General features: G+C 42.1%; 6 protein-coding genes and 1 long non-coding RNA gene across 10 annotated transcripts in view; 4 read left to right on the plus strand and 3 right to left on the minus strand.

The window, feature by feature from the left end:
* Positions 1–21,750, plus strand: part of map4k1 (mitogen-activated protein kinase kinase kinase kinase 1) — a 27,162-nt gene extending 5,412 nt beyond the window's left edge. The window contains exons 2-32 of the mRNA XM_084351994.1: positions 8,077–8,134; positions 9,211–9,301; positions 9,390–9,454; positions 10,131–10,186; positions 10,415–10,462; positions 10,662–10,704; positions 11,257–11,329; positions 11,769–11,900; positions 12,349–12,411; positions 12,586–12,667; positions 13,082–13,198; positions 13,344–13,425; positions 14,003–14,055; positions 14,921–14,967; positions 15,062–15,106; positions 15,348–15,371; positions 15,463–15,508; positions 15,946–16,108; positions 16,494–16,594; positions 16,855–16,896; positions 17,847–17,925; positions 18,018–18,094; positions 18,360–18,420; positions 18,653–18,755; positions 18,852–18,910; positions 19,161–19,264; positions 20,005–20,182; positions 20,330–20,398; positions 20,591–20,677; positions 20,774–20,900; positions 21,130–21,750. Coding sequence (XP_084208120.1) covers positions 8,077–8,134; positions 9,211–9,301; positions 9,390–9,454; positions 10,131–10,186; positions 10,415–10,462; positions 10,662–10,704; positions 11,257–11,329; positions 11,769–11,900; positions 12,349–12,411; positions 12,586–12,667; positions 13,082–13,198; positions 13,344–13,425; positions 14,003–14,055; positions 14,921–14,967; positions 15,062–15,106; positions 15,348–15,371; positions 15,463–15,508; positions 15,946–16,108; positions 16,494–16,594; positions 16,855–16,896; positions 17,847–17,925; positions 18,018–18,094; positions 18,360–18,420; positions 18,653–18,755; positions 18,852–18,910; positions 19,161–19,264; positions 20,005–20,182; positions 20,330–20,398; positions 20,591–20,677; positions 20,774–20,900; positions 21,130–21,226 — 2,472 coding nt within the window. The 3' untranslated portion in view covers positions 21,227–21,750. The remainder of the gene's footprint in view (positions 1–8,076; positions 8,135–9,210; positions 9,302–9,389; positions 9,455–10,130; positions 10,187–10,414; positions 10,463–10,661; positions 10,705–11,256; positions 11,330–11,768; positions 11,901–12,348; positions 12,412–12,585; positions 12,668–13,081; positions 13,199–13,343; positions 13,426–14,002; positions 14,056–14,920; positions 14,968–15,061; positions 15,107–15,347; positions 15,372–15,462; positions 15,509–15,945; positions 16,109–16,493; positions 16,595–16,854; positions 16,897–17,846; positions 17,926–18,017; positions 18,095–18,359; positions 18,421–18,652; positions 18,756–18,851; positions 18,911–19,160; positions 19,265–20,004; positions 20,183–20,329; positions 20,399–20,590; positions 20,678–20,773; positions 20,901–21,129) is intronic.
* A 1,605-nt stretch (positions 21,751–23,355) lies between these two features.
* Positions 23,356–37,806, plus strand: LOC311256701 (WD repeat-containing protein 20). The gene is made up of 5 exons (XM_084351970.1): positions 23,356–23,496; positions 23,648–24,093; positions 28,641–28,823; positions 29,606–31,015; positions 31,516–37,806. Exons 1-5 carry the CDS (start codon positions 23,418–23,420, stop codon positions 31,561–31,563), a joined length of 2,166 nt encoding a protein of 721 aa, XP_084208096.1. The 5' UTR covers positions 23,356–23,417; the 3' UTR covers positions 31,564–37,806.
* Positions 37,807–38,658: 852 nt separating this feature from the next.
* LOC311255906 lies at positions 38,659–40,462 on the minus strand. The gene is made up of 2 exons (XR_014622411.1): positions 39,993–40,462; positions 38,659–38,953 (listed from the first exon to the last, which is right to left on the minus strand). It is a non-coding gene; the product is annotated as an uncharacterized lncRNA (long non-coding RNA).
* hif1al (hypoxia inducible factor 1 subunit alpha, like) lies at positions 39,743–54,975 on the plus strand. Of its 2 annotated transcripts, none has more exons than XM_084350584.1 (15): positions 39,743–39,867; positions 45,170–45,354; positions 46,043–46,200; positions 46,845–46,929; positions 47,503–47,618; positions 48,854–49,038; positions 49,226–49,332; positions 49,609–49,756; positions 49,852–50,081; positions 50,189–50,358; positions 50,473–50,565; positions 50,747–50,907; positions 52,960–53,071; positions 53,320–53,443; positions 53,646–54,975. In XM_084350584.1, exons 1-15 carry the CDS (start codon positions 39,836–39,838, stop codon positions 53,711–53,713), a joined length of 1,974 nt encoding a protein of 657 aa, XP_084206710.1. In that variant the 5' UTR covers positions 39,743–39,835; the 3' UTR covers positions 53,714–54,975. The 2 variants fall into 2 exon arrangements, with proteins under 2 accessions (XP_084206710.1, XP_084206709.1); XM_084350583.1 differs by lacking the exon at positions 39,743–39,867 and adding an exon at positions 44,903–45,003.
* Positions 54,976–58,221: 3,246 nt separating this feature from the next.
* On the minus strand, positions 58,222–73,193 carry LOC311255558 (sushi domain-containing protein 6). Of its 2 annotated transcripts, none has more exons than XM_084350133.1 (5): positions 73,028–73,193; positions 65,714–65,820; positions 63,594–63,797; positions 60,664–60,808; positions 58,222–60,475 (listed from the first exon to the last, which is right to left on the minus strand). In XM_084350133.1, exons 2-5 carry the CDS (start codon positions 65,805–65,807, stop codon positions 60,145–60,147), a joined length of 774 nt encoding a protein of 257 aa, XP_084206259.1. In that variant the 5' UTR covers positions 65,808–65,820; positions 73,028–73,193; the 3' UTR covers positions 58,222–60,144. The 2 variants fall into 2 exon arrangements, with proteins under 2 accessions (XP_084206259.1, XP_084206258.1); XM_084350132.1 differs by having other exon boundaries at positions 58,222–60,478.
* Positions 73,194–76,422: 3,229 nt separating this feature from the next.
* pak4 (p21 protein (Cdc42/Rac)-activated kinase 4) lies at positions 76,423–111,205 on the minus strand. 2 transcript variants are annotated; one of them, XM_084352025.1, is made up of 11 exons: positions 111,063–111,205; positions 92,514–92,750; positions 91,778–91,980; positions 91,485–91,689; positions 90,989–91,222; positions 89,910–90,368; positions 89,397–89,530; positions 88,844–88,970; positions 84,652–84,777; positions 84,411–84,545; positions 76,423–82,737 (listed from the first exon to the last, which is right to left on the minus strand). In XM_084352025.1, the coding sequence occupies exons 2-11, from the start codon at positions 92,712–92,714 to the stop codon at positions 82,582–82,584; spliced, it is 1,980 nt and encodes a 659-aa protein (XP_084208151.1). In that variant the 5' UTR covers positions 92,715–92,750; positions 111,063–111,205; the 3' UTR covers positions 76,423–82,581. The 2 variants fall into 2 exon arrangements, with proteins under 2 accessions (XP_084208151.1, XP_084208152.1); XM_084352026.1 differs by lacking the exon at positions 111,063–111,205 and adding an exon at positions 102,718–102,995.
* Positions 111,206–115,944: 4,739 nt separating this feature from the next.
* On the plus strand, positions 115,945–118,027 carry LOC311255723 (kelch-like protein 10; the record flags this gene model as incomplete). The annotated part of the gene is made up of 4 exons (XM_084350372.1): positions 115,945–116,313; positions 116,594–117,178; positions 117,486–117,635; positions 117,707–118,027. 4 exons carry the CDS (start codon positions 115,945–115,947, stop codon positions 118,025–118,027), a joined length of 1,425 nt encoding a protein of 474 aa, XP_084206498.1.
* Between the last annotated feature and the right edge of the window lie 6,282 nt (positions 118,028–124,309).

The raw sequence follows: 124,309 nt of genomic DNA on the forward strand, positions 1-124,309 counted from the left end.
CTGCCTTCTGAGTCATAAAACTTCCTTTCTCTAACCGTCCACCATTGTGCTGAAAATAGCAGCTGGTTTAACCTGTTGACAACAACACACAGCCACGAGGAGATGAGTAGTAACCAGCGGCTGCACATCAAAGTGTTGTTCTGTGTATCAAGTGAAGGTTGTTATCAGAACAGGTTCATCACGTCCAGGCAAGAGATTAATAACATGAATACATTTACAAAGAGAAATACTTCCTTGAGTCTTGACACGAGGAAGGTGTATTTATTTATGTATTTATTTATGTTAAATAATAATATGTGATGAAATCATCAAGAACACAAATGAAGACTGTGCAACTTATGAATGGGCAGAATGCAGAAAAAACAACTCTGTCATCGTTTATGTACGTAGTGGTTTGGAGATTACATCAAGTCAAGTGTCGACACATCATTGATAACATGTAGCATAGCTTTGTTTTCTGCTGACTGCTGCTGGGAGACACAGCTGGGCCTGTTCCTGAGGGAGACGTTACCATGTTCCCACAGTCCTATGTTCCCACAGTCCTATGTTCCCAAAATCCTGTGTTCCCCCAATCCTATTTTTTTTCCAAAGCTCCTCTGTTCCTTAGTTTTATAGTACATTACCTAGATCCTACGTTCCCAAAATCATATGTTCCTAAGGTCCTATGTTCCCAATGTTCCCTACAGCCATGCTACTACCTCTGTATGTCTGTAATTGGGCACAGCGATGCTTTGACCTAATGCTAACATTAGCATAGCAACATGCTCAGATGACAATGCCAACATGCTAATGTTTAGTGGGTGTGTTACCATGAACACCTTCTTCATTTCCTGTGTTAGTACGTTAATGTGTCAGTCTGTCAGTAAACACAAAGTCCAGCTGAGGCTGATGAGAATGAATGATTAGTTTTGCAGGTATTTCATCATAAATCAAAATATTGGACAAATCTTCTGGTCTTCTCTAAAGAGACACACAGAGTTTCTCAGAGTTTCTCACCAGAAGCTGTTTGTGTTTCTCTGAAAGCTTCATAAAAAGTTGAAATGTGTCCGCTGATACAGACGCTGCCTTTTCTTTTAGGGAACTACTTTGACCCCAAACGACCTCTTACCTGTTCTTCATTCAACACCACTGGTGTAGTTTCAGAAACACACAGCAGTAACAAAGGACACAAAAGGCTTCTTTGTCTTTTAAAAAACTGACATCTGAGAACTTTCTGGGTGTGCCAACTTTTATATTACACATTCATGATTTTCATTATTGTCACATGCATCTTATAACGCCATTTTCCACCATTTGCTTTATGTTACGTTTGGACAGAAATGAACCATCTCAGAGTCATTAGAGGGATTTTCTTGTTGTTTGTTTTATTTCCTCACCTTTTCTTTCATACCCTTCATATGAATCAGGGAGTGCAGAAGTTCATGACCTACATAAGTCACTATTTGTGCTCTTGAAGATTTACCCACCGGAACATTTTTTAAGATAAAAACATCGACTAAATGTCAAATGTGTGAAGCAGAACATGAGTCTGACGTGTGCTGATGAACCACACCCGAATGTGGCTGCTCCTCTACGTCAGTTGTTAAAGGCACAAACCTTCAGCTCGGTGTGTGCAGACACATGAGGAGCTGCGCTGGTTTTCATATGAAAAGGTCACTTCCTCTGTGTTCAGTCAGACTCGATCACGGTCAGAGGGCCCGACTGTGACTCCTCAGTCACCTTTCTTCATGTTTAACAAAATCTTGTGTCTATTTCGAATCGGACATTTTTCTTTTCATGTAAACATTTTAAATATAAATGTCTGTTTCTGTTAATTTCTGATACCTGATGTCTCCTTCGCAGCCGTACACACAGTTGAAGAGACTTCACCTGTATGAACACGTGTAACATCAGGGCCTGATTTACTCTGGATTGAGAACCGACTCAAACGTAGATAAGCTGACTGCAGCTTTGCATCTAGACATGTCAGGATCTCCCTTCTTTTACAGTCAAAGCTCCACTCTCCTTATCAGATGTGGCTTGTGCTACTGAAGTGCAGTTAGGGGTTGCTGTTCGATATGGTGCAGCTCTAGTTTCAGACCTGTAGCCTCACAGAAGCTGCGGGCTGCACCTGGTGCGTGTGCAACCTCAGACGCAAAATGAAGAAGTGAGCAGCGGACTGCACACAGGAGCTGCCTGCAGTCGACTTAACTGTGTCAAGTTTCTGCTGAAATGGTGTGGTTTTGTGTGTGCGTGTGTGTGTGTGTGTGTGTGTGTGTGTGTGTGTATGTAAGCACACTTGTGTTTAACGATGAAATGTGCTTGAATTTTTGGTCCTTGATTTATTATTAACTCGAAAAAAGAGGAAGATCATTTATGATGCCGCGAACATCAAGCAAATTACAGTCAACAGCCCATAACTAGTGTGTGTGTGTGTGTGTGTGTGTGTGTGTGTGTGTGTGTGTGTGTGTGTGTGCTTAATACTTTATGAGATCAGACGTCTTAAAGCAATAATCTAATGTTTGGGAAATTGTGCTTCTTTGCTAAATGACTCTCAGTCAGATTCATCAGTTTAATGTGTGTCAGTTGCTTCAAAGGTCCCTGGTGTCGATAGCTCAGATATAATCTATGAATGCATCAATAACTAGATGCTCCTGGACGTTCTTTAGCTAAATACAGAAAGAAAGAGACTCAATGCTGATCTGACTGAAAACCAAGTCAGGAATCTGAGAGCTAAAACCTTAAATGTCCACATAAAATCGATTGCAAAGTCCACCTGGTGGTACGGAGAAGTCTCTCCTCACCTGCAGGCGCAGAACATACGAGCTAGTTAGCTGTCGGCTGTCGTAGCGGCGTGTTGTAGTGCGGCTTTCTGCCCAAGACACAGCAACACTGCAGTCGGCCTTTGTCGCTGCTCTTCTTCCATGTCAGAGTACTAATACTCATAAAGTACTGCTGCCTTTCTGTAAATCTCTCTTTCCTTCACAAGTCATATTATTCTGTGACCTAATCAATCACCAGAATAAATGTTGGCAGTGTTTATTCCTGGAAACCATCGATATTTCTTTAGGTCCAATAATCAGCTTTATGTTGTGACAATGCTGTGCTCGCAGTACAGTTAGGGTTAAAGATAAAAATCATGTTTTGGCTTAAAATACCTGTTCTGGTCACCATTAACACGTCCTGCTGAAAATATCCAGCGGTTTCACACCTAGAAATGTGCAGCAGCTGTCTTGAGCAGTGGTCTCTGTGTTGGCCATCATCCCCTTCACCTCCTGACATGAACACCAGCACGTATGTGAACTTGATATGAACTATCATAGAAAATGTTGATGATACATATGACTTTAGCTGTGGTTTGCATGACCGCACATGAACACAGAGGAGCAGCAGTTAGTCACCATGTCTCACAGAGCTGGAAGCAACCTCCAGAAGATTTATGGCTTTCTCCGACTTCGAGTGCCTTTAAATCCATTTTCAAAACAATAATGTTCACTTCAGCTTTTAATTGAACCTTCAGCACTTATCATTATCATCCTCGTACTTACATCTTTGCCTGTAACCTTTCTTTGCTCTTATCTCTTTTCTTTTAAACGATTTCTGTCCTTCCTGTTTCAGTGTTTCGTATTATATTTCCTATTTGTTGCTTTATGTGACAAAAAAATTGAACTGCCTTCGTCCTTCGTGTGTGAAACGTGTTACACTGTGCAGAATAACTTGTCCTGCCTATCTTAGCACACAGACTGTAAACAGGATGAAACTTTCTCTGCTTTATCTTGTAAGATAGCAAAAAAAGGCTGGTCAGCACTTCACCCAAGAGTCAGCTGTGCTCTGTTTCGCAGGACGAAGTGTGCAAAGATCGGCAACATCACGACTTTGACATTTGATTAGATAACTTTCCAGAGAGCTCCATCCTTCAAGCTTTCGACAGAGTAGTAGTAGTTATAGTACATAAGAATAGAAAATGGGTATTTGAGAAACATAAAAAAGAGAAAAGCAAACAAGCAAAAAGAAAAACAATGAAACAAATTTAACACATTTTCAGGATATCTACATTTTCCACGAAGTTCGTCCCAATTGAAAGTCATTTTTCCCTGAACAGAGTCAATTATTTAAACACTTACGTCGGGGATTTCATCTCTCTCACTAAAGAGTCTTGCTCATCATCACATTTTATTATAACACTAAAGTTTTCTGTCCCTCTGGACCTCCGTTAAGAGAGTTTTACACTCTGATCTTGAATAGCTAACACTTCACCCAGTCTTCGTGCACAGGTGTGAGTCAGCTGCCTTCCTGTCGGAGCGTCTCTGATCTATCTGATGAATAATTGACACATATTTGTGTTTAATGTGTCACAAATCCACATAAAAGAAAAGAGCAAATAAACAGATGATGAAAACAGGAACAAGTGAGACACCCTGACACATTATAACGTCTATTCACGAGAATATATACAGAAATGTAATATTTAATGGATGAAAACATCGACCGAGCAGCTTTCATTCAAATCTGAGTAATCATAGCTACTCGATTCTTACTATTAACAGGTCTTTACAATCCTTAAAAAACTCTTTAAAGCCAAACATGTCATTGAATCCTATCATTTACTCCTTGAGGGATAAAGTTTGCACATTAAACATCCAGTGTACTTCTCTTCTTCGTGTCTATGGACAACAATAAGGACTTTTGTCAGATGTGTTCATAACAACGTGAGTAAGAAAACAGTGAGTATGTCTTTGTTTATTTCTGTGCAGGTGATCAGGAGAAGCCTTGGTTAAGGTTTGATTAGGGTGATGTTTGCAGATTATAGATAGAAGTTTCTGTTCATAGAGTTTCCTGTGTGTGATATCATCTGATATTTGTCGTCAGTCAACCTTTAACTACTTTCTCCCTCTGACCTTAAATATCAGCAGGTCAAATCTCAGTCATTTATTGTGAAAGGAAGTAAGTAGGCTTCAATTTTTCATTTCCCTTACTTGCTCCTTCCTGTTGGGGTGAATCAAACCTGCTGGATTCATCCACTGTAGCAACAAATCTGACTATAAATCTAAAACTGATGTCGTTCATTATTTTTCGTGTGCTTTGTGAGTGTGAGTGATCACAGAGGTCAGTGAGAGGAAAGACCCTACCCCTCCTCGCTGGTGATCACAACGCACACTTAAAGATGGAAACGTTGTTGTTGAAGGTCTGCGGCTTTCGCTGTGACGTCCAACTCTTCTGAGTCTGTTTCTGTGAGTCTGTGTGTGTGCTTGGTTGTTTACTGATCACTTCTCAGGTGTGTTTCCTCTCAGTGACCTCTCTGATGTCACACACACACACACACAGAGTCTTTACATTGAGTGGAGTTTTCCACTGTCATTGTTGCTTTCATTATTCTGCTTTCAGCCACTAAAGGCTTCAGTTTGTCACTGCTGTACTTCACATGTGAGTACACAGAGAGTATGACTGCACCGGTTACCAGAAGACATGTTCAGGCTATCTCAGAGTCCTTTATGCCTCAGTTTTAATGAGAAATGTTGCGTAATAAAACCCGAGCTGTACTGTACAGGTACATGTGATCAGCTCTCTAATGATAAACATGACTAAACTTTTCGCAGAAACACATTTTACAGATGACGTCAGACAGAAAACCTTTTCGGTGGGCACCAAGGGATATTTTTGAGTTCATTTCTCGTTGTTAGGGGTATTTTTAGTCTTCAGTGAGATGCAGTGAATCGATTATCACAGAATCACTCTATCGTGATACTGTTGTGCCTGCCAACCCTCCAGATTTTCCCAGACACTCCTGTTTTTACTGTTGCGCCTCGTCCTCCTCAGTGATCGAGAGACGGCCCGAGAAATGGAAAGGAGAAAGACATTTAGACATTTGTCTAAGCTGTGAGCAGGACAAACTCATTTTTATTCACCTCCATTGTATTTGGGCAGCTGATGAAATCTCAGAGGTGGATGTCTGAGAGCCTCAGCACATAAAACGTGATGCCACCAGGGGAAAGTGAGAGGTGTATTTGTGATGAAAATAACTTTAAGATCAGGTAGTTGGTAGGTGGTCATGGCTGAATAAAGAAAGCTGCTGCTGAAAATAAAAATGTCACCCATAAATAAACATGTAAGCCAGTTGTTTATGACCATCCTCCTCTGTGCCCACCTCGACTTTCCACTGTGCCATTTCAACGTCAAACTCAAAGGCAGACTTTCAGAAGAACACAGCGGCTAACATTAATCTCCAAAGTGTCAGCCTTCATTACGGTGTATCATTTGTTGGTGGGTTTAATTTTCCAACTAAAGGAAAGTGGTGCTTTGACAGCGGAGGTGGCCGCCGTCTGCCTTCTCGTTGTGTCTCTGAAAAGTTGTTTGTCATCTAATCACAGTTGCATCTTGATAAACCCCATTCTTCAAATGCTAATGATGCTCTGCTCATTTCATGAGACATGTGATGACGAACTTGTTTTGTTATAACGGCTCCTTGACGTCAGGGAGCGACGGGTGGAACAGACACGCGTTAATGTCAATACAATATACTTCAATTAGCAGTAGCTGTCTGTTGATCCTAGTCCTGACCCTGTCCTGCCGGGTCGTCAGTGCTGGCTCAACTCCACATGAAAGTATTCGTTAGTGCTGTGGACAAAACCATCCATCTGATATAGTCGTGTCATGTGTGTTTTTAAAAATCCCTCTCTGAGAGGGTGCCGTTTCCGTTGTAACTGTACTACCTGTTCTCACTGACCGAGTTCACTTATGACTGCGATCTATTTCAGGAGCGACAGAATGTGAATGGGTATTTCCTCTCAAGTGTAGTGTGTGGACTGGCAGTTGGGTCATGTCTGAAATACAGTCTGAGATGTGTGAAGTCATTGTCTCCCCTCACTGTTGAGCCTTTGTGCCTAATGTAAAGAGTTTATTCTTAATCTATCTACCTGGTCAACATTGTTATTTTACTGGATTCATTTTTCATTTTGTCTCTTTGTTGAGCCATAATGCCTCTCACTGCTCATCACTACCAGATAATGTATCATTTAGCTAAGATGTTTGGATTAATCAGTATTACAGAAGATTATCTCTTTGTCTGGTTGAGAGTCAAAAGATTCTCATATCAAAACGGTTTTATAGGTTAACTGGTGATGACTCCCAGAATGACATATTTCGGTGTTTCCAAAACAACATGTCGTCATCGTCAGCGTAAAAGCGACTCCTTTGCTGCTGTAATCACTAAATCTTAATAAGTTGCTCTCACTGTCCATTTATATAGTCGTTTTTTTGCTGAACATTTTGTGACACGAATAAATAAATTAAACTCAAGTTAAAAAGGAAAAAAATAACGTGTTACCAAGGTAATGGACAACAAAGCACGCAGCACTCACAGGCCGCCGGTGTAACTGTAGCTGTTTCTAACTGAGCTTCAAACTCTCTCAAGACAACACTATTGTCTGAAACTTTAAAGCTGCTGTAAGAATTGTTGTCGCTTTTCTGAAGGGACAAACAGGACCGCCTCTTTATGTGGGATAAAGTGAGCAGGGATACCAGAAAATGTATTTCGTCTGCAGCTTTTATGTTTAAGTGTCCGTCTCTCAGCTCTACATGGTATCATCTTTGTAAAAGACACTTTAAACCACAGCATCTGGGTAAAAGAGTAGACTTATACAAAACAGTGTGTCAAAGTCGTCACGGACTGGATGAACTTTGTGTTTGCTTCTCTTTGTATTATTTAATTGCTTGCAGGACAGTTTGGGTGCAAGCCGGTTTCCTGTCAGTATCTTCAAAATGCTTTAACAGAAAATTAACCTGCACCAGTTTAGTTAATATTCATGTCTGAAGGAAGTTCTGGTTTCTGTTTATAAATTGTGTGAACAAGCAAAGAGAAGTGACACTTTCCTCTGGTGTCACACTTGTAAAGGTCACTGTGTGCGTGAATGTATTTCTGGGTCTTTAATGCCACAGAGTGAGCTGTTTTTTACACTCCACTGATCTGGACAGCACGCATGCAAATGAGGCTCTGCTGGCACACAAGAAGACACAACTTAAACACACCACATTTACAATGTAATGCGACGGTCACACGGTCAAAATAACGAACCTGTGTGTGTGTTCTTGTGTTTTCAGGCACGTAACAAGCAGAATGGAGAGCTGGCAGCCATCAAGGTCATCAAGATGGAACCAGGTGGGAGTTGTAATGTTTATTCTGTCATTTGATATAATCAGGAAATAATCCAACTCCAAAAGCATTAAAACCATCAGTGTACTGTTTTTTCATGAACATTTCTGCAATGTAAGATACTAAAATGTGCTATTGCATGTGTGGCCTCTGACTAGAGACGGCCTGTGTCGATGTAGATTTACCTAAACCTCTCTCTACCCCGAGACAAAGGTAATAAACATTACTGCGCGGTCTCAGCTTCCCCAAATGTGTTTTAATGCAACACAATTACTAGCTCCCAAAACTCATTATGACTCCATTATGGGAGCTTTTAACAAAACATCACACTGCATTCAGTGCTTAAAGGCAGAGCTAGGTGCATGCATACTGAGAAGAGAGAGACTCATTACTTCCCCCAGAAGCATAAATCATACAAATCAGAGCTATAAACCATCAGACTCCACCAATAACCAAAGAAAAGAGGCTGCAACTGCATTCAATTATCCCTCCAACGCTTTGATTACACTGATCGTGTTTGTGTAACCAGCCACTGTAATTAGTAAGAGACCCCACTGACTCATTCAGTGTTTCAGCTTATTATTAAATCTGCACTGAATGGAAGTAAAATGATGCTGTTGTTTCAGCTTAAAAAACAAAGCAGGCTGATTCAGTTCATCTGCTTTAAACTGAGTGTCCGCGATGGTGTCAAGCAACAAATGGAAACTTCACTCAACCCTTTATTTAACTCTTCAAACCACACTGACCTCTCTGTGCACGCATCAGTATCAAACTGTGGAGACAAACAACACATCACAAAGAGGTCTCAAAGATTTCCGATAACATGAGATAAAAGTCGGCTCACTCAACATGTCCTCAGTTTGGAGATATTTTATTCTTGAGTCACAGAGAAGTAAGACAGCGACTTGTAATGTTTGCAAAGCCAAAAGTCCAAGCTAGAAGTTTTACTGGTATCTAAATTCAAGAACTGGATTCTGATCTGAACCAATAAAGTGGATCTGTGCATCTTAAATATCTAATAACTACATCTAATGTGATATTAATAACACATACGTGTTGTGTCTCTTTGTCTGGCTCCACAGAGGATGATTTTTCTATCATCCAGCAGGAAATCGTCATAGTGAAGAGCTGCAAACATCCCAACATCGTGGCATATTATGGCAGCTACATACGGTGAGATGTCTGCTTCTGTCTTTCCTCTCTCTCTGTTATTAATCGTAGACTCGGTCGTTAACTCAGAGATTTCCTCCTCCATCTGCAGAGCTAATAAGCTGTGGATCTGTATGGAGTTCTGTGGAGGAGGTTCACTCCAGGATATCTACCACGGTGAGTCAGCGCTCGTATGGCTAATGTTTGATGAACCTACCGTGAGGAAACTTATATGCATTTATCTAAGCACTCGATAAAGGATTAAAGTGGCGTTGCATATTATATTTATGACCTGACTGACCCTCTAAAATTGACCATAATGTATCTACAGGGAGTTTTAATCACTTTGATCAAAACCAGTGAGCCAGTATTTATTTTGCCAAGCTGAGATTTGGTGCTTTTACAAATCAAGACCAAAAAGTTGACCACAATTTTGAGGTACTTGTACTTTACTTGAGTATTTCCATGTTCTGCTACTTTATACTTCCACCCCACTACACATTTGATAACTATAGTAACTAGTTACTTTGCAGATTGCAGATAACATGCTGCATCAGAGCCAAACATTTTTAAATTAATCTGTTTTATCAGCAACCAGATAAAACAATCACTTCTGATGATCAGAAAATAGTATACAGTATACTTAGACTGAGGTTGTAAAACCCTGCAATCATCCTATAAACCTCCTTTGTGCAAGCAAGACTGGAGTCAGCACCAGTTATAAAAATGTCCTCAATTGAAATGGCAAGAAACACGTTACTGTTGTTCTCTTTATTTGCCTCTTTCCGGTCATGTTAATCTGTAAATGCTGCTTCTCCATTAAAGTATTATAACACTGAGTTGTGCTCCACAGTGACCGGACCTCTGTCTGAGCCACAGATCGCCTACATCTGCAGGGAGATGCTTCAGGTACAATCACACTGATTACTGACACATTTTTTAACTGCGGTTTCACTATTTATCATCTGAAACACGCTGCTGCTGACGTGATCATGTTCAGAGGACAAAAACCCACTTTTGTTCCCTGTGTCGTTTGTTTTTCTTGATGGCTGAAGTGGGTTTAATCAGTGTAAATGTAAAACCCAGCTGTCAGTTTTATAATATTCACTGTGTGTGTGTGTGTGTGTGTGTGAACAGGGTCTGGACTACCTGCATGCACAGAAGAAAATCCATAGAGATATAAAGGTGAGCATGAGCAGACACTGAGTGCACTACAGCAGTTTATAATGAGCTTCAAATGAGACTTTTAGAGTGAATGTTTGATTTCCATCCTGTGTGGGTTCAGTTAAATATCACTGAGTGGGTAAAAGAGCATCTTTGTATCGTAAGATGTTTCTGTGGTCATGTCTGTGTTGATGTTTGTTTCGGCCTCTTCTGCCTCCAGGGTGCCAACATCCTCCTCAACGACCAGGGCGAGGTCAAGCTGGGTAGGTGGATGTTTGCTCTGCGCTGCACTGTGTGTTTGAAATGAGTCACTCGCTGCAAGAGTGACGACTCAATTAACACGTCTCTGATGTCTCGTTTTTAAACGTTGTTTTGTTCGTTTACTGAATGTGTCACTTCTGATGGTCTGAATCCAGTTCTTACTAATCAGCTGCAAAACATTCTGTCATTCACAAGCAAAAGTCTGATAAGAGGAATAGTAATTTTCCTTTTGATGAGTTTGTTTCACATGAATACACACATACTGTACAAGAAAGAAAACTACTGAAGGGATACTATTATATATTTATACACAGCCGTTTAAAAAACATCTGAAACAAAAAGTGGGTTTCTGCTCTGGAGACGTGTCTTAGTTTTGTCGCAGGCAGCAGGAGCTCTGAAAGCAACTGTAGAAAATACTATTTTAACTTAAAATTAAAATTGTGCCACTCAAGTCAACGTGCACAGCAACATCAGCGACATAAGAAAGTTCAGAGCTGTTTTTAGATTAAAATTGAATGACATCATTTATATTTTCTGTCTCCTCTGTCGTGCAGCTGACTTCGGGATCTCAGCTCAGATCACAGCCACGCTGGCCCGGCGGATGTCCTTCATCGGGACGCCATATTGGTGAGGTCAAAACCCAGACGTTTATGTTTATTGTATACTTTGTCACTTGACTTTTTTATTGTAAACCTGAGAGGGAGCCTGAGAACAAGAATGTCATTGCCAACGACTTGTCCATTGTAATTGCTCTGTATATGACAAGTAAAGATGTTTACTGTAGTTACATATGAGCAGCATTTAGGAGGTATTTGGTTTGAAAGTAACCCGAATTATTCAGATTGTTTTTGTGCTTCACCTCATAATAAGATTCCTTTTCTTTATGTTTCTGTTTTTATCTGACGAGACTCAGCCAGAGAAACTCTGAAGTTTTATGTTTTAACTCATCTGATGAGAGGATTTCTCTTTAGAGCAGCTCTGACAAAACGCCTGAGTGATCTGCTGGTTATACATGCTGCAGTATGTGTGACATTAACATCACGTGTTGTTCCCCTCCTGTCCTCAGGATGGCACCAGAGGTGGCAGCAGTGGAGATTAAAGGCGGCTACAATGAACTTTGTGACATCTGGTCTGTGGGCATCACGGCCATAGAGCTGGCAGAGCTGCAGCCGCCGCTGTTCGATGTCCACCCGCTGCGGTAAACACACAGTGAAACACACAGCGGCACATATCTGAGCGTGAACACCTCTGCACACACACACAGACAAATATATGAGTGCACATGTATTTATGGAGTGGAGCAGAAACAATGTGAAGTCATCTGATTTCTTGACACACATACTCCCACCCTACAACGACAGGTCTTGTTTCCACCGCCCACATCTCCAGCAAACTGTCTGTATGTTCATGCATGTAATTACTGGTTTCCTACATGCACACACACACACACACACACACACACACACACACACACACACGCACGCACACACACACTCACCCTGATTCTGCTGAACATAGCACAACAAACACTGCGGTTATAGTTCAGCCTATAAACTGAATCTGATACAACAGATTGGACCCTGTGTATGTTTGTGACAATCACACACAGACTCACTGACTCTGATCTACTGTGTTGTTTCCTGTAGGGTTTTGTTTCTCATGTCCAAGAGCGGCTACCAGCCTCCTAAACTGAAGGACAAGTCTAAATGGTGAATAACAACCTCATTACAACACTGTTATACATTATACACATTTGTTTTCTTTGTGTATGTTTACATTTATCAATTATTCATATGTGGAAAAGAGAGAAGAAAGATTCCCACTGGTGTGTTGCTGTTGTTTTCTTAGGTTCTGTGTTTTAATATGCTACTTCCTGTCTGCAGGTCCTCCATGTTTTATAACTTTGTAAAGGCCATGTTGGTGAGGAACCCAAAGAAGAGACCCAGCGCCTCCAAGATGCTCTCAGTCAGTACTGCTCACATATATGCTCCAGTTCAAGTGTTTATAGTGTCAGTTCTGCATCAAGCTGAGCAATCAGCTGAGTCTGAAATGACTTAATGATTATAAATGTATCAGAGCAGACAAGCTGTCAGTTGAAGGGGGTTAATATTATGGCTGATACTGCATGTTTCCGCAGCAACAACTTGTTTTTGTTGCCCCCAAGTGGCCAAAAAATCAGTTATTGCAGGTTTAAAACAACATTTGACCACAGCTCAGTCTTCTAGTATTAAAAACCTCAGACCGACCGTCATCACGACTCAGTCTGGTTTGTGTCAGGCCTCCTTTAAGCTCTGTCTTTATTTTGGACCGGACTAATCTGTACCGATTGTCTCTCTCTCCATTCTTTGCTTCCTGTGTCTCCTCTCTTCCTCTCTGCAGCACATGTTTTTGACCCAGCAGTGCCTGAACCAGGAGCTGACCCTGGACCTGCTGGAAAAGTTTCGAAACCCTGAGAAACTGAAGAGCTGCCTGATGACGGAGGACGAAGAGATGGAGGTCAGTCATGATTCAGCCATGTAGCATGAAACTTTGCATGTTATCTCTCTCATCATGTCAGGTTTAATTCACTCAGCCCTCTGTCCCCTCCATCTTCCTCCTGGGATCATAGACTGAATTAATCCTGTTGTCTTGATGGTTTAAGGTGGCTCTGCCGGGATCTTTGAAGAGGATCCAGTCTGTCAACAAACACAACCGGGCAGAGAGGACGAGCTCTGACATAAGCTGTAAGAAAACAAACACTCTTACACTTCGACTTTTGTGATCAAGTCAACAGTTTAGTGATTCCTGACAACAAAAGAGGAAATCTGACTCTTTATCTGCTGGAGATAAGGTGCTTTAATTCAGAAAAACTCGACTGTGTAGACGATACGGTCCGTGTGTACAGCATTTACAGTAAATCTGTTTATAGCTGCACAATCTCCTGATGCTTAAAGTGTTTGTATTTAAATGCATTTGCAGACGGAGACAGATAGTCCTGTTCACCTGAGCTCTCTCAACTTAACAAATCATTTTCTTGTCCATTACTTTTGTTCTCAGCGCTTCGTCTTTATTTAAGCTGTCAGTATAATTGAAGATGTTTGAATATTCCAGTGATCGCATCATTTCACTCATCCTGACGTCTTGGCACATTTGTTTCACCCCCGTTCGCTCCGTGTTTATTGGATGGTAATTACGCTGGTGAAATAATAGAAGTTTATTCTGCCAGCGCTCGTAATGAAGCGTCTCTGGAGAAGACATTTTGGAGAATGACTCAGACGTTAATGTGAAAAGTGTTAAATGTTTTCACTTGTGTTTGCTCAGTGGAACAGATCTACACTCGGAGGCCCATGAACACAGACTCACCGAACACAACGGTGAGCTCAGGACACATTCAGTGTGACTACAGCACAAACACACACACACTGACTGATGCCACAGAGTGTGTTGTAGTATTTGTTGTTTGATGTCTTCTGTCTGCTTGTATGTAGAGGATAAGGTACCTAACAGCCCACCTACCTGGGACCTCTTGGACCTACACGCATGCATACAAACATGTACGATACATACATAAAAACATGCACTATACTGTAAATATTTGCATGTACACATATATTTGTACTTTTGTTCAGAATGCATGCATAAATTAATACTATACTTACGTTGTACAATGTATCTAATGCATTATAAACAAACTTTTAATGTTTGTATGTAAGCTATTATAGTTAATCACAATTCTCTATAACAGAAATCATTACTAGGGTGGGAAATTAACTTTTTGAAATGCATAAATACACACAACTGCAGAGCACATCCACAGAGTACACAGAGTACACTGTACATCAGTACTCAGAGGACACAGCTGGTGAAGCGTGCAGCCTGCCTCCATCTCTGTCAGTACTGCAAAGTCAATATTTCTAGATTTTCACATCACAATCTGTGAAAAGTCAACATAACTGATTTTGGGACAGACACACAAAAATAAACAGAGTGTGTTGTGTCCTGTAACAGTCAACAAGAGCTACAGGACTCATGAGAGGCGAACTCTGTGTTCAGGACGTCTCTGTTGTCTTTCCAGCATCATTTTGAGCACACAGTTTATAATTATCAGGAGCGAACAAAAACAGTCATTTAACACAACAAACACTGTAGGAGAGCGTGGGTGGTAATGGTCCTCTGTTGTACATATATTAGTTTAAACATGTTGACTGTTACCTTACAAATATTGCCCTTGTTTTACAGTTAAGGCCTTCACCGGGGTCAACTGGCAGTAGCAAGAGTCCAATGAGGTAACCGGGTCACAAAGCATCATCACAGATATGGAGTCACATTAAACATCCTAATAAAGTATCTTACCTGTCGTTTCTCTTTTCTCTCTCACAGAGATCAGGACACGGACTCAGACGACGACTATGATGATGTGGATATGTAAGAAAACCTCACACAACACATATAAACAGCATATGAATGATTCAGTCCAGCCTAAAAGTGCTGTGTGATGTTCAGAGTGAGTTCAGAGCAGTGAAAACTGATTGTTAAGGCTCAGGATCAGCCTCAGGATTATTTAACAGCATGTTTGACTTCATTTCCAGCAGTCGTTTCCTCATGTTTTGTCACTTTTGTAGTTTGCACTGACACTTTCTCTCTCTCGCCTTTTTGTCCGCCGCAGCCCTACGATGCAACAAGCCACCAGGTGAGCTGAATGACCACAAACTCACATCTGCATTAATGTGTATTTGCATCATTAACACACACCAGACTGACCCAACACTCTCTGCCAACAGTCTCATCCTGCCAGCTGATGAAACTCCACCTCCTCTTCCTCCGAAGGTGATTATTGACTGGACAAGAGACAAAAAACTCAGTCTATACATGATACAAGGTTTTATATGTGTGTTTATTACAGTGACAGTGTATTTTGCACAAAGGCTCTTGAAATAACTTGTTGAGTTGTGGTTAAAACAGTTATTACCTGTTAATTTAAGAAACCAGAAAATATTCACATTTAAGAAGCTGGAATCAGAGAATTTTGACTTTTCTGATTAATTGCCTGCAGCTTTAGTTAGCAGCGTTATTGACTATTATAATTAGCAGTTTATCATGTAAACTCCAAAATCATTTTCACATTAAAAGTTCAGGATACAGACGACATCAGGATAAATGAAACTTGTGCACAACTGATTAACAAACGACTCCTCTGCCGTTTTAAAGAGCATCAGCAGGCAGTTCAGACACTCACCATGTCTCTACGTTTTTTGTGTGTGCAGCCCAAAGCGCGGACCAGCTCGGAGGAAAGCATGGCCGGGGAGGACGATCGGGCGAGGAAACCCTACACTCTGTATGCCCCCACGCCTCTCATCAGGACCTCCAGTGGGACGCACGTCAGGCCGACGCCAACGCCACGAACCTCACGACACTCACGACACTCAGGTGAGACAGTCGTGGTCATAGCATGACATCACAGCAGAAGGAGCAAAATGCCAATATTAGCAGTAAACCTGAGTATGTTTTTGCTTACGTTTATCCTCCACCAGCACTGGAAATGTCTTTTGTAAATCTGTTAATGTAAACACTGCAGTTATAATGCTTTAGTCTAATACACTTTTTGAAGCCAAGGTTGTGTAATGTACTGAAGTGGCTCAACAGGAAACATTTCAGGTGTTAGTCTGTCAAATTTCATCCTCAAAGACTCATTATCAGTCCAGAGAAATGTCTTTTAGCTTTTATGGGAGATTTTTAAACTCAACATCAACAAGAAGAAAAAATGTGTCTTTTTCTATGAATAAATGTTTCTTATTGGGTGTTTGTGAACCAGATCCTGCGTCGTTCCCTGTCCAGTTCAACGAGAACCCAGCAGACCTCCTTCCTCCTGAGCTCCCCCCTAAAGGCATACGCAGACGGCAACCCGCCTTAAAGGTACTGAAGACAAGAAAGCGCCTGAACACAACCTGCTAAGTGTCATGTGGAAGAAATATCCCAGAAGACAGAGAAGTGTTGTTACAATAAGAGTGAGCAGACTAATGAAGAGATGACAGTCAGTGCAGGTGTAGCAGGATTAGATGGTCATGGTTTACAGAAACTGATATTAAGCTGTAGATAGTCTTTCCATGTCCTCTTCAACTATCCACATCCTCTCTTCTTCACAATGATCATGAGGTTTTTTGTTTTGTTCTCAGGACCCTGCAGAGTGTGTGAGCTCCCTCATGAAGAAACCTCCTGTGAGTTTCTCTTACTTCCCCCAAAACTTTTCCTGCCTTCATGTCAGCGCTCCTCTGCTGAGTGTCTGAGATGTTGGGTTGTGTTTGATGCTTCATGTGTGTACAGAGTTACCAAAGGGAAACTATCAACGAGTTTAATTCAGCAGGATCCGTATTTATTAAGATATCTGGAGTTTAAAATAATGATGCTGGATGAGATCAGCATCAAAGATTCAAGGAGCCCCAGCAGACGAGACTGTTGTGTAACTCAAACTTTTAAAATATTAACAGCAAAATGTTTCTTTTTATGAAACTTTCTAAAAGATGTTTATTTTGAATTGATGCTTTCACACTTTTTTTAAAACCATATTGATAAATAATGTATGAGATGAGGAAAAGAAGAAGTTCAGACAAACATAACAAAATAAAAAGTAAGATTGAAGTACACTTGCCTATAAAAACATTCACATGCACATGCAGTCTAATATTTATGCATGTTAACACACAAATGATCAATACACACATATTGTTATATTGAAATATATCTTCCCTGATTTCCCAGGTGTTCTGTCATCATTTATGTTGGTTAAACATTGTTATGACAATATTTTCACTTTGTAATTACACATTTATGAAGAGTTGACACAAGCTTATGTTTGAAATGATCCTCATATTAACAATGTCGCTGCAATGTGTCATTAAATGTGTCATATTCATATATCACCAAATATCTTCCAAAAACATTTTGATAGATTTTTAAATACATGTCAGTTTATATCAGCAACGTGTTGTTTGTCAGATCAGACCTCTAAATGTCACTCCTGTGGATTTATAACCACAGTTTTATTGTGTTGTTTCACTGACCTTTATCATTGAAGCTGTAGGAGTGCTGGAGGTGTTTATCTGTAGATTAAGCAGATAAATGCTGTCAGAAGTATCACCACTGATATAAACTACTTCTGTCTCTCCAGGTCTACTTTAAAAAGATCTTCCACGGCTGTCCTCTTAAAGTAAACTCCGCCACATCCTGGGAAAACCCAGCGACCAAAGGTTGTATCACTGAATAAAGCTCACAGTAAATCCATCTCATCAAACCTGTGTTTCATCTGTCTGACCAGCTCGTGTGTCCTCTCGCTCCTCAGACCAGCATCTGATCCTGGCGGCCGAGGAGGGGATCTACACCCTGAACCTGAACGGCTCCGAGGCCACGATGGAGCTGGTATGACCTCTGATTAACACAGAGCTGCTGCAGTGTTTGAGAACCATAGGTTGGAAACAGCAGGTCTGGTTTAGTTTTTGTTCCTGTGTCGGTGGAAAATCCCAGAGCAAAATATGAAAGCTGTTTTAGAGTCATACCTGGATGTGAGGCTCAGTCTCAGAGCTCTGTTGCTACAGAAAGCTTGAATAGAAGAAAAGCTTTTGAAAGAGACGCTGGAGCAGCAAACAAGCAGTTAATGAATGGATTTCTTCTCTTTCTCTTTCAGTTGTATCCTGGGAAGTGTACCTGGGTCTACACCATTAATAACGTCCTCATGTCTGTATCAGGTAAATTGAAAGAAGATGCTCATTAAGCTGAGAGCCATCTGAAAAACAACAAGACACTCAGAAGTCTCTGTAGTTTTTAGTTTAAAAGGCACATTGAGGAGATGCAAACAAAGTAGCGAACATGTTTTAAGAACATTTATGAATGTGAGTGTTTGTTCACCCTGCGCTGGCTGCAGGACGAACCAGCTGACAAAACATGTAACTGTCAAACTGTGTCTGATCCTGTTCACAGGTAAATCATCGCAGCTTCACTCCCATTCGCTGAAGGAGTTGTACGAACAGGCTCGGAAAGACCAGAGGATGGTTTCCTTGCCGACTCACAGACTGTTACCAAGGTAACACTGGACTCTCCTCCTGGTTTGGTTTGATCATTTTGTCTCAGAACACCATTTGTGCTCATTAAAAACTTGTATTATTCATTTTGTCTTCAGGAAATGTGCAGTGACGTGTAAAATACCTGATACCAAAGGCTGCAAGACCTGCTCAGTTGGTGAGACGAAACGCAAAAAAAGCAATCAATAAATTACATTTAAGTATTTATTATACATATAGTTGTGTATTGTGTATTGTGCATTCATTTCCTACACTGCAGTGGTGTTTGTTAGCTGCAGTTCACCTCTCTGCTCTCTGTCTGAAACCAAATTAACTGCAGGCTACATTTAGGATTTAAAAGGCAGATTTCAGATTTGTCAGTGTTGACTAGGTCGACTAAATCTTGTCTGCTGTGTCTTTTCCTGTAGCAGGTAACCAACATCGAGGCTGCGTGTTCCTGTGCTGTGGTCTGGAGGCCAGTGTCGTGCTGCTGCAGTGGTACGAGCCCATGCACAAGTTCATGCTCATTAAGGTGAGTGTGTGAAGCCTTTAAAATGTTCTGTACTGTTTCAGTCCTCAGGGGGGAATCCCAGCCTTTTTCCAGTTCTTATGATTGATCCATCATTACAGCTGCAGATGTTGTGGACAGAAAATGATTTCAAATGCATACGACATCTTGAATTTTCTTTAAATGTAATCTAGCATCATGTTGCTGCAGTGAAGCTTCCTTAACATAACTGAAAAGCTAAAATCAGGGTTCAGAAGGATAGCTAACAGTCGTTATTAAACGAAGGAGAAGGAAACAAACTCTAAAACATACTGTGATAAAGAAACAAATCATGAATGCTCAACAGGATATTAATTAAGGAAATACAACAGCAATATGTGCAGGTTGAGATGATGTGTAGTTTGATGCTGTGGGCTTGTCTTTGTTACTTTGTCTGTCTTTTGGTTGTTACCACTTTTATTGGACTGTTAACACGGACAGCAGCTAATAAAAAGACTCCTGGCAGGGAAATGAAGCATTTTATGGCCTCTATTAAATTTATGAGTTAGCTTTGAACCATAAAGTCGTTATGGTTTTGAAAATAGACACGTTGGTGGCCTCAGTTAAACACCATGCTGCGGCTGAGAGGTTGCAGGTTTAAGTGTCCTTGAATGAAACACTTAACCTACACAGTTAAAAAACCACAGTTCAACATCCCAAAACATTTAAAATCAGATCAAACTCCTGACGTACACCTTCCTGCTTTCCTGCTTTCCTGCTTGCAGCATTTTGACTTCCCCCTGCCCAACCCTGTGCGGGTGTTTGAGATGGTGGTGGTGCCCCAGCAGGAGTACCCGCTGGTGTGTATCGGCGTGTCTCGAGGGACGAGCCCCAACCTGCCAGTCGTTGTAGAATACATCAACCTGAACTCCAACACATCCTGGTTCACCAACTCTGGCCTGGGTGGGTTCATGCTGCATCATCATGACCATTATAAAGGAGCTACAAACACAACAACATGATCTGAATCACCAGCAAACTTTCTACATTTCACTTCTGACACTGTTGTTGTTTGTTGTCGTGTCTGTGTTTGTCTTTGTGTTCCTACAGAGAAACCTTGCCCAGACGTGGTTCAAGTAAGCCAGTTGGACAGTAACTCGCTGCTCGTCCTCTTAGAAAGTAAGCAACTGAGTTTCATTTAACATCCGACCGAACTGTTCTAGGCTTTTTTGTTTCCATCTGGGGCAACATGTCGAAAAGCACAACCCCAAAAATGTTCCCATAAAGTTTGTGCAGTCATGGATCTCACTGCAGTCATGGGCTGAAGTGAACGATGGTGGTATCCTCACACGAAGCCTCTCTCTTCCACAGAGTCAGTACATATAGTCGGTCTGGAAGGGGAGCTGAAGAGCAAGTGGCCACATGACAACACCTTCTCTCATGATGTTGAGTCTATAGGTGAGAACATCTGCTGACAGGTGAAGGTTGATATTGTAGATGATTACAGCTCAGCACTGACTCTCTGTCTGTCTGTCTGTCTGTCTGTCTGTCTAGTGTATTTTGAGGACACGCTGCTGGCAGTTTGGCGTCACGGCTGGCAGAGGAGAAGACAAGATTTCACTGAGGTGCTGGAGGAACTCACAGACCACAGGAAGATCTACAGACTGGTGCAGTCAGACAGGTACGGCATGTGTTTACTCACTGCTGCAGTGTTCATGTGTGGTTAGAGTAGATTTTCTGTTGATAAAGTCGTTTCTGCCGGCGCTGCTCTTTCCTTTGTAACTATTCAGCACAAACTATGTTTATTAAAAAAAAAGAAACTGAGATCTGGGGCTGAGAATTATTCCCAGTTAGATTTTCATTGAGATTCAGCAGTTTAAGTTTAAACTCCTCTGACCTTCTCACTGCAGGATGGTTGTCTTGGAGACGCGTCAGACCGAGGACCAGTCAGGGATGTCCAACCTTTATGTCCTGGAAATTGCTGAGAACTACGTCATGCTACCCTGACTCACCTGTCTGCTGGCACAAGGCATCATGGGAAAACCTCCATGATCATTAACTTTGACTGGCATGGAAACGTCACTGCCACAGTATTTCATTTTCTGATGGGAGGAGAGGAGATGTGTCAGAGGGAGAGAGGATCCTTGTGTTGTAGCTTTTGTTCCTCAATCTCTGGAGAAGTCTGCTCTTATTTATGCTAATTTCGACTTGGTTTGTGAGATCCAGAAAAATCTCCAGAACCCAGACAGCTGAGAAAACCCTCACTGAATAGTGAAGGAAGGTCCTCCTCCTACACTAAAGGGGAGTATCTGTTCTTCTGCCACAGTATTGTCCATCACAGAAGCAGCCGCCTGCAGGGACCGACATATTTGACGATGCCACAAACAAGCATAAAGGACTGGAGCAGAGCAGCGCTGCTGCTGCTCAGGCTGTGTGTTTTGTAACCTGAGTTTTTTAATGTCAGTGTTGGATCTTAAATACACACTTTTTACTGCCGTTACACTGTAATAAAGTCAATTACCACAAGATGAGGTTAACTGTAATGACTGAGAGATCACCTGACACATTTTGTTACCGTTAATGAAAGGTGAAAGTTAATTAAAGGAAAAGTTTTCACCCAAAAATGAAATGATCTCCTCCCCCTCGTGCTGATGGAAAAGTCAGGTGAAGTTTCTGCATCTACAAAACATTTCTGGAGCTTCACAGAAAAACAGCGTTACAGCAACTGAAGTAGCTGGGGCTTATTTAAATACGTTAAAAAACAAACATTAAATGGCTCCATACAGCTCGCCTACTAAAGCCCCGAGATCCCAAAGTGATTTAAAAAGACCTTGTTAACACCCTTGTCGAGCTCGTACAGCCGCTTCAGATGAAGTGCGTGCTAACTCTTTTAGCTTAGTGGGGTAAAAAACACCTTTCTTCAAATTAATTTGGGATCGCGGGGCTTCCAGGGACTCCAGAGAGCTGTATGGAGCCATTTTATGTTTATTTTTTCTGTTGTTTTATGTTTGTTAGTTGTTGTAAGTCCATGGCCACTTCAGCATTTCAGGAGAACGCTGCACTGATTTGCTGTGAAGCTCCAGAAATGTTTTGTGGTTTACAAAACTTCACCTGACACTTTCCTTTAAGAAACACTACCTGAACACACTAACAGGGGGTGTTTAGGTAGTGTGAGCTGTGTGTCCAAGCCCTCGTGAACTGCTACGAGAAGACGATGTACATTATTTCGGCTCACTCAAAGTCGTGACTGCCTCGTGAGAAGTACAGAAGGAGATTAGTGTCTGCACAGATTGTGTTTGATCTGCAGAAATCTGTCTTATTGAAGTGCTGCATGCAAAAACAAAACATTTTATAATAAATCTCATTCAGCCGTCTGAAGGCAAGTAAAGAGGCATGAATGTGTTGGGAACATTTTAATTAATAGAGCAAATCGCAGTTAGTCAATAACATCTCATTTCAAGCCACATCATTCCTTTTTTAAATTGTGCATTACAAATATTCAATATGAATTAATTTAATTTGGGAAAGCAATTTTCCTTTTGATATTTAACAGCTCTGTGAGCATGACAGGACCAGATTTCTGCAATTCAAATGAAGCCTGGTGGCACTAATCTCCCTCCATAAAGAGACTCCCGAGTTATATATTTTAAAAGAGGCTAAACTTCCCAAATAGATGTATTATAGTGTTGTTTCTCACGAGGGAGAACAGTGAAGCGGCTGGCTGTGAGGTTAAAGGGTCACTCTGTAGTTTTTGGGGCTCTTCATTGACAAACTCAATAATCAAACTCTCTCTGTTGTCATAACTGAATAAACTGAATAAACAAACTGACCTTAAAGGACAAAATTATTTCATACTGTTTTGCTTTGTTTATATGTGGCGGACCCTGCCACCTTTCTAGCTTCAAACAGTGTTCTGGGGACCTTCTGGGACAGCTTGTTTATTCACTTATGGAACAAATAAATAAATAAATAAATAAATAAATATGAGTTTTAATTTCCTCGTTAAAACTGCACAGTGCGCCTTTAAATGAGGGGGTAGGTGTAGTTGGTTGTCCGGGCCGGATGCCCTCTCTTTACCCCCCGACACATCAGTGGAGGCTGGAGAGTGCGCAGTGCCGGGCCAGCAGCAGCAGCAGCAGCAGCAGCAGCAGCAGCAGCCGCCGTCGACGCATCATCGCACGTACTTTACGCACACTGGATGAACGGAGGCAGAGACCCGGTCGAAGATGATGCTCACACCGGCTCAGAAGGGCTTTCTCTCGGGGTTCATCCATCAGGTAGCGGTGGTTTGGTCGCCGGTACTGGTGTAAAATGCACTGGAGCGGACCGGGTGTGCTGGTCGGCCTAGCTGAGCTCGGCTGCTGCTGCTCGCCGTCGCCTCTCCCATTTCTATTCTAGTACTTTTTATTGTATCTTTATTATTTCCAGGTCAGAATCTCAGTTTCCTGTGCGGCTTGTTTGTACTAAAAATGGCCGGAGATGGCGGCGCTCTGAAGGATATCAATGAGATTAAATCCCAGTTCCGGACCAGAGAGGGCTTCTACAAGCTGCTCACCCTCTCCGACTCGCAGCAGCGGGGCGGGCTGCCGCGGGGTCCGTCCGCCGGAGCCACGCTGGGCCCAGGGGCCGGACCCGGTCCGATACCCGGCGGAGGGGTCGGGCTGCTGCAGGGGCCCGGGGCTGCCGCCGCCGCTGCCGCCGCCGCCTCCTCCTCTTCCAATGCCGCAGCCAACTCCTCTCCGGCGGGCTTCCTGCCGCCGGTCCGGGTCTCCATGGTCAAACTGCAGCCCGAAGACCCGAGCGAGGAGTCGGAGCGGGTCTGCTTCAACATCGGCCGGGAGCTGTATTTCTACACGTACACCAACATCAAGAAGGTGAGCCTGAGTCCGCTGCTGGCCAGAGTGACAGATCGGATGGTCAGGCTTAGCTTAGCCTAGCCTAGCTTAGCCTAGCTTAGCATGCTAGCTGCACTGCTAATGTGATGCCGTTAGCTCTGCGTTTCGTCACCATCTCACACTGAGCCTCTCTGGGTGTTCAGTGCTGCACAGAAACAGACTCGCATCTCGTTCATGTTGTGCTGTGAGATGTAGGATGGAGATGCTGGTCTGGCTGAGCACACAGTGATGGTGCATCATCCTCCGTGTTACTACACGAGCAGGAAACAGCTGACAGCTTCTCCATTCACTGCGTTTTTTTATTGAGACCATGTGAACTGAGGGCTGCTTCTTCTTCTCCACTCTGCATTGTGGCTGTTGGTGTGAGTGTTTCACAGACCTCAGATCAGCTCTCTGTGTCTGGAGCTGCTGCTGAACAGGGCTGTGTGCAGGGTGAATCAGTTCCCAGCAGAAGATACTGTTGATTTTAAACAACTTAAACCCCTTTTTTTATCTCTCAGTGTGCATCACATGGCCCCGTGTCCCTCTGGCCCTTCATGGAGAAGATGAGACACTGATGTTCAAAGTCAGACTTCATTGTGAACATCTAACGTTTGACTCCTGTGTGCGTCCTGCTCAAAAGAAGGAGCTGTGTCTGCGTTTGTCCTCCAGTTTCTCCTCGCTGAGCTTGTTTTTAGCATTGCTAGCATGCACCACTGAATTTGTAGAGATCTGAAATTGCTTGCAGCTAGCTGCACCGCTCGCCTCTTAATGAGGAATGCTAATAACCCTTTTAGGAGGAGCTGGAGGACGAATGTAAGAAGCTTCTCCTCTAACGTGGCTCGGATCAATGAGGGGAACTGACTGCATTTTAAAAATGTCATGGCATCACTGTGAGTCTCAGACGCACCTGCAGGTTAATTGTTTTCTATGTTCTGAGTCATAATGAAATGACTCCACACAGGTCCAGTGAATGTCGTCAGTTTGCTGGGAATGATGTAGATCAGTGTAGATGGCTCATTTAGCTGATTTTCGTCTTTTCTGCAGGAAATCACGTGTTTGTATTCACATGCGAGTGACGGACGTACAGCAGATCGAAGACAAACCATCATCAGTGTACAGTTCAGTCAGCATTCAGTCAGTGTGTCAATTCGAGGAGCATAACATGTAGTAATTTATACCACTTTACATCCCTCTTCATGTCAGGGACCCTCAGGAGGAGATGATTAAACTATGTCACGGTGAAAGAACAATGAAACCGTCTCTCACTGAGCTGTTTCGTCTGCCACCGGGCACCAAATCTCCTGGGAAAATGTAGGCTGACTGGTGATCCAGCCTGCTGCCATTTCTGTCTGCTTTCATGTCTCCATTACAGACTGAATGAATGAATACACTCGTGTGTTGTCGGTAGTTGCTACTCAGAGGACAACAGAAAGCAGCCCGGTTGAATTCAGACAATAATAGCACCCAGAAACAGGCAGGCAGGGAAGTTGTCTGCACATTAAAGCTTCCCTGCTGCCAACACAGTGAGTGATTTAGGTGAAATACATTTGCTGTACACATAATCAGTCGGGATGACACACGACATGCAAGTGATTCGATATTTCCTCTCTCGATACCAAAACTTAAGATATTTGCCAGCACCAGGTGAGCAGTGATCTGATGCCTGGCATGGTGATATGTAAGACAACTTCCTTGATCCCATGAAGGCCAATCCATTTACAGTTAACCCAGAACATACATACAACCCAAAACTCACTCAGGCAGGACGGTAACATGTCAGAGGAGCAGGTCAGCGAACATACAGAAGGTCAGTACAAGGAAAACAAATGGCAATGAATGAAAACATTAATGTAGGAAACACTGAATTTTATAATGACACTGATAAAGAAACTGTTTAATGTTGATCGGTCACATCTGGTAGATACACAGTCTGTTTAATAAGGTCTGCAGTGGTGCTGGTTACTGAAACATTTAAAAAATGAAGTGAAATGACCTGCAGAGTGTGAAGAAGCAACAGTGTTGACCAGCTAGCTCCATCCCGCGCTGCCTCCTGGTATCACTTCGTACCTCGAGGTGATCTCCTCTATAGCTTCAGCTGAGAGGTGTGCGAGCAGCTGTACATCTCACACGCTCGCTTAGCTTTTAGTGCAATAAATTAATAAAATAAACTCAACAAAATGTCAAGAAAGGAAACACTCCATACAGAAAAATACAACCGTACACCATCTGAATCTCAGATGGTGTCTCTTTTACTGGACTAAGAGGAGCTTAACTGCTTTGTTAATTCATCGTAAAACAAATAGAAACTAAATAAAACTCACCAGAACAGTCCACCTCTCTCTCTTTCTGCCTCCTGCTGTGTCTTCAGGCTGCTAATCCTCGCTGAGTCCTACGTTTATTCTGGTGATATGCTGCCCCCTGTGGTTTTGAAGCTACCTTTGAATTCTGGCCATATTTTTTACAGATCCCACCTTTAATGCACACTGCCTGTCAGAACTTATTCTTTGATATAGACTGTAAATAGCTTTCAATCCAACATGTTTGCTTGTTTGAAAGTGTTTTTTAGATACAACAGTGTTACAACAGTACTGCCATGACTGATGAGTACATACAGGTGATCTCTGGACAGTGCAGGTGTACTATGAAGTGCTCACTGGATGGGTGTATATGGACTTAAACAACCTGTGTTGGTTGCAACACAAAGACATTTACAGTTTTAAAAGTCCAACAGTGTGCCCTTGGCTCCTTTTCGAAGGAGACTTGCACTTCACATTTCTTGACTTCTCCAACACAGTCTGCTTTTAAAACCAGAGGTCGAGGCATCTTTTCATATGCAAAGCGCTAATCAGTGCTTACTGGGTTGCCTCATCTGCTTCTCCTTCACCCATTGACTTCCAACACTTCCTAGAAGGCTTTGCTCTCGCAGAAGGTCCCTGTAGAAATCACTGATGGAAACAGAAACGCCTGCACACACCAACTCCAAAACAACACTTACTTTCTCTAAAGAGATGGAGACGAAATCTGCATACAACAATGTTTTCCATGTTAATCTGAGGCTAGTGAAATCTTTGTATTTCTCTCCAAACAGTGTGTCCATGCTTAATTTGACAGACTGCTGGAACCTCATTTTAGCTTCATCTGAACTATCGGATGCATTTTTACATGCAGAACAAAACACTTCTATGAACAAGAGGAATAATGAGTGAAAGCAACACTTCTTCAGTGTTCAAAGGGACATGAAACAATGTGAATCAGTCCTGTTTTGATCTCAATAATTGCAAGTCTTTTGTCAGTAAATGATGTTTTATTCATCATGATGAATGGATGGCTCCCTTCATGTATATTTAGATCTTGACAGGAAGGACTACAGGTATCCAGAGTGACTTCAGCAGAGATCAGGTGTGACCTTTCAGTTTGCACAAAAGAACAAAAACATGAGTCTGTCTCCAGTCTAGAAATATTCCTGCAGCCATGTTGCTTTCTGGTCTTTTGTGGCCACTGCTGGTGGAAAGAAAGATCTTCTCTCTATTTTGTGCCTCCTCATCTCCTCTCTCCTCCGTTCTCCTGCCCTGGAAATGGATCTCAGTGTGTCGTATTGAAGGATGTCTCAATTCCTAAAATGTTCCTCAAGGGGAGAGGAGGCTCGCTGGAGGAGCTGTGAGCGAGGATGCACAGGTGTGTCCTTTGCAAAAGTCTTTTCTACCCCTGTGACATATAAAAGAGGTGTGACAGACAGCTGGGATATGCAAACGGTGGCAGGAGCAGGACTCTACAAATGTTCCTGTTGTATTAGTTATTTAAGATCATCAAACTCTCTGCTTGTCACAGTTTGTGTAGAGCCATTTCACCTTCATGTCCACTTTGTCACATTATGACATGTTTTGAATTACATTAAAAGTAAATATTAAGATGTCGTGAACGCTGTTTTGCTCATCTGCTGTAACCAAACGATGATGCAGCTGTAAAAAGCTCACTTTAAAACGAGGCTCTGAAGCCTGGACGTCTCATTTTGTTGAATGCCTGTTGCCTCGACTCCTCTCAGGACTAAGATGTGAGGAGAGGAGGCGAGGGAAGGAACTGAGGATGTACAAACTGAGAAATGAAAAGAGGGGACAGTCTTGTTTGATGGATTTCTCCCTGAATGACTGTTGAATGTCAGCTCACAAAGAAACCCAATCTCATTTATTCTGAAACCAGAACCTGATGTTCACCATTGATCTTTTGTACGGATGAAAAATGCTTTTTCCATCAGACTCTGAGACGGCTGCCGTGGAAATATCTCAATGTGACTTTTTCTCAGCCCATGCTTGGCGATCATTTGTCAAAAGAATAAAAACATATCACCGAATAATAAATGGGCCCAGAAATGTACGATATATTGTCAGCAGATGTTTGTGATTGTGGTGAATAGTTTTAGCGAGTCTTGCTTTCAAATTAGTCCTGTAGGACAAATGACCTCCCTCTCAAAGAACCTCTGCACGTCCCTGAAACTTCGCTCGTCCTGGCTGATGTTTTGCTTGTGTATCACGGCTCTCTGTCTGCAGGCTGTAGACCTCAGCAAGCCGATAGACAAGAGAATCTACAAAGGGACTCAGCCGACATGTCACGACTTCAACCAGTACTCCGCCACAGCCGAGAGTGTCGCTCTCATCGTGGGTTTCTCAGCCGGACAGGTCCAGTATCTCGACCCCATCAAGAAGGAAACCAGTAAACTCTTCAATGAGGAGGTACGATATTTAACTCTGTTTGCATTTGTTTTCCTCTGTGTTGGGGAAATTGGCCAAGGTTGCAGCTTTGTGTTGCTGTGATTAAACCCTACTGTAATACATCACCAGTAATTTGTCATTTTTGTATCGATTTTGTTTCGCCCCAGTTTGGATGCTGTGATGTAGCCATGAAATTCAGACCTTGTCCTCGTCGTTCTGCTTTGTTGTTCTCACATTCTTTCAATGCGTCTTCTGAACTGCCTCTCTCTGTTTAATGGGATTCTCTTTAATGGGATTCTCAATTGAATTTAGGAGATTGGGGGTGTATGTGTGCACTGCTGCATGCTGACTATGTGTTTGTGTGTCTCCTGAATCTGCTCACCTCACTGGGATTTGCCTCTCTAAGTCCTTTTTCTTTCCTCGTCTTCCACCGCCTGGTTTTCTCTCTCTGTTGCTTCCACCGCTGCCAAACTGTCTCTGCTGCAGCCTGGCTCTTGATCTCTACAGACCCTCTCTCTTTTCCCAAGCTTCCTTCCTGCGTGCTCATCTATCAATAGTTTCTATTTCACCCACTTAGCTGGCAGTGAGGTGACCTTATATAGTGTCCACACAAAAGCACAGCAAAATCTAAAATCAAACTATTTGTACATCTGTATCTTTACTTTTTCTCTTTTCTCATCCATTCTTTCGACCTCTTCCACCATTTCATCTTCCATATTTTTTATCAAAATCTCTCTCTTTTTCCTTCTCCTTCGATCCACTTCCTCACCCTTCCTCGTCCTTTCCTCCTTCCTGTTTTCCAGAGGTTGATAGACAAATCCAAGGTGACGTGCCTAAAATGGCTTCCCAAGTCGGAGAACCTGTTCCTGGCCTCCCACGCTAGCGGCCACCTCTACCTCTACAATGTGGACCACCCATGTGGCACCACGGCCCCACAGTACTCTCTCCTGCGGCAGGGTGAAGGCTTCGCCGTCTATGCCTGCAAAACCAAGACACCCCGCAACCCCTTGTTACGATGGGCCGTGGGCGAGGGAGGCCTCAATGAGTTTGCGTTTTCCCCGGATGGTGTGCACGTGGCATGTGTGGGCCAGGACGGCTGCCTGCGTGTCTTCCACTTTGACTCGATGGAGCTGCAGGGGGTGATGAAGAGCTACTTTGGCGGGCTGCTGTGCGTGTCATGGAGCCCTGATGGGAAATATCTCGCCACAGGCGGAGAGGATGATCTGGTTACTGTCTGGTCATTTGCAGAAAGCCGCGTGGTTGCAAGAGGTCACGGCCACAAGTCCTGGGTCAATGTGGTGGCATTCGACCCCTTCACGACTTCCCTAGAAGATGAAGAGCCTATGGAGCTTAGCGGCAGCGAGGAGGACCTCCACCAGGGGGCCCCAAATAACTCCATGCATTTCGGCCGGGTCCGAACAAGCAGCACGTTGTCGCGTCTTTCTCGCCACAGCTCTAAAGGTGGCGGCTCGGCAGCGGTGACATACCGGTTTGGCTCAGTGGGGCAGGACACCCAGTTCTGTCTGTGGGACCTGACGGATGACGTGTTGTACCCGCGCCTGCCGCTGTCCCGTGCCTTTACTAACACTTTTGGACCCTCGCTGTCCAACTCTGGCAGCGGCGGGGTCAACAGCACTTCAGTTGTGGGAGGAAGTGGAGGGGTTGAGGGGCACCATCACCCGCCTAACACTAACACCGGCACCGCCAACCCGCCAACGCTTCCCTTACCGCTTCCTCGCTCCCTTTCTCGCTCCAACTCTCTGCCCCACCCCGCTGTGGCAAACGCCTCCAAGGGCCAGGGTGCCTCGGAGGGCGGCGGGGGAGGTACAGGAGGGGGAGGGAGCAGCAGCGCAGGAAACAGCACCCCTTTCAGCATCGGTCGCTTTGCCACGTTGTCACTCCAGGAGCGCAAGTCAGACAAGTCCGGTTGTAGCAGTGGGGTGGAGAAGGAGCACAAGAGGTACCACAGCCTGGGCAACATCAGCAAGAGCAACGACAAGATCAATGTAGCGCCGAGGAGCAACCGTCTGGACGCTGCCAAGGTCCTGGGCACCACGCTGTGCCCGCGCATGCACGAGGTGCCGCTGCTGGAGCCGCTGGTGTGCAAGAAGATTGCGCATGAGAGGCTGACGGTGCTGGTGTTCATGGACGACTGCATCATCACAGCCTGCCAGGAGGGTCTCATCTGCACCTGGGCACGGCCGGGGAAGGCGGTACGTCTTATATTTACTCTTTATAAGAATGATGTTGGATTACAGTCGATACTTTTACTACAACTTGCAATTATTGTCTTTTGATTAGTTGATTTATCATTTAGTCGAAAGTAGTGTGGTTTTCCTTGTCTCAGGAGATTCATCATGAAATGGTAATTAGGTATTAACCTATTTGCTGTTAGTTGCTAGTAAAATATTACTGTTTTGTCAGTGAAACTATGAACTTTGGCGAGTTCGTAAGTTCACAGTGATATTCAGAGCACAAATTTATTTTCCTCACAGGTCAGTCAACAGTTTGTTGAGAGTAATTTTTTAGCTGGTGGATATTTCAGGCTGCACTCTACAGAAATGACTCAACAGTTGGAAATGATTTCACCTATTTTCTCCTGAGCAACAACAGCTGTCTTTATCTTCCTGCACTATAAAGTGGAGTGTGGATCTTCTCGGTCTGATCGTCTCTAGTGTCTAAACTTTCTTTTATGTTTTGTCTTTCTGTTCAGAACTTGGCAGCACAGAACGGGAACTCTCCGAGTGGCACAGTGGTATAGCTGGAGGAGAAGCTTTGCACTCATCCCTCCCTCCATCTCCTCGTTGTCTTCCCTCTGTCCAACACCGTCTCTACTGATCTTCAAATGTCATGTTAGGGGCCAACAACCAGAGACCGTACCCCACCTACCACTCCAGTATTAAACCCTCAGTATTACTCTCTGTACTTGCCATGAACCCAATCCTGTTCCCTAATGATTTTACTCTCCCAGCCGCCAGTTTGGTGGGAAACACTTCCTGAATCATTGACACGTGAAACTAACATGAAGTCTTCAGATAGACTTCGCTGGTGAATCACAAGTGCTTGAAAATAGCATAGATCCTAGCTCGCATATCAGGCAGTTAGCCTATAGTTCAGCATAGGCTGGGTTCTGGTTGATAATATACATGATGTGGCCAAAAGTATGTGGACACCTCTTTGATCTGGGCTTGTTTTTCTTTGTTTGGGTGAGACCAGTTTGTTCCAGTGAAGAGAAATCTTGCTAACATAGCATACATAACATATTTTAGACAATAGCGTTCTTCCAACTCAGCCTTTCCTGTTTCAATATGACGATGCCCCCGTGCACAAAGGCAGGCTCTTAAGATTTTCCAAGTTTGGGGTGGAAGAACTTAACACAGACTGTGAGCCTGACCGCGCCCTAACGATGCAGTGTGAGCGACATAACCAGCTTGATTTCATCGTTTTCTATTGTAGTGTCCTAACTGGCAGCAAGCGGCGCTGCGTAACATGGCATGACATTTTGAGCCCAACGCCCTGTTCCTGTTAGAGCCTTTACAAACCAGCAAAGGACTTCTTTGGTTTTGCAACAATGATGTAAAGGTGTACACACAACTTTGGCCATATAATGTATTTAAACTTGAACCTTGGTTCTGATCTGCCTACAAATGCTAAGTTACTAACTATTTAAGTGTTTTGTTCAAATTTCAACTTTCCTGACTCAGTTGTTCATTCTCAGTGTTTAGATCAGCTGATTTTACAAGTCTGCGGTACTATGTTTTGTACATCAAGTACAAAGATGAAGTCGGTTTTCTGTTCCTTACATGAGTAAGAAATCAGAAATGCTCTGTCTGATTCCTGATGTTATCACGGTGGTCAGCAGTAGAGCAGCACCACACTGTCTTCAGGGAGAGTTTCCCACCTCCTGCCGCTGTGGGAATAAAGTTTCTTCCCAGTTCTTCCCTCTGCCTTCATGTCAGCCCTCTGTGACTCTCTGCAGAAAGACTGCATCGAACAGATCGTTTATCTCTTCATTCTGCAGCCCTGAAGGAGCGAACAGCAGGCCAGACTTCATTCGTCCTTCATCCGATCCCTCCTCTATCTCCTTCATGCAAAAGACACTGCAAAAGCCACGGCCATTGTATTTAAGTTATTTATTTTATCACAAGACTGTGTAGTTATTTATAATGTAAATACTGAAAATACTCTATAAATACAAAAAGGACAAACATGTATGGAAATAATGACTTGACAGCAAGGAAGTGAAGAAAAAACAGGAAAGATGAAGAATATTAATATATGAAGATCCTTCTATTGTACATAGCAACCACAGTTAAAAAATGAATGTCTGCTGTTTTAGGGAACTTGAAGATGTCAATGTGTTTTTATTTCGTGTGATAGAGTTTCTCCAGTTTGTCCCCGAGAGCGAGCTGGGTTTAATGTTGTCGACTGAAGCGCAAGCATTTTCGGGTCCAGTGTGACTTTTTAGAGAGACTGACCCGAGTCGAGCACAGAGAGCAATATTCAGAGCGGCTGCTCGGCTGAAAATCTCAGCTGACTGTCCAAGTGAAACGGTTCTGAATAATCTGAATTCTCCTGAACGTCATACGTGGACAAACGGCGTCTTAATGAATAACTTGCTCACGAACAAACACACACTCTTGCACATTCCGAACCTACAACTGCTCTCTCTCTCTCTCTCTCTCTCTCTCTCTCTCTCTCTCTCTCTCTCTCACACACACACAGACACACACACACACACACACACACACACGATCCCCTGATGGTGTAGCATCATATTTACTGTGTCTTGGACTCCATTCCTGTTGCACCTGAATTGCCTCTTGCAAGAATTTGCACATACAATAAATCCACAGTCCATCCTGAGCTGCCGTGAGTGACACGAGAGGTGTTTTTGTCTTGTTTCATCTGACCTCTGTGCGGACACAGCTCCCATAGCTAGAGCTGCAACTTAACGATTATTTTCTCGATTAATCGATGAGTTGTTTGGGCTTTAAAATGTCCGAAAATGGAAAAAAAATAAATGGCGATCAGTGTTTCCCAAAGCCCAAAATGGCGTCCACAAATGTTTTGTTTTGTCCACAACCCAAAGAAATTCAGTTTACTGTCATAGAGGAGGAAAGAAAGCAGAAAATATCCACATTTACGATTAATCTATCAGCAATGTAGTTGGCAATTAATCCATTAAATGTTGCAGCTCTACCTATAACCCCACCGCTCACTTGATAGTTTTGGTACAGAGGATTTAACAGGTGTTGTGTCAAGATTTGATTTTGTTTCCCCTTCCCCTGATTCTGATTCTGCTCACTGATTCCGGTGCTCGTTGGATCTTTGTTCAGATTCTGGTCATATTTAACAAAAGTATCCAAAACATGTTGCAGACAGAAACCACCTTTGTTTTTGCAGATTTGGGCTTCCTGCCACGAGCCTGACAAATGTTTTCTGTGATTTTTTTTTTTACATTTTTTAATTAGTATTTGTTTTTCTGCTTAACATTCAAAGATGAACAGATTCTGAGGCATCATAAACATGAAAGAGGACATTGAAAACCCCTGCTGCATGACGTGTTTCATCTTCGACAGACTTCCTGGCCTGATAATCAGACTGAAAGTCCCTTCTGACTTCCACTGCATTATTCATCCTGGCATTATGTTCATTCATCTGATTTCTGTTTGTTATTTTGCTCTCAGCACCAAAGCTTCAGAAACAGTTCGCAGTTCATGTTTTAAGGGTTGTTAGAACAGATGTCTTAAACTGAAAACAAATAACTTTCGGATGGATTGCCATGAAATGTTGTTGGTTACCAGAGGATGACACATACTGACTTTTAATCCAGCGCCATCATCAGGTTCATTCATTGTTCCCAGTACTTTGGTTCATGACCTGCAAAACTTTCTTACTGTTTACTGCTAATTAGCAAATGTTAGCATGCTAACATGCTAAACAAAACAGTGGTTTTGACATTATTTGTGAGACATTTCTGTTGTGTGTTGCAGAGATATCTATTGAAGTTAGCATGCTAACCAGCTAGCCCCCAGCCAGTCTCTCTTTTTTTTTTTAGCATGCTGATGTGTAAAGTACCCCAGAGCTGCTAGCATAGCTCTGGGGTAGCAACACTGAAGTGTGCTCATAAAAACATGTGCAGCTGTGGTGACCTCACCCTTCTGGTCTCCATATTTGTGGAGATGTTTCTATCCGACTTCCTGACTCTGAAACAGGAAGCTGAATTCTCCTTTCACACCTGCAACGCTCTCAAACTGATTTGAATTCAGAACAATTTCTTGATACCCAACTAGTCAACGCCAAAATATTTCTAAACTATCAACCAGAGCTAAATGTTTGTGAGGTGCTTCTTAACATACCTCTTATTTGGGACAAATTGAAAGCTCACGGTGCAGAAGCTGGCAGTATTTGTATCAGCGTTTTCTGTTTTTTATTGCTTTTTTCTTTTTAGTGAGTTCTCGAGTTACCTGTCTGACGTTTCATCCTATAAATAGCAGAACAACTTCCAGGACTGCAGGAGCCAAGGTTGTGCCCTTGGAGCCACAGACAGACAAACCAGCAGGTTCCTCGCTCTGCGTTTGAGCCGGTGTGACGGCATTGTTGCAGCCCGCGTACACGTCTGCGTTGCCGTGGCAACAGCATGTCTGCTGAGCGTATCTTGAACGAGCTCTGGGGTCAATCTCAGCTTTGAGGCTAAATTAATGCTTCATCACGAAGTCTGAGACGAGAGAACGAACTAGATCTGCTTTCTTTGGATGGATTATAATTCACTCTGATATGAAAATTAACTAAACCGTCGATCAGCTCACTCCTGAGAGAGTTTAACAAACTCTTTAATTTCTCCAAACAGGTTGTGCAGCTTAAACTAAGTATTTATTAGTCTGGCGTTTGGGTTCAGTCTGATGTTGTTGATCTCGCAGGTCCTGTTCACACTTTCACGTTAAAATTCATTTGATCATCTGTTGACATCGTAATAACGGGTGTGAATCCTCCCTGGTTCAGTGTCTCAGGCCACATCCTGGTGGTCGGGGTGCTTTTGTTGGCGTATGAATGCAAATGTGTTCTGACTGCAAGTTATTAGTATTCATACGGCATGCAAAGCCTGCCAAACTCAGCCTGTACTCCAAGTGAGTTATCTTCTCTTTATATCCTTCTCATTATGATGCCTCACTTCTTTCTTTCTTTTGTTTTTCCAAAACTTTTTCTATTTTTTTTCGGTGGGATTTGTGTGGATAAACAGTGATCACAGTCCTCTTAAGTGTGTATGAGTTTTCTCTGGGTATCAGTGAGCTCAGGTCTGAAAATGAAATGTGAGAATCAGAATCAAATCAGGAGCGGTCAAACAAGGTTGAGACATATTCTGATGTAGGCGTCCAGAGAGCCTCACACCGTCTGACCAAGGTTATTATAGTTTACTAAAACTAAAACTAGGTGTAAAATATAATGTAATTCCAAAATGAACTAAAATACAGGAAATGTTTTTAGTTTGAGTCTTGACTTTGTGTTATGAGTGCACAATTACTGAGACTCAGATGTCGACATGACTATAAGTCAGTTGCCTTCACAAACTGATTTATTGTAATAAATATTCTGAACTTCTTAAATCATGCCCCTTACAAATATAACCATATTAAAAAATGTAAAAAAATAAACTAAAAATTAACATTTTTAAACAATTAAAACTAAAATGAAGTGAGCAAACCCACTCTGGAAAAATGTAAAATACAAAAATATAACTAACTGACTGTGATTCTCCTCGATGTGTTTTGGTTTGTCGAGCCACAAAACACTTGATCAGTGCTGCACAGGCTGTCGGGAGGAATGTAATGGGATATAAACATTTAAATGTGTGAGCTGGTTTGAGAGAAGACTGAGGTGAAAAAAGGAGCCAACTGACGATGAAGACAAATACTGGAAAGTCTTTTTAACATTTCTTATTGACTTGGGTCCAGTAAAATGTATTCAGACACTAGAAAAACAAAAGAGGAGAATAATCATGGCTCTGCTCCTGAAGTGAAGAAAAGTTAGTTCAATAATTTAACTTTTCAGAGAGAAAAAGAATCTGTTTTCCCACGTTATGTATTGTTTTGTTTTGTTTTTGTGCTGCATCATCTCCTCACAACACTCTTCAGCTCAGATATTTTTACACCTGACAAACAAATGTTACCGTCGGTGCTGAAGGTGGTCAGAAAAGGCAAATCTTCAAAGTCTAATAAACAAGAATCAACTTGACAAATGTTACATTACATTAAACACCATCCTGCGTAAAAACAACAAAAATCTTACTTTTCTGTTTGAAAGTTTTGTTTGAATTTCTCGCTTCACTGTGAAAGAAGCTGTCATTTAACCTGATTGTGGAGGAAAGATGCATTTCTCCTTAAACGTGTCACTACCGAGCCGACTGACAGGTGACAGTGAAGAACAGTTAATATCAGTGGGCGGTGACTGTATTCAAGTATTGGAGGCCTGAAGTGAACAGAAGCTGTGATCACAGGAGCAGCTGCAGCTCGTCACAGCCGAGTGTTTCCACCTGAGAACATTTCATTATTCACCTCAGAAACAAACAGTGTTGAGTCAAATGAGACAAAAACGTGAGCTGATAAAGATGAAAACACAAGTTATATGCAACAGTTCACGGAGAACTTAAAGCTTGGTCGAAGTTTTCCTCTTAAATCTTCGTTCTGCACAGAAACAAACGTTCAGTCTGACGGGAACAAACATTTCATTTGTGTTTATTTTGACATTTCAGGCTGAATCCAGACACTTTGTTTTTTTTTATATCTCTGCGTGTACGTATGTGTGTATAAAATATACATTATCTATATCACCATACAGCTACCCGACTGCACGGACCCACACACACTTGCTCACACACACACACACAGCGTCACACACGCTTTCACACACTTTATGCCTGTTCTGATGGAAGTTATAACAGCAGAATGACGTTACTGTATCCAGTTTGTATATGGAGATCTGTTATTAAAACATTAAACCTGAACCTGTCCTGTGTGATGTGTGATGATGATTTTTATATATATATATATATATATATATATATAGTAGTATGACATATATATGATGTTTGATGATATATATATATGTTTATATATATGTGTCATACTGACTTATATTTGTGATCCGTTAGTATCCAGTGATCACAGCCACACATGAATGAAGAATAAAATCTGAAGTTTATTTATTTTACTTATTTTTAACAGTTATGAGTTAGTGCTTTGAATATTTGAGTTTTACTGTTTTAAAAATAAAAAATAAATCTGATATACGACAAAAAATGTAAATTACATACAGAATATAGTGTCTGTCCATGTATTTCACACATGTATGCTTAAGGATGTGATGTCCCGGTGTAATATACTTATATATTACAATATATTTAAATTTGTCATTACCAAAGTAGAGAATGAAAGGTTTAAATAGGCCCATCTACACGCCCTGTTTTTAAAATCTGTCTCAATTGAATTTGTAATTGATTATATTCTGGTATTTAAAATGCAACATATCAGTAGTTTTACATGTTTTTGCTCTTTAAATACAAATTATATACACTTTATATTAGACAGTTTTGTACTGTCCTAGGTATCCATCAGTTTCCATTCATTTCCATTTAGTGTAAAATGTATTAATAGACTCTTGAAAACTTGTTTAAGTTGTCAAACATCAGGTTTAAATCTATTTGAATTAAAGTTATGTTACTAACCGGTGCAGCCCAGGAACAGTACATCGGATTGAAAACTACACTGCCTGCTGTTGACTTTCTATGGAGCTGATAATGTTCTGGATGAAGGGAGGACTCGGTACAAGGAGCTGTCGGTTGTTAAGAATAAAAACATTCAGAGTTGCTGTTTTATTTCAGGTTTGAAATCAGAAAACAAAACTTCTCTCCAGGAGTAACTGAGAGGCTGCACGCTCACGTGTTGGCCGACAGAGGGCGCTACAGACCAGCACCGTCAGCTGTTCTGCCTCTTCAGCTGCGGAGGAAGAAGAGGACTCTTCACCCAAAAACATGAAGGCTGTCGACGTGACGAGGGGCGTGTCCTCGGAACGCCTCCGTCTGGTCCGTCATCGTGGGCGTGTCCACTGCGTCACAAACACCGGAAGTCAGTAGATGTAATAAAATAAAAGCCCTGTCAAGAAAAAATATATATTATGGTCTGTGTTGTGTCCTCACATTTGAGCATACTTGATATTATTTTGGATATATGACTCCAACAGTTGATCAGTTATCATTTTCTATGGATAGATTACTGTTCTTTGACTAATTAATTGTTAATGACACAATAAAAACTAAATACGCAGCTTTAATTAAATGTATAGTTTTCTTGACCAGGTAGAATGTCAAGGAAAAGAAAAAGAAAAAAGATTTTGAGATCTGTCAGCCCTTTATCACCCCCATGAGGATTACTAAAGTTACACCTAATGTGATTATTAATGCTGCAGCCACATCGTATTTTCATTTTTAAGCACTGGTGTAAATAATAATTAATGGATTCTTTATTGTATAACAGGTGGACCAGACTTTCTTTTTAAGTGTCACAAAACTCAAATGTTTCTCAGATCAACAAGTCCTCTGTCACATTTGAGAATACTGGTCATTTTTCTGGATAAATGACTTAAACAGTTGATCAGTTACCAATTCTTATTGAGGAATTACTGTTCATAGACTAATTTTAACAACACACAAAAGAAGAAGTACAATCATAGAAAAGATATGTATGTAACAACAGTGTACAGACAGTCAGTTCAACTATGTAGAAATACTCTGTCCTGCATTTAACATGTTTACTTGATTAAAAGTACAGAAGTATTACTGAATTATGTAATGTGCACTAGTTATGTCAGCTGAAGTGAGGCTTTTATTTTGAAACTGAACGGAAACAGTCCGTCCTGACAGCGATCACCTTGTCTGAACTGAGTGTGTGTGCGTGTGTGTTGTCCTCAGTGTTGACACGCTGCCAGCATAAACAACCATTAAAAGCAGAGTCGCTGCTGTGTGTCGCAGACTGAACATGGAGAAGGAGGAGAAAGTGTCACTCAAACGGTAAGACTGGTTTAGTTCACACAGTTAATGTGTTTTTCATCCGAGATGTCTCTTCAGTCGCACTGTTTGTTCTCTGCAACTTTCCGTAGCCGTTTAAAACAATGCGATCATAATGTGCAACTCACTGCCTGTGCTTGATTCAGATGTATGGTTGTAGCTTCCTGTTGTCTTTATGTTTCTGATCTCTGCAGCGTCTCAGTTTAATCACACGTGGCTTTTTATTAGTTAGCACAGTGATTTAGCTGCAGTGTTGTTTCTTACAGCTGCTCAGCCTTTGTTTGTGCCACACGGTCTTCAGTGCACCGCAGATGGTGCTTTGCTTCACGGATTCATATTTCATGTTGTATGGTTCATAATGTCCGTCAGCCGCAGACAGCGGGTCTACACGGGCTTTTAAACGCGGGTCAACCCGCTAAAAATCGCCTGCTGACCCCATCCCCACCTCCCGCAGGCAGGCACTGACAGGTCCTTCCTGTCTCCCGTTTGTGTCCTCGCCTGAACCGGAAGTCGTTCCTGTCCGCCATCTTGCAGGCCATCCCAATTCTCTTATTTATGCCAGTTATAGGCCCAAAAAGACTTTTTCTCATAAGCTAACATTGTGAAAGAAGCGTCTGTAAAATGGTGGATACCTTTGTTTTCAGCGTTACAATGACTCGTTTCATCGTCATAATCTGAGCCATTCATCCAAGTTAGCCAGGCGCTAAACCGGAAGTTAGCCGGCTCGGTCAGTGGAAGTAGCTAAAAATGAAAATACTCAAGTACAAATACCTCAAATTATACTTGAGTAAATGTACTCAGTTACTTTTCATCACTCCAAAATCTCAATTTCCAGCTCACTACATGCTAAACTGGTGATAGTTCAGGAGCAGTGGTTCTCACAGTCTGGTCCAGGGACCACCAGGGGTTCAAGTGTGTCCCCGGCAAAAAGGAGGATTAGTTGTTTTTTTCACTATTATTCCATTTTTAAAGCATTAGTATGTAGAAATTGGCATTTTGTGCTAAATGGCGCCCCCCACAGTTTCTGAGTGCAACACCACTGTCGTACATAAAAGTCCCAGCTCTGTAACAGTTTGTCAGACGTAATGTGGAGCTAACTATGAACAAAACACATTACGTCATAACAAAGTTATGTGTCGTCAAAAACGTGTATGTTGATGTAAACATGTCTGTAACGCTGTGATCCTGAACCTCTCACTGAAGTTACACAGAGCAGAAACACTGACAGAGACAACCTTCACCTGTTACAAGACACTGAACCATCAACATGATTTAAAGCTGTTATTGGAAAGATATAAAAGTTACATAATGTTGTTTAAGTGACACAATGACAGATTATGTTATAAACTACTTTGGTCATGAGTCTCATACACATTCTGTAATAAAACGTGTCAGTCAATGATCTGTGTCAGTTTAGGGTTCTTGCTGAGGAACGTTTGAGAACCACTGATGTAGAAAATAGTGAAGGTGAGAACGAGGGAGACTTCAAAGACGCCATTGATACTTTCAGACACTTATTTTAATGTAGCTTTTATCCAGAAAAGAGTATTATAAAAATGCAGAAACACAGCTACCAGTTGTTTTTAAATTGAGGAATTTGAAGTTGCTGAATATAACAAAATATCAGCTCATGGCAAATTCAGTCCAAAATATACAGATGTTCGTATTTCAACATGTGAGGTTATGTAAGGAGGTATGTGTGTGTGTGTGTGTGTGTGTGTGTGTGTGTCTAAAAGCAGCAGTGCACTGTGTACGGTCTCACACGTCCACACAATAAATCCTCTCTGTTTCGACACTTTGTTTCAGTGAACAGTTTGTTCCAACCCAAACAGGCCGCGCTACTCACAGTTTATTATACATGTCAACAGGGATATGACACATCACGTCTGTGTGTGTGTGTGTGTGTGTGTGTGTGTGTGTGTGTGTGTGTGTGTGTGTGTGTGTGTGTGTGTGTGTGTGTGTGTTGTGTAGCCTAGTTTTCCTTCCTTCTTCTTCTACTGTACATCTTGTTTTAATCTCTGATTTATTTCCTCTCGCTCTTGACACACTGACTCTCTCGCTGTGGTTGAGTACAGTCGAGGACATCGTGTACTGAACTGCTCATTATCCTAGAGCAGGTCACACACACACACACACACACATAACACACATAACACACTTCCTGTACAGATTGCAGTGTGTTAAGAAGAAGCTGAAGGCGTGTGTTTATCTGAATGTCTGAGTGTGTTTACCCTGTCACAGAACTGCTTCTGCTAAAAAAACTGCTGCTTACATCCAGTAACCACAGTTTGTTCTCTCCCTCTCCCTCACACACATACACACACACACGCACACGCACACGCACACACACACCTTTGTGTTTGTTACAGAGCAAGACACACACTCACGTTGGCTGATTAGAAATGGTCACAGAACAGTGTGTTCTCTGAAGCTCCTCCCAGCTGGCAGACACACAGTGTTGTGACTGTTTGACAGATCTGTTGTATTATTAGCAGCAGTAGTAACATTGTAAGCGTGAGTAGTAGCAGCGGCAGCTTTGTTAGCATTCCCCATCATTTTTATTTTAAAAGCAATTAGTCAACATATATGCATATATGTCCATTAACGGTCCAAATATTCAGTTTGTTATCACATAACCAAACCTTCACAGTGTACAAGCTGCCCAACAATCATTAATCAAAATAGTTGCTGATGATGGCGGTTTTTTTTTTATTACCTAGATTCAGACTTTATTAATCCCACAGCTCGCCTTTCACACATCCTTAAACATACAGTATCATGTAGACACAAAAATGGATGAATAATAAAATAAATAAAACTAAGAATAAAGTGGAATAAAGGAATCTATAATAAATAAAAGATGTTAATAAATGATTGGATCATCGACGTATTAAAACAATAATGAAAAAACAATAAAATAAGTTTATGTTTTTTTCCTTTCAGAAATGTGTGTGTGTGTGTGTGTGTGTGTGTGTGTGTGTGTGTGTGCGCATCAGAGCCATACTGAAGGCGAGTGTTGTAATAAATGTGTTCCTCTGTGTTTGTGAAACACTGTCTGCTGCCTCTTCGTGCTGTGAGAGGTTCACTGTTCTCTCTCGTGATGGAGCTGCACTGAAAACATGCTTATGTTCACAAACTTCACTCATCCAACCACAAATACTCCTGCAGCGATCCTGAGCATCCCAGGTGGCTTAACTGTTCACTCTGCCTCAATGAATGAGAGGCTTCAGTTAGGGAGTGTCTCGGTGTTGGCAGGAACATTGTGTCCTCCCGTCTGACTACTGAAGGATAGAGGGCACACACTGTGGCAGCACGGCTCAATGGTGTTTGATTACACTGTTGTTTCACAGATTTAACTAGAGATAATGTTACATCGTCTGATAGTAACAGTCGTGATACGGATCCCTTTGATTTCTTTATTGTTTCATTCATTCCGACTTTACTTAAAGAGGTTTTGTGGAGCTTCTTTGTTGTGCTGCAGGCTGGTTGTTTGTTTATGTTGGCAGACTTCCTAAATTAACATTAGCATTAGCGAATCGCTGAGACGAGGCAGTCGAGGACGTGCATAAAGTCGCATCCTTTGGACTGTCACAGAAAATCACATCCGTCACAAAGAAATCCACTGTCCAGCAGCAGTAAACATCTTCAGCAAGCCGCCCACAGGCTCGTAGAGACGACCGAGAGAGACAGGAACGTCTCATTTATCACGTCACGTTACAGTCCGCTCACATATGGACAATAACAAACTGATTAATACTAATACTCATCTACATTACGACACATTTTCTCTGTCATGCTCTCTTTTGTCAGGTTTAGACAACTCACTGGTTAGCTTTAGGAGAAAGCTTGTTGTTCAGGTTAAAATAACAGTGTTAAATAAGTATTTCACTTATATCATGTACGTTATAAGTTAAAATAACTTTACTTTTGGTTTCACACGCGACACTAATGGTGGTATTCTGGGTAGAAGTCTTATGTTTGCCATCCACCCGTCCTCCTCACTGGCTCTCTCGCTCTTCATACTTCTTCACTTCACTTTTTTGTCGATGTTCAATGGTGTAAATATTTTTGAAGTTTTGTTTCTTATTTATTTTGCTCTCATTGCTTTTTTTACTCATTTATTATTACTGTTTTTAATTGATGCCCTCTATTTCTGCGATCCCATTTGCTGCTGTAATAAAGCGATTTCCCCTGTGGTGGGACTGATAAAGGATTCTTATCTTATCTTCACCTGACTTCCTCCTTTGCGATGTCACCACCTAACAGGAAACATTATTATGTGTAATAATTGTTCTGATGAGGACGGGCTGGTTGTGGAAGGAGATAATGACTCTTACATTGTGTCCTCGAGGTAATTTATATGTTGTGCCGATACAATCTTTAGTCTTTAGATCCTTAAGAGCTGCAACAAGTATGATGAGGATACTCGCCTCCTCTCCTCCTGCAGCCAATCAGAATCAAGTATTCTCTGGGCACGTTGTATATGTTGGTATGTAACACACTGTACAGCACCAGTTTATGTTCAGTCAGGTGTTGTGTCAGGCTGTCTGGCAGCTGCTGCTTTAGTCACAGCTGGGACGTTCTTGTTGAGCTGTTGTTCAGCTGCTGTCTTTTCTTCTTCTTGTTCTATGATGTTTATTTATTTATCTGGAGTCCAGTTTGACGTCTGAAATCTGAAGATCTGCTGGTGATTTAGTGATCAGCGGCTTCTTTCTTGGATAACTTCGCGTGAAAGAGTTTTAGGTTTGAAGGGGCAGTAGTTCGGCCTGCTGACACACTGTGTTCAAGCTGTTTGGGTTGTTTCCAATCTGATGTGATGCATATAAACCCTGCTTTTGTCTCATCAGCACGTTTTCTGACTCAGGCCAGAGCAGAGCAGAGCAGGGCGGACTGACAGGGGGATTAAGAGAGAGGGAAGAAAAGACAGCGAGGGAGGGAGGGAGGACCTGGACGGTTTCCCAGTAGATGAAATAAATAACATTCTGTTCTCTTCACTTTTGGACATTTTGGAGATCACCTCTGTTCCCACAAAAAACAAAACAAACATGGAGGAATGTGTTCTGAGCTGAACTCTGAAACTCTGAGGAACAGGCCGAGGTCTCTATGTTTGACTGCTGTGGTTCCTGAAGGGCAGTCGAGGTTAGAGATGTTTAGACTCCAGAGAAAGACTCCAGACTTTGAGACTCTTAAAGGGCAGTCATTGAGGTTGCTGTTGTTGTTCTTGTAAACACACAATCATATCTGTCCCTGTTTTCATCTCTGTTAATCATGTCCTGTGTCCATTTTCTTCCTCCTGTCGGACCAGTTCGGAGCAGAGGAAGCTGCGTTCTCGTGATGCGGCCAGATGTAGGCGGAGCCAGGAGACGGAGGTGTTTTATGAGCTCGCTCGCACTCTGCCGCTCCCCCGCCGAGTGTCCACCCACCTGGACAAATCGGCCATCATGAGGGTCTCCCTCAGCTTCCTGCAGATGCAACGCCTCCTCCGACCCGGTAAGAAACCGTCTGACCTGAAGGGTCCCGTTTTCTCAAATACTCAGGAATTATTTTTTGTTTTGATAATACACATTTCAGATGAAGGCTTCAGACCGTCTCTTGTAAAGTAAGAAAAACTTAACATATCAAACTCCATTTGTTTAATATCCAGATGTTTTAAAATGAGCACAGACTCCACCAGGCAGACACGCCTCTGTAATACGTAGTGTCAGGCTCAGACATCTCTGTTGTCCTTCATCTGCATCTCCCCTTCATGAGTGATAGAGTTTCAATAGTGAAATCAATCAGGCATCACAGGCTGCTTAATGGGAAAAGAACCTCCCTCAAGTGTGAAAGCAAAGTAATGAACTCATCAATAATAAAAGAGACAACCCAGCATTTTTATTACTCAGGCAGCAAAAATGAAAATTGCATCAGGATGTGGAAGTGTGCTTCTGCTGACAGCTAACTGATTCATTAGAGGACAAGACGAGTTTATTTTACTCAACTGTTGATTCAATTTATTATAGTTGAGTCAGAAAATGTGCCGCCAACATGTCCAATTACTGGAAAATTGGCACAGTTCAAAGTTATCACAAGTAAACTGTCATCCAGACATGATGCATTAAAATAAAGACTTGAAACTGAAAGAGATACAAGTTTCAACCTGTCTGCTGTAAACATCACCTGGTCGTGTTTCCATCAGGTGAGAAACAGAAAGAGTCTGAAGAGGAAGAAGAGGAGGAAGATCCGATGGATACTTTCTATCCTGAGGCTCTGGCCGGCTTCATCATGGTGATGACGGAGGAGGGAGACATGATCTACCTGACGGAAAACGTCAGCAAACACATCGGCATCGCACAGGTAGGACGCCATTTTGTAAAGGCTTAAGATTTCATTTGATTTAATCTGGGAAACTTTAGAGGGAGGTAAAGTGAAGAAGTATAGTTCAGTGTCATTATCACTGTAGAGGCATTTAAATATTAAATACTTGGAGCTGGTTGTCAGGCTTCAGTCCACACGTGAAGCACCACTTCAGCCTGCGTGAGTCGCAGCAGATGTAAATGTGAGGAGTCGTCACTTTAACGACAGAAACAGCCTCTTAGACTTCAGCAGTGTAAGCACTCGTTTTACAAAAAAAACCCCACTGTCATCAAAATAACTGAAAACATTGTTGTCTCTCGTTCCCAAAGTAGATTTTACTAAACTGTTTCTGCCTGTTTCTTTAAATAGACTGGCTGTTTTACTGTAAGCCTCTGGGATCGTACGTGACCCATCCTGAGAAACTCGAGCAGAGAGAGAAGCCGTCCCTTCGATCTATTCTGAGCTCTGTTTGAGATCAAGTTTATCACTGAAGCACATCGTTACGATAACTGCATGCCGACCGGCAGACTGAAATGTGCTGTCCTGCCATGATTTCATAACTCCCACCCACTGAACAGCTCGACAATAAAACCAAAATGATTCAGTTCTGAAAAGTAACTTTAAACGTTTCTTTGTTCGGACAGTTGGAGCTGCTGGGTCAGAGTGTTTACGACTTTGTTCATCCCTGCGATCAGGAGGAGCTCAGAGACCTGCTGTCCCCACGTCCAGGTCAGACACTCTGTTTATTGTTACAATAAAAGCAAACATGAAGCTCGGCCTGTGTTAATGTTCAACACACACCACTTCTTTGGCCAACAAAGAAATATAAACACAACACTTCTGTTCTTGTTCCCATTTTTCACAAGTTTGAAGTCAAAGATTTAAGACTTTTTTTTGGGGGGGAACAATAATCATGTTGTTTAATCAGCATGACGCCCGTCAGGTGGAGGGATTATCTTGGCTCACTAACACAAATTTTAACAAAAATTTGTGCTGAGAGATATAAAACTCTTCATTTATTCTTTTACTTCAACTTCTCAAAAATGGGAGCGGAAATGATCAACATTATACTGGGCTAGTTAGTGTGCTAACCCATCAGCATGCATCGTTATGAATGAAAGTCAAATACGTTCGCTCTGTCATCCACTAAAGGCCGTCATTTCACCACAGAGGGGCTTGTTTTGTCAGCCAGCAGCAGAGTTACCAGCTGTACTTGTTTTTGTGCTTTTAGATAATTTATGAATATAGGTCAGGGTGAAACATTTCAGTGAGCTCGCTGTGTTAACGTCCGGTTTCTTTCAGGTCTGAGTAAGAAACTGCAGACAGAGCAGTCGAGTGAGAGGAACTTCTTCCTGCGAATGAAGAGCACTCTGACCAACAGGGGGCGCACCGTCAACATCAAGTCTGCTGCCTGGAAGGTACAATATCAACAGAGATGCTGTATAAACACTGGTGGTGTCACGGTACTGGAATTTCTGACTTTGGAAAATATCTATGTGGTGCCATGTTTGATGCCACAGAGAGGAAGTTACACAAAACTGAGAGTTTACTGAACCATCTGGTTTTAATCCTTCAGTGATGTTGAAACAGGAGCTCTCTAAATTCGTTAAGTGTTTCATATTAGAGAGTCTGGAAAAGAAACAGATGATGTATTATTTGGTAAAACAGATTTTGGACCTGCTGAGCCTGGAAGAAAATCACGTCTATGAAATTCTCCATGTTGAGTCAAAGCAGATCAGAACATGTGTCAAACAGTGTTTTACCCCAAAGTTTGATGTGCCAGTATTTCTGACAACACTTATGACACACACACACACACACACACACACACACACACACACACACACACACACACACACACACACACAGAGATCGCTCTGTCCAGCCAAGAGCAGCCACACCCCCGGACTGAAGTCCAGCCTGACAGAGATATGAGCGTGTCAGTCCATGTCTGGCAGCCGGCCCAGGTCTCTTCAGTGTACTTGGTTCACACACTTATTACAGTACATGCACACTCATGCACCTACTGCAGAGCAACAGATGTCCGCTTTGTGTTTACTAATGTCCGATATAATGACGGACAGGAACATTTTCTTTGTGATGATGTAAAGTTCTGGAAGGATCCGCCTCCGTCAGAGATATTTGTTGGCAGCAGAGCTGTTAGACCGAAGCCTCAGACTCAAGTATCGTCAAGTAATAGAAGAAGACTTGACCTGTTTGGCTATCAGAGGTGGGAGAAACCACAAAATTTGGTTTTGATCTAACACCAAGTAACCGCAGGTAACCCCAGGATCACCGAGATCTTTACTGATGTATTTTTGGTCAAAAGTAGCTAATGTACATGTGCCATGCAAAATATTTTATAATTTAAAACCTTAAAAGGCCCAAACTTCAGGCCAGAATAACTGTAAAACAATAAAGAATACATAAGACAGTGGAGGCTCTGAAGAGCCACGCAGCTCTTTGAATCTGTGACTATCAAGCTTCTGCATTAGTTTTGTAAAAAACAGCTTTTTGATGCACACAGAAACCTGAAGAAACTTTTGACTATGAAAACTTGGATCAGAGAGTGCATTTTGCTAGAAATGGTACTGTAATTATATCTAAAACTTAAAATCCCTGCTTCTCTAACGAGCCTCCTCCGCTCCTCCAGGTTCTCCACTGTACAGGTCACATGCGTCCGTTTGGCGACAGCTCCTCGTCGCCCCCTGCTGCCCGAGTGACGACTCTGCTGTGTGAGCCCATCCCTCACCCGTCCAGCGTGGAGTTCCCTCTGGACAGCTTCACCTTCCTCACCCGCCACAGCATGGACCTGCGCTTCACACACTGCAAGGGCAGGTAGGACAACTCATCACCTGCTGCAGGGCTGTAACTGACCCTGACCTTTGACCTCTCTGGATGGGAGGCAGGAGGAAAGAGGAGGTTCCTCTGTGGAAGACAAAAAGGAACAGAGTATGAGAGAGAGATGGAGATGTCTGGTTGTAATTTTAATTCTTCTGTTTTTCTTCCATCCGTCTGTTTCCAGGGTGACAGAGTTGGTTGGATACAAACCCGAGGATCTGATTGGCCGCTCGGCCTACGAGTTTCATCACGCACTGGACTCTGATCACGTCAACAAGAGCCTGCACACACGTGAGTGTCAGTGTGTGTTTGGTAACGAGAAAAAAGAAAAGTCAGTACTTACAGTGATCCATGAGCAAAGATGCACCTTTGTTACCTAAACCTGAACTGTCCATCAAAAACTACATGAACAGTATTTATAATGTATATAAACACGTGGAACTACTTTTAATCACTGAGTTTATCTCTAATAGATGTTGAACATTGTGTCTTCAAATGTAAAGGACAGTGGAGTGCATAAAATCTTAAAACAGACTGTATTCTGTTAATGTCCCTGTCTCTCTGTAGTGCTGTCCAAAGGTCAGGTGAACACCAGCCACTACCGCTTCCTGGCGAACAGCGGCGGCTTCGTCTGGGCCGAGACGCAGGCGACCATCCTCTACAGCAGCAAGACGTCGCAGCCCGAGGCCGTCGTCTGCCTCAACTTCATACTCAGGTACTTTAAAAAGCAGCCAGGTCATATCACATGACTCGTGAAGATGTGGTAAATAAAAAATGGAAGACAAACTACATCGTGGTCTTCTGCTGCAGTGCTGTGGAGCAGCCGGACGTTGTTTTCTCCGTGGAGCAGATCCGCAGTGGTCAGGCTGAACTCTGCTCAGCAGAGGAGTCTGAGGTTTGTGACTCTGACCGTCAGAGTCTCACCAGCTCCAGTCAGATTGAGGACGCAGCGTCGGATCTCTTCTTCAAACTGAAGGAGAAGCCGGAGGAGCTACTCCAGTTGGCTCCCAAGGCCAGAGACGCTGACGTGCCGCTGAAAGGTGAGACTAACTTTAAATCCCTTTACAGAAACTGTCATCGCCTGTGTAAATATATTTGTTGGTTTGATTTCACAGTTTCCTGAACTCTTTTTGTTTCTGTCTGTCAGATTTTGTTGAGCTCTCGTTCCTCAGTCAGTCCAGTCCAGCTTCAGTAGAGAACCCTCAGGATTTCTGCACTCCACAGCTGCGACAGCTCCTCACACCCATCTTCGACACTCCACCTCCATCATCATCATCATCTTCATCATCACCAGCCGCCTCACCTGATCTTGAGCCGGTAAATAGGAGCCTTACATCTTTTTTAAAACTAAAAGTTTTCAATTTTATTTTATCTGATTTGACCGTTTGCTCCGTCTTTATTTTTGTCCTGATGTCTGTCGACCTTCCTCAGAACCCCCGTGAGGACGAGGTGGTGATGGACACGACCGAGGTGGAGAAGTTCTTCGCTGTTTGGACAGAAGACAGTCAGAAGGAAGGACAGGAGGTAAGAGCAGCACAATAACAATTATAATACACTACTCCAAACTAGTTAGAGGTATTTAAGTGTTTCACTTGGTTGTTTATTCTGCGACACATTGCATTTGACTTTTATTGCATATCCATGCACACGCATATGTGCACCAATATCCCTAACTCATTTTAACTTCCTGTCCGTCTTCTCTCAGGAAACAGAGGCCATGGATCTGGAGATGTTGGCTCCTTACATCTCGATGGACGATGACTTCCAGCTGACCTTCAGCGGTTTGCCAGAGGAAGCCGAGAAATGGTCGTCCCCTTTGTCTGAACCCTCGTCTGTGACCCCGGCAGGCAAAGAGAGGAGAAAACGGTACGATAGGCCAGTTCCTTTACTCAGGTGGATCCATTTAATAATCACGTTTGATAAGTCAACGATCACTAAATTAATTTTGAGGAGACTTGAGTCATGGTTCTTCATTTCACTCCGAAATGAAAAAACAAACAAGTATAATAAACATCTAGAACCATTTTAAATAATTATTCTGGAAATACTGGCTGATCACATAAATTCACAAGTTATTGGCATAAAGGTTTTTCCAAGTTTAGACTAATTAATGTGAAGTTATTATTTACACACCAACAAACATTGTTGTGAATGAAAACTCTGCTCATCTTGCATCTAGTTGTTTTCTCCTGAGGGTGGCGCCAGAGGAGCGGCCATGTTGGTAAAATCAACCTGTCAAATACTGACGAGGGTCGGCCTTCATCACCAAGTGTCAGTATTTGACAAGTTGGGAATTCTAGGACAGAAAAATAAAGTGCCTCAACAAAAACAAGTATTAAGAGTATTCAATAAAAACAATAGAACATAATAGAAATAATATAAAAGCAATCGGACTCAATATGCAAAATATAAAGGTGCAATATGTAAGAATTAATCAGCTTGAATTAATGCAACAAAACATAATTGCAACATGTTACCAGATTAACTACTAACTGCTGCCGACTGTGTTTATTCTGATTCATCCATGACTGTAGCTACTGTTAGCTTGTTAGCTCAGATAGCTGCGCAGCTCCTGGGGGGTATTCCAGAAAGCGGGTTTTGTGAAAACTCTGAGTTTGTTAACCCTGAGATGAGAGAAACTCTGAGTTTTCAGTTCCAGAAAGAGAGGTAACTTAAACTCTGGGTCTGTTACTGCGGTAACTGACTCTGTGAACATAACCTGCTCACTGGCAGGTTTACCTGAAGAAACCCTGAGTCTGACGGAGCTGTCTGACAGCGGCTGTCCTTTCCTTCAGTCCGATCATGTTGAAGCAGAAATAATTCACACAGTTTTACACCAGGAGGAGAATTTAGATTAATTTAGATGAGCTCTCGCTCCCTGACGAGGACTGAACCGAACAGTAGACGGCTCCTCATCAGTCCGTCATTTATATTCTCCGGCCGCACAGCGAATATCAGGCTACACGTCATCGCTGACGTGCTCTCAGATCTGAACCATCCTCTGCGTTTTTTTTTTTTGTTTTTTTTTGTTTTTGTTTTTTTAATCACTTCGCAGGTTAATCAATCACCTTCAGCAGCAAGAAGGAGGAGGAGCCACCGTGAGACTGTTTTTATAGGTAGGCTATTTCATTTTCAGCCGATTTAAATGAAATAAAATAGCCTAAAATAAAACACTGAACAACATTCAACCACTTCCCCAAAGGCTAATATGAAAGAAACTGATGTTAAATTCCAAATGAAAAGACGACCGCATCTAAAACTCTGTCAGTGATTTTACGGCCGCAGCCGTGTTGCTTTTTTTTTTTTTTTTCCCAGAAAATGTCTGCTTCCTGTTTTCTCCCCTGTTGCCATGGTGAATCACAGTATCGGAGCTCCATTGATGATGGCTTTTTACTAGTCGTCAGGCACGAGCTCAACTCAGAGTTAACATACTCGGAGTCGACTTACCTGACTCAGATCAGCTGTTCTGGAACTGAAAACTCAGAGTTTCACTTCACAGGGTAAGTCAACTCGGAGTTCATGGATAGACTCAGAGTTTGTTGAACCTCCTTTCTGGAATACCCCCCTGGACTACCTGGGGAGTGTTGGTGTTTTCAGGGCTGGGGCTAGCTGGTTAGCATGCTAACTTCAGTATGTCTCTGCATGACAGAACATAGTTGTCTTTGACATAACGTCAAAACTGCTGTTAATACTGCAAAATGATCTCAAGCAGCGGTAAAGTGTGCAAAGAGCAAAATGTACACAAGAATATCACTTTGATGGAGACATTTCTCTTGGAGTTGTGTAATATCGATATTGCATAATGCAAGAAAAACAGAAGCGGGTTGTTCAAAGTTTATAATGTGAGTCTAAATGTTCTGCATGTAAAAAAAACCTAATTATTTCCATTATCCCTCTCTCTGTCCGTCTCATGTGTAGGACTCATAACCCAGATGAAGAGCTGATGTCCCAGCTGATGGTTCAGGACAAGCGAAAGAAACAAGAAGCTTCCTCGATAGAAGAGGAACTTCTTCTCAGCCACAGGTTACTGGTGAGTGGAAGAGGAGGAGGAGGAGGGAAAAGAAGAAGAAAATCTGTTTATCTAGCACATTTTTTAAAAAATGCTGTAGTGAATGAAATGAACCAAAAACGGATCATCTGTCTGCCTCCAACACTTTCCACCGAGTCAGCATGTCCAGTCTTCTCAACTGAAACAGATGAAGTGAAGAGGAGGACACGTTGACTTGTTGGTGTTTGTTCTGTGGCTCCTCTGACCGTTTTTTTCAACTCCATCTTCAGGGCTGTCTGGAAGAAACCGACCAATCAGATTTGTTCCTTGGGCCTGGACTGGCAGGGACGAGCAGACTGCTCACAGACAAAGACCCACTGTTAGGAGGCATTCAGGGACTCTGTGATACTGCAGGTAAGAGTAAACACACACTGTCAAGTTTGAGTTCACATTAAAGAGAGTCAGTGATTAATGAGCTCTTGACTCCCCCTGCTGGTCATACTGGAGACCCACAGCTCTTAAAATCAGGCGTGCATGAGGTGTCAAACACCTTCTGGACATCATTAAACTTCTAGATTGTTCCTTCAGTCTCACGGTGCTCGTTTCTCTCTTGCAGCTCTGATGAGGGACATTTTCACACATCGCCCACCGGACCTGTCGCCGCCTCTCTCACCTATGACCTGAACGGAGCCCTAAAAGCAAGAAAAATCAATGCAACACACCACAAGCATGTATGCACACGAATATAAACTCACTAACGCTGCGTAACCATGATGTGAGGGCGGACGTGACCTCGCTGCCTGTAGCTGAACCAGGACGCTCCCTCATGTCGGGCTGTTGGTGACCTGTTGGGATGAGGTGCTGTCCGCTCTCCCTGTCACTTGTTTTCCTTCTGCATTTACACTTCAGCATTAATTAATTAATTAATTAATGTGAGACACGATTGTTGTGGTCCGTCTGTTTCTCAAGATGTGAAAGAGGCAAATCTGGAAATGCATTTCTCTGAGCAGCTAAGTGAAATTTTGTTGCAGCTTTCATCACTTTTAATCCGTTTCATCGCTTCTGTCGCCAGCAAACGAACCAGCGTAATATCAGTGGCATGATTTAATTCAGTGACATATTTTTAAGTCTTTTTATACACTTCTGTCAAACCTTTTTAAAAAGATCAGAGAGACGCTTTCTGAAACGTTATTACTGTGTTAAACTGTGTTTCAATCTTCCTGTGGTGCCTGGTGGGTTTCTGACTAACTCCTGAATTCATTATTATTCACGAGACAAGCAGTAGATTGGCTTGTTTATGTACTTATCAGAAATGTAGTTAAACACTAGTGTTTAATGATTGTAAGGATTTGTGCCTCAGCGTCTGAGTAGAAGTTAACTTGTGTTATTCAGTTGCCGTGTTTGATGAAGTATGTGGTGCTACTAAACTGAGGCGTGGAGGATCGTTTTATTTCAGCCACACTTCTGTCATTTTCTACATTTTAACCATAAAACTGCCTGAATTTAATGTAAAATGGGCTGTTTTGGTTTATTCCAAGCATGTTCACTCTTCTAAAGTTCTCTGTAGGGCTGCGACTAACGATTATTTTCACTGTCGATTATTATTCTCGATCAGTTTTTGTTGTTTGGTCTAAAAAAAAAGTGAAAAATGTCAATCAGCATTTTGCCAAAAGTCTTGATATTCAGTTAACCGTGATATAGGCGGAAAGAAACCAGAAAATACTCACATTTAAGAAGCTGGAATCAGACGAATCATCATTAATCGATTATCAATAGTTGACAGCTAATCAATCAATCACTCGTTGCAGCTCTTGTGCCTTTTGCTGTTACCTACACACAGAATCTGCTCTTAGACTCCCAGGTGATTTTAAATTAGGAAGAAAGACTTTGTTTTTAATGTTTATCCTGTATGTATTCTTAAGATAAATAAAAACGTTGAAACACAATCAGAAGTAAGTGTGTTATTAACGTGCACCTCGTTCAGGCAGCAGCGCCACCTGTAGGCGACGATCAGTAAGTGTTTGTCTGATCAGCTCGTCACTGTTGAAACAGAAAAATCACATTGTTACCGTCAGCGTGACATATTATATATTATACATTTAATGATTTTAACTGATGAACTCAACCAGGTGTGTTCAGCCAGGCAAGAGCTGGAAGACACAAACCTCCTCAGACGCAGAGATGAAACTGAGGTGAAGTTAAAAGTAGCAGAAACGGACATTTAGTAAATAAATAAAAACTCATTGTACTGAAGTAAATGTACTTTTCACAGTTAGTTCTCAGCAGCGGTATCAGGAAACTGGCCTGTCTATCAATAACTTGTCTTCATCATCCACACATCCGACCACAGCTGACTGTGTACAGTGAACAGAACCACTTCTTCTCCTTTTTACTGCCAAACAGAACCTCAAACCAACTTCTCATTTTGGTCAAACTCCTCAAACACACCCAGCATTTACACCAAAGCAGGAAGCCGGACGATCCTGAACAGTCAGTTTAAATGAAAGACGACCTTGAGTGAGTAACTGAGTGGACTCTGTTTGCACAACCTCAGTCTGGTGTCACTCGCAGGTCACTTGAAGGAAAATCACCAAACATTTCGGTGACAAATCCGACTCGAGGACTCGAGGAGGGAAATCCTCCGGCCCCTCCCTCTCTGCAGTGAGACCATTACAAGAGTGAGACATTTTGTTCTGAGGGTTTCAAAGCGTCACGCCGTGTTTCCTCTCTTGTTGTCAGGACTTTTGTAATTCAGTCACTTCTTGTGCTCAGCGTTTCCTGTCTGTGATGTGCTTAAACACTGTGGCAGAGGAGTTAAACGGCTCCTGATTACACAACGCTGGTTGATAAATGAGTCATGAGCCGTCCAGAGTTTCTCAACTGACAATGTAAAAAGTTCTTTAGGTCAAAGAAATCTGAAGTGACTGAAATTAACAAAACGACATGTTCCTACGAAGGTGAGAATCAGAATAAAACGTTGGCATGAAAACTGCATGAATCAGATCAGCATATCTACAATATATCTTATACCATGTTCACATGAGAGAGGCAGAGCGAGGAGGGAGCAGGCCACTATTTGAGACTGCGTTTAAAGAGAGCGAAACCACTGGATATTTCTAAGATGTCAAGATATTGTCCACGAAACTGGATAATTATGAGGAGACGTCAGAACATTTTCCAGTCGTGTTTGTGGCGACAGAACGAGGTAAGATGGCTGAACAGATGTTGAGCGAGAGACCATTGTCCGAGGCGGCATTTCAACATTTGTAAGCATGACACTTATATTTTCCAATCGTGTTTGACATCAGGAACAGTTCAAGCTGTTTGTGCAGACATCACCAGGTAAGACCACTGCACAAGGTGGCATTTCAACATCTATAAGCATGAAACCACTAGATATCTTTAAAAGGAGCCGTCAGGACATTTTCCAGCCGTGTCACTGCAGATTACACATCACAGCTCTGATCAAGACTGTGACTCTGAGGACGAGACGTCAGGCAGGCAGGGACAGGAGGGAGGTGTAGGACAGATCATTACACTCAGAAGTAAACTCACTGCTCACATGTTCTGTGTCTCTCAGCTGAAACTACGGGGGCTTTCAGAGTATCACCTCTTCAGGTACAAAGTCCTGAGACAGGAGAGGCCGGGGCTAGCTGGTTAGCATGCTAACTTCAGTAGACATCTCTGCAACGCAGTACAAAGACGTCTGTGATATTTCACATTCTGTTAATGTTTGAAACTCAAATTCTGGCCATATTTTACCAATCTGAGAGTAACTCAGAACTAAAACTGAAGTTTAAGTAGAAAGTATGTAATAAATGTCCTGCAGTATTTGAGTAAATGTATTTTTGGGGAGTTTCCCTGCAGTAGAATCTGGACACTGGTTTGTCTTTATCAATGACTTGTCTTCTTCATCCACACATCCGACCACAGCTGACTGTTAACAGTAAGCAGCACCACCTCTTCTCCTTTTTATTTCCTCACGCCTGAACCTCTAACCAACTTCTCATTTTGGTCGAACTAGAAACAGGATTCAAAATAAAGAAGTGTGTCAGAGTTTTAACCCTTAATTACCTCCATCACATGGCGCCACCACAACCCAGCAAACAGCTGGTCTAAGCAACGTTTAGTGATTTTTAAAGAAATGATTCACAACGTTTTCCTGTAAGTTATCATTTGAGTCACCGTCTTCGTTTCCATGGAAAAATTCCTGGGCCTCGCAGGAAGTGAGCAGTTTATTTGGAAGGATAATGAGACGGCAGAAAGAAAATACAATGCCTCATTTTTAAATTATCATCTGTGGAAATAAACTGTTTTATGTTGAAACAATAAATCACTTCAGTTTCATTTAACATTTAAACTTTGGTCTTTTTTCATCGAGGGAAGGTGAAGTGAGAAGACGTGATTTCACAAATTAAGAAACTCAGTGGTGTCGTTTCTTCATAACTTTTTCTCATCAACACAGAAGTGAACAGTTAACTTTACTGCCCGGTGTTGTTGTGTGTCCGGACTGACCTGCAGCAGGTGGAGAGGAAACTTCCATCAGAGCAGGAAAACTGTCTCATGTGGAAAAAACTGTTTATCAGCAGGATCTGAAAAAGAGTGAAATGTTTCTTAAACGTGTTGCAACACAGACTCGATTTAGATTCTTGCAGTTTTTCAGCTGAGAAAACAGACGAATTGTCCCAAAAAATGTGATAAATATTTTATTCATGATCATTAAATTCACATTATTTTAGCAGCTGCACGTCTGTAAAGCCGGTAAAAAAGGAAAAGTTCACCCAAAAAAAATGAAAATTCAGATTCATTCTCTCCTCACCTCCATGCTGATGGAAGTCAGGGGAAGTTTTGTAGTCCACAAAACATTTCTGGAGCTTCACGGCAAAAAGGCGTTGCAGCATTCTCCTAAACAGCTGAAGTAGCTGGAGACTTGATTTAAAACATAAAAAACATTAAAAAATAAAAAAAACTAATGGCTCCATACAGTTTGTCCAGAGTAATCCAAGTGTCCAGAAGCCCTGAGATCCTAAATTGTTTAGAAAAGACGTTTAAACCATTTTTTAGGCTGAAATCTTCACTCCTGTCCTGAACACGTCAGCTCCGTCCTGTCTCTGCTGCCACACTGACAAACACTCAGGTGACGCAGATTAACTTCAGTTAAGACACAAACGAGGCCGAGAAGTCAAACAAGGAAACGTCTCAACATTTATTCATAATATAATTTCTGTGCAATAATACAATGTACAAATAATCTTTCTGTAAGTATTACAATCCATATAATATTTAAATTTGTTGGCACAAAATAAAACAGAATACATTCAAGGTCTGTGAAGGCGTCAGTTGCTCTGCAGAGGTCAAAGAGTGACAGAGAGGGAGGCAGCAGGTGGAGAGGCGATCAATCACTGATCACTTTCAGCTGATCGGGGGAGTTTGGTCCAACGTCTGCGAGTATTTTATACATTTATTTTTTTTTGCAGGCTGTGAAATGAAAGTTATCATTTGGATAAAAAGCACCTACGTGTCTGCAGCGATGCCACCAGGGCGATAAAATGATCTCAGGTCAGTAAACAGAAAGTCTTTTCACTGCACATTGAAATGAGTCTGAACACTCTTCTTCTTTTTACTTCACTCAGCACTGAATGACCACAGGAGAAACACTTTACAGACTGTTTGGTTTCCAAGCATTTAAAGTCTCTAAATATCTGCTGTACACTAAATCAACAATCTGTTTAAATTAACATATAACATGCTATCAGCGTCTGCTCCCGAGCGTCCGACTGGATCCACAGCACCGCGGTCCAGTTAGACTCCGAGAGAGACGCTGGGCACGAGTCTCAGGTAAGAAACACAACAGCATGAACCGGACTTCACAGAGAAGCCTCGGTCAGGCCCGTCACTGACGGGAAGGATGGACCACGTCTCCAGAACAACACTGAAAACACACACACACACACACACACACACACACACACGCACAGGCAGGCACTTACACTTTACGTGACTGCTCTCATGTGAAAACCTCATCTTTTCAGTTTGGGTGATCTTCTTTTAGCACTGCGAGGAACTTTTAACTGGTTATGAAACAGTCTCAATTTAAAGGGACAGTTCACCCCAAAATGTAAAATCCGGTGAAAGTCAGGTGAAGTTTCGTAGTCCACAAACTATTTCTGGAGCTTCACAGCGAAACAGAATTGCAGCATCGTAGCTGGAGACTAAAAAAACAACCTTAAAAAACATGAAATGGCTCCATACAGTTTGCTTAATGTTATTTACACACTTAACACGCGGACAAGCATGTGCACCCACAAGATTTCAGCTTGATGTAAAAATCATTTTGAGACCTCTGGGTTTCCAGAGACTTGGGTTACCTGGATGAGCTGTAGGAGCCATTTTATGTATTCTTGGTTGGTTTTTTTTACATTTCAAACCTTTAGTTGTTCAGGAGGATGCTGCTGGAGACACTGTTTTTGCTGTGAAGCTTCAGAAATGGTTCGTGGACTACAACACTTCACCTGACTTTCCATCAACATGGAGGTGAAGAGATGATGACTGAGTTGTAACTGTTGAACACTCGCTGGCCAGATTAAGATGGTGCTCATACCACTTTTATCCACAGGGGGCGCCAGAATCAACACAAATAAAAAGTTCCTTGAAGCTGCTTTAAACTGAAGATTTTCAATCAATCTTCTTAAACAATGAAATTAATTGTAATCAAAGTATAAAAAATACAAGGTTTTCACCTGACAGCACATAAACTCCCCCTCTGCCTCAAACATTCAAACAACACATGATACAATCAACATTTCATCTATAAATGAACTTTAGTCCTCTTCATTCAGGTCTTTGTGACGTAACAACTGGCCAATCAGAGCTTATCAGCTTGGTCTAAATAGCATGTGATAGGACAGAGCGTCCTGATGCTGGTGAGCTGCAGCCAACCAGGAAAAGTGCATTCAGCACAGGAATCTGCTGTCAGTCATGTTTGTGATGTTTGTCAGCTGTCGTCGGGCTGCAGATTGAACCGCGCTGCAGCAACCAGCTGTCAATCAAAATCTAGCCTTCATTGCTAAACACCTGCACCGTGTGTGCCACATATGAACGCCACAGTCTGTCGATCAAGTGTCCTTATCGTCTGAAAGTGCAACACGTAGCTGCCGGACGTCCCCGTCGCTCATCCTGTCTCTGGGATGTGATGATTGGATCTCCTCGTAAGGGGGTGGGGGGTTGTCGGGGCTCTGATTGGACAGCAAGGGGCGATGGCTGCCGTCCGACTGCGATGTCTGGTGACAGCCGGGAGCCTCCTGAGATAACAGGAGCTGGGTGGGGCCCGGCGCTGAGCAGGCGGGGAGGCGCTGCCCCCAGCTGCCGTACACCGCCTCCTCGTAGGACGGGAGGGAGACAGGAAGTCCGTCCACCATCAGGTCGAGCTGGTCTGAGGAGCGACGGCTGCTGGGACGAGAGAGAGAGAGACAGTCATTTCATGGTTGTGACGTATATCCTGACATCATAGGAACCTGAATCTCTTGTAATATAAAGAAATCATCATTTTTAGGGTTGAAATGGGGGGATGTCCCCTCTGATAACAGCAGGAGTTTCCCCTTGTTGTGAATCACTGCAGTAAATAATCTTCTCACCCGTGTGATTGGCAGGGGTAGAGGCGGGACTTGACGACCAGGCAGGCGGTGGTGGTGAGCAGGAAGATGGACACGCCCACCGCTGTCGTCGCCATGCTGGGCATCGAGTCGTTCACCCTGTCGTCAGAGTTCATGTTGGGACCCTCTGAGGAGGAGAGAGACAGACGTTGAGAACAGAAACAGCTTCTCGAGACACACAGCAGTCACTTTGAATTTTGGCTCTTCAAAGAACCAGCTCTAAGCTCACGTTGGTGCTTCACTGAGTGACGAGCTAACGTAGCTAACGGTTATCTAAGACACTGAGGTGTTTATCACATTAAACAAAGATGGCTGATAAATACTATAAAACAATATTTACAAAGCTAACAGGCAAAAGTGAAGTAACCAACGTTAGCGTAACCTTTAAGGGCTTTTCATCCTTATTTTAGTTAGCGTTAGCTTTGTATGCTGTTTAAATTGGAGGAAACGTCACTGTTAAAGTGACAGGAAGTAAACAGGAAGTTAGCAGAATAAGCAAAGAGAACAAACACTTTGTGGTTCCAGCTTCACAGATTTGAATTTTTTTTTAAATAGACGTGTAGATTAAATATTGTGGGGTTTCGGGCTGTTGGTCAGACAAAACGAGCAGCTTGAGGACGCCAACTTGGACTGAAACTTGCATTTTCTTCACTTTATTTTGAAATGTATTGGATTTAAATGGTGAATCGATAAACGAACATGGAAGCTAATCATTAATTTCAGCCCTGGGACAAAATAAATCTGAAATCTGGCAGTCTGGTGTTTGCATTCACCTCCTACATATCATGAGATAAAATCTTTGTGTTGCACCTCTGTGGAAAATCCCAGGTATTCAGGCTCCACAGTCTGAACAGACACAAATAATCAAATAAAACATCTATGAGAGGAAGTTCTTTATCGACTTATGTGGTTTGTCTGTGCCCGTGACAATACGGCAACAGTAGCTTTCCATGAGGCTCTGAAGGCGACGACGCAGAGGAAATGTTTATTGGTTATTATGGTGGCTTCGCCCGCTTCCTCGTTCTGCGCTCTGACTTCCTGTCACAGCGGGTTTTCAGTGAATGGCGACAGAGGAAGTCGGAACTGGTCTGAGGAAAGTAAAGCTTGTAGAGCGTCTGCAGCCGCGTTTCTGTTAAGTAGGTCAAAAGATAAACGCGAGCTGCTGCTGCTGCTGCTGCTGCTGGGTAAGTATTAGCGCTGTGATGGCGAGGTGACGCCTGATGCCACCCTCAAAGACACAAAATGAAGGTCAACTCTTCTTCCTCATTTTATTGATGAAACACAGCATGTAGAATCAGATGTGATAACAGGGAGTTTCATTCACTTGTGAGATGAGACAAAGATTCAGGATGTTTGATGTTGCTGCAGAGTAAATCTCCCCTGAGAAGTCTCACGCAGCCGGACCATCTCACGTCTGGAATCATATTTTAAGTTTAGGTTTGGAAATGACACGCCGTCTGCTCCCTGAACGCCCGAAACAAGAAGGAACCATCATAAAGCGACTAATCGGCCTTCAAAACGCTGTGATGAGTCATTAACACATTATAAAGTGAGGTAATTACTGAGGAATGCTGTGACCCGGGGCTGCTGGGAAATGTCACAAGATGTTTGGAGTTGTTGAAGAACGTAATGACGGAGGGAAAATCTAATGTTGCATGAGTCCAGACTCAGAGAGCGCAGAGAGCAGATCTACTAACCTGTTTGTTTGTGCTGCACATGACTGAAATATTCTCTCCTCTACAAATCACCCAAAGCATTTTGTTCAGGTAAATATTGAATTTAAAAGGTTTGTATGATGAGACGAGCCCCGGAGCGGTTAAACACTGAGACGCCCAAACATTGACTAACAACTAGAAGTTCATGGAACAGAAAAACATGCACACGGGTGAAGTCAGACTTTCCAGCCCCTGTTTACCGTCTTATCTAAAACCTACCCAACTACATGTTCCTAACAGGATATGAACCTCAGTCTGAAGGGTGAGAGTCCTGACTTGAAATTGAAATGATGCTCCTGGAACAAACGCCAACACGGCAACATCTGATAAACCACACCACCATATATTGAGTATGCCGGGAAAAGATTTAGGATGCCCCGATAAATAGTAACTTAACTGCAGTGAGGCAAAAACACCAGGACGTCTGACTGTGACTGGTCACTTTTTGCAGTAAACAATCCTCTGCACAGAAGGAAGATACAAAGTTGTATTCATGCTGCAGCTACTGTTCGTACTAAAAGCAAAAAGTAAAAGTGACAGTTTCCTTTTTTCTCTGTTTCCTCATCAGCACATCTTCAAGTTATGAAGGGATCAAGCTGAACTATGAGCTTACTGTCATCAGTAACTGTCTTTTAATAACGTAAACACACAAACGTCTGAGAAAAACAACTCAATAAAAAGAACAACCCTCGACAAATGCTTATTTCTCCAGCCTGCTGTTTGCTGAGGCTTCTCTCAGAACAAAGAGACTCCCGGTACAGTGTTATTTGGCAGCGAGCAGCGTTTGAGTCACTGTAAGGCTGCGACTCACAGTTATTGTCATCGTAGATCAAACTGTTTGTCCTAATTAGTTCTTCTACAAAATGTCTGAAAACAATGAAAAATGTCTGTCACAGTTTTCCAGAGCCAAAAGAGAATTATTTTGTCCGACTAACCAAACAAAAACTAAGAAAGCAGCAAATTCCAACATTTGAGAAGCTGAAACCAGAAGATGTTTTTGGTTTTCTGTTTGGCTAATCAATGAATGGATTGATCATTTCCATTTGACAGTCAGTCAGTGGATTCACACCTCATCACAAGTCTCTCAGGCTGAACATGATTAATCCTGGCAGAGAAATTCACTTGTTGCACCTGAACATTTTGTAAATACTGACTCAAACATGCTCCCATGATAAAACAGATTCAGAATCTTCTTACGTTTGTTGGGGACGCAGGCCGGTATCGGGCTCTGCCACTTGCCGTGGCGACACCTGGAGATGCGGACCTTGGTGCTGAAGCGGTACCCGGGCTCACAGAAGAAGTGGATGGAGCTCTTGTGGGGGAACCCTCGACACGGAGACGGGTCGCAGCGGAAACCTCCATGTTCGGGCACCAGAGGGTGAGAGCAGTTACCTAGCCGGCCTGTAGAGATCAACAAAACACAGCGATGAGAAAAGGCAACGTTCAAGATTATAAGTCTAGTCAAGTCTATTATACAACTATTTCTATCAGTGAAGGTCTATATCTGTGCCCTCTTCCCTCTCTGCAGCACTTCTTCCCGTGCATTTGTTTTCTTTAACCACTCTGGAGGTGATATTCACACTCCTTCCCTCCACATGCTGCCACCTCCAGCAGCTCTGATAGCTTCAGCTCAGTTTGCATCGTGAGAACTATGATTTATTCTCATTTTGTGCTGTAAAGTAATTATTCAGTCCCTTCAGATGTTCTCCAGCTGTTTGAGGTAATTGTATCACCATCCTGTAATTAGTGTGTGAATAATTCCTGGATTTTAAAATGTCACAATGAGCACATGTCAGTAATATTTTAGGGAAATAAAAAGAGGGTGGAGACGTTGGTTATTTACTGGCCAGCTTCGCAATTTTGATAAAGAGAAGAGCGAGCTCCTGCACACTTCCTGTTACTTGCAAAAACATAACTGGGTTTGACCTGATGAGGATCTAACGGCAGAAAAGTTGTATCACCATAATCTATAAAGGAAGTGTGCATGAGCTATCTCTTCTCTTTATGAGTTTTCCTCCTACACAGCTACCTCGAGGAACTGAAGGTGTGCGTGAGCCTCTACAGCCAAGAGCTGAACTGTGAATGTTTGGAAATTAAGGCCCAAAATCCTAAACGTGTGATTCTTGTCATCGTTGATGTTGTTGCTTGAGAAGAGCAGCACACAGACATGATGTCGAGTGAGTGTGACACCAGCTGGTGCAGGGTGAGACGACAGCGAGGAGATATTGATTCTGTCAACAAATGTGAGAAAAAGGCTTGATAGAGGGTCGGGACTACGTTTCAAGACACAAGATTCAAGATCAATTTAACCTGGATGACCTGATAATAAAGAAGTAAAAAACTAATTATTTGCAGTAGGGAGTGGAGGATGGAAGCTGCAATGTGGTCTGGTGGTACAGCAGGTTGCCAGACACCAGGTACTGTACTGTGCACACACATGCTGATGTGAACGCGTGCCTGACAATGAGCTGTTCCCGCAACTCACTTCTCATTTAGTGAAAAGCATCCACACCCACTTCAGCTTTACCCGATGGGCAGCTTTGCCAGAGCAGCCACACAGTTACCCACTTCCTCCATTTCTTCGCCTAAAAAAAGTCTGCGTCTGCAAAAATGCTGGTTTCCACTGCCTCTGCACGCTCCTCAACCCCAAACATCAACACGAGAAGAGTAGGTCAAGTGTGAGAGTAGAAACTCACTAGAAAATGTGTCAGTGAAGCCGCAACGAGAAAAGCATCAACTTTCAACTAGGAGATAAACTTCATCCGATGGTTTCACAAGATTAGAGAAGAAGCTATTTTAAATTGAACTGTTTTGTTACTCACACGGTTAGAAAAAGGGAAGGAGAGAGAAAAGAGTTTGACCGACGCTCCAGAGAAGTTATTTAACACAATACAAACTCTGTGTGAAGTTCACGGTTCTGATAAAAAGAGGAAGAAGCCGAGAGTACGTTTCAAACATGTACGGCGGCTGCATCCTGCAACAGGCTGCCTAAAGTTCATTTAGTGTTTCACAATCAGTCATCATAAAGAGCTGATAACACTGCGTGCTTCGGTCCAAACCACCGGCAAACATTACAATTAGACTCTGTGGGACGAAGGTTTTGAGGTTGCTTCAGGATTTCACTGCTGCGGTTGAATCGTCACTTTAATTCTGTCTACACGGTGACGTGGAGCTTATTCTCTTCTGTCTACATGGAGCAGTTATTTTGGCAAATATTTACCTGTTTGCTCAAAAAATGAAGGTGAAACCATCGTAGAAACTAAACTACCCAGAGGTGTGAGGGGTGAGGGGTGAACAGGTGGGGTCAGAGGTCGTACCTGCGGCGAGGAGCGGCGAGGAGGCCAGGAGGAGGAGTCCACACACCAGACTGATGCGTCCACACAGCCATGGATACGAGACTGAGCCAGACATCAAACCAGACTTCCTGAAAACACAACAGAGATGAAGAGTCAATAAAGTGCAGTCACCACGTAGCAGACAGGTAAGATCATAAAGGACAAAACAACCACAATAAAAGCATCAGTGTGAACTTCCTGCCTGTAGATCCAGACCTTCTGGAGGAATAAACACATCAGATTCTGTTCTGATCCGCTCAGAGATCAGTTTAGGATTCAAAAGCTGATTTATCTTCACTCCTGTTTATCAGCCTGACTGCAGCAGTGATCACCTCCACCGTCAGGTGTCTGCTCTGAGATGTTGACTGATGCTCATTTTGCTTCGCTGGTCTTGAACACACCATTAAACAACCACTATTTTTATTCATGTTACGTCTCGTTGGCTGACTTCCTTCCTCACTCTCTGATTCCAAATAAAACACACTGCTACTCGGAGTAAATTTCTCAAATTTCTCTGGTTTGAACATTGTTCTGGTCAATTTTAGACATTTTAATGCAGAAATCTTACGTATTGTATCTTTAACTTCACACTGAGCTAATGTCCGGTCAAGTTTCTTAGAACAGGAAGCAGAAGTCACACCTTCTCTCTTTAAAGACTTTAACGCGGCACATTTCTGAAAATACAAGTGACATCACAGCTGTGAAAGGACAGGAGGGTTTTTTTTTTTGTGTTGTCAGCTGTGAACCAGCCTGTTGTTTGCTTTAATCCAGAGCAGACTGACAAAGCCGTCCTGCCGTTGTGTTCACTCACACCTGTCAGCTGCTGAGTGGCACCACACTCACCGCTGCTGTCTTCTCCTGCTGGTCACTGAGCAGCTGCATTGACGAAGCTCTTCATTTTGATTTTTACAAACAACACCTGACAGGTGAACCTCTGACTTCCTGTCTGTGGCCTCCAAAACCTCCAGGATAAACTCTGACAGCAGCGTTCAACACGCAGACGTGTGTTTTCATGTGCATCACTATAAAAATATAATAAATCCCTCATGTAATCAACAGACATCATTTTTTCAAAATGTTCCTATTTCGCTTTACTATAGACAATAGACACATTGTAATAGAGCTCTGATTATACATAATCAATAAATCTTCACATGTATTATGACACATTTCCACAATAAATGTTAACGGTGAGTTTCCTCTGGTCGCTCTAACTCCAAATGAAGCTTCAGTGAGTGATGAAGTTGGTAATAAAACGTGAATTAAACTTGACCCGACCTCGTCTGGAAACATTTCTGCATGAGTCACGTCGATAGATTTTCTTCAGCAATGTCGTTTGTGTATTAATGAAGACAACAACTCCCACGATCCTTCTTTACCTCTTGTTCCAGGTCTACGCTGGAAGTTATTTATCTGAAAGCATTTTTCACCAGAAGAGACGAGCCTTCTTTCCATTTTGTGCAATAAAGCAGCTGCTGGTGAACTCCACTGTACTTTTAAATACCAGTAAGAATCAGTCAGTATTTCACTGGAACCTGACTAAAGTTAAACTACAATGTGTCACCACAGCTTCCCATATTTTAAAACAATGAAACAAATGCTAGTGAATCTGACCAGCTGGCACAAGATGTAGATGAACTGATATGAAGTAAGAAGCAGCACTGTGATCTGACAATAAAAAGACCTTTGCTCGTTGCTCCTGTGTTCGGCTTCTTCTTCTTCTTATCTCCCCGTTAACCCTTTACAGCACGACTGTAAACCTGTCCCGACTTCAACCTTTCAGTCGACTGATACTGAAACTTTCACCTCAATGTTTTCTGTGTCAACACTGACCATACTGACCAAAACCATCACATCTGACAGCCGACAGCTGAGCAGCACCAAAACTTTCTTCATTCTGAAACCACAACAACCTTAAACTCTTTCTCCAGATGACTCGCTCTGGTTCGCCCCAGACACGCACTTCCTGTCAGAAACAAGCGCCAACAGAGCCCAAACCTCTGCCAGAGAGCCCGTCTAAATGCCACCGTGTGTGAGAGTGTGTGTGTAGGTGTTGCTCTGCTGCCTTTAGTGTGTGTGTAGGTGCTTTCATGTCAGGAGAGATGCCAGTCATCTCTGGAGCAGCGAGGGAGGGCCCCCTGCCTCAACATGGCAGTCACGCTTGGATGAGCACACACACACAAACACAAATACACACACTCACATGCCGTCTATAGTTGTGAGGGCCCTCGTTGACACAATGCATTCCCTCGCTCCTGACTCCAACCATCACAACTACGTGCTGAAAGCTGACCTGAGTGGAGCTGCAGCAGCAATCAGCTCATTTGTTGATTATCATCAACATCATCGTTCAAGTAAAACTGTCAAACATTTTGTGGTTCCAGCTTCTTAACTGTGAGGATTTACTGCTTTTCATTGTCATTAATGACAGTAAATGAAGAGTCTGTGGGTTTGAGACTGTTGGTTGGACAAAACAAGCAATTTGAAGACGCCACTTTGGGTTTTGGGAAATGGATTGGAAGTGATTTATGGATTGCAGCCCTAAACCTGACTCTAACCTTCACCTTGAAACCAAGTCTTAATCTTGGAACGGTCCTTTGAAGACGGGCTGCAAATAGTGATTATTTTCATTGTCAATTTTCGCAGCAACTGATTGTTTGGTCTATTACACGACTCAGAACCAGTTAGAGATATTGGGATATGCAATCAAAGTCAAATGAAATGTGTCGCATTATTTCTGGGGACCAATTGATGCAAATGTCAAATGTCTTGTTTTGTTCACAGCCCAAATATAAATATACACAGAAGAAAGAAAATATTCACATTTAAAAAGCTGGAATCAGAGAAATTAGACTTGTTTGATGAAATCAATTAATAGATGATGAACATTCAATAGTTGACATCTTATTGCTTGATTGTTGCACGTCTTTGAAGTTGTGAGGAAAAGTGTCCACACAAAGCTGGTTTAAAGCATAACTTACACACAAACACACCCCCTGAAACACACACACACATTCACAGCTCCTTCTTATGTGACCACAATCTGCGTGGGTGATCTGAATCTTAGTCATCGTGGCCCTCTGCGATATTATAACTTCTGCTGAAATGTTTGTCAAGTTGGAAACAGAGCTGCTGCAGAATTAACGTGACGACAGAGAAATTCTTCCAAATGCGTTCAGCTCCTTCTCACGACAGAGCTGCAGGTTGAAACGCTGGAGCATTTTGGCTTCTTTGTTTCCTTTTTTTAACCGCCGTTACGTAACAAGCCAGTGAAAAAAAACTGCTTGGCTTCACTCGCACCGCGGTATCACGAGCGTATTGATAAAAGTTGTGTTGAGAGATGTGACGCATCGACTCCGCCACCATCAGAATCACTACAAACATCATTCTGGCAACGCTTAAATGTCAGCGTTGCCACAGCTTTTAGTGTCAGCTGGCGCAATCTGGCTCTGTTTTGTTGGAGGGCTGTGAAGACAGAGTCTGACTGACAGCTTCACTACAGGTGACTTCACACTTCAGGAGGCCGGGCGTCCTCCTCTGGCGCAGCTGCATTTTTAGCTTCTGACAAAAATCTTCAACAAGAATAATTCCTGGAGCAGGTTTTACACCACCTGTGTCTCAGAGCTCCTCTCCATCATCGACACCTCTCTTCATACTTGCCAACCCTCTTGGTTTTCCCTCTCCCAGTTTCCTCTGAGGTTCACAGTTCTCCTTTATTTCTTCCGATTTGTCCTCAGTGAGAGATGCAGACAAAGAAATGCAGAAGAGAAACAAACACTTCAGCAGATTTCAGACGTCCTGGAAAGAGGATTTCCCAGGTCTTATATAAGGTTTGAAAGGATGCATTTTGTAATAAGACGTAGGGAAGTGGCAAAGCAAAAAATGAATGAATGAATGAAATTCATGCAAATGCCAGAGGGTTAGGGTTGCTGCCGGTTATGAAGTGTCTCGAGGAAACACACTTTGACACGACACCGAGCCTCTCCGCTCAGTGGAGGCCGGGTCTCTGGATCTCAACGTTTCCTGTGGAGGGATCCCAGACGCCTGCTTCTGTTTCCAAATCCTCCATATTTTTGAGGTCTCAGGGTTGTCGAGTACGCCTCTATCCCACCATTGAGGCGGATTTAACACCCAACGGTCACAAAGCTGTTTCTTTTGTATAAAAGGTCACTGATGTTAAACTGATTGAGGATTTAATGGCAGCTCACGTGTGCACACACTGAGCGGTGACTCAGATAAGAGAGTCAAACCACGGCCCCAATCACGTCTCGTTAAATGACGTTAAGTAACGCTCGCTGCTGTAAACACGCTGCCTGGTAGCTCTTTCTTGGAAATATTTTCTGGCACACAGGAAGTGATGCGTTTTCTGTTTCCAGCCACAGCAGCCATTTGTTGGCGCAAACAGAGGAAGAGCTGGTTCGTCAGCCAGAGCGATGAGAGCACAACCAGCACCTTCAGGAGAAACTTCCACTGGGAAAATCCCAGAAAAACCTGCTGCAGGAAGCGTCATCGTCATCGCTGAACAATAGAGATAAGAAACATGACGATGACCACTGGGAGTCTGCGTTGACTCAGTCACGTCGTAGTAGTGTCTTCACCCACTGAACCACATCTGAGTCAGTCTGGTTGATCAGTGACTTCTGATCCGACTTGTTGAACTTTGTTCTTTCTGCTCTGCTGCTGCTGATTGTTGAAGGTGTGAAATAAGCAGGTGCAGAGAGGACGAACCCTGCAGAGCGTCAGGGTGTTGTTTTCTCTTTATTAAAGGAAAACATCTAGTTAGTGAGTCAGTGACTATTAACCCCGATGTTTAGAGTCAATCTTTAACCGCTCAAAAAACAAACCGAGCACAATTCTTCATCTTTCCTAATTTTATGAGGTCTGAGTCTGAGTGTCTCCAGCTGATCTGTGACTGATGTGAAGTTCAACTGACCTGAAACATGAATTAAACATCAGGTGAAGGGTTACTACCTCTTCCACACTTATCTATAGTCAGGGGCTTTAAATAGGCTGCAACAAACATTTACCTCCATTATTGATTAATCTTTGGATTATTTTTGGTCGAGAACATGGTGAGATGACATCTTCACGTCTTGTTTCATCCACGACACAAACATATTCAGTTTACTGTCACAGACGAGGAAGGAAACCAGAACATATTCACATTTAAAGAAGCTGGAGTCAGAGAATTAGTCAAACTGTTGATAACTCAAATATCAGAATATTTGATTCATTCAATGGTTGCTATCAGCTGAAACCAGATCTCTTGATCAACTAATCAGTTAATTGTTAACATTGCTGAGAAATGACTGCAAGCCCCTCAAACCTCCATAACTGGAGTGGATCACTGTGGATCCCTCTCACACCTCGGGGACCTGCTCAGTGAATATATATCATCTTAAAAACCCTCAGCAGTGAGGAAGTTAACCAAATTTCAACATAACACAAACGTTTCCCACGGACCACACCTTCAAAACTTCCTCTTACACCAACAGACTGACTGTAAACCGGAGGGCAGCGGGAGGTGAGGCAGCAGGTTGAAGGGTTTGTGATGCTCTGAGCACAACACAATACACACTGAGCACACACACACAGCACACAGTGGAAGTGCTGATGTTGCATTGCGGGTTACATTGTGTGTCTGTCTGTGTGTGTGTGTGTGTTGTTATAATGTGATGAAACAAAGGCCTAAACGCCCTCATGACTTAATCAATACTTCAAAGTAAGTGCTGGTGAAACATGGAAGGAACTTTTGAACGGTCTCAGTTTCATGCTGACGCGTCTGTGTGACCGTCGGAGAGCAGACCGGCTATTTCTGTGATTATTGCAGTTATTTTTTATTCCTGCCAGCGGGTCGGGGCGGATGAGTCACAAAATGAAAACTATCCTTTATGGCAGATTACTGAGGATGAACTGAGGCGTCTGCAGTGGATCATATTACAGTTATTAATCTTAATCTTACACAGTTACTGACCACATCCTGCAAACAGCCGTGCTGAGGAAAGTTAAGTAGTTTTGAATCAAACGCTGCGTCTTCCTTTCACTCGCTTTCAAGCCAGACCACCATCTTTACCACAGGTGCCGGTGGAAACACTACCGCTTGTGTCCACAGGGGGCGCCAGAATCAACAAAACATTTAAGTCCTTTGTAGCTGCTTTAAAGCTGCATTATGTAGGAATTTAAGTTAATAAATTAGTATCAACCGAACGTGAAGTAGCCTAATAACAGTTGTGACGTCATGACTTTGGCCGACCGAGCCGGCTAACGTCCGTTCAGCTCCCGGCTAACTTGAGCGGGGAAAAAATAATTTGGCTCTACTAGACTTCCCAAATGATATTGGACCGAATGTCTCAAATTATGACGGTGAAACGAGTCATTTCTCCGGTTGTGACACATTATTAATGTATTTATTACAAGTGTTGGTGAGTTTATCGCTTTTAAATGTGTTTAAACCGTTAAAGACAAACATAAATAAAGTTGTGTTGAATTGAATTGCACTTAAAGGAACAAGTCATCAACCTACAGTCTGAAGTGTGAGTCAGGTGGCAGCTCTTGAGGTGAGGGAGTCACACACACACACACACACACACACACACACACACACACACACACACACATACACACACACACCTGTCCAGCAACTATTTCTATTATTGATCAATCTGACAGGTAAGCCTTCAACAACAGAACAGCTGAGTGGACAAAGACTGAAACAATCAATCACAAGTCAGATTATCATCAGATTATTATTCTGCAGATTGATTTATCGATTAATCAGCTAACAGATCTAATAACGACACAAATAAGCTCTGAAACCCTCTGAAAGCTTCTCCAAGGAGCCTGAAACTCCTCCTTGAATTAATCCTTGGAGAACCTGGATGACTCTCAAGGACTCCTGGAAACCTTGAGCTGAATATAGTCACACAGTTCATCATGTAAAAGGCCGTTTTTGTTCCTCGGCAGGTGAATGAATGAAGCCTGATGAGCTCAGATCAGATCTGTGATTATTAACTATCAGGCCCAGTCTTTATCAATAGCAGATCAATAATTAATCGGCACCGACTTCATGTTTATGATTTCGGATCACAGTGAATGTGAGCGCTGTGTGAAGTCCAGCACATCCACCTACTTCCCCAGAGGAACAGACGAGCAGCGCTCCTGCCTCCACACAGTCAGTCACATCGATCTGCTATTGATTCTGATCACCGATCGATCAGCTGCTGAAGTTAAAACACCGACACCTCCTCCCGTTGAATGGAGCGCGTGAAGCGGTTAAAAACGGAGAAAACGTCTCACCTGAGAGCCGCGAGGGAGGCGGCAGCGGTGAGATCCTGAGCGGGGGAGGCTGCCCGGGCTGCAGCGGAGGTTCGGGTCGCGTTGGCGGACAGATGTGAGGGTGAGGAGGCGGGAAGGTGGATCAGGACTCCGATCGCTGCTCCTGCTCAGCAACAAGTGGGACCTTTTCAGCTGCTCTGCCCTGACTCATCGATCAGCTGTGCTTGACAGCGACACGCTGCCCTCCTATTGGCTGCTGAGGGATGCCAAGCACCGCCCACCTGCGCGGCTCCGTCATGTTCTGGAAACACACACACACGCACACGCACATACACACACACACACACAGTCACTCCACAGTTAGTGAGAAAAAGGAAACTGTGGCCAGTCCCCACACAGACACAGAAATAGATCATAAACAGATAAGAAACATTAAAAACAAAAATAAGATTCCTGGAAACATTTTTCTGATGAAAACCACAAACTGATGAGTTCATGTTAGCGTGGCACCTGTTTCACTGTGTTTCACACCTGTTCAAACCAAATGAAAGGCTGCACAGGAGCTACATGCCAACACATCTTCATCTTCATCTTGCCTGTTGTGCTTTGTATCCGTCTGTAATGTTTTGTCGTGGGTCGCTACGCTGGATGTCACTCGGCTTGTGGAGCCCAAAGCGCTTAAAACAGTGACGTGTCTTTCCAGAAAGCATGACTGAGTTATTCAAGATCATCCACAGACCTCGCTGTGAGCAGTTTCATGCAGGAACTATTCAGTTTCTACTGAACGACACTCACCAACCGTATGACAGTAGGAGGAAATGTGCAGGCTAACTCGGTTAACTCAGACCATCTACACAGCGGATCTAATGAGGGCGATCTGGATACAGAGTCGGAGCCAAGGCCCCGCTCAGAGCTGCTCAGTGGCACATGAGGCCAAAATGGTTCAACTTCCTGGGTGTGAGATCACTCAGACCTTCTGCATCGCGGTGGGTTAGGTGAATCGAAGTGGCCGATCTGTGTAACTGCATCATCACGTGATGCACCGGAGCCAAAGCAACTTTTCCCATAAGCTTATATAGTGAAAGAAGTGCCTGTAAAACGGTGGATACATTTTTTGAGCGTCACAAACCCCCAAAATGACTCGTTTCACCGCCTGAGCCTGATTTCATTTGTAAAGTCGTAACATTAGCTAGCTCGGTTAGCTTAGTTAGCTCATCCATAAGTAGATGCATGGTTCCTTCTGTGCGGTGATACATAAAGAAATAGTTCCTGCATGAAACTGCTCACAACAAAGTCTGTGGTTTGTCCTCAGTAAACAGACCATTGTCTCAGGAAAGAGACGTTTCTGTTGAGCTGCCAAGTTTATGGCGCTTTGAGCAACACGACCAAGTTCTGTTATAATGGAGAAGAGACAGCTGACATCTCCAACACGCTGCAACTCAACCGAAACAATCAGGAAGGATGAAAAGGTCTGCAGGCAGGAGGAAATGTGTATTTTAGATTTTAGGGTGAACTGTCCCTTTAACTTGTTAGCAGGCGAACACGCACTGGTATTTATGCACGTCATGGCAGTAGTTGTTGAGATATCCTCCAACTGTTTGTTTTTATTTCCCTTAATTGAATCTTTGAACCTCAAGATATCACAGAGTCATTAAAATACATATCATATATCTTAAATCATGCATCACATCCAGTTATCACCTTACTCAGTTTAACTTTCAGTGTTTACTAGTAAACAATAAGCAGTTCGTCACATTGTTATGGACTGGTGCTCTGTTGCCACATCAGTAAGTGATGACCTAGTTTCATGTGTTATGTGACCAAACTAAATCATTTTCACTTTGACTTTAAAAAAAAACTACAAACAATAAAAATCTCCATCGTGTGTTGTTACAGTGATCGACCTCACATTTAACAATAAACTCTTAGAAAGAAATGAAGCAGCAGAAAACTTTCTTCTTCCTTCTTCTTTACTTTCTCTGCTGCCGAGGTAAAAACAAGACATGAGCTCACACGTGGACCACAAAGTCAGCTGTCCTGTGAGCTGTATTAGCTCTCGTTGTTTGTGGCGTCCCGCCTTCAGTCACACTGTTGACAGTAAAAGCTGAGGAGCTGCAGTCTGCTGCTCAGACGCTTCCACTGACTTTGACGGAAGTGCTAAAAATAAAAAACGGTGCTGACTCGTGCTGTAATACGTGCAGAGGGTTTTCTCCACGGTTTCCACTGATGGCTGGTTTACAGTATCAACTCATCAGGAAGCATGTGGGAACGTTATCAGGCCTGTAATTAGACCGTTAGGTGGTGACTGAAGGGCGACTTTCAACTTAGACCTCATCATGACAACATCAGACACAGTGGAGCCGAGTTTATTGGATGTCGGTGCATCATTTCCTCGTCCTGTAATGACGACTAAAGTAAAGATGCTCCATCAACAGTTGAGCAGCAACTGTTGGTTTGTATTTCTTTTCTTTTCTGTGAATAACAGTCGATTCTGAGCTGCAGGTACAACAGCAGGCACTTCAAACCTCTATAATACTGTTACTTAGTGCCTGAATTGTGATTATAAATCCCAGAGCACTGCAGTTTTCTTTAAACAACATTCAAAACAGGATGTGACAATGTTAGTGCAGTGATAGTGGTTTTCAGTTTCAAGTTTGTTCATAAAGGTCTCTGCAGCCACAGATACAGTAATCTCCTATGATCTACTGTACATTTCTAAAGGAAGAGGTGGTTTTTGAAGATTGCAAAATGATACAAGAATAAACGGCTCTCGTGTACGATCAGTTTGCATCATTGCTTTGGTGCTGAGCAAATACGAGGCAGGGGAAGTAGTGTAGTATGATAGAATAATAGGTATTTAGTTTAAATTGTCAATAAACTATTTTAAATCTGATTTGTGATCTGAGTCAGATATTGTTTTCCTTCAACGCTGCTGTCACAGTGTAACACGAGTTAATGTTCAACACTAACGTACTGAATGTAAATGTATTCATGTTGACATACTTCTTGTGGCATCATATAATCCAACAGTCATCTTCAAATGTACCCTTTTCTTTAAAAATTAGCTTTTTGCATGTGATATTATAAATTAATTCTTTGAATCTCAGATTATTTTTCCCATCAGTGGCTCGAATACTGTAAAACTCATGAATCACAATATCAGCTGCTCATTTTTAACCATTTCACCAGACGCCTGTGACTTCAAGTGCAGCAAGAAACACTCCAGATGAAGATGAAGCAGCATGTAGCAGCTCAGACTGATCAAAGTCGAGTCTGATTAAAGACACTGAGATGTCCCCAAAAGGCCACCGTACAGAGACTAGATCTGGTGATTTACAACACGTGCGTCCATGTTTTGTTTCTTAATGTCTGAGAACATCTGAAACAAAAGCCAAACAGAAAACAGACACCATGGATGACTTTTACAAAATCTGTATTTGCAAAAAAAAAAAGTAAATTTTGCAAAGTGAAGTCTATGTTTTTACAATACAATACAGTGAAGTTTACAAAAACAAGACGGTGCAGGAATCTGATGTTTGACAAAAACATGTCAACGCTGCAACAGATGAACAAAATCAGCTTTTACACAAGAGGCGAGTCAATGAGAGTCATTAACGATCCGTCAGAGAATTATTTTGCTTGTTTTGTCACAGATTTCACAGAGCGGGCTGCTGGTTGGTCAGTAGTGGTCCAGTGACACCAGATCTGAGCCTCAGTCACCACATGTTCACTGCCGAGTCCTGCACGGGTTTTTTCCAAGAAGCAAAGACGACTCACAAAACAGGACAATCTTTAAAAATGTCTGACAAGATGCCGCTAAGCAAGGCACTAAACCCTGAAGAGCAGCACCGGAGCTGCTCATTGGCTACTAATAATGAAATATTCTGGAAGCTCTGTGGTGCTGACAGAAATGAATCCCAGTGGTCCTGCTTCTTGAAAAACCCCTCTGGCCTGGACCTCCTTCAGAAAGGTGAGAAGAGCGCCGACGTCGAGGCGCTCGAACGTATTTTAAAATAAAAAACACCCTGAAGAACCCTCAGTCTGAAGTGGTCTCAGCTATTTAAACTGTCAGGAATGTTAGAGAGCTTTTAAACTCGTCAGCCAGAAGATGCAAACACCCCTCAGCATAACAACTACATCAAAATAACTTTTAAAAATGTGAGATGAGAAGCGTCACGGACTCCTTTCACCTTCTCCCACTGTCGTAGTGTCGAGTCAGAATTATCTGTCAAGTAGTGATTGTAAATGTTAAGGCATGAACTCATAAACATACTCCCACAGGACACAAACACACACACACACACACAAACACATACACAGCAGTTGAATCTGGTCCATCACAGTCGACCTACAGAGCAACGTCAGTCCACCTGCAGTGTGATCAGATTTGGGATTTTCACATTGATAATGAAATGAGAACAGATCAATGGGATGAGCCACAACAATAAAACAACAGCAGGAAGAACAAGGGACAGAAAACATTGTTTGTGAAGTCAAATGTTTGGAGATAAAAGTTGAAGATTTACAAGAAAGCGATGTGGGTCTGACCGGTAATCAACCTCTTATCTCAGATACTGAAATGAAAATGAAGGCAGTTCGGTGGATGAGTCGATAAAGAGTCAAACACAAGTCAAAAGAGAAACTGTAGGCTGCAGTGTGGACCTGTCTGTCTTGTCAAAGTGAAACTACGACTTCTTGTGATATTTTTCACTTAATGATGATCTTTTCTTTGATTCTCGGGGCCTCTTTGGGCAAAAGATGACAATGGTGAAACCACGTAAACTTTGTTTTTAGTGCTGTATCACCAGACTACAGAGCAGCTTCTTATCACAGGTTTTAAGTTTATGAAATGAAAATGAATCCGGTGGGTGGATGAGTCAATGCACAGACATGTAGGACGGTCAAACACAAGAATATAAACTGTAGGCTGCAGTGTGGACCTGTTGGGAAATTCTTAACCTCTTTGTTTTTAGAAAGACTAAAGAAGAACTGAAGGCAACGAACTTTACTGAAGCACTAACTTTTTGACGGCAGTTGAGTGAAGGTGAGAATGAGCCTTTAACTCTGATGAAGACTGATGAAGTCCTTAAATTAAGTCCATTTGCTTCATTCACATCAGGCCTTTGCCTTTCACACAGAGCACCAGACAATCAACTCCCGATGAGACAGATGAAGTGCATTAAACGTCTTTCATCTGTTATTTTCTTCCCATCAGTAGTTCTGATACTGTCAAATGTACAAATCCCAATATTTGCTGGTCATTTTTACCACTTCACCCGCCGCCTACTGCAGGGCCTCAAAAAGTACCACCAGAAACAAAGTCTTTTTGTTGTCAATCCCTGAAAAACTAAATTATTTAAAACACAAGCAGTCTGAAACTAGTGTGATCGAATATTCAGATGTGAGATTCTGACTGTGAGGAAGAGAAAAAAAAAAGGGAAATTCAAAGTGTGTCATCTTGAAATATCACAAACTAAATTACTCGAACTTCCTGATTGTCTTTCAGTCGATCATTTCTTTCAGCTCAGCCATCATCTCTCTGATTAGAAGCGAAAGGCCACAAACACAAAACATCACAACTCGTTTCATAATCAGTGAGTCATTATCGGGTTGTCCCACTTCTGACGACAAACGGATCCACAAACTGACACAGCTGAAAATTTACTATGTGCTGAGCTGCCAAGAGACAAAGTACAAACGCCTACCAGAGTGTTTGTTAAGGAAGAAAAGAGGCAGAGACAAAGAGACAAACCATTAACCTACGTTCAGCCTGGGAGCGTTCACCTGATAATACATGTTTGTAGGAGGTGGAAACTGCATTCTGTTAATAGTGTTTTATAAATGCACAGTCCAGAGACAGCACAGCTCAGCTTTGTACAAATATCACTACAGCTTGAAGCTACAGAGAGTATTTTAAGTAAGTATTTTCACTGTGGTTTAAAATGCAGCAAAACAGATTCAGCATCATCTCGGTTACCATGGTGACAAACGCCCCTGAACACCCTTCAAACCACAGTAGGGCTGCAACTAACGATTAATCTTTAAATTATCTCGTCTAATAAAATGTTGGAAAATGGTCGAAGATGAAAGTCTTAGATTAGTGTCAGAGTACAGAAACTAGAACATTTTCAAGAAGCTGGAATCAGAGAAGTTTTAAAAACGTCTTTCCTTCAGAAATTTCTCCAACCGAGTAATTGATTATCAAAAGAGTGGGCGATTAATCAAACAGTTGACGAGTATTAAATGCAGCCCTCGCCCATAGCTAGCTGTGCTCATCAGGAATTATCAACTTTTTTTTTTTTTACTTTCAGCTGAAGAACAAGTCTTCATGCTGCTCAGTGCTGCTACTCATCGTACAAGGCCTCAGTGTTCGGTTTCTCATGAAGAAGCAGGAGAGCTGGAGAACAATGTGGGGCTGCGACTCTCCATTATTTTGATTATCGATTGATGTACCGATTATTTTCACGATCAATTAGGGCTGGGTATCTTAAACATTTCTTAGCAACAATAGGCCACCAGTATCGATACCTAGACCGTTTTATTAAATTAGATCATGGCAAAACAAGCATGCTGCATGATTAGGAGGCCAGTGCCATCAAAGTACTGAAGTCCGATACCCAGCCCATTGATTAACTGAATTGTTTTTCAATTAAGAGCCAAAGAAATGGGAAAAATGCTCGTCACAATTTCCTGGCGCCCAATGTGACCACAAATTGTTTCTTTTGTCCAACCGACAACAAGACTCTTCATTTACAGTCATAAATGAAAGAAAAAGCAGCAAACCCTCACATTTAAGAAGCTGGAACCAGGAAGTGTTCGACATTTTTACCTGAAAATCAACTGAAACTATTAATCAGATTTTTTTTTTTTTTAAACAATTGGTGGCTAATTTTCTTTGATAAACTGATGACTGAATAGTTGCATCTCTAACACAGTGCAGCTAAAGCTACAGTGTAGTGTATATGTATGTAGAAAAGTACAGTTAGTGTGTTACTCCATCCAGACTACTCCTCCGTTTGTAGAGTTACAGTTTGTATCCCTCACTGGAGACAGCACCTAACAGTGTGAGAAAACAGACTGTGGTTCTGGTTCAGAAGTGTTCTGGGTTCAGAACTGAAAACTCATTGTAAAAAATGCTACTTGACTGAGGTCTGGTCTGATGGGAGGAGGCTCTCTGCAGCAGCTGAACTGGAAGACATAGAAGGACTGGAAACAGCAGCCTTGGCTCAGAGAGAGGAATGTGTCTGCAGGCTTTGTTGATGTGCATCTGTGTGTCGCGTCACCTCGACAGGGATGAATCTGTAACGGCTTTATCTTTGATTTCATCTTCTGTCTTAATGACTGTTCAATGCAACGAGGTACAGTATGAAAGTACAGATGCGTGCTGATAAAGACGCCTCCTGTTCCAGCCCGAGGAACATCAGGGCACCGGTGGGCGGATAATAACAAGACCTGGGCCAAACTGAACTGTAATTAATTCTCCGTGGGTTCATTTAGACGGCTGAGGCGCTCTGTGGGTGATTTCTTGAAAGCGATTGGAAAGTGAATTTATTGTGATTTGCAGCGAGCGATCAGTCAAACACCTTGTGCTCCAAACAAGTTACAATAAAGTGATTAACTCCACCGTGAGAGCAGTTTTCAGCCACTTTAGAGAAGTCACTTGAACAATTTGACACAGGTCTGATATTTTTGTTAGCTCGTGTGTTTGTACATTATTAGCAGCTTTTACTCACTAGAATTCAGAATGGATTTTCATTTAAGTGTTTCCTGCCTTCTAAGTACTTCTGTTATCTTTTTGTCCTCTGCCTAATGGTCCATTTTCACAGAGCACACATTCACACCGACTAAAATGCAAACACTAAAATAATAACAGATCCCATATCTTTACACACACACATTAGGAGCATGACCGACACTATTCATCGGAGGTATAAATCTAAACAAAGCCACTTTTCTTGTTGATTGCTTCTTGCAGAGAGTTTTCCTTTGTCGTTTATCGCCCTTACACTATGAAGTGGATTCAGGAGCGTTCTGCCGGATGCATTAACCAGGCAATCAAACATTAATCGATTCAATCAGAAAACTGGGTCAGTAGAAGAACACGACGAGCGCTCCTCCACGTCAGCAGCAGCAGCAGCAGCAGCTGAGTGTTTGTTGAAGCAGAGTGATGATGTTACAAGGAAGCGGACATGTACCACAGAGTAAAAACAACCTGTGATTGCCTGGAAAGCAGCTAATGTTAGTTTTCTACCTCAGAAGAATCATTAGTTAGGAAGTGATTCAACTCTATCAGCAGAACCAGTAAAACAGAGCCTACTCTTCTAAAACAAGAAACTGGTGTTTGATTTTATGATGTTCATCTGTTTTTGGGGTTGTACTCTTGTTCTCTTTTTTTCTGCTTTTTATGTTTCTGTAAAACCTTTCCTGCTCGTCCCGACTGACATCTTGGCCGCTGAGGTTTTGTGATTACAAAGTCCTGTCTGGTCGAGTCTTTAAAAAGACAAACAAACAACAACATAAAAAGTCTAGTGTCTATGATCTGCGTGCAGGAATCAACCGGGAGTGCAGCTTCTATCTCTCATCGACAGTGCTTTGAAAATCATCACATCTCTCTCTAAAATAAACCAGGAAACAAATCATAATAATAATAAAAACAATCACAAAATAGAGATAGTAAAACATCAAAACTGATATATCTCTCTATGTTCATTGTACTTACACAGGAAGAAAGGAATGAAATAAGAGAAAAAATCATCTGTTAAAAAAAACCACAACTCCAGTGTTTACCTCTTGACTTAGTGTATGTTTGCTTGTTTACAACAGGAAGCTAGTATTTATATGGCTACAAAATAAAAGTCTGTTTGACTCATTCGTGAGTCAAAAGATTTCCTCCCTCAGTAGTTAAGTTCTGGGCGTGGTGAGGAAAACGTCCACGTCTGGGATCAGACGTCTTTGTAGTGAGAAAATTGGGCTTCCAGAGTGTCGAGTAGTGAGATTAAAACGTCTCTTAAATCAGCCAACGGGCTCACGGCTCCTTCAAAGCATCCGACTGGTGTGCAAAACCCCACCGTCACTCTTAAAATCCAGGTAAGATCCAAATGGAAAAATAAAAACAGCCACAGTCCTTCAGCTTCTTCCAGGTCAGGCCCTTCAATCAAAACAAACTGGCAAAAATCACTTGACAGGCAGGTTGTGGCTTCTCTGCTCGTCTCTCCTCGAGAGAGAGCTCTCACACACTCACACACACACACTCACACACGCGTATGAGCCATCAAACAGCGTCATTAACAGTGTCAGCAACATATGTTGGCAGACAAACACACACACATACACACCGCCTTATTGCCTCTTTTTGAGGGGATACACTCCCCACAGTTCAGTGATTCACATAAGAAAAACAGAATACTCCTGCACACCCGTTTACACTCTGCAGCTCAGCTCTCAGAGTTTTACCCGACCTCTCGTCTGTGACCTCTGACCTCTGAGGGCCCCTCCTCTGTGTGCAGGAGTATTCTGCTCCATCTGAACCTGCACACGCTGCCCTCCACTGTCCGGAGGTCTCAGTGTCACATGTCTCATCTCATCCTGTTCTGCCTCATCAGAGGGACGATGCAGGATGGCGGACCCGCCTTCGTCAGGAAGGGGTGTTTGAGGATCTCGCTGGCTGTAGCCCTCTGAGTCGGGTCTCGCACCAACATCCTGTCCAGGAAGCCCTTGAGCAGAGGGGAGACCTGGGAGAGAAATCATCCAGAGTCAGAGTCAGTCAGGTGTTAATGATAGGCTTGTTAAGGGATAATGTATTTTATTCTCTTTGGCACAACATGGGAAATGGCTCTGTTTTGAACCACATGCAGACGGTTAACCAGGTGCTTTTAAACTAGAGTTGATTATGAAATAAAGAGCGTCTTTTATCATTAATCAGGTATCTCCCCCACAGTTTGCATAAACTCAATATCAGGACCTGTTCAGTGAATCAGACTGAAAATAACTCGCTTTTCTAGACAGAGAATTTCGATTGAAGGCTCAAAGGCAGAAACTGAAACACAGACTGTACCTGTTTATTTTAGTATCACTTCAGGTTTGACTTTGGCTTGAATTTAGAATTGTAATCAGAAATGTTGACATGAATGCAGAAATAGCAGAAATAAATGGATTTCTGACGTGCACCCGCAGTCAGTTTTCTTCAGGGCTCGCGCAGCTTTTTAAGAGAAGAATTCGAGCACTTTCAAGGTACCTAAACCAAAGATTTCTAGACTCTAAAGCCTATTTTATTACATCTGATCTTTTTTAATAAATGCAGAAGTTTACAGAATTCCTTTATACCCACACCAATCAATGTATGTTGTCACTTCTTGTTTTCACCAGCTGTTTCTATTAGCTGTGCTTGTGTGGGATCATTTCATTCCAAATATGAAAACATTTTGTTTTACATGTAAACTTTACAATTTAAATTCAGCACTTTCCAAACTTTCAAAGACTTTGTAAGAACCTGTTTTGTTTCATTTCTTAGTTGTTTGTTTTGCAACTCTCCACCAGACAATCTACCCAAACTACCTTCTGACTGCTTAATGGTCAGACGAGAATACAACACAAGTCATAGTGAGTCAGGAGTGTTATTACTCTTCAGCTACTCCGATCTATGCCACACATTTCTCATCCTACTGCCTTTATGAATTACAGGCCATCATAAGTCTAGTGACAGTGGAACATGCATCTGTGCCAGGTCACTGTTCCTCAAAGGAGCCAATAAAGAGGAAGTCAATTAAAGGTCATAGATCACTCAACACTGCTTCAGTGTCTCTCAACCTCGAGGCATCTAAATACCTGCTGCAGTAAAAATGACACAGGCTATAATCAAACCTTTCCTCACAGCCAGTGTGGTTACAAACAAGACCAACCACTAGCTGACACAAAGGATTCATGTTATTACACCAAACGATTAATGATAACAAGCCGTGACAGCGTCGGTTTTCACATTGTGCATATGTGTCATTGCAGCAAAATGTGTTTCCGGTGACGCTGATTGTCGCGGAAGGACCACAGACATGGTTTTGAGTGTTTTGCCATGTGTGTCTGTCTGTGGACAGACTTTGTCACTGCGATAGCATCTCAACCATGTGAGACTTCACTGGTGTGTAGTTGTGATCAAAATGAAGGCTGAGTTGGACGATGGGTGCGGTGTGATCCATAAGTACTGAATACTCATGTAATGATTTAGTAATCACTGGCTGGAGTGTCATCATGTTGATGGGTGTTGCGGCTGGTATGATTTACATATTTAATCGCAGGGTAACCACAACACCAAAGAGAGATAAAAAAAATGATTTGACCCTTTGTTGATGGCCTAAGGACATCTATGACATCTGCTAATGGTGCTTCAGACAAGCTGCTCTGGTCTTTGTACCTTGTGCAGGTTTTTCAGTTTGGGAGGCAGGTTGTCTCGGATCATTTTCATGGCTTTGAGCGGCGGCTCGTTGAAGTACGGCGGCTCCCCGTCCACCATCTCTATGACCATGATACCCAGAGACCAGATATCCACCTGGACAATTTAAGAAGAGACAGTCAGCAGGTAGAAGAGCTAGTATAAATGTAAAAAAAAATCAAACAACAGTAAAATCCTCAAGGAAAAACAGTGTGAGTATTACCTCTGGTCCATAAGGCAGTCTGGAGATGAGTTCTGGTGCCATCCAGTACGGTGTTCCAACCAGAGACTTCCTTCTTTGCACTTCCTTAGACACCTGAGCACAGAAACCAAAGTCTGACAGCTTCACCTGGAGACAGACAAAGAGATGAAAAGAGGAAACATCAATGTCAAGATTAGTTTTTTTTTTTTTAACAGAAAGTGCACAACATAGTGATCGTGACTTGTAATGAAATGACTGATCTGGTTACAACTTTCATAACAGAGAAGCAGGAGTTGGGTAAACTTGACATGCTGAGACAAGCTGGTCCCATGTGATATAAAACTGTAATCCTACCTGGAGGACAATAGGCTAGGGGAGATGACTAATAAACCACATCGAAAATACAGCAGAAGCCAGAAATAGTGGAGGGTTGGGTTTGGTTAATCCCCCCAAACTGAAAAAACTAAACAAAACAAAACAAGACCAAAACATACGTGCTGCAGTGTGAAAAACTGCAATGATACAGTGCATCTAAATCTTCTGACACCGAGACGATAAACCAACATTACAATATGGAGCGTCAAGACCATCCATACAGGAGGACAGCAGTTACAGCAGTGGAGATAGCAGGTGCAAAATAACTAAAGTGGGACTGTATGAAACATGATGGCAGTCAGGGCAGATTAAACTCAACAGTGGTGAGTCCATGCTCTGCTCAGGGCACCATGAAGACTCTGCACCAAACACACAGAGAGGAGGGTTCAGTAGGGCACTCAGCAGCTGGAAACCCATTAAGTCAACGATGATTACAGCAAAATTTCAAACTACATATGAGAAAATAAACCTTAAAATAGAACAATGCCTGCCCGCACCGATGACATCGATGTTGAACCAAAGAACATGGCATGTGTCTATCCATCCACTCTATTCATACATTTTACAGCTTCACAAAGCAATCATGAACTGTTCCTGATGATGTTACAGGGCTGAAGAACAAAGTAGAGGAATGTCCAGCACTGAAGTAAAGTGGTTCACTCACAGTGTATGTTATATTAAAAGCTTTCATCATAGAGCATTTAACTTTTGATTTTCGGGCAGATGTAGCAAAGTTCAAGAAAAACAAATGATGTGGTTCAGTAGCATGAAAATGTTGCACAGTTTGCATCTTATGCTTCAATAGTCGAGTCTGTGAAATGTGTGCCAGGGTCCTGGCTAACATCCACCCCTCTTGCTGAAAACGTTTGTGCATGGCTGGGTATCTTGATAGAGAAGAAGCTTTAATGTTGCCCACAAGGCTGACTGTAAGCCTCAGATGGATCGGAAAAGAGAAACGAAACAAGCTTGCTATGAGAACTGATGCACACATGTATGAACACTCACATACACGGACACATTAACATGATGGCTGCCACTGACCGACTGAACTTTTCACTTACAAAGCCTCATTATAAATGTAACACGGACATTAATACAGGAGTCAACCAGAACAGAGATAAAATGCTCTGACCTACATTTTAAGAAACGAGACTCTCTCACATTTATCACTCAGCAAACAGGTGCATTCAGACACATCAAACACACCCACCCCACTGACGGTAAACACTTCAGGCTTGGTTAAGTCTGCTTCCCCTGCCAGGCCAAAGTCACACGCACTAACTCAACCCAACCCAGCACTAACACACCACAGCAGGAAGCTTTCTGTGAGAGTGTGTGGCCTGAGATGAGAGGTCTCCCTGAAATGACACCATCACTTCTGATAAAATTAGCCTAAGTTTTCACACCTTTAAATTAGAAATGTTGTCTTTCAGTGTTTAAAAATAAATGCATCTCCAAGTAAAATGAAAAATAAGACATTAAAACGCACTTGCAACTGCACACAGATGACACTTTCAATTCATTTTTAATTATTGACACAGATCACACAGACGTCCTCTGAGAAACTCATTAGCAGGAGCAATGACCTACATGATGCAGTCCCTGCAGAGCATAACAATGCAGAAGAAGCACCTCAGCGCCACTGTCGAGACCTGTCTGGTCATGCATGCTGCTGCTGGAGGCCGAGGCGAGGCGATGGGTGAAACCACAGCTCATAAAGCGATCAAACCACAAACACTCCTCAGCTGTCATCAACTGCGCTGTGGTTTATGTTAGCAACACATGTGTGACTTGCACATATAGTCTATGCTGACGTCAGAACGAGAGACTCAGCAAAAAACCTCAACAGGCCCACATTTTAACTCAATAATTTAAAAAGGAAAGTGAGTAAATCAACAAACAAACTAGAGCCTAATGTTATCTATGTAATGATTTCTGGAATCACAAGTATGAATCACTTTTTATTGGCCATACGTCTTTCTCTGCTGCCTACAAAAGCCTGTGCATGACTTGTTAAGTTGTTTAAAGCTGCTGGACTGTGGATTGTTTGTAAAGGACTTTTTAGTGACGGATTTTCTACGACAGTCCAAAGGATGTGACTTAATGCACGTTCTCAAGCGCCTTGTCTCAGTGCCTCAGTGAGAGGCAACAGTAGCTAATGTTAGCTTAGAAATGGAGTCTGCTGACATAAACTAACGGCCGGCTTCCAGCACGACACAGAAGTTCCTCAGAGCTAATTTAAACATATGAATTAAAAAGTGAAGGAGCGTCTCAGTCTGACAAATACTGAGAAATTGGGTAACAACGGTTGCTACCAAACAACTATCAAATGTTAAGGCTTAACATGACATCTGTGATCTCGGGCTGCACTGTACTCAATTTGATTCCTTGATTTTACCCAGTTGTTCACAAAATATGCAATCTTTATGATCTGCACAATGTGGACAAACTCATGAGCTACACCACAGCACCGGTGACATTCAGCAGACAGCTTGCATTACTTCTCAGCCTTGTGAAATGCATGGTTACTGTGTGGCTGAAACCTCAGCTCAGCAGAACTGCATGACACAGAGAAGTAAACAGCACAGACTCGACTGTCAGGGACACAGACCATGTATGTTGACTGTTCATTTTACCCTGATCTTGCTATAAAACCTTGTTTGTTTCATTTTCTGTAGAATGCAGAAACTTGGCAACAAGCAGGAAGTAATATGGCACCAGCCTCAGCTCTACAGTAGAGGTTAACTTTTAGTTCCTCTTTCCGACCATCATGTTCCTTTATCCTTGTAAAACTAGGTCAAGTTCTGTCAGTGGCTGCAGTGCCCTGCTGAGTTTGTGCATACTGTGAGACAAACCTCTCCGTCCGTCACATGCACACCAGAGGTCTTATCACAGCAGACAAGTGTAGCTAATAACATAAATGATTGCTAATGGGCCATCACAGACCCACTCGTATTATGCATACTGGCTCCTTTAGATGCAACATATCAATGATTCATATTATCTGCAACATGCGTGTTAACTCTGCTATGAGTGGTTGAGCTGTCTGTTGTGAAAAGGGCCCATCAAATGCAATGCTGATAAAGTGCTGCCTCAGTCACAGTGTTGTGGTTTGACATATAAAAGCAGATGCATGCTGCTGAATTGAAAAGTCAACTACATTAATCACTTTGTTTCTGTGATGCCACAAACCAAACACTCGTCTCTTCTGTCGTGTGACTGGCCAGCACATAAAGACATTTTCTGCACTGGACTTTTTTCAAAATCCATACAAAAATAGTTTGTTTTTTAATGCCACTCTCTAATACAGTGCACTTCCTGCCTGAAAGAATGGAGATGCAGCTGTTTGTTCTGGTGTTACAGAGGTGAAATCCCACTCATTTAAAAAAAAAAATTGTACCGTAGTCAATAGCGAGAGATAAAAACAACATTTTTTACACATATGATGTTTGTCAGTGTAAAGGATTATTATGCCAGTCAAGAAAGTCTGTTGTAAAAATAGTAAAATTCCATTTTGCTTTGTATAAAACTGCTCAGTGAACTAGATCATCTCGAACAATAAATGTCACCAACACCAACACTGCCATCACCTCGGCACAGTAGGTATCATAAAAGGTGAAAATCACAAGTCTGGCTGTAATGACAGCTTCAGTAATGTGGGAGGACATTAAATCAGTTGTGTAGGGATGGGACAAAAACGATTTTAATGTCGATCAGGAAAAGAAACTTTGTTGAGGTGGATTTTTTTCTCGAGCTGAAAAAAATATCTATTTAAATGAACAAACAGTTATGTGTAATTCATGGCACAATTCAAACGGGATCAAAATGTGGTACATACCCGTCCATCATGAGTGAGGAGGATGGAGTCGCTCTTGATGTCTCTGTGGATCACACCCTGTGTGTGGAGGACAGACAACGCCTTCAGGACAGACAGACACACGGTGGCAATCTGCTCTTCATTCATCCTGGAGAGAGAAGGGGACATGACATGTCAGTTTAGGCTTCACCACCTCTGGTTTTGCAGCTATATTAGTGATGTGTTTTTCTGTTTTACTCTACAGTCAGGTGAGATCATTTATTAAACCATACTGACGATGTGTAGCACCCACAAACAGACCAGAAAGAAGCCAAACAGTTGAAAGAAACTGTAAAACTGTCATAACAATCAGTTAATGATGTGCTGTTGTGAAAAATTGTGAAATGACACAGGCCATGGTGGTATATATGTGTAGAAGACATGGGAAACACTGCCCTCTTGTGGAAGAAAAGAGATGTGGTGGGGTTTAATGAGGGACATTTAAAAGCAGGATTCAGAGTCATGGTGATGCAGTCATAAAAAGTTAGATAAGAACATAAAAGGCTGAAATCACATGAAAATATTCATTACTCACCTGGTGTGCGTCACGATGTCAGTGAGAGCTCCTCCCTCCAGGAACTCCATGACGACCCAGAGCTCGTCTCCCACCAGGTAGCTGTTGTACATCTCCACAACGTTCTCATGGTGATAGTCTCGCATGATCACCACCTATAGTAACCACGGAAACAGACGCGGTATAGTTACTTTACTCATTAGACTGAAAAGAAAGGCAAGGTGGCCTCGCAGGTAGAGAGACTGTTGTGTATCTGTGAGGTCGACTCCACATCAATCAACCACCATTAACGCTGTCAGACACAAGGAAGCGCTGCCTCATTACTCATAAAATGAATCAAGTGTCTAAAATGTAAAGTGGTTATCAGCAACTAATGTGTGAAACAGAGCTGTGTGCTCTGCCACCTACATGAAAGTGAACCTCTCATTTCTAACAGCAGCAGTTAAGACTTGCTCTATAAGATCAGTCACACTCAGTGCGTTCAGATGTTGAGGTGCTTTGAATCCTATCGTTCACTTCATCATGAACTCTAACCTCGTTGAAGAGGAGTTCTCTGCGCTGTTGTTTCCTCAGGTCCATTTTCTTCACAGCGACAAGTTTCCCCGTGGTCTTCACTGTAGCGATACACACGATCCCCGTGGACCCTTCCCCGATCTTAATGTAGTGGTCCAGGTAGGTCCGTGGGTCGCCAGGGTCCACCACCATCTGTAGCGCCGCTCTAAACTGCTCATGGGAAACCCTCTGGGGTTCCCTCTGCGGTGAGCGGCCCTGAGGTGGAGCACCTGATGCTGGGGGCCCAGAGGGCACAGGGGGCCGCGGGGCTGGAACGTTGGGGTGAGGCGTGTGAGGGTGCTGGGAGGCCTCAGGGGTCAGGCTCGGGTGGGAAGTGTGATGAGGGTGCGGGTGGCTTATAGGGGGCTTGGAGCCAGAGGAACCTCGGGCAGAGCCGCTGGAGGGGCCGTTTTGAGGGGAGGATTCATGGTGTCGAACCGGCTTGAAGAAAAAGAGAGGAGAACATCTTCATAAACTCAACATACACCAAGTATGACTTATCTTACAAATTAAATAAGATGGTAAAACAAGGTGACTAATCACATTGATGCAAATTATATTAATAACCCTAATTATATGGAAATCCAACAATGTCATTAGGAGGTCCTGTTCACCGATTTACAAGATTGCCTGCAATGGCAGAGTAAACAGAGAGACTAAAGGAATAGGTACTACAATACAAGTGTTCTGGGAAAAACTTTGGTTTACTGTATATTATATCTAAAATGCAAATGAAGCTAAAGTCAAATTGAAATCCAAGCCTAGATCTTTGGAGAGTATTTAACTCATTACATAATTCTGTAAAGCACTTTGGATCAAAGTTGTTCAGTTGAACTTGAGCTTGATGTTATCACAGAAGCATAACTGCTTTCAGGAGAGTCAACCAGGACAGAAGCAGCTAAATCTGACCTGGAGAAAAAAACAGCAAGGTGGTGAGAGCTATCATCCATCAGCCAGTGGCTCAATATGCCTGCCCTTTTCTCCCAGTCAATAACTTCCCTCGGGGCTGCTGTCTCTCCTTGTGCTTGTCCTGGCTACAAACAGCCGCCTGTGGTTCCTACCTGTCCTGTGGGACTGCGTCCACCCTCGCTGTCTGTCCTTGGGTAGGTGTTAAATGGCCGCGTGGTCTGTTGGGCAGTCTTCATCACCCCCTCCGATACTGGTAGGTTTGGGGTGCGGATGTTGGGCCCAGAGAGAGGCCTCTTGTCCCTGGGAGACTGAGGGCTGCCATCCCGCGGCATGTAGCTGGACTTTGGCCTGTGGTCACTGGGTTGATCCCTGTGAACCGCCTGCTCCTGAAGAAAAGCAGGATTTAGGTCAGAGGTGGAGGGATTATTGAGAAGCATGCAAGGAAAACGGATTGAGGAAATTTGGATAAAAATCAAGCTGGCAAGAGAACAAACACTACATGGTGTATTTCCTGCTGCACTGTTAAGTTAAAATATACAATTGATGATATTTGATGAACCAAAATGCATCTATTGCAATCTATGTTTTTAAGACGTATTCATAATATAAAGATGAGGTTCTGGGTCCAGCGTTCATTTCAGTCCTTACCTGGTCCCGGTCACGATGCTCTCTGTCTCTATGGGGGGGAGGAGGAGGGCCAGAGCCAGGCCTGTCCCTGTGGGCCCTACCGGGCTCCTGGCCCCGGGGCTGCTGTTGAGGCCGAGCCTGTCCTCCCTCGTCCCACTGAGGACGGACCGTACGCTGACTCTGGCGGGGGTCACCTCCGCTCTGGTGGTCTGGTCTGGGCCGGTCTCTGAAAGGGGGAGAGATGCTAACATCAGCACAGATGCATACAAAATCTGTGTTATTATTTTACCTGGCGCTGCAGTTTCAATCCTTACCTGTCTGAATGCGAGTAGTGTCTGTGGTGAGGATCTCCGTTCTCCTGCCCTCCTCCAAGTGAAGAGGTAGAGTCCTTGCGAGGCTGGGTGGGAGGGCTGCCTCGTCGCAGGGAGTTGGAGCGAGTCACAGACATAGTGTCAAACTCATCCAGCAGCCATGTCAGAGAGCCGTCTGCTCCAAGCTTGCTGCCACGCACGATTGTCTGGGAATTTTGAAAGAAAAGAAAAATAATGGACAGCTGAAAAAGAGGCCCCTAACATACAAAGCTGGTGAGAATTATCACTGTGTGTTTGTGAATATATGGGTACTTTTATTCTATTAAATTGGTTTTGTCTTATGTCAAAATATCTGTTCAATGTCAGTTTAGCAGACCCAGAAACAGAATCACAGAATTTACCTACATTTGGCTTTGAAAATACTTAAGTTTCTCTCAACATCAGTATCTAAGGTTAAAATGTAGTATAAAATGTACAGTGTTTCCTCACAGAGGTGGCAGGGGGTAATTCTTTGGAATTTCCATCCATCCATATTGTTTTGTCATCTAGATTATAATTTTACATTTTTCATTTTATCTAGCTGTGTTGCTACTGTTCTTACTCTGATGGTCCACCACCCCTGAATAGATGAAAAGGAAAACACTGAACTAATAAACATAATTCATGACATTCAACACAACTCAGGTTTTAGATCATTTTCCTCGGGCAACAGCTCGTTTGTCGTTTTCACTTATCCCACCTTGCGCGGCTCTACAGTAGTGATGACAGTCACATCGATGAAGGGTTTGGGCCTTTTCGCCGTGTCTTCGATGAGCGACTGCCATTGCCGCGGCAACCCGACAAACTTCTGCTCCTGCTCATCAAAGTCGGTATGTACACGATGCTCAAAGTTAGACGGAGCGGAGATCTGGATGCGAGACTTCTTCTTTTTGGTGAACATGATGGCGGCTGAGGCAGCTGCAGCCTAGCATCAGACCTGCAGGGAGGAAGCAGGAAAGAGAGGAGGGTTAGCAGGAAAGACTGCTGGGAAAAAAATGCAAATGTAAAACTTGCAAGTGGCGTATGTAAAACATAGCACACGTATATGCACACAAGCATGCAGACAGGCAGAGACAGCAACTTCAGAAAATGATAAATTACTGTCTTTATTTTTGATTTCCATGGCGTGATCTCAGAAAATATCACGGTCTCACAACATTACACATTTATTATGACCCTTAAAGAATTGAAACAAAAAAGGGTTTTTACTATAATTTCACAAAATATGTCCTGACAAACAAGAACATTTATGTAAACTAATAAACACTAATACAGCAGAATTCAATACTGTGGATAAGCAAATGTACATGGTATGATTACTGAGAATTTTCATACCAGTTTCCATAAAACTTTGAAACCAGTACACCGCTGCAACTCTAAATGACAAATGTGTGTACGTAAAAATACACTTGGTCCAAACAGAATTAAAAAATATCAATTAAAATTAGTCTGGAGGGCAGGCTGGGTGTAGTTTTCTATAAAATGCAAACACTGACTGAGAAAGAACAAAACTATTTAAACCTAACTGAGCTCGTAAAGCAGCAACCAAACTTGTAAAAGACTATCAAGTCCTTATTTCCCAAACTCACATCAGCATGATAAAAATACTTTCTGCTGTGTGTGTGTGTTTAATTCAGCAAATAAATCACGCCCAACTGGCTTATTTCGGCCCATTGAGCATTTGGCGACGTACTGAATTTAAAGCAGCTGTGACCTTTAGCTGAAGGTCATCAGAGGGATCAACAATAGGCTCACTGCTGGTCTCCCATTACTGATGGCAGGACAAGTGCTCCTGCTCAAACACTAGCGGACACAACACAATCAGCTGAGGGGACAACATGAGGGTAGCATCTTCAGTCGGTCATTCACTGCTCGTCTCGCTGTCTCAACCACACTGTAACTGTCACAGCTCAGGTATCACTCTGTCATATACAAAACACTGACTACAGTCCAGTCTGCTGTTGACAGCTCACTTTCCTCCATAAAACAGATGCATATTCTGGACTGCTTTATTTAAATAATAAATTTCAGAGTGGGAAACAGAGAGGAACTTTTCTCAGGCCTGGTGTCTAAACATGCTGCCTGGTGACATTTTTCTTTAAGGGGAACTTGATATCTGATGACTGCAACAGGACTGGGATCCATGGTGGTCCCAACCAAAGCAGCAGTATGAAAAATATTTTTGATACTCTATACCCTGAATGTTAACTAAGGAGACAAAATACTGGACATGTGAAAGATTGATCAAATGAAGGATCAGATTGTTGACATGGGTCTTTTCACAGGAGACGTTCTAAAAAAGGACACAGATTGAACCATCTTCAACGTTTTTAGTAACATCTGAACTTCAAGTCAAAAATGTCTGCAGTGAAAAATGAGAAAAATAGTTTTCTTGTTCTGAATTTATTTTCTGGTCACTCACAGTCACTCAATTAAAGAGACAAGTGCAATCCATCATTGTTGTCCCCAGCTCACAGGGCTGCAACTAATGATTCTTTCTTTTGTCCGAACAACATTTCAAAACCCAAAGACTCTTCATTCACTGTCATAAATGACAAAGAAGAGCACCAAATCCTCATAATCAAGAAGCTGGAATCAGCAAATGTTTGATACGTTTTCTTGAAAAATGACAGAAGCGATTAATTGATTATCAAAATAATTGGCAGTCAGTTTCTTTTCAACGACTAACTGACTAATTGTTGCAGCTCTATGAGTAAAAATCATTAAAATCTGCTGCTAATGTGGCTGACAGAAATAAAAACCCTGCAAAAACACAATTTCCAAACTATCCTCTGAAACACTGCTCACTACTTTAACGTGGGTCTGAACAATCTTCCCCTCGACATTGCTGCTTTGTCGGTGGGTATCAAAGGAGACACTCCCAGTTGTCAAACAGAAGCTCGCCTGCTACTGATCAGTGTGCTATAAGCAGGACCAGGCCCTGCTGGGCAGCTGACCAGAGGGGGCAACAGGAGTGGTGGGGCATTTGGCCTGCTAAAGTCTGCCATAGCCTTCTCTTCTTGTTTTTCTACAAAACACTGCACCCAGCTCAGCCCAGTTACTCTAGAAAAGAAAAGAAAAAAAAACAAAAACAACAAGGAAAGTTAAAAACAAAGCAATAAAAAGATGCAGGGAATGTGAAGACCAGAAGGAGACGGTGGGTTGGTGTGCTGAGTGAGAGGGCGATCTGGGTGGGTCATAAGTTAGAGGGCATGAGTCATGCTGCCGAGCTCACGATCTGCAGTATTAATAAAGCCTTTCACAGCAGGAGTGTTTGAAGTCGAGCAGGACACGCCCAGGAACACACCAAGAAGAGCCAAGTTCACACACAGCCTCTGCACCAACACACAACTTCAACACAACATAACACTCTCCTGCTAACAGTGCAAAGGCATCAGGATAAAATGGCAAAATGGATATTAACGTGTAATTTACAACGTGGTGTAAAACCAGCAGGACAGTGAAAAACAACGAAAATTGCAGTATGGCCAAGGGCATATACCAAAACTCAAGAGGTTGCAATTTTTTGATATAACACAGGATAATAACGTCATACTGTAGTGCTGCAGAGATGTCCTGACCTACAAATCCTGTTCTCTAGATGTAAGAAAACATGTTTGTTTGGAATAGATCCCCACAAATGTCACATAATCATCGATTTAATAGTTTTTTCTTCAGTAAAACGTATACATTTGATACAGATTCCCACATGTCTAAATCATAATATTGTTTTACCAGCCCTGCAGTCATGCACGAGTACCCAAATGCCTTTTCAAGCAAATCAAACTGGTTAGGATGGAAGAAAACAGCAGAGCTCTTATCCTGAGGCATAGTGTGTTTATTATGTAACCTAATTGCTTTATTTTATAAATTTATATCTGTTGTCATAGCATTTTAATGAGAACAAAGGACAAAAATATAATCACCATGAAACAAATAGACGACTCACACACTGCAGGGCTCCAATATCCAAATTATTTAATGCACCAAATTAACTTTGGTACCTTGGTTCATTAAACAATGCGGATATTGGAGCTCTGCAGTGTTCGAGCCGTCTGTTTGTTTCCTGTTATGCTAATTTTCACCTTCGCCCCTGGTCTTTTTGGCTTGGATATACTTGAAAGTGACATCAGCACTAAAAGATGCTACCATAGAGCAGTGAAGTTAGTCCCGTAGCAAGATACAAGTTCACTGACTTCTCTGGAAAGAAACAAAACAAAAAACATCAGGGTTCGTCTCCACCCAGCTACCAACTCTGGATTTTATAACCGTCAGTACAACTCATAACAGTGAGGTTGCAACACTGGTGATAAATGCCTCTTTCCAGTCCTAATGAGTCTGGTGACAACAGACAAGAGGCGTATAAATCACTGTAGAGGCCCATCATTAGTGTTCGGCTGAAACAGCAATACAGTCAATCAATGCATCTGGGCCACAGATAGTAACTACTGCCTTAAGGAAGAGTGAGATTAATGAAGACTGGAGGAGGTGGCTGGAGACATTATAGTATCACCTACAGAATAATATAAACCAATATGTACATGCACCCTATGAGTAGATCTACTGATGGGAACAGTTAGAGCCGTTACTTTATGACCTGGGTCGTAATAAGCGTATTGAAAGCATAAAGAGTTTCAACAGGCTGTAAATCAGGACAAAAATCATCATGTGGGGATTAAGAATGACACTGAGTGTCTTACTTTCCCAGACAGCGGTCTGGCTGTGAATCATGGAGGATTGTGGCTTTCAAATCCTGAGCCCTTTCCTTCATCTGGAGATATCTGGGACTCTCAGCTCAAGGGCACCGAGTGAAAAACAAGATTTTACTGCTGCTGTTATGAGCCAAGACACGATAAGGTTTAAATGTAACAGAGGCAGTGAAACAAACAGCAGAGAGATTACTCTGACCTCAGAGATCCTGTTTGATCTGAGAGAACTTCATTCACTAGGTGGCATGATGTTGTTGACTGTCTGTAAAACTAATAAATATAACTGTGTGGGTGCAAATGCAGGGTTTTGCCTCACAATGTGAGCCTGGGTATACTACTCAGTGGGTGATAAATGCACATGCAGTTTCAGGAAATAATAAAGAGATGTGAAGAAAATTACAGCCTATCACATTGTTAAAAATGAGAATGTGAATAAGTGCAGATTGAAGATTATTACTAGACAGTACTGACAGACAGAGAGGCAGACAGGTGTTTAAGGGAACAGGTGAGCTGCAGGCGAGCATCAGGCATGCAGTGAAAGGAGAGTGATTAACAGCTGCAGCAGGTGTATGGTCACTCCTCCCTGACCCAGACAGCACCTGGGGCTCAACTGAGCACACTCCCCCTCCACATCCCAGTGCCATAAAACAGGACACACTGTGTGAGAACCACAGGAGGACGAGGGCAACAGGTGTCTGCTCCTCCTCACCACCTTGGATGATCTGTCTTATGTAAAGCTTTTATGAAATATGGAACATTGAATTAAATGGAAACACAAAGAAAGATTAAACCGGTTTTAGAGCTGACTAAACTCCCAGTTTTTTTCTCAGGGTTGAATCCATCTGCATGTTCAGTTTATGACTTTTAAGACCTGTGAAGATCTTTTTACATGCAAATAAAAATGTCGGAGAGTCACCCACAAATAAAACAGTGGGAAGTGTTAGACAATGCAACCAGTTAGATTTCAAGAACTAGAACGACTAACTATCAAACAAAAGCACCAGAGTTTGCGTTAATAACTTTTCTGCAATGGCTGCCACAGGTATAATTAAAAAAACTAAATTCACAGAATAAAACAAAACACTCAAAACAACAACAAAATACTATAGTTTTAACACAATTTCAACACAGTTTAAACTTTTTGTTATCAATTGATGGTTTATATAAAAACTATTTTTAGGAGGTGCTGCAGCCGTGTTTAAAGGGTCATAAAAAATTAGCCTCTCTTAAAGCACTATCTAAAAAAACAGCAGATTGTCTATTTATTAACAAAACACTTGTCAGTAATACCGTTGATGTGGAAAAAACTTCCTCATTTTGTGCCGGTGCTCCTAAAATTTCCAGTGATACTAGTGGAAAAAGTTCTTCTGGAGCCCCATGACACCTGTTTAGAGATGCACACACCCTGCTCCAACTACTGCAGCCACTTGACACTGACGAAGTAAAACAAGGAATTAATAACAAACCTGAAATGCTTCCAAAAAAAAGTCACATTATCAAGTTAAAGTTATTATTGAATATTACTGTTACATCTGTGCTAATAAAAGTCAACACTCAAAGATGAAGGTGTGCCCACCTCGAGTCAAGGTTTAAATTATGTCTTGCAAGTGGGACTTGGCTTTGGACAGAGAAATCTTATCGAGACGAACTACACTGCTGCACCCACCACCATCCACTCTAATGCTCTCTCTTTCTCTCTCTCACACACACACACACACACACACACACACACACACACACACACACACACACACACACACACACACACACACACACACACACACACACACACACACACACACACACACACACACACACAGAGAAACACAGAAACACAGAAACACCAGAAGCTATAAAAGGGCCCCTCCTCTCACAGAGTAAAACAAGCATGTCCCTCCCTGAACACAACAATCACTGTAGTTATAGCTCTTCTGTTCTTTCCTCTCCCTCCTACTAAAAATCCATCACTAACTCATCACTGTCCCTCCTCCACCGCCCCACCATGACTCTCAAATTCCCTCTGCTCTCCTTCCCCGTTAACACCCTCCCACCATCCCCCAAACTTTTCCTTTCTCTCTCCTCGACTCACCCTCTCTCCCCAACTCTCTCCCTTCACATTGCTCCATTGCCGCCCATGCATGCCTGGCTGAACAGTGAGAAAGCCTGTCCGGTTAGTGGGCCAGAGCCAGGCTGATGAGCTCTGGATGAAGCTGCTGTCTCTGGCCTGATTCAAGTATTGTACATGGGTGGTCCACTCTCTGAAAGACGCCGCCAGTCACAACAACATTATTTAGCTGCGATGATACAGGCGAGTATGAAACAGCTCTGAATTGGATCCAGATCCAAATTTATAAAGGCTGTGAATTTATTAGGAAAAATTAACAAATATTACCAAAGAGTCACAATGTGGCATGTGGCCAGGTGCAGTATCCAAATTACAGGAAATGCAATGTATTGAGAAATGGTAAAATATTGTCATTACATAATATTATGAATGAAGCTTTGTGGTGCTACAGAGATGACCCGGCCTTCAAATCATGCTTGTTTGGTAATATTATTGGTAATATTACCAATTCCACTAAAACAGTTGCAAACAAATGCAATATAATCTTGCATATAAGACACCATTACTTTGAAAACCACACACTACAAAGAGAGCATGCGTTACATGTTTCCTCTCTCCACTATAATGATTTTCTGCCTGCGGCTCAACTTAGGCATACCTTGCATAACTATCTCCCTAAGAAGACACTAACAACACCCAGGGGTTGAGAAGGTCATGTAAACTTCAAATAAATAAATAAATAGATAAAATAAATCTTTACTGTAATGGTCAACTAGTCAGATCTTGCTGAGCAAATCATCCCTTCCACATGAGCACAAATATTTACAAAACACCCGTATTAGAAGTTCTGATGTTTCAAAACATAACATGGACTGAATATTGACACTTCAATGTTCTGAACACTTCACATCCCCATCCACATGGGTGCTGTCATTGTTGTATCAGACAACTGCTCCCTCATGAAGTCGGCGTAAATGGATTTCGCCAAGTACACAAGTAGAAATTCTGACTTCTGAGCGGTATCACATCGAACCTTTTGTAATACGAGATCAGAATTTTACAAGATCCAAGTTGTCTGGAACGCAGCCCAAGTATCTGACAAGTGCGCTGCAGTATGTGGGGTGTGTGTCAGTCACCTGCCCAGCCGAGTCGATCTGAATGCTCCCTTCACTGGTGACAGAGGACAGTTGGACAAAAACAACAATGTCATCGTCCATCACAATGTTTCATTGTGGACATCACCATACGGCAATTCCATAGACATCGCCCAACCCCTGTGTCTAATGCAAAAATTATGTTTTTGTACCACTGGAATAAGTTTAACTAATGTATAGAAACTGTCATGTACACATGCTATATACCTAATGGCTCTTCTTATCCAAGGCTAACAAACAGATACTCATGTAGTAGCTCTTCAGTGACAGAGACCACAGAGCCTCTGATTTAAAAAGTGAGATGCAGACTGACCTGTATTCAGGTCACTGTTGTTGTTGTGGTGCTCTTACATTAGCCTGCTGCTGCTGAATCAGGGGTGATAATTAATAGCCTGTTCTTTCACAACTGCAAACACAGACAACCTCGCACACACACAAACACACTGTCACACACTCACACAGACATTCAGGACAGCACCTCTCTCCCAGCGTTTCCCAGATTTATACTGAGCTGTGCAAACATGACCTTGGAGCTACTGACTGCTCTAACGACCATCAGCCTGTTCACAACACAGGTGGAAAGTAACTAAGTACATTTACTCAAGTACTGTATTTAAGTTTAGGGTTCATACAGATTTTTAAAAGTAAAATTTAAGTACTTTTCAGGCACCTTCATGATACCTTGAACAAAAATGTCCAGCCTTTCTTATCACATCTAAAATGCGAAAAATATACCTAACAGAATAACTATACATCCACAGCAATCAATCTATACATTCACTTGTTTATTTTACCAGCTGTTCATATTAACTCTGACTGTATGATTTGATCGTATATCCGGGTTGTAACCGTACAATGCCATGCTTTGTTAGGACTTCGGTAAATCAGAAAATAAATTAACAATTTTGCCTTTAAAACAGCAATAACAGCGGCAGGCAAATAAATAATTATTAACAGATTTCATATCTAACTAATTGTAAAACCACATTAAACAGATATGTTTGAAGCCCTGAGACCACAGGTATTCAGGAAGCTGGTTCCACAGGTACGGAGCATCGAAACTAAAAGCTGCTTCACAAACAAACAAACAATCTGATAATGTCATAACTCAACAGACATGTTAATGCACGATACTTTTGCTTTTGATACACCGCTGGTTCACAGCACTGTGTGTGTGTGTGTGTGTGTGACTCTCAGGGTCTGCTTACATCTGTATACCATTACAGTAAATTGGGTAGATACACAACTGGTTGTTACACTTCCTTCCCATGACACAACCAGCTGATGTTTATATTATGAGATCTCAAATGTTACAGCAGATTCAATCGGGTCTACACAAAATGTCACACTGTTCTGATGGATTACACTTATGATCATCTGGATGTCCTGCCTCTTACAGTCTCACTATATGGAGTTAGACCTTGAGGCTTTCTTTGGCCATCACTCTTTGACTTAAGACATCAGGGTCGCACTGCATATCAAAAACTAGATTTATGACAGAAAAAGTGAATCCCTGAATATGTTTAATGATTATCATTTGAAGGAGCGGTTGTGATTAAATCACTACAGTTTCATCTGAAAATATAACACTCACTGAGGAGCAGCTTGAAATCACAACACTGGAGGCAACCGACACAGGTGAGCAACTCTGGCCTAAACTTGACAGCAATTGTAGTAAAGTTGCAATGGTGTGAGATTTTCAAGGTTCTACAACCATCTGAGAAAATGTCAAAGACTCACAGTATGACATCATACAGTACTATTATTATTATTAATATTATTATTATCATTTGCAGTGAGTATAGAGGCCTGCACATCCAAGCCTGTCAAACAGTGGGTACTGGACAGAAGCACAAGTAAAAAACACAAGAATAGAGTCTGCACACTATTATTATTATTACTTGCATGTGTGATGTTTCAGGCGCAAGCCCTTTAGTTGAACAAATGCTTTATTATAGGAAGTTAATACTGTAGATAAGCAAATGTACATGTTATGATAGCTGTCACTTTTCACACCATGGTGTACCGCTGCAACCTCACTGTATATTGTAATAACTATCACTGCAACTTGTGGTATTTAAATTTGATTTATTGAATCCCATCCATTGCTCATCAGATCAATTTAAGTTTAAAAAAGTAACATTAATGACATAAAAATAACTTAAAATAGAGATTGAAATTGAAAGAGCTAATATGAAAGTTTGGCAAGACAGTTTAGATTTATGCTTTGAGACACTTTTTGGTAGTAGATGCATAAGAAGCAAATCCTATGTCCTACAATAACAAACACGCCTCCGAAATATCTAAACCAAAATCTTTATTCTTCACAAGCTTCTCTTGTTCAAAAGTGAACAAACATCAAGCACTGACAATACACTCTCTCCATACAACTCAGACTAGGAACTTCAAACTACTTGCTGTCAAACATTAAATGCATGAAACTAACTTTGCGCACATCTGAGCACAAGTAGCCAACTTCCTACAGAGATAATAATAAATCACTATCTCCCCCTCGTCTCCATGTGTCACCAACACTTGTGCACAGAGAGACAGATGACCGGGGTAGCTGAGGGTAACAGCTGTCCTGACAGTCACACATATGAGCAGTCGGTAACAGGTTTGAATGGAAACAGTCAGGGAGGAGGGAGGAGAGATAAAAGAGTCAGTCAGTCAGTCGGTTCCCAGCAGTCCGACAGGGCTGTCTGCTAAACACAAAATCATCCCTCACTGTGGCTGCCTGCTTTCACACAAGCCGAACAATAAAGTTATTATGCATTTTCCTGACTCACAGTTAATCCCTGCTGTGAGATTTTAACAACAGAGTTTTATTGTTGTGGCCCAGATTAACTTTCGCTCGGTGCCAGCAAACGCAGCAGCCACACCACAAGTTGTGTTAACTTTCCTTACGAGTTAAAAACACAACGCGACGATTTCAACGTGTGCAAAAACCATCCATTTTCCGTCGGGAGTACTCACTTGAAGTCCCAGGTACTCTTCGAGCCAGCAGCAACGCACACTATCCACCTGATCTCATGTCGGAAACGCAGCTGAGGACGAGGAGGGGAAAAAAACACAGACTCCCTGCAGCAACAAAGTTGTTTCCGCGAACAAATTCAACCGAGTTCAACCCGTCGGAAGCGTCGTTACGTCCTCGTGAACACACGGACACGGACACGGGGACGGATAACGGACGACAGCGTTTAAAACACAGGAAAAAATCCAAGTGTTGTAGCTTCGGGCTGTAAATACAAAGTGTGTCGCATTCCTATGGTTTCAGCAAAACGCGGCCCAGTATCATGACGTCACCGAGAGAGAGAGAGAGAGAGAGAGAGAGAGAGAGGGAGGGAGAGAGAGAGAGAGAGAGAGAGGGAGAGGGAGAGAGAGAGAGAGAGAGGGTGGGCGGGAGGGAGAGGGGAGAGAGATTAGCGCGGATCTGTTAGCATCATTATGTCCTGTCAAATAAAAGTTAGACACAAAAGACACTCAAGTCTTTTTCTCGCTCCTTTCAGTTCTTCCTCCCTGTCACACAATAAACGTGACGTCACAGGTGTGCATGTTGTCACCTGTCAGGTGATGTTTTTCTGACTGCAGCACTTCCTTTTTCTGGGATGACTTCAGGGCTGTCACTGCTTTCATTTTCAATGAATCCACCGATATATATATATTTTTTTTTTTAAATAACTGATGAATATGAATATGAAATGTCAGAAAGTAGCGACAAATGTCACAATTATGTCTGACATATTGCAATGATCCCTAAAATAGGTTATTGGAGGCTGGATATATTAAAGTTTAACAACCAACTTTATGTCCAAAATGAAAAAAGTAGACTGCATTATAAATGACCAAAAAGATCTTTTTCTGCATTATGTTCTGTAAAAAAAGAAAAGACAATATGTAGCACATGACCAATACATTTTTGTCATTTTCTAGAAAAAAGAAAAAAACTTAACAGATTCATTGAATATCATATATATGAATATCATATTTTTTTTAGTTGATCGACTATTGATATTGTTTCAGCTCTACTTGATTTCAGCCATATAGATTAATTTATAGTTAATCAACTGATCCCTCAATGAATTATTACTACAATATATATTTACTGCTTCAATAATAAAATGCATATGAAAGCCCCAATATAAAATATTAAGTCAGTATTTGCATGCTAGTGTGATTATATGAAATATCAAGTGAAGGGAATGACAGGGAAGGATGAGACATTCTAATTTGTTGTATCTCAATTAATCGATTTGTGAATTGAAAGAAAATGAAACGCCAACTACATTTTCAAGCTACTTAAAGATGAGGATTTGCTGTTTGTCTTTGTCATTAATGACAGTTAATGAGGAGTCTTCTGATGAGCATTTTTTCTTTTTACAATTTTTTGACAGTTAATGGACTAAACGATTAATCGTGAAAGTAATCGTCAGATGAATGAAAGTAATCGTTAGTTGCAGCACTACTGTTGGCACATGACTCGCTTGTGACTCATTTTAGCGCAACAGTCTCTGACAGCATGCCTCAAATTATTGCTATTCATAGGAGTCTTATCAAGACAAGCTACTGTGAAATACTCTGTCTGCATGCTAATATAAACATGTCCATCAGCAAAGACATTACAGAGGACTGAGTCAAGGCTAATTGACAAAAACGCAACATAACTTTGGGCAACAATGGCCGATGAATTGTGTCAGCAATGTTGTTTTAGCCATATACCTACACGCTGCTGTGTGTTGGTTACTTACTCTTGTTGCCAATCAAAACAGCACAAATAGTTACATAGTTTTAAAACAGAATAAATGCTTGTTTCAGAGAATATTACAAAGAGAATTATTGTGAACACAAGATGCCTGAAACTGATTACACAGACGTATCTTCCATGTTTTATACTATGAGTGCGTCCTAAATCAAATCTAATGTAGCATACTACAGAAAATAGTTATTTCACACCAAATATCGGATCAATTTATAACAGCCGTCTGAGTGAGTCTTTGTTTCCTTATCTATCTACTATGTAAAAGACTTCAAGGTGTCAGGGTCAATAAGGAAAAGGCCCGTTGACATTCCTTTGTAAGTAAAAATACAACAGGAACAGGTCCGCTCAACGTATCGCAGCCAGATACACACAAACCTGCCAATGCCGAGGCCGAATTCAAACAAAGCATGCAGTGTTGCAGCCAATGAGGGCTCACTTCCAGGAGCAGGTTGTGGAATGTGGAAAGGTCAATGATAAAGACGGCAGAGAGAGCACGACGTAGAGCACACACATATTTCAGCACACGTAGTAGCAGCTAGTTCGACTGAGCACAGGACCTTCAGACCTTTGCTTCCCCTGCGCTGACTGACAGACACACACAAATGTTACGTCATGTTTACTACGAGGAGTTCATGAGCTACCTACAAGTTCAAGGATGGTGTCAAAGGTCAGCAGACAAAAAAACACTACATAGGTCTAGTGAAAGAGAGAGTGTGATCAAGTATACAAAACAATACATGCAAAGATCTTGTGCTCCGAGTTTGAGTTTTACATTACTTTGAACTCAACTACTCCCATGATAACTTGTTGGTGCTCCTGCACAATGTTAGTGTTACTTCAAACATCAAAGCATACTGTAAAACATGATTCAGCTGTGGCACCATCATTACATGGTGATGGCATGTTGTCCTAAACACAGACAATGAGGTGATGTTGTTGTGAAGAGGTCAAACATCATATCAATGTGCCCTGTAATCAGTGAGGCCAGTCATCATCTCTCCATCAACTGCTCTGAGATTTACTGTCTGCACGACAGTTCGGCCAAATACAGCAGATTAGTGACTGTGACTCAGACTACAAACATAGTGGAGATAAGAAATTGCGATCGGATGGACTGCTGGTAAATACCCATGTAACTGTAATCAGCTGTAAAAATATTGGCAATGAAAGTGATCAAACAACATTTACCACTTTGTTGCTCATTAGCTACTGAAGACTCATCAAAGTTTGGACTTTTCACCCCAAAAAAACATTCCAACTTGATTCACTGGGTTACTAAGAAATAATGACTTGGACTACACTTTAGAAAACTATAACTTTCTATACAAAAAGGTAAATAAAATAACATTTAAACTTAAACTTCACAAAGGGTTAGGATCCAGAGACAATAACTGCATCTGTACTTAGTTAGAGAGCAGAGACAACAGTCCTACCTGTGTCACCCAGACTATTCCAGTATCAAGGAAAAGCAAAAATCATCAATAAAAATGCAGCTTTTTTCCTTGTTTTACCTGCCTTTATGACAAACTGCCAATCACTAGCACTGCTACACCAGTGCTACTGAGGTTACATGGCGCTTCCATCCAGAACCATCTTTGTATTGTGTGCATGTCTGTGTGTGAGTGGTTGTGAAACCTCCATATCTCTGCGAACGTGCAGGCCCAAGCTTGATTTTTCAGCTGTGAATAAACCGACTGTACGTGCAAACACAAGAACAAAACTAATCACTCTGTTGCTGCGTGAAAAGACAGAGACACAGGGAAGAACAGCACAGAGGTTAACTGGAATGATTAATCTGATGATCATTTCATTCATTAAACAATTAATCTTTTCGTCAATAAAATGTCAGAAAATTGAGCCAGATGCCCATCACAATTTACATGGTTAAAAAAGGAAAAGGAAGAAAAAGCAGAGACTATATTGGTATTATGGAGTTTTTTTGCATGTGGATTAATTCATCTAAAAGCAGGGGGTATAATGAACGGTAAACATCAAAGTATGATGAGAAGAAGAGGAAAAGTTTAAGACTTTGAACAAAAATGTTGTTGGGGAAAAACTTGGAAAAACCTTAGTTGTTATTTTGGTCATTCTTTGGCCTTGATAAAAGCTACCAGAGCAGGACCGATACTGGATTTCTAATTTAAGGTCAGCACGATAGCATCAGCAAACTCTGATTTGTTTATTTTCCCTACATAAATTAATTCAACTCACTCTAGATTTTGCCCCTGGGCATCCACGCCCTCCCAGCAGTCCCCAGTTTGAGAACCACTGCTCTTTACACGGCACGCAAAGCTGGCCTGCAACCCAGACTAAATGGTTCGAACTAAGTCTCAAAAATAGGCTATTGTTATGAAATTGAATATTTCTTTTATTCATACGGTGTTCTTGTCTCTGTTCTTGAGCACCTAGAGGGCTGTGTTGATGTTGGCTGCTGCAGTCATTCCAGAGAGGATTTTCTTTCCTCTAAGGCAATAAGCCTGGCCCTTTCTGCCTGTTACAGGGAAGAATCATAATGTAGGCTCTGATATGACCCTCAGCATGTTTTTCTTCTTTCCTACTCCTTCTCTTCCCCACCCAGGGCTTATTTAATCCAGACAGCTTAGCTTGATCTTCTGTCTCCAGACACTTTTAAGCTTTTTTTTTTTTGAGGGGTTGAATGCTACAGTCTGTGAATAATTTTTAGTCAATGAGCAACTGTAGCTGTTTTCCATGAAGTCCTCTTGCTTCTGCAGACAAAAAATCTTATTATGTATGTTTGATAAACTATTCTGTCAAAAAATGAGAACAAGTAGAAAGAAATCAAGGACTTAATGTGATAATAGCCAAAAATATGAGACAAAAACAGAGAATAAAGGTTCATCCACTCCAAGTTCTTCTTGTTCTCTCTTCCAGTTTTTTTCTCTCCATCACTGATATGAGGTGGAGTCTGGGGGTTTTACTTGAAGTAATCCACTGCTGTGTTTTCTCTGTAGATCTGGCTGTTTGGTTTGTTGGCTCTGCACCTCGCTTCCCCCCTTCACAGACTCTGTCTCTGGACTGTCCACAAACACCCAGACCTACCTGGCTGCAAAAAAAAACTATCCTCTTTTATCTTTGCTCTCTCTCCCTCTCATATCACTTGACTTATCGCTCTCTCTCAGAGTCCATCCCCCCGTCTTTTTAAACCCAATGCCATCTTTCTCTGAGACACCTGATAGCAGGAGAAAGGTGAGACTTTTAATGTTTGCATGCTTGCTCACCCACTACAGCATAAACTCGACCAGCAAGGACACAAAGAGGATAGAACAAAATGGAAGAAAATAAATGGGAGGGTACAAATCACAGCCAACCAGTTATCCCTCATGATGAATGATGAAAAAGTATCATTCACTTGATAAAAAGTTAGTGTACAGTAAGAAATTATCATAAATGGCTAGTCTGACCAGCAGACAAGTAGCTCTTGGCTTTCTGAAGCTGTAACTAGCAAATATGACTGATAGATACACAATTAACTGCTTGCATCTTTATAAATTAACCAATTACAACAAACACATTTTCTAGTTTCTTTAATGCTCCTCATGTCATCACATTTAATAAATATAATCAGAATATCAGCCAGTCCAAAAACTGAACTACTAGTAACAACTGGATGTCTTCTATTTAGGGTTACAACTAATGATTATTTTAATTATAGATTAATCTGACAATTATTATCACAATTAATCAAATCATTATCCAGTCCTCAAATTGCTTCTTTTTTCCAACCAGTCAAAAACCCAAAGAATCTTCATTTACAGTCAGAAGTGACAAAGAAAAGCAGAAAATCCTGACATTTACGAAATTGTTACCAGCAAATGTTTGACATTTTTGCTTGAAAATTGACATAAACAATGAATGGATTGACAAAACAGTTGGCAATAAACTTTCTTTTGACTAATCCATTCATCGACTTATCATTGCAGCTCTACCTATATTAGAACCTATTATTACCTATATCATATTATTTTTCATATCAACCACATCAAAACACTAATAGGACACACAATACGGTATGAATTGTGTGTCCTATTAGTGTTTTGATGTGGTTGATATGAAAAAAAGTAATTTACAAAATCTAAACTTATATATGCTCATAGCAGGAAACATATTGGCTGCTAATCATTGATTTTTGGGGAAATAAACCTCTACTCTCCCATCACTCAGACCACAACAGAAAGTGACTTTTCTCTTTCAGCAGTCTCTCAATAACAAGCAACACAGAAAATTAAACTTACAATTTAATGCTTGATAACAAATTACCACACTGGGCCACAGACGTAACAGGCAACCAAATGTGCAGGGTGATGTAGCTGGCTTACAATGATTATGGCCAACATGATCATTCACAGCTTCAGCTTCTAGCTGTCACCTTGTATGTCGATGTGGAAGCTGTTTTGCGTTCATGGAAGATGCCCAAACAGCAGCTGTGTTTGTCTCTCTCACTCTCTGAGTGGACCCCTCAGGTCAGCTTGTATCAGACTAACAACATCCATCACATCATTAGCCCCACCCCCTGCTGGACACGTCCGTCAACTGTCATCAGCAGTTCCTGATTGTCTCTGCCTACAGGACTCCTCTTCCCTACTGTGTCCAAACACAGGTTTACAAAACAAGCTGACTTTAAAAGAACAAAATCAGCTGCGATGGGTCTCTTTAAACTGAGTGGATTTCAGATGTTGCTGTTGTTCAGTCGTACTATGTGACTGCACCCTGAATGTGAACACAGTAAATCCTGCGCAGAAATTATAAAGAAAATGGGGTGGCATACAGTAATTTACCAAATGTATAAATGTAACTTAAAGTTTTTAATAAAAAGTGACAGCCCTATTTTGTGGCGATTGGCTACAATTGCTAGCAACAGGTGTCATTTAAACTTTCAGGTCCATTCTGCAGCCTCCAGAGTACCACAGATCTTCACTGTTAGTTTCTAGAGAGCAGGGAGGGGCGCAGAAAGCCTCTTAGAAGGAGGAGCGTAAAAGAAGAATATTGCCCTCATTTATGCACAGTGTCCTGTGCAATATGTGGTAATGCAAAAAAATAAACAGTAGCATGCTGCCTAATACTCATTCATCCAGACTCGATATGCCTTATGTCTATCATTAGCAGAGTTAGAACGTTTTCCATCTGTTAGACAGTAAGCAGCCAGATACTGAATGCATATGTAACAGATAACAATTTGGTTTATGAAACATCCGTTTTATATTACCTACATTAGTGACAAAGAAAACCTGCCAGCCTGTTTTTCCTGTTTGACTCATTTAGTTTTTCTTACCACTATCGCATTCAACACTTATTTCATGAGTGTAAAACTGGACTAAGACATTTTACCAATCTTAACAAATTTCATACTTAAGGGGTCCATCTCTCACTTAGTTGTTCATTTGGCAGATGTTAAACCATATTCCTAGAACATAGGATCGCAAAAATGGCAACTCCCAAACAAGCTAAACACCAGCAGGGCAGATTACTTGACACATGCATAACTTTCCAAACTAATCCACTGCTAGAGATAGTCGATCTACAACTGCAACTTTTGTCATATGATCTGTAGTTCGCGGTGACACCCACTTCCTTCCTAACACAGGTATCCTTGCTAAATAACTCGCAGGCCATGATGTAGAGCTGGAGGCTGATTTTGATAAGGGCGCTCACTGTTGGGGTATGGTGTGTATGGGAGGGAGAAGAGTGACCCCTCCATACAGCTCTGGCATCCCAGGAATGTGTGGTGTGCCCAGCACTAATCACACAACCTTGCTGACTAACTAACTGCACGCAACATCTCTTTTCCACTCTCTCATGCATACACATATCTGCCAGCTGACAGGAAAGGGGGGGGGCATTAAAGACCAGAGGATAAGGAGAAATGACTTGTGCAAAAGTGGGGTCAAGGTGGGGACAGAGCAACTTAATCAAACTTCAAGACAGACAATATCCTTTCATGCTACAGTCTGACCAGACAGGCTGAGACAACCCCATTCCGGTTTCCACGGCTAAGATGAAAGTTTAACATGGTCGTGACTAACAGGAACTGGCTAGACTTACCCGTACCTCAGCATTGTAATACCACTAATAGAGAAATGGGAGTGAAGACAGGTTGGCCTCCGTGTCTCATAGCTTGTAGACAGTAAGAAAAGCCAATGTTACCAGAACCAGCTTGTCTCGTGGATTTACCATTAAGCCGTGCATTGAGCTCAGGGTCTTAGCAAATAAACACAGCCCTAACGTAAACTTAGCTTGGTTAGACATCCACAGCCGCGGCTTTTAATTGTTGATCGACTTTCACAAGTGACTCATCAACTTGTAACTCGGTCATACCTTGAAGACTGCAAGCTTTACACCTCAATGTAAGGCATTCTCCACATAACACACAGAGACCAGACCGAATGAGGTGACTCTGGTCCCCTTAAACCCAGACTGGCCAGACTTGAAAGCAGCTAGCTAACGTTAGCCACTGTTAGCAACTAAACGGGCAGCTGAGACGCGCCACAAGCTAGCGCACATCACGCTTTAACTACAATTATTGTGACCGAATGTGCGTACTCACCCAGAAACTCCCAGGGAAACGCTTCTCTGCTGCCACTGTGGTATGGAAATAAACTTTCCTCTTTTTAAAAGAGCAGACGCGAACTAACTTTGGGCAAACTGTGTAACATTAGCCGAAGTCTCACTTTCCCGACGCCATGTTGAACGGGGGGAAATACTACATCCGGGAAACCGCAGCAAAGCACCATGGCAACCGAGTCAGCGACGGGTCGCTGGACAGAAAGTCGAAAGAGGGCAGAGTTAGCATTTATGTAATGAGTTAGCATTAGGTTACAAAGCACAAGCACTAAATATGCGCTACACGTACTTTATATTAATGTTCAAGCATAGAAACTATATGCTTTATATTATAAAACACTGGTTAGGGAACAGTGTAATTACTCTTGCGTTGTACTACTGAATAAATGAAAAGGTATTATGAATTAGCCTGACTAGCCTAATCAAATGAATAAACTGCTTAACATATATTAATGAAACAACAACTTGTAGAATAAATAAATGTTTGACTTGTGACACTACAATCCTACCTGTCTAATAAGCTAGCAACCTTAACAACTGATATCAAATTAAGCTAGTTAGCTCGTGTTAGCTGGAGCAACAGCATTATTCTGAATCAACCAACTAGGCTCCATGCTGCTGATGTAAACAAACACAGATACAGAAACTGAACGTTGGTAGTTATTAATCCTTACTTTATCATCTTGTCTTGGGATTGAGTACGACTATCCACGGCCCTGTCTGTAGGTAAAACCATGAAAACAAGAAGCAAACGAGTTCACATCCAGTTGCTGCACAACTCCACATCTTGTTGCATTACATCATAGGCTGCTATGTTAATAAAGTGTACTGATGCAAGGATTATGCAAGGTGTGCGCCAACAGACGTTCATTATTTCAAATGAAAAACTGTTCATTTAAAATGTTATTTAAGGTTGAATATTTTGTACAGAGTTGTACATTCAGAGTGTGACCTTCAGGCTTTAACACTCGGTTCAGGGTAACAAGGTTAAAGAGGATCAGAGGTCAGAATCTGCCTGGGGATCTTTTCCACCTAATCAATTTGTTTTTAGGTCCCATGATAGATTGACTCTGCACCCCACATACACTCACAGAGCCAATCTGCTGTACAGTGTCAAGTGTTGCGCTACATAACAGCAAACTACAGATTAGTAGAGTACCATGAGCGACTGACTGTTGGCATCCAGCTGAACTGACGCAAGAAGACAATCATTTATCTTCCTCGGGCAGAAGGACCACACTGGGATCAGCAGTGGACCAAAACTTGACTGTATGAGTTCCTCCACAAAGTGTCAGGTTTTACTGTCACAGCTGGAGAGTGGTCAGGACTGGTTGGTGACTGACCAGAGGAGATGAACGGACCACCCTACTGACCTCTGAGAGCAGATATTTTGGAGTTCTACTGCAGGCCATGCATGGAGTAGACGTGGAGCTGGTGGACCATCGTGAAATCCTCCCTCTGGTATATGCTGCAGCGCTGTGGAGTGGTTCTTTGTGCAGAAGCTGAGGAAGAGCAGAGAGATCAAGCAGATGTTGCTGCCCAGTGAAGATGAGCAGGAGCAGTGGCTTCTCAGTCCATAAGATGGGTTGATCAGACAAAGATGCAACCAGGACGAGCCCTCTGAAGCTGGGGACAAGAGAGGAACAGTTCAGTATCAGTTTCAAGTCATCCCAAAGTCATCTCAACCTGCTGCTGCTCTGCCAGTTTAGGCCTGGGAGGAGGACAAGAACTGCAACAAGCATGCTCACCATCCTGAAGGAAAGGCGTTCTACAGGAAGCGATGATGCCAAGCAGCCACCGGACTCTCAGCTAGGCTGGAGAGTCAGAACAGTCTGGAGAAGGTGGCTCTCTGTTTGGCTGCAGAGGAAAAACACCTCTAAAACTTCTCCAAACCAATCCCAAACAAACAAACCTCTCAGTGGTTTCTGGAGATGGTTGTCCTTCAGACACCTGCTGCTCCAGCCCAGATCAGAACATCCTTACCTTGTGGTCAGTGAGAACCTGCACATTTGTCAGTCTGCTGTTGCACCGCTGCAGCCGTGCTTCATGTCCAGCCCCTTGGTGCTTAGGAACACATTTTCCCTGGAAGATGGAGAGCTTATTATGTTGTCACATAAGGACAGAGCTGTTGGGGGACCTTTCTTAGAGACCAGACGAAGCCCTGTTGAACTTGAGCAAGTCAGGGCACCAGGCTCCTGTAAGATGTTCAGGGCGTTTCATCGTTACACCTCTCCTGAGCTGAGACTCGACTTTAGGGAGGAATCAGACTCTGACACGGAGGGGCTGCTGCTAGAGGATGAAGATGACGATGATGGCGAGGGTGCTGACACAGACTGAGCATTAGTGTAATGAGGAAACTGGAGTGACTGTTTTATAAAGCCTGTAGAAAGAACAAATTCAAAGGAATAAAATCTAGTCAAGTCATAAAGTCATAATTTATTAGGTGAGTATTGTTATTGCTAACACACGTTAGATATCATGTTAATGGGTAAAAACAACTCAACGACACCCCCCTTCCATGCTGTGTTTGCCTTTGTAGGTCAGCAGGACAGCTGTTATTTTATTGACTGTTCCCTGGTTAACTGAGTCAATACAGTGATGGTCATTGTGAAATAGTGCTGCCTTTTATATTTTTCTTTCAGTTGTTTTTTCTCCATTTAAAACAAGCCACTTCACAAAAAACAGGTTGTGTATACAGAACAGCGGCTCATAAAAGCTTCATACACAGATTTTAAGAAGATAAGGAACTCTGTTACAGCTCTGAATAACATGTGACAAACTGCACTACAAATCTGTTTAATGACTTTACTGTAAATCTGTTGTTACTATGCATCCACAAAGTAATGTGATGTTCTGACAACTTTGAAATGAGTTTATTTATTCCTCTATATTCACATTCAATAATAACCAAATAACCAAAACAATTTGAGTGCAGTTTTTAGCTATTAAAACAAAACTATTAAAAGAATAAAATACTATATCATGAAATACAAGTGGAAAAAAATACTTGGTGGTGAAATTTAAATGAATTGTACTGAACTGTACTTAAGTACAACTTTGAGGTACTGAGTATTTCTACTTAACACTACTATATACTGTTACCCTACATATCTCAGGGAAATATTGTACTTTTTACTCAACTAAATTCATTTGATTCAGATTTAAAATATTATTAACAAATGAATAATGATATTAATGGATTAACCTGGCAGTTTATAAACTTGTTAAAATAGGCCTCACATTCACGTGTTACTACACCTCCGTGCATCAATAACCGTAATCTGGTCATTTAATACATATGAGTCTGAAATGGACCATTCTGCATGATGAAACCTTTTTGTACTTTGTGTATTTTTATTCTCATAGGTTTGATCTTTTACTGTTGAAGGCAGGATCTTTAATTGAAATAGAGTATGTGTCAGCTGTGCTATTGATCATTTTACTTCAGTAAGTGTGAGTATTTCTCCCACTGATCCGACCGAGGTGCAGCAACAGAGGAAAAAACATGACTTTACAATATGAAATCTAAAGAGGCCGGAGTGAGGATTTACCTTCAGACTGCTTTGTAAATTTTACTCTTAAGGTATTAAACTCTATTTGTATGATCCATGTGTACTTCTATCTGGATGCTTTAGTATCTGATTTTATATTATTTTTCAATCCTGTCCTTAGTATATTGCTTCTTTTTTTTAAGGCTATTGAGCTTTGTTTGAATACTCTGACTCATTTGTTTCTACATGTATTGTTATTATTAAAAACAACCTGAACAAACCTGCACCAGATGATAAGAAATAAGCTTAATGGGACCAGTTTAACCTCAAAGAGTCTGGAGAAAGAAAGACTGTCTTTTAGGAAATTTAAGCCCAAAGTGTGACTCAGAGCTGAATGCTGTATTTCCAGTATGACAACAGTGACACCTGCTGGCCAGAGGAAGCAACTGACAATAGAAAAGGGCATTGATCTGTGTGCTTTAAATATGTTCTTTGAATTCTTACAAAGACAAATAAATATTTAAATACCAAATTAAATGTCTTTAATCATTTTCCCCATTTAAATTTCTTAGCTGTAGAAGTCTCACACGTTATCTGCTTGAATGGAGCTGAGCAGGTCAAAGTGATGAGAGCCTGTATCTCCTCCTCTCTCTCAACACACTGCTGCCACACATAACCCAGGCTGGACCGTCTCTGGCCTCAACATCCCTCAAACATTCACTTTACAGAACTTTATATTGACCTCTTCATAATGACCATCAACCGCACTTGATACCAGTTCGACATGAATTGTTCAATGTGAAATATGAGAAACATATAAATGTACATATGATCAAATATACCAAAATACAGAACTAGCTCAGCAGCTCTGCACCTCGTCTTTCAGTATTAACTGTCTGAGAGAGACAAACACTCAATGCGTTACAGAGGTAACTATGGCTCCAGCTATCACCTGACTCGTCAAAACAAACAAGGAAAGAGTTTAAATCTTATCTTATCAACCTGCTACAACTCCAAACACTGAATGTGAGTTAATTTAATTTATAAAATAATTTTAAGAAACACATATAATAATTTTGTATGAATTAATTTTGTGATTTTTTTGCGGCCATGACATCTTCTTTCAGACTAGTGGTGAAAAAACTTCCAAACACACATGTAGGTGTTAATTTTAGTTCAAAATCAAACTTATGGCGCTCTTTCATTACATGTAAAAAAATACATGTAAGAGCGAAAAGCCATAAGGTGGGCGTTAGGGGGCGCTACTGAGCTGTCTTCTGCGCACGAGGGCAGTTGTGGTATCGAATTAAAAAAATATTTAGAGATGTAAAACGTAAAAACAAGAGGCGTATCTCATGCAGCCAGTGTAGTTGCATGGTCTTCAACATCCCAGGCCTGTCTCCTGACATGATGCAGATCATCATTGAGTTTGCGTACACCGGCTCTCTCTCTGTGACAGAGGAAAACGTACAGGAGCTGCTGATGGCAGCCGATCAGTTCAACATCATGAAGATAGTACGAGCCTGCTGCAACTTCCTGGAGGAGCAGCTCAGCCCGGAGAACTGCATCGGCATCTGGCAGTTCACCAACGTCTGCCCCTGCTTTGAGCTGCAGAGAAAGGCCTACCAGTTCATCCTTGATCACTTTGAGGAGGTCGTTTCCAGTGAAGAGTTTCCGGATCTCACTGTGCAGGAACTCACTGCCATCCTGGAAAGAGACCTCGACGTGAGAGAGGAGAGTACGGTGTGCGAGGCCATCCTTCAATGGATCACCCACAGACCTGAAGAAAGACAAGGACACCTGCTTGTGCTCTTGTCTAAGATAAGTTCTGCCACTAGCTTTAGCTTGGATTTAGCTGACAGCAGAAACATCAATATTGTAAGACCACCTGGGTGCTTTCAGACCTGCAGCTCCACTACAAACAGACTGAGAGCTGTACTTGGAAAGGTGAAGCCACTGCAGTTCAATTCAAAGATGTTCTCTTGTTTTCTCCGTGTAGGTCTGACTGGCCTTGATGAGTCAGGATCACCTGGGGACAACTGTGATGTCCAATGAGCTAGTAAAGAGCAACGCTGAGTGCTGTCAAATGGTGAAAGACATCATGGACAACAAAGACCGCCTCACCTCACCTGCCCTCGTCAAGCGTGACTCTGTCGCTCGCCCTCGCCTGCCTAACGCCATCCTGTTGGCCATCGAAGGCTGGAGCGGGGGTGATCCAACTAACTGCATCGAGGCGTATAACATCCGCGCTGACCTCTGGATCAACCTGACCAACAACCAGGAGCGCCCTCGTGCCTATCACGGCACTGCCTTCCTCGACGGGTACATCTACTGTGTCGGTGGCTTTGACAGGATGGGGTCTTTCAACAGTGTTTGCAGGCTGGATCTGAGCACACACACCTGGCAGGAGGTGGCACCCATGCACTTCTGCCACTGCTATGTGTCTATCGCTGTGCTGAACGGATGCATCTATGCAATGGGAGGTCTTGATGGGCATGTACGCCTCAGGACTGCAGAGCGCTACAGGCCCGACACCAACCAGTGGACTGTCATTCCATCGATGCATGAGATCAGGAGCGACGCCAGCTGCACAACTCTCAACGACAAGGTGGGTGAAGTGGAAGAGCAGCTGGGAGTAGTAACAGAGAGATGTACGGTGCTGACTGAACATTGTTGATTTGATTGTCTACCTGCTTGGAACAAGAGTTAGAGGGAATTCAGACCTGGTATTAACATCCATCCTGAGTGATCCAATCACAGGTGGACAGCTCAGAACCCTTCAGTTCACACCTGACACACTGACCGCAATTTTTTAAGGGAGTCTGGGGACTTTCTTCAGGGGCGACAGAATAGTTGCTTATATTGGTAAATTTAGTAGTTAGTTAGATAGTTAATAACTTTAATGTTCTTCCTAGGTCTACATTTGTGGAGGGTTCAATGGGAACGAGTGCCTGGAAACCTGCGAATACTACAGCCCGGAAACCAACCAGTGGACGGTGATCGCCCCCATGAGCAGCCAGCGCAGTGGAGTTGGCGTCGTGACATATGCAGACCGCGTCTTTGCAGTGAGTACGTAATAGTAGTAATAATAGTGCCATGTGCTTAGAAACTGTTTATTCAACACTTCCTCTCACAGGTCGGTGGCTTCGATGGCAGCGCCTGTCTGCGCAGCGCTGAGTCTTACAATCCCCGCACCAACACCTGGCACGAGGTGTCCTCCATGTCGACCCCCCGCAGCAACTTCGGCATCGAAGTGATCGACGACCTGCTCTTTGTTGTGGGCGGCTTCAACGGCTTCACCACCTCCTATAACGTGGAGTACTACGACGTGATGACGGATGTGTGGTCTGAGGCCTGTGACATGGAGATCTCCCGCAGCGCCCTCAGCTGTTGCGTGGTGCACGGACTTCCCAACATGGCCGAGTTCACTTCGCGTTGTGACGCCAGGCCACTTTAAGAACTGGACTTAACGGAGGAGGAATCCACCGCACAGTCCTTCACACAGTCGCGTTGATTTATTTTATTTGTCTTATCTATCTATTTTTTTTTCTATTTTTCTAGTATTTTAATATTTGTTTCACATTTCAATGTCTGAATATTATTAAACATGTAAAGGTCATTGCCCTTTGAAAGGGTGTACTGGCATTAATATGCTATCATATTATCATTATATTATCTTTATATAAGTGGCATAAAATGACAATTTTTCTGGGACAAAATACCATCCAACAAAATGAATTATAAGGCCTAACTACGTAGCTGATTGATTGATTGATGGCTGGATGACAGAATATTGTTGGTTGAGCGGAGTTTATGTGAGTGCACATGACATTGAGTTGTACAGGAAGAAACAATGACTGATTTTGATATAAAAATGGACCGAATAGATTTTTGTAAAAACATTTTTTGGCGTATATTGTTAGATTGGTACAAAAATATGACCATAGATGTGATCTGAAAGGGTTAAACAGTCATTTTCATTTCAGCTCAACTTTAAGAGGACGAAAACGTCTCCACTTCCACAAATGTTACGTTATGAAATTGATCTTTCTGATATAAAACAATTTGACATTGAGCCCTTTGAATGATAACTTCATGACAAAGAAAATGTGTGTGAGTGTGTGAGTGTGTGAGAGAGAGAGAGCAGTCTCGTTTCATTGTGATCAATCCTGCTGTTGAAGCAAATCTGTAAATTCTCATTGTATCAGCGTCTTTTTCTTGTCACGCTGCAAACTGAGATCAATATTCTGTGAATGTGCTGAAATGGCTGATTCCTTTCGTACATTCTCCAAATTTATTTCCAGTCTTTATTTATCCTGGGGGATGTTTTGCTGAGCATGCTTGCTCTTTTCCAGCTTTCCTCTTCAGAAGAAACTTGCCAAATCTGTATTATCCTCCTTTAACACTTTTTATTAATGTCCTATAGGACCTTTTATATATATAAAAATATATACGTGCTTATAAATATCTTATTATCTAATGAACATGTTCATTATGCTACTTAACACTGTATATTAAAGTTCTTGTAATAAGCTCAGTTAATAGGTAATAAGGGCCTTTTAAGTCCTATCATTGTCAGCAGATAGCATAATAAATAGTTTATACACTTCTTATGCATGTTAATAAGAGCCTGTTGAATTTCTTATTATTATAATAGCATTAAAAACAATTTACTGGTTTCCACCGTCCCACCAAAGTAATGACCGTTTGGATTGGATCGTACAGAGCAGAGCTTCATCACCAGTGATCACTGGCTGGGTTTATTACTTAGACAGGAGGTCCAGTGTACTGGACAAAGGTGGTGAACAAGAGGGAGCAGTCCACTTTAAAAAGATAAGCTGTGCTGTTTCATCACACCTCACAAATTTACAGGTTTTATTTCCTGAGAGCCTGAAATATAAACTCATGAAACTAGAGATTTATCAGTCATTTGCACAGTAATTGCACAAAAATACTATTTTTTGTGATTTTAACCACATACAAATGTTGTTACAGTATGCAGTGTTGTCAGACCGGACAGAATAAACAGGCACAACTTCATAACACTCCAATAATAAACAACCCAAGTCATCCAAATGAAACATCAGGAGGAAATAAAAACTCTTTTCACAGTGTACATTTACGCCCTTTTAACAACACAAGATATTGTATATTTAGAGCTACAATAACAGTGAAGATGATTAGTCAGTTTTCTTCAATAAATCAATTCAGCTTTATCCTACAACTTTCAGGTAGAATAGTGCAAATCCAAAGTGCTTCAGACATTAACTGAATCCAGGCGAACAGAGTGATTCAGCAGCATCTCATTTTGAGCTGATAAAATTCATGTCACTCCTGTAACCTTTTGCTGATAAAATGTGTGTTGACATAGAAAATCTGTCCTTTTGCAGCTTTGTGCCTGAAGGTGACTGAGTTTTTGGCTCTGAACCAACCGGCCTGTAGGGGACGCAGCAGCATCCATCAAATCACCTCGTACACCACAAAAAATTACTCCAGTTCGAATATGATGAGAATAATTAACAGTAGTCTGATGGGATCACACCAGCCACAACACGCACGTCAACATGTTAACCTTCAAACCCATGAGCGCTTGGTCATTTCAACATCATTACATAATTACTAACTGCTAGTTTAGGGGAAAATTAATTTTCTTTCATACTTTTATGTGTAAAATGTTTAATAATTAATCCAAAATGATAACGCACTGTCTTGCACGTGTGTCTTCACAGAAAAGTGGATAATTGACATTTCTAGACAGATGATGAATGACGTGTTTATTCAAAAAAACTAAATATCTGTCAATTAATGAACAAATCCTGTAAATGAAGCCACAGCACCAATTATTTTACTGTTAATCATAACAACTTCTGTTCCATGGTTACGTTTGTTCATAGTTGCCTGGAGTCAACATACACACACGTTCGGTTGTGGGATTGATTGCTGCTGGTGTTAAGACGATCAACTCAGTACGTGGAAACTTCGCCAAGGAGTTCACAGAGTACCCAAAGATGATGGATCAGAAAACAGCAGCAGTCACCATGGATGCGACAAAAACACAGGACACCACTCAGACACAGGAGCCAACGTGCTGTTCGAAAACTGGATGAATGCTTTCTTCAAAGGATGACGCCAGGAACCTTCCTGGAAAATGTTGAAGTCTGGATCCCCCCATGAGGCCACGAGGATTATGCTGGCAGACCTGCTTTTAGACATCAAAACATCCATGTCTCAAGATATTTTGGACTTTCTTCAGAGCCATGCAGAGCTTCACATGCAGAACTTGTACAATGTCCCCTATAGACTTGTTACTCAGAACTTTGCTGACGCTATGCCGGAACATGCCGGCATAACGTTAGCGTCAGAAGGAAGAAAATCTAAAGTCTGCAGAAACTGATGATCGCTGTTGGTCATCAGTCACAACAGTGCAGGACAGCCTTGTGAAAGCAACATCTAAAGCTGTCCAGAGTATAATTGGGAAAGAACTGCATAACATCACAAAACCTGTTTTGGAGGACGTGCCACTGTATGAGACACTGAAATCCGAAATCTGTCAGGAGATTATAGTTGTTGCAGATGATATTGCTGAGTTGATTGCAGAACAGACGGACGTTGCAAGTCCCAGTCCAGTACTCAAACAGAAGGGCAAACTGAAGTGCGCAGCAAGATAAAAACCTTTTTTGCAAAGGGTTTTGCCAAAGCAGCCATTTGCCACATTGCAGCCAAGCTAAGGGCCAAATTTGTCCTGGACCTCAGCGATGAAAGCAGCGATGAAAGCAGTCAGTCGAAGTTATTCCTAAACATTTAGCGACTATTTGAAGCCACATGGGCAAAGGTCGAAGGTGCAGATTTAAACATCGGATCCTTAGAAAACCTCAAAAAGGCCATTTTCAAAGACAACACCACCAAATCAACCTAGCGCCATCTGCAGGTTCTTCTTCTTCCAAGCCCTTCAGAAGTAGAGCAAAGATTGATGACTTTATGGCTGCCTAAAAAGATCATCTGTTGACATCACCATCTGCCTCTTTGGTGACATTTGTGAGTTGTCATATTTGGTGACATTGGGTTTCTCTGGGATGCTCCGGTTTCCTTTCCTCGTAACCATGAGGCCACTGGGGGCTATAAATTGTCCTCAAAAGCTAATTGGTTGCAGGAGGCTACCTTGATGTCCAGGGTAGCTTTAAAAAAAACACAAAAAAACCTCACCTGACAACTCCACGAAAAACCTAGCGACATCTGGAGGATCTTCTCCTCTGTGGGCAAAGTGTGTTCCAAGCCCTTCAGATGTAGAGAAAGAGAGGGTGTACTGGTGGCTGCTGACAGTTTTCAAGAACCTGTGTAAAAAGTTGGGCTGTGCAGAGACGGTGATGGTTTCAGTGAATTTAGACAAACCAGCAGCTGCAAACTGTATTGCCTCCATTTTTCCAGACATCTCAGCAGTGTGACCTCATAACTGGAAGACGAGGGATTAATTTCTGTACCTGCTGACGTAATAATAACAATAATAATGTAATGACGTAATAATAATAAATAATGATGTAATGGCGTAATAATAATAAATAATGATGAATGAATACATTTTAAAAACTAAATTTGTTTGCATCTTTCTAATCATTTGCTGTCAGAGCTGTAAAGGTTCAATTCAGGCTGAAGTTCTGCAAATTCAGTTTCACTCATGAATTTCATTTGTGGAATAAAAGATATAAAGAAAACTTTATTGTGCAACAATGTTTTCTTTCATGTGAAAACCACTTGCCACCATGCAACAAAAATACACTGAATTCAGTATGTAGGGAATCCAGTGATCCTCCACAGCCACTCTTCACCTGTCAGATCCTGGCAATGTGTCGTTACCTGTGCTGATGTTCACGTTGAGTTCAGCAGTTCAGAGTTTGTGCTGCAGCTCTTCTGTCCGACAGAAACCTGCTCTCTGAAACACATTCCTGTCACGTCACAGTTGGAGATCAGCTTTGTGTTGATTCGCCTCCTGACGCTCTCAGATGAGTTCATGAAACATCATGAAGAACACTGCTCCTATTCTGCGTGACAGTAGATTTAATAAATGAATAATGATGAGAATTTCTACTTCAGATTTCCCTCCGGCCGGCTCATTTTGGACCCACAGAGGCTGAGAGAGGAAGAGGAGAGGAAGGAAGTGTGAATGACTGACAGAGAGGTGTTAACAAACTGCAGCAGGGTGTTGTTGTTTGTTGTTGCTGCAGTCCGGACAGGACGGCGAGCTCTGCTGAGTCATACGTGCTCGCCTCCAGGTCGTGGCTGCTGCAGCCTGCGAGGAAGAACGACTGCTGACAACTTCAGCTGCTAACTTAACAGACACACACACACACAGTTTGTGCTGTGTTATTACAAATAATACAGTCAACTCCCCTGAGCACACAGAGGAGGTTTTGTGAGTGTGTGTGTGTGTTTAAGTCCTCTTGATTATTAAGGGCGCATTCACACCAACAGCAGTTGCTGTGCACTAAACAGTCCATTCGAACCAAAAGATCTTAACTATGACCATGGTCCATCTCAGTTTTTACCTGTTTATTTTAGTTTCAACTATATTTCCATCTCAAGAGCACTTTGCTGTATAAGTTTGACCTGACCTCTACTTACAATAAAACACGTCAGATGAATTGTACATTACACCATCTTCCAATTTTAGGCTTTCTTTTATTTTTCACAGCTGTTTTCTTAGGCTTTTTCATTATTGGTTGTAATAAATTGTTATAAAATTGTCAAATGAAACTCCTTCACTTTTTTGTGGGAAATTTTCAAAGGGCTGTAACGAACGATTACTCTTCATTAATTTGTGGATTATTTTCTGATTAAATGTTGCTGAAGTCTAAGATGAGGTCCTGAAGTACCTTGTTTTTATCCACAACCCAAAGATATTCCCTTGTACTTCCAACAATGAAGTTCAGCCCAGTCTCCCAGATATAATGTTAGCAATTAATGTTTTTTTACAAACCACAGATACGTCCAAGGTTGACATTGGGGATGGTGGTGGCGTTATTACAAGCCAAGAAGGAATGTGTACTAGAAAAATCTCCTTGTGTTCCTCTTCCTCCGGTGCAGCTCAGCAAGGAAAACACAAAGAAACTGAACTGAAACGACTTCAGAAGATCCCCACTTGGTGAGTCAAAAGCCTCATATGAACTTTGGATAAACTCCAACCCAATCACCAAAACTTAATAAATACATTCATAGACATTGAAATAAAGTTTCAGATTGGAAATTCTTTTAGATTTAAAATATTTTAAAATGTATGTTAAACATTATATAAAGCAGGCAGTTCTCTGATGTTGTTCACCGCTCAGTGAAGAGATTTATTGACTGATTTTTTATGCCTAAACAAATTAAGTAAACAACTTCTCTTTGTTTCATGACTGAATAAACTGAATAAACAAACGGACCTTAAAGGACAACACAGTTTCATACTGCTTTACTTTACTTATATGTGGCGGACCCTGCCACCTTTCTAGTTTCAAACAGTGTTCTGAACCTTATCTTCCTCTGACAACAGCTTGTTTATTCAGTTATCAAAGAAAATTACATTTCAGAGTTTGTATAATTTCCTCATTAATGTTGTAAATATCAAAATTCTGAGTTTGAATTTCTTTATAGTGCCCCTTTAAACAAGACGTCGTCACTTACAGGACTGTTGGGCGTGTAGTTTTTCTAGTCTTATATTTCATTATTCATTGTTATTTCATCACCTCTCTATAAAACTGCATTA

Source organism: Pagrus pagrus (assembly GCF_965226575.1).
Source record: "Pagrus pagrus genome assembly, chromosome: 4".
In the NCBI taxonomy this organism is placed as follows: Eukaryota; Metazoa; Chordata; class Actinopteri; order Spariformes; family Sparidae; genus Pagrus; species Pagrus pagrus.

Excerpts from the sequence above, each read along its gene's own strand:
- LOC311256701 (XM_084351970.1), top strand. The coding sequence starts at position 23,418 with ATGAACGGAGGCAGAGACCCGGTCGAAGATGATGCTCACACCGGCTCA. Across the intron at positions 23,497-23,647 it reads TCTCGGGGTTCATCCATCAG|GTCAGAATCTCAGTTTCCTG; the intron begins GTAGCGGTGGTT and ends TATTATTTCCAG. Across the intron at positions 24,094-28,640 it reads CGTACACCAACATCAAGAAG|GCTGTAGACCTCAGCAAGCC; the intron begins GTGAGCCTGAGT and ends CTCTGTCTGCAG.
- hif1al (XM_084350583.1), top strand. The coding sequence starts at position 44,918 with ATGTGTTCTGAGCTGAACTCTGAAACTCTGAGGAACAGGCCGAGGTCT. Across the intron at positions 45,004-45,169 it reads GTTCCTGAAGGGCAGTCGAG|TTCGGAGCAGAGGAAGCTGC; the intron begins GTTAGAGATGTT and ends CTGTCGGACCAG. Across the intron at positions 46,930-47,502 it reads CCTGCTGTCCCCACGTCCAG|GTCTGAGTAAGAAACTGCAG; the intron begins GTCAGACACTCT and ends GGTTTCTTTCAG.
- LOC311255558 (XM_084350132.1), bottom strand. The coding sequence starts at position 65,807 with ATGTCTGGCTCAGTCTCGTATCCATGGCTGTGTGGACGCATCAGTCTG. Across the intron at positions 63,798-65,713 it reads CTCGCCGCTCCTCGCCGCAG|GCCGGCTAGGTAACTGCTCT; the intron begins GTACGACCTCTG and ends TGATCTCTACAG. Across the intron at positions 60,479-60,663 it reads TACCCCTGCCAATCACACGG|CAGCCGTCGCTCCTCAGACC; the intron begins GTGAGAAGATTA and ends CTCTCGTCCCAG.
- pak4 (XM_084352025.1), bottom strand. The coding sequence starts at position 92,714 with ATGTTCACCAAAAAGAAGAAGTCTCGCATCCAGATCTCCGCTCCGTCT. Across the intron at positions 91,690-91,777 it reads CACTACTCGCATTCAGACAG|AGACCGGCCCAGACCAGACC; the intron begins GTAAGGATTGAA and ends TCCCCCTTTCAG. Across the intron at positions 84,778-88,843 it reads TCCTCACTCATGATGGACGG|GTGAAGCTGTCAGACTTTGG; the intron begins GTATGTACCACA and ends GTCTGTCTCCAG.